Source organism: Vigna angularis, chromosome 6, assembly GCF_016808095.1.
Source record: "Vigna angularis cultivar LongXiaoDou No.4 chromosome 6, ASM1680809v1, whole genome shotgun sequence".
Taxonomy (NCBI): domain Eukaryota; kingdom Viridiplantae; phylum Streptophyta; class Magnoliopsida; order Fabales; family Fabaceae; genus Vigna; species Vigna angularis.
This window is the reverse complement of record NC_068975.1, coordinates 27,604,963-27,709,330: the sequence shown is the minus strand read 5'-3', so window position 1 is coordinate 27,709,330 and position 104,368 is coordinate 27,604,963. Positions and strand designations below refer to the sequence as shown.

General features: G+C 32.9%; 11 protein-coding genes across 15 annotated transcripts; 4 read left to right on the top strand and 7 right to left on the bottom strand.

Moving 5' to 3' along the window:
• Positions 1-24,001: 24,001 nt before the first annotated feature.
• On the bottom strand, positions 24,002-29,976 carry LOC108345817 (protein ENHANCED DISEASE RESISTANCE 4). The gene is made up of 5 exons (XM_017584597.2): positions 28,733-29,976; positions 26,162-28,430; positions 25,815-25,875; positions 25,498-25,721; positions 24,002-24,459 (listed from the first exon to the last, which is right to left on the bottom strand). Exons 1-5 carry the CDS (start codon positions 28,845-28,847, stop codon positions 24,405-24,407), a joined length of 2,724 nt encoding a protein of 907 aa, XP_017440086.1. The 5' UTR covers positions 28,848-29,976; the 3' UTR covers positions 24,002-24,404.
• Positions 29,977-39,167: 9,191 nt separating this feature from the next.
• Positions 39,168-43,554, bottom strand: LOC108346002 (jasmonoyl--L-amino acid synthetase JAR4). Its single transcript, XM_017584904.2, has 5 exons — positions 43,335-43,554; positions 42,097-42,396; positions 41,898-41,999; positions 40,761-41,572; positions 39,168-39,807 (listed from the first exon to the last, which is right to left on the bottom strand). The coding sequence occupies exons 2-5, from the start codon at positions 42,387-42,389 to the stop codon at positions 39,269-39,271; spliced, it is 1,746 nt and encodes a 581-aa protein (XP_017440393.1). The 5' UTR covers positions 42,390-42,396; positions 43,335-43,554; the 3' UTR covers positions 39,168-39,268.
• A 5,314-nt stretch (positions 43,555-48,868) lies between these two features.
• On the top strand, positions 48,869-54,111 carry LOC108346051 (mitochondrial adenine nucleotide transporter ADNT1). The gene is made up of 8 exons (XM_017584985.2): positions 48,869-49,198; positions 49,931-49,979; positions 50,132-50,295; positions 50,499-50,536; positions 51,041-51,153; positions 51,340-51,453; positions 52,624-52,968; positions 53,677-54,111. Exons 1-8 carry the CDS (start codon positions 49,068-49,070, stop codon positions 53,758-53,760), a joined length of 1,038 nt encoding a protein of 345 aa, XP_017440474.1. The 5' UTR covers positions 48,869-49,067; the 3' UTR covers positions 53,761-54,111.
• Positions 54,112-54,723: 612 nt separating this feature from the next.
• On the bottom strand, positions 54,724-56,045 carry LOC128197452 (uncharacterized). The gene is made up of 2 exons (XM_052879402.1): positions 55,477-56,045; positions 54,724-55,060 (listed from the first exon to the last, which is right to left on the bottom strand). Exons 1-2 carry the CDS (start codon positions 55,809-55,811, stop codon positions 55,042-55,044), a joined length of 354 nt encoding a protein of 117 aa, XP_052735362.1. The 5' UTR covers positions 55,812-56,045; the 3' UTR covers positions 54,724-55,041.
• Positions 56,046-60,385: 4,340 nt separating this feature from the next.
• On the top strand, positions 60,386-64,852 carry LOC108346057 (CMP-sialic acid transporter 1). Of its 3 annotated transcripts, none has more exons than XM_017584997.2 (9): positions 60,386-60,540; positions 60,671-60,754; positions 60,858-61,072; positions 61,169-61,247; positions 62,182-62,351; positions 62,944-63,130; positions 63,355-63,432; positions 63,577-63,751; positions 64,432-64,852. In XM_017584997.2, the coding sequence occupies exons 1-8, from the start codon at positions 60,490-60,492 to the stop codon at positions 63,718-63,720; spliced, it is 1,008 nt and encodes a 335-aa protein (XP_017440486.1). In that variant the 5' UTR covers positions 60,386-60,489; the 3' UTR covers positions 63,721-63,751; positions 64,432-64,852. The 3 variants fall into 3 exon arrangements, with proteins under 3 accessions (XP_017440486.1, XP_017440485.1, XP_052735351.1); XM_017584996.2 differs by having other exon boundaries at positions 64,408-64,852; XM_052879391.1 differs by having other exon boundaries at positions 60,406-60,540; positions 60,658-60,754; positions 64,408-64,852.
• A 2,168-nt stretch (positions 64,853-67,020) lies between these two features.
• On the top strand, positions 67,021-73,541 carry LOC108346107 (tubulin gamma-1 chain). Its single transcript, XM_017585090.1, has 12 exons — positions 67,021-67,336; positions 67,942-68,142; positions 68,685-68,796; positions 69,191-69,591; positions 69,828-69,881; positions 69,957-70,061; positions 71,135-71,209; positions 71,301-71,345; positions 71,521-71,649; positions 71,780-71,884; positions 71,958-72,034; positions 73,280-73,541. Exons 1-11 carry the CDS (start codon positions 67,208-67,210, stop codon positions 72,024-72,026), a joined length of 1,425 nt encoding a protein of 474 aa, XP_017440579.1. The 5' UTR covers positions 67,021-67,207; the 3' UTR covers positions 72,027-72,034; positions 73,280-73,541.
• A 2,765-nt stretch (positions 73,542-76,306) lies between these two features.
• Positions 76,307-77,361, top strand: LOC108345178 (arabinogalactan protein 20). The gene is made up of 2 exons (XM_017583759.2): positions 76,307-76,644; positions 77,039-77,361. Exons 1-2 carry the CDS (start codon positions 76,518-76,520, stop codon positions 77,137-77,139), a joined length of 228 nt encoding a protein of 75 aa, XP_017439248.1. The 5' UTR covers positions 76,307-76,517; the 3' UTR covers positions 77,140-77,361.
• Positions 77,362-79,373: 2,012 nt separating this feature from the next.
• On the bottom strand, positions 79,374-83,339 carry LOC108343915 (mitochondrial carrier protein MTM1). The gene is made up of 10 exons (XM_017582360.2): positions 83,039-83,339; positions 82,876-82,950; positions 82,688-82,801; positions 81,790-81,849; positions 81,509-81,679; positions 81,336-81,432; positions 81,056-81,147; positions 80,813-80,962; positions 80,022-80,080; positions 79,374-79,910 (listed from the first exon to the last, which is right to left on the bottom strand). Exons 1-10 carry the CDS (start codon positions 83,186-83,188, stop codon positions 79,775-79,777), a joined length of 1,104 nt encoding a protein of 367 aa, XP_017437849.1. The 5' UTR covers positions 83,189-83,339; the 3' UTR covers positions 79,374-79,774.
• Positions 83,340-87,150: 3,811 nt separating this feature from the next.
• Positions 87,151-88,194, bottom strand: LOC108318676 (ethylene-responsive transcription factor CRF2). Its single transcript, XM_017556267.2, has one exon. It carries the CDS (start codon positions 88,138-88,140, stop codon positions 87,151-87,153), a length of 990 nt encoding a protein of 329 aa, XP_017411756.1. The 5' UTR covers positions 88,141-88,194.
• A 6,122-nt stretch (positions 88,195-94,316) lies between these two features.
• LOC108345735 (ubiquitin-conjugating enzyme E2-17 kDa) lies at positions 94,317-98,267 on the bottom strand. Its single transcript, XM_017584459.2, has 4 exons — positions 97,987-98,267; positions 96,991-97,118; positions 95,424-95,528; positions 94,317-94,738 (listed from the first exon to the last, which is right to left on the bottom strand). The coding sequence occupies exons 1-4, from the start codon at positions 98,054-98,056 to the stop codon at positions 94,595-94,597; spliced, it is 447 nt and encodes a 148-aa protein (XP_017439948.1). The 5' UTR covers positions 98,057-98,267; the 3' UTR covers positions 94,317-94,594.
• A 1,891-nt stretch (positions 98,268-100,158) lies between these two features.
• Positions 100,159-103,289, bottom strand: LOC108344902 (NDR1/HIN1-like protein 13). Of its 3 annotated transcripts, none has more exons than XR_001833595.2 (3): positions 101,831-103,289; positions 100,880-100,958; positions 100,159-100,633 (listed from the first exon to the last, which is right to left on the bottom strand). XR_001833595.2 is itself a non-coding variant. In XM_017583435.2 (2 exons), the coding sequence occupies exons 1-2, from the start codon at positions 102,688-102,690 to the stop codon at positions 100,943-100,945; spliced, it is 876 nt and encodes a 291-aa protein (XP_017438924.1). In that variant the 5' UTR covers positions 102,691-103,288; the 3' UTR covers positions 100,640-100,942. The 3 variants fall into 3 exon arrangements, 1 of the variants encoding a protein (XP_017438924.1); XR_001833596.2 differs by having other exon boundaries at positions 100,160-100,595; XM_017583435.2 differs by lacking the exon at positions 100,159-100,633 and having other exon boundaries at positions 100,640-100,958; positions 101,831-103,288.
• Positions 103,290-104,368: the final 1,079 nt, after the last annotated feature.

Below are 104,368 nucleotides of genomic sequence, written 5' to 3'. Positions count from 1 at the left end.
CGTCAATGATGATCGGAACCGGGAACAAGTTCAGCAGCCTCGGCGCCCTCATGATCACCCAGTCGTTTTCTTTCCAAAAAAAAAAAAAAAAACAAAAAAAATTGTCAATAATAAGATGAGGAGAAAATTTTCAAAAAAAAAGATGGAGGTGATCAGGGTACTTACCATACATGTATAGCGGCAGTTGCGAAAACTGAGTGCCAGTGGGGTCTACCTCCGCTTGCCAGCGCCTGACCCGATTGCCGTGGTTGTTAAACCAGCAGTGCACATTGTATTCAGTAGCGTCTGCGAAAACTCTTAGTCGAGACGCAATCTCGACAACTTGGGCTCTGCTGGGATGTGTGACCCCGTAATTGTAGATATGGGTCATCATTTTGACCTGATCTTCAGTAGGTCTCCACCGCTGACTGGTGTACCTCTCCATCTCCATCTCGTTCATCTTTCCTCTCTAAGTTTTCTAAAAAAAAAAAAATAATAAAAAGTAAAAAGAACAAAAACATAACAAAAGCATAAAAAAAAAAAGTATTTTCAAGTGTTTTCTTTTTTCGTTTTTATTTCCTTTTAGTTTATTTTGTCCGGTCAGTCTTTGTTATTTCAGTGTCCGATCTCGGATCTGTTTCACGGTCCTTGCAAGAGGGTCCTAAACGGATCTATGTCCTTTTGTCCTTGTCCTTTTGTCCTTGTCCATTTGGTCCATGTCCGGTTCATACAATTAAATTTCTCTTTTTAAGTTTTCTGATTTTATGGGGTACGTGGCGTTGTTCTACCCGATTGTCTCTGCCATACCTTCAATCGAAGGGAGATTAACGTCTGGTTTCCAGCCTATATACCCCTTAAGTTAAGACAGTTGTGTTTTTAAGCGTTTTAAGTTTTTAAATTAAAAAAAAAAAAGAGAAAAAAGAAAGAAGACTCAGAAAGAAAGGCAGAGAAAGGCGAGAAAGAAATAAAAGCAGACAAAGCGGAAAGCAGAAGAAAAAGGAAGAGCTTGCAGGAAAGAAAAGCAAAAAAAAAAAAACATAAAGGGGAGAGGGGAAGGAAAGCAAAAATGGAAAGCGAAAGCATAAAAAGAAAAGAAAAGCAGAAAGCTAAAGAGTAAAGAGCAAGAGCAGAAAGCATAAAGGAGGGTGAAAGAAAACAACAGAGAAAATGTAAAGAAAAAAAGCAGGGAAAGGCGAGCAGGAAAGAAAGAAAAACGAAAAAGGAGAGAAAAGGAAAGATCGGAAGAGCAGAAAACTTGAGAGAAGAAGGAAATAAGATTTAAAGCTCAGAAGACTTACCTGGAAGTGGAAGGCAAACAAGGAGAAGTACCTCAGATGACTCAAGCGCTTCAGAAGTCGGGGACGGAGGCTTCTCTCGCGGAACTCAGACACTCTCAAAGGCACACAGGGGCGGAGGCTCCCCTCAGAAATCCAGACGCTCAGAGAAGAGAGAAGAGAGAAAGAGAAGGATAGAGAGAGAGCGAAATCAGAAAATGTCACCCAACGCGGAGGAACTCTCAACTTATAGCTGAGCAAATCCACTGTAGCTACAGTTCCGGTCACTACAACTGCCTGGTGTCGGTCTAATCTTTCTGAGTTCAAAAAAATAAAAATAAAAACTTTTTTTTGAAAATCTGAAAACGGGTAGGGTTTTGTTGGGTCGATCCGGCCCAATTCAAGACTTCTTGGATGATCCGATTTCACCAAAAAAAATAATAAACCAAAAAAAATAAAAAATGAATGATAAATGAAAATTTTTCTAAAAAAAATAATAATTGGAGTGTTGTAAAATTTGAAGTGTTCAAAATTGTTCTTCATTTGCTTGATAAAGGACATTTTTCAGGTTCATTGGGCCTCATTACCATGTTAGCCTTCTTTGGACCCGATTCTTTCTGAAATATAAATTTGAATGAAGAATTATTTTGGCATGTTTGTAATTTCACATCACACCATTTTGTTTGATTTTTTTTTTTTTTCTTTCCTTCTTCTTCTACATTTTTGAATAAATCAAAAATATTAAAAAAAAAACAGTGCTTGAGCCCATTAGGCCCAATGGCCTTCGTGGTTTTTCTCTCGAGTATACTTCTTTTGGAAATATGTCAAAAATACTTTGTTTTCACATTTTTGCTGTTGAATGATGTTTTGTACATTTGTTCCAATTGTCCTGTGTGATTTTCTTTGAATTTGTAAAAAAAAAAAAAAAAAAATCTGAAAAAAAAAAAAACAGTGCTCGAGCCCATTAGGCCCAATGACCTTCGTGGTTGTCTCTTGAGTCTACTTCTTTTGAAATTGTGTCAAAAATATTTTGTTTTCACATTTTTGCTGTTGAATGATATTTTGTACATTTGTTCAATTTGTCTTGTGTGATTTTCGTTGAATTTGTTGTTAAAGAAGAAAAATCTGAGAATGAAAGATGAACAGTTTTTGAGCCCAATAGGCCCTTTTGGCATATGTGGTTTCTCTTGAACCAGTCCATCTGAATTTCTGAAAAAATAAAAAAATACATGTTTATTTTGTGTTCTCAATTCATATTTTCCCTTTTCATTTGTGTGAATAAATATTTGTGCAAAAAAAAAAAAAAAAAAAAAAAGGGAATTCAGACTCTTGTCTCAAGTTTTTTTCATTATTGTAAAAGGAATAGTGTTGGGCCCATTGAGTCTTGTCGTGGTTGTAACAAGAATAATGTTTGGCCCATTGAGTCTGGTGGTGTTGCAAAATTTTCTTTAGTTCAATCTTGTGAAATCCTCTCATAACAAAAAATTTAAAAAAAAATTGAATTTCTTTTAGCTTGTTTCATAAACTTTGAAAAAATGCAAAAAAACTGTGTTCTTCGTCATCTTCTTGTGACAAGTTCACACGGCTCAGGTCATCTGATCCATTGGGTCAATGTGCCTGGTAAGTCCACCTTCCTTCTGTGATTTTTCTCCTCGGGTTCGATCCGATCTGGATTTTCCCGTGTCAAAAAAAACTTTTTTCAAACGTTTTCCTAAACAAAATTTTCTCATATCATTTCCTGCATTGCTCACCAAGCCTAGTTTCTGCACTGGTTCCCAAGCCTTTGTTTCCATTTTAGCTCTCAAATCCCGTTTCCCATACTGGTTTGCAAAGCCCAACTTCCATGTTGGCCCGCAAGGCCCAGATTCCACATTGGCCGAAAAATCTCATATTCTGCAAAGGCCAAAAATCTCAATTTCCACAATAAGCTCGTAAAGCCAATTTCCCATACTGGCTTGCAAAGCCCAGCTTCCATGCTGACCCGCAAGGCCCAGTTTCCACAATGGCCGAAAAATATCAATTTCCACATTAGCTCAGAATGCCCATTTCCCATACTGGCTTGCAAAGCTCAGTTTCCATACTGACCCGCAAGGCCCAGATTTCTGCAAAGGCCAAAAATCTCAATTTCCACAATAGCTCACAAAGCCTATTTTCCATATCGTCCCTTAAGGTCGAGTTTCCCGGCTAGTCTGCAAAGCCCATTTTTCAAACCAAAAAAAAAAAAAAGAATCTGTTTTTCAACTAGCATCATCATCTTCATTTCATATACTTTTCTTCATGCATAAAACCAAAAAAAATACGCAAAAGTTTGAGTCATTTGTTTTCGATGCAAATCATCCATTTTATGAGATTTCAAAAAAAAAATATATATATATATATATAATGGATGTCATAATCTCCTTGAGTCAAATGATCAAATCGCATATTCTTAAGAGATATTTGTGTGTGCTTTGCTTGAAAGCATCATCCTTTAGCCTTCGCTATACCAATAGATTGGCCCAATCATGTTCTTGAGCCCAAATGATAAACACCAAGTTTTACACTGGGGCAGATTTTCCGTTACCTCCACCGCTTTCATTTGGGAGATCCTGAAATCCGTTGTAAAAAAAAAAAAAAAGAGAATGAAATAAAAAAAAATGAAAAAAATGAATGACTCTTGTTGAGATCATTTAGTCTTGTCTCCTAACTAATCTTTTGAAAATGAAACAACCAAATTTTGAAATGATGTGTGGCCATTTTTCTTCATCCAAAAAACAAAAATATATCCTTTGATACCCAATTTGAGCCAATAAGAATTTTCTTTTCAAATCTTACCCAAACAAGGGTTACCATCACGATAGAAGTTAACTCAAATTGCAAAGGAACACACTTAGTGATCAAATGAAGATAATTCCTCAAAAGTGAAGCAAAAATACAAAGAATCACAAAGTGATGGCAAGCAAAGAATGAAATTTGAGAAAGGGCAAAGTAGTCAAAACAGATTTGACAAATAACTCATACAAGCGCAAATGGTAACCCTTGTTTTTTTTCAAAAAAAAATACCCACAAAAATTTATTTGGGCCTTTATATCCTTTCTTTCAATACCCCTTAGCCCAAGCCACATTACAAGCCCAATAAAAGTCCACACAGATTGAATACTGGTTGCTTAATTTTTCATAAAGCTTAATTTTGAGACAAGACAAAAAATGACCAACAATGCAGTCAAAAAAAAAAATGATGATGAAAAATAATTGTCCACGGATGAAGGGAACTCCCTTTTGATTAAGATTATACAAAGGAAAATCAAACCTTTTGGGGCAATCTTTTCAAGCCAATCCTTTTCATATCCATCACAAATTCCTGAACACATTCAAATCCCCTTCAAACTCTTCCTCCGGGTCCCTAACTTGGGGCAACTTTGTAAGCTCTTCGTAATTTTTCCGCCTATTCTTCAAAACCGGGGCAACTATGTGAGTTTCATATGTTTCGGCCCGGCCCATTCAGAATACTGGTCGACTTTGTCAATCTCACATTTGTTTCATCTGTATATTCAAAGTTCGTACCAAGACCGGGGCATCCCTTGTTGGGCCTCTCAGATTTGTCCGTACTGAAATTCATAAATACACCCTCAAAACAGGGGCAGACACTTTGGGGTTTTGTATGATCCTGAGTCCATCTTATCATTCGTAAACCCAAAATGGGGGGCAACCTTTTGTTGAACCTCGCTTAATTGACTCATACCCAAAACCAAGGCGTGACTTTCATATGCTTCAGCCCATTCAGAGTATTGAGCAACTTTGTTAAATCACAATTTTTTTTCATCTGAATATTCAAAGCTCATACAAAGACTGGGGCATCCCTTGTTGGGCTTTGCATGATCTTGGTTCGCCCCGAACTTCAAAGAAATCCATTACAACCAAATTTGGGGCAATTCGCAAATCCCACATGATATTCTCACTCCCTGATTCATGACTTATTCCCTCTCAATTCATAGATACATTTGTCCATACCAATACTTCTACCATGTTCCAGAGTAGCTTCTGGGTATCTACTACCTCACATTGGCCTTTGTAGCCGTTTTAAGGAGTAGAAGGCTCAAGAGGCCCACCCAGTACTCTCCAAATCCTTCCAATCATCCTCCACATATTTTCCCAACCCCTGATATCAAGCATGTACACACTAGTATCTCGCCAAGAAATGTGTAGCACACAAGCTTCATTTTGCATGGTTGACTTTTAGGATTGGACATCCATTGAAGGAAATTGGAAGTCTAGATCGTCATAAATTGGATGATTTCAAAGGAAACAAATTGACTCTAAAAAAAATGTCATAGGTTCATAATCTTCCAATACATCATGTACATATTTTCATCAACTTTGAATTTGCCTTCATGTATATTCATAAAATTTTTCTTCCTTCAAAAAGACAAAAAAAAATGCATCAAAGTTTTCCTCTCTAATTTCAAAAATTTCATCAAATTTTTCTTCCTTCAAAAAGACAAAAAAAATGCATCAAAGCTTTCTCCTTCAATTTCAAAATTACATGTTTTCACCAAATCTTCTTCCTTCAAAAACACAAAAAAAATCAACATTCATCAAACTTTTCTTCTCCAAATTTCAAAATTTACATCAACCAAGTTTCTCTTGCATATCAAGAATCCATATACTTGTACAAAAATGCAACACCTTGTTTCTTAATTTCAAAATCAAAATCAAAATCAAAAAAGGTTCTCAAAATTTCAACAAATTCAAAAATTTCAATTTTCAAAACAATCAACCAATTTTACTTTTTGCCATTGGTATCTCGGCCCTCTGTAAGACAATGGTCGAGCCCAATTTTGCTTTTTGCCATTGGTATCTCGGCCCTCTGTAAGACAATGGTCGAGCCCAATTTTAATTTCTGTCATTGGTATCTCGGCCCTCTGTAAGACAATGGTCGAGCCCAATTTTACTTTCTATGGTCAAGCCCAATTTTGCTTTTTGCCATTGGTATCTCGGCCCTCTGTAAGACAATGGTCGAGCCCAATTTTGCTTTTTGCCATTGGTATCTCGGTCCTTTGTAAGACAATGGTCGAGCTCAATTTTACTTTCTGCCATTGGTATCTCGGCCCTCTGTAAGACAATGGTCGAGCCCATTTTTATCTTTTTCAAACGACCCTCTGCATGGCAATGGTCAAGTCCAGATTTTAATTTTTTCGAAACGACCCTCTGCATGGCAATGGTCAGTACATATTTTTAATTTTCTCAAATGACTCTCTGCATGGCAATGGTCAGTACATATTTTTAATTTTCTCAAATGACTCTCTGCATGGCAATGGTCGAACCAATCAAATTCCAATTTCCCTTTCATTTAATTTTGTTCATTTTATTCGTGCACTTAAAAAAAAAAAAAAAGAAGAAGAAAAAAGAAAAATTTTAATTCAAAAAAAAAAAAAAAAAAATGAAAAAATTCCATGTTTGATCCTGGTTCCTTTTCATTGAAATCCGAACGAAATTAAGTTTTCTATCTTTACTTATCTTTTACTCTGATAATATGAAAACATTGTTTATCATATGATCTAGTAAAAGATAAGTAAAGAGGGGCATCACTCAATTTCGTCCGGATTAATTAATAATTTTCTTTAATAAAAAAAAAAAGTAAAATAAAATATAATAATTTTTTCTCGTTCATTTCATCTGTAGCATTGGTGAACCCTCCACAAAGTTGTCACACTTCAATTCTCAGTTTTGTTGGTTTGTTTTATTCTCTGTTTGTTTCTTGTTTATCTTGAAATCCAGACGAAATTAGTATTTCTATCTTTACTTAACTTTTACTCTGATAATATGAAAACTTTGTTTATCATATGATCTAGTAAAATATAAGTAAAGAGGGGCAGCTGTCAACACTCAATTTCGTCCGGATTGACTAAATAATTTGTTTTATTATTTTATCCTCATAAAAGAAAAAAATTAAAAAAATATGTGTATATGTAAAAATAAAAAAAAATGAATAAAATAAAATAAAAAAAAAAGAGATGAAAACGTTCGTCCAAACAGTGACCGTTCGGTTCTCCCCACTGTTGTGACGTTCGTCCTTCCCAACTGTTCAAGCGTTCGTCCTTTCCCACTGTTGCTGAGGCCGTTCGTCCAAATTGTTCAACCGTTCGTCCTTCCTCTTTGTTCAACCGTTCGTCCTTCAACCGTTCGTCCTCCCTCACTGTTCAACCGTTCGTCCTTCCTAACTGTTGCTGAAACCGTTCGTCCAAACAGTAAGCGTTCGTCCTTACCCACTGTTGTTTAAAGCGTTCGTCCTGCTCCACTGCGAACGTTCGGTTTCATCCTTTTGCACTGTTCTATCGTTCGGCTTTGCGTTGTGTTTGTCTTCATCTTCAACCGTTCGGTATTGTGTTAGTGAACGTTCGGTCTTGTTTTGTGTTAGTGAACGTTCGGTCTTGTTTTGGGTTAGTGAACGTACGTTCGGTTTTGTGTTAGTGAACGTTCGGTTTTGAAGTTATTTACACTCATTTGAACGTTCGTTTTTGGTGTGTGTTTGATTATTAGCGTTCGGTTTTGGGCGCTCGTTATTGGTGTACGTTTGATTTTGAGCGTTCGGTTATTTTGCTTACTGAGCGTTCGGTCTTCACTTGAACCCTCGGTCTCATTTGAACGTTCGGTCTCCATGCGTTTGTCTTCAGCGTTCGTTCGTCTAGCGTTCGGCCCAACAGCAAACAGCATTCTTCAAAGAAAGTGGTAAGACGTTCGTCCTAATCACTCCCATCTTCTGCCGCTCGTCTAATTCACCCCCCCATCCTACCGCTCGTCCAGATTGTATATCTTTTTGAAAACGGACGTTCGTCATATGATGTTGGATGGCGTTCGTCCAATTTGAGTTTCGGACGTTCGGTGCTGGCGTTCGTCCAATTGGTCCGGGGTGGGCCCTAATCTCAATTATTCCACCATCCACTTCTAACTTCTCCCATTTCCACTATTCCCCACCATCACCAACCTCACACGAATGAGTGCTCCACTCACCATCACCAACCTCCCACTTCTATGAGTGCTCCACTCACCATCACCAACCTTCCACTACTGTTTCCCACTCATCACCACCAACAGCTTCCACCATCCACTTCTAACTTCTTCCACTTCCCCAATCCGGGCCGACACTACCCAACATCCCACAATATACCATGGCCTAAGTTTCGAACTCCTCACTACCCTTCATACAGCTCACCCGTAACGGCAGTAAAACACCTTTCTTCCTCCATTTTTCATCACCTCCAAAAACCCATCATCATTCATCCTCTGCTGCAACCACCACCACCCACTGCAGCACTGCACCTATCATCCTTACACCATCTCCACCATATCATCATCATCAACAGATACCTGGCAGACGGCCAACATACATCCGGGATATTCCCACACAACCAACAACTCACGGGAGGCCCTTTCATCTTCTCCATTTTCATCTCCAACAACAAAACCACCTCCAGCATCATTATTCCCACCTCTTAGACCCTTGATCACTCACCACACCTGGGAACGCCATCAAACCAGACTAAGGGCCAATTTTTTCATCACTTCTGAGATGGATCCCCAACACCCACCGTGACCCAACCACCTCACCTTCTTCCTCCATTTTCATCATCCAACTTCAAATTCAAATCTTCAATCATCATCCCTCTCCCTTTTCATCATCAACACCCGTAACCATCCAAACCACTTTCTTTTTCTTCCCAGCTCACTCGCTACCTCCACCACATCTCCCGTCAACCATCATCTTTATCCATATACCATGGCCAAACTCTAAACTCCATCCTCACCAAGGAGAGACAGACAAGGAGACCATCCGAGATACAGAGACAGGACATTCTGAAGAGTCAGCCGCAAGGAGATAGACTCCATCTGACGAGCTACCGGAAGAGCGAACCAAGCTTCAAAAGATAAGTGATGTCTTGCACCCCATGTTTTAGTGATTTGGTTACTGGCTTTTCATCATATCTCTGTTTGGCTATCGTTATGTTTGCATATGATTGTTGTTGAATACATTCTTAGTGCTGTGGACGTTTGTATATACCCATTATTACCTCACAACCATCTCCAGAGGCCATATTCAACCCACCGTCTTCATCCTTACCCTGCGGCCAGCATCTTCAACTTCATCTCGATCACCCCAACACCCATCATCTCTACCCCGTTTTCCTTCTCCATCATCTTCAACACCCAAATCTTCAACTATATTCACTTCAACCATATTCACCTGCCACAGTCACCTGATACTACGATCATCATCACTCTTACACCGCCAACATCCACCAACCATTATATACAATCACATACTTCAACCATCTCCAACAACCACCGTGACCCAATCACCTTACCTCACGGCCAACACCATCATCCGTTCCGGCCAGCGAACTCATCCTCCATCAACAACCATACACTTCACGGCCCACGTCACCATCTTCATCCATCACTCTCACCTCCAACACCCAATCACCTCTCATATTTCATCTCCAATACCATATAGCACACGGCCTAACCTCAATATTGGGTTTCCTTCTCTGAATAATCAACCATATTCGGTTCAACCGTATTCACTTACCACAACTATCACGCATACTCCTTTATCTGCAAAAAAATTCAACTCAAGCAAAGACCGCGACCCCTACGACAGCGGCGCTGGCAGTGGTGGTATCCTAGGCTGTTGGGTGGTGGAGTCGAGGCGGTTGCTGGCGTTGGTCGCGTATACCGGTGGTGAATCTGGGCTTTGCAAGCGGAAGGAAAGAGAACTTCAACGTGATGACCAGAGGCAACCCTGGCTGGGCAACGTTTTGGCTTGCAGCTGGCGGCGGATGTGAGCATAAACTGGCGGGAGCAAACCCCTCCCTGGGTCACCATTTTTTTTCGAAGCGAGAAGAGGGAGAAAGGGCAGTGACACCGTGGCCTGCAGTGGTTCCGACGGAGTGGTGTCGCCGGCGATGCCGATCTGGCAGAGGCGGCATTGTACGTGCAGAGGTGAAGCCACTCATCCGAGTTCTGAGCTGGAAAAAGAAGGACCTGTTTGTCATGTTTGCAGATGGAAGAATGAAGATCCCTAATGGGTTTCTGAATGAAGACTTTTTGAACCTAGCTTTGGACCGCGTTTTTTCTTCCTGTCACATGCAGCCCCATTCACACCCCATTTTCATTTGGGCTTAAGCCTCTTCAAACAAAAAAATCAAAAGAGGGGAGAAAAGAAGCGGGCCTCGGATGCACCCCCAAATTTCATTTTTACACATTCGCAGATACAAAGTTAGAAAAGAAGGGATTGGCACAAGCGAAGGAGCTTCAATTTCACTCATCACTCCTGGTTTTATCCCTGTACCCTTAATTTTGTTAAGTTTTTCTTCTCTTGTTTTATTTTTTACGCTTTCTTCCTTTCTTTTATTGTTTTTTTTATTATTGTGTAATCCCCTTGTAAGATACCCCACACCCCTTTGTTTTAGTGAATTTGTTCATTTCATTTTATTTCAAAAAAGGGAAAATAAAAAAATAATAAAAAATATGTAAAACTTTAAAAAACATTTAATGTAATAAATTTCGGTATGAGTACTCGTGCGATCGTACGCATCAGCCTAGTACTTATTGCCCAAATATAAAACAAATAAAAGCCGTGTGAGTGCTCGTGCGATCGTACGCATCAGCCTAGTACTCATTACGCAAAACAAAAGAAATAAAAGCTGTGTGAGTGCTCGTGCGATCGTACGCATCAGCCTAGTACTCATTACGCAAAGCAATAAGAGGAAAAAAAGCCGTGTGAGTGCTCGTGCGATCGTACGCATCAGCCTAGTACTCATTACGCAAAAAATATGTTTCAAAGGTTTAGGCACATGTGTGATCGCACGCATCGTCCTTGTGCTACAAACCTCTTCTCTTTTCTAAAATGAAAATACCAAAAACATAAAAAATCTTCAAAAACTAAAAACATCACATTTTCAAACAACAATCAATATTGCAGCCAGAACTACGTGATCCTTGATTCTCCACTAAAAGTGGAGATACGTAGGAGCAAGGCCAGTCCTTGTCAGGCTCACTTTCCCAAAAATCCAAAATTTATCCAAAACAAATTCTCAAACAATTTTCAAACAAATTTCCAAAGCAGTTTTCAAAGAACTACGTAACCCTGATTTCTCACATGAGAATACGTAGGAGCAAGGTCAATCCTTGTCGGGCCCAAAAAACTAAAAAATATTGTTTGTTTCTTTAGAGTTTTATTTTAAGGGAAAGTTAAACATTTTGAAAACCACATCCACATTCGCGCATTTAGTTAAAGGTACTGCCTTAGGGCAGGCGTTGTAGGGTGCTAATACCTTCCCTACACGTAACCGACTCCCGAACCAAGAATCTGGTTCTAATTGACCATGCCTTATCATTTTATGGTTTTTCCGTAGTTTTCCAGAATAAACTATGGTGGCGACTCCAAAATCTCTTTTCAAAATATTTAGCTAATTTTTTATTGGATCGTCGTCCCGTCGCGATTCCGGTTGCGACAACAACCAACTCATCTTCAACCAATGATGACCACATTTTTAACCAACTCCATCACCAAGCAACCAAAAAGTGTAAAACTCTTGTTGCACAATTGGGTGGGGACCAATGGTCAAAATAACTGAGAACCTAAGGCTATAGTTTTGCATATTGAGGTCAACAAAGTTCATTACATCAATTTTCATTCACAACTGAATGCACAAACAACTCCAACCTCGGTAAACAAATAGATTGTGGTAATTATAACCACAAAATTTGCAAGCAAAATAAACATCCAGATTTGGTAGGAACTACACCAAAAATAAGAAATCACTCATAACTACAACCCTGTTATACACAAATGTGTAACACATAAAATGCACATTCTCATCTTCAAACGCAGGATGATATTATAAGGAATACTAAAATACAGAAAACTGCAGTTTTATTATGATTAAATATAATTAATACATTTCTTAGAAGATCTATAACAATAATTATGTACTTTAAAGGTAATGAATATGTTATTGAACTTGTAACTGTTAAATACTTAATACATAATGATAAAACCACAAACAACATTGCAACACTTTTAACTCTACAATAACATTTACAACAATCCTAATTATTGCAGCACTTCGTCTATATGGACATTGTCATTATCTAGAATCCAATCACAAACAAATTTCTCCCTAAAGTGTTGAAGTTCCTCCTGAAAACAATCAAATACAGATATAGTTAAGAAAATGCACAATCTTTTATCAAAGGTCCAAAGTATAATAAGTTCGGTTAACAAAATCAACGATTAAATAAAATTATTCAAAGAAAGTAATCAATTTTTAAAGACATATTTACTTACATTGTTTTCACTTTGCTGTGGAATGGAATCCATTAATATAAAATGAAACATTGGACAAAAAATAAGGGTTGGGAAAAAATAAAAACTTTACACCAAACAACAACCCCAAAATGATAAAATAAATGAAAAACTTCTGAAGATAATTGAACAAAAATAAGAAAGCAAAGACGAACAACAATTCAATGCTTCAAACGAACGATGACAACCATAAATGCTTGCGAAGTCCGAAACGAACGACGAGAACCTCCAAAACTTGCGTTAATGGTGGTTTCGTCCTTCAACGGTGCTTCGAAACCAACGACTGTTGCAACGACGGCGAACGACGGTTGAAGCGATGATGATTCTCTCTCGCATAACCCTCTTTCTCACAACTTCCAAAATAATTTTTTGAATCCAAACAGGAGAAAGGGAAAGCGCGAACAGGAACTCCTGAAACCCCTAATTTTGCACATTTGACCTCATTTTCTTTTTAATTTTGGTCATCTGAACCAATCATCGTCTTTCACGTAGCGGAGTTAAAAAATTCTTGTACCGCATGACCAGATGGCCACATGATAGAACCGTCTGGATAGGGTCATCAAAGGAGCTCGACCGGCCAAGTAGCCTACAATCTGCACGTCAGATAAGGTAAGCAGCCCATCAACAGAGCTGCCGAGAAGGATGAGAGACCGAGTTGATGTTCCCCAGCCTCAGTCATCCTTAAACTTCACATCAAATCAAGATTACGGGTAAGCATTGCTTAGTGGGTTTCGGGCCATGGTTGGACCGTGATTAGGGTTTCACTAATATCAGACTCATCTTGAAACTTATAAATAGAGATCAAAAGTAAGAAAGTAGGTGAATTCATTTATTGTGAATTTAAGACTTCACTCTAACCCCGAACGGATTAACTATTAACGCAAGTAAGGGATAATTTTGACTAAGATACATAGAATTACCTAAGCTAACTTGGAACAAAAGGTAAAGACGTGTTTTGTGAAGATTCCCAACCCTACACTCGAAACCGTTATAAAAAAAACAGTCATAATATTATTATTCTTTTTAAAATTCTAATTGAAATACTTTTCTATAAGTTGAAACGTAATTCAAAAGAAAAAGTTTAATAGAAACTAATATGAAAGTTTTTCAATCAAAATGGAGACAGTAACTAAGTCTGAGTTTGTTTAATTAAATGGAGATTTGATATTAAATCACTTTGATTTATACCTTTTTATTTTAAACGTAAACTAATGAAAATAAAATAAGTTTTTTTTAAAAAATGATAGCTTGAAAGGTGGAACTGTAATGAAGTGTGTAGTTAGTTTTTTGACAGACAAAAATCTTCCTAACCATACTCGAGTTTGCTTAGAAGGTGTTTCGGTGGATAATTTTGGGGACCGAGAGACTAACCTGCTGACGTGTCTGGGCCGCTCGCTCGCTTCCAAACTCCTGCTATTGGCCGATCGGTGTTGGCACAAACCGATCGGTCTCCTTCTTGACGAGGGAGATGTATCTGCAAAAGGTACTCCGACGCCCAAGTTAGGCGTGTGATTTGAAGAGCCTCGGCTCTTGGTTGAATATCTAGTGAATGGTTATCACTATTGAGTATTTGAGAGTCATGTAGAGTAAGTGGAACGTCCCTGGCTTTTAGCCCTCGCTTTGTATTTATTATTTTCCTAAACTGATATGAGCCCAATAAAATATAAACAGAATAAGATATAAACAGATTACCTGGATATCCGGTTGGTTGTTGGTAACCACTCGGTTAATATTTTATACTGTACAGTATGCCCCCCAAGTCTGAGTTAAGCGCTTGGCTTTAGCCGTGGTTAACTATAGGACTAATGAGTTTGCGGGAGGCTGCGTTTGCGGAATTGAAAGCGTTTTACCGCTCGACCTCCAACATTAACCGAGCGGGATTTACCGCTCGTCCTTCAACAGGAACCGAGAGGAATTTACCTCTCGGTCTTCGACATTAACCGAGAGGGCTTTACCTCTCGACCTTCTACATTAACCGAGAGGGATTTACCTCTCGACCCTCGACATTAACCGAGAGGGATTTACCTCTCGACCTTCAACTTTAACCGAGAGGGATTTACCTCTCGACCTTCGACTTTAACCGAGAGGGGTTTACCTCTCGACCTTCGACTTGAACCGAGAGGAGTTTACCTCTCGATCTTCGACATTAATCGAGAGGGATTTACCTCTCGACCCTCGACATTAACCGAGAGGGATTTACCTCTCGACCTTCAACTTTAACCGAGAGGGATTTACCTCTCGACCTTCGACTTTAACCGAGAGGGATTTACCTCTCGACCTTCGACTTTAACCGAGAGGGGTTTACCTCTCGACCTTCGACTTTAATCGAGAGGGGTTTACCTCTCGACCTTCGACTTTAACGGAGAGGGGTTTACCTCTCGACCTTCGACATTAACCGAGAGGGATTTACCTCTCGACCTTCAATATTAACCGAGAGGGATTTACCTCTCGTCCTTCAACATTAACCGAGAGGGATTTACCTCTCGACCTTCGACATTAACCGAGCGGGATTTACCGCTCGTCCTTCAGTAGGAACCGAGAGGAATTTACCTCTCGGTCTTCGACATTTGTCGAGAGGGTTTTACCTCTCGACCTTCGACATAAACCGAGCGGGATTTACCGCTCGTCCTTCAATAGGAACCGAGAGGAATTTACCTCTGCTTTGAGCTAGGAGTGTTGCCTAGTGAACGGGATTTACCGTTCGTCGTTGAGAGGGCTTTACCTCTCTCCCGAGGGGGATTTACCGCTCGGTCTTCGACCTAGGAGTGCTTCCTAGGGAACGGGCTTTACCGTTCGGCTTGGAGAGGGTTTTACCTCTGCTTTGAGCTAGGAGTGCTTCCTAGTGAACGGAATTTACCGTTCGTCGTTGAGAGGGCTTTACCTCTCTCCCGAGGGGGATTTACCGCTCGGTCTTCGACCTAGGAGTGCTTCCTAGGGAACGGGCTTTACCGTTCGGCTTGGAGAGGGTTTTACCTCTGTTGGCTGAAATTCTTGATCGACATTGGTAACCAATGATCGAGCGTGAATTGCTCGGTTTTATTCATTGCACAACGAAAGTTTAATAACAAAAGTCTAAATCAAAAATTTAAAGATGACATTAAATAGAGATTTGGATGACTATCTTCAGTTTATAACTCCGCGAACCGATCGTTCACGATGACGAGCAGGACTGCGACTATAGTCTCGCCTGCGTTCGTTCTTCCGATACGCTCGTTCGGGACTTCTTCTTGTTTCTTGTATGTAATTACGGAGGTGTCCTGCCCGAATGAGACGTTCTATTTCGTTTTTCAGCGTAATGCATTCTTCTGTGGTATGCCCCCGATTCTGATGGAAATGACAACTCTTCCTTTCATCTGCGTATCTTGGAGATGGCTTCGTTTGGAGTGTGAGAAGTTCAGTGTTTAGAGCTTCTTCAAGAACTTTTGCCCTAGGTGTGTTGAGGGGTGTATAGTGATTAAATTTAAATGTTCGGGAAAGCTCCCCGCTTTTACCATTATTGCCGAACGGTCGTTTACCGTCCTTTCTCCCTCCACTTGCCTCAGTTTCTTGCTGTCGCTTTCGTTGTGAAATTCGCATGTCCTCCATGCGGATGAATTCGGCTATCCGTTCCTAGAGCTCCTCCATTGTTTTTGGCGGTCGTGCATACAATTTCTCAGCAAAGTACCCTGGTTTTAGACAGGAAGGCAAATTGGTGATGATAAAAGATTGACTTACCTCTTTGACTCGTCGTGCAGTTTCCATATACCTTTTCATAAAGGCCTTCAAAGTTTCTCCCTTTTCCTGTTTAGTATTTACCAATTCCGCTGGCGTTACCTCCTGATTACGATTGGAGGTGTATTGCCTTTTAAAAAGGTTTTCCACAGTGGCGAAGAATTCCACTGTGTTTGGGGGAAGAGTGTTATACCACTCTAATGCTTCGTCCTTGAGTGATAAGGAGAAGGCTCTGCACATAACCGGATCACTGTCCGTGTAGAACACCATTGCATTGGTGAAAATCCTGAGATGATTGTCGGGATCTGTCGAGCCATCATACTTATCCAATACAGGAGGGTTCTTCTCTGGCATTGGAGTTTGCATGATGATCGCAGTGAAAGGGAGTAGATTGGAGGGCCGATCGGTTCGTAAGGGGGATGATTCCCTTCTTCCCCGATCGTTCGGGTCAGTATGCCGAGATGGCTGCTGATTACGACTTCCAGCGTTATCATTGTTACCTCGATCGGCTGTGGACTCCGAGTGTTGAGCTGATCGTTCGGCACGACCTCGCTCTGCTCTCAACATTGCAATTTCTTCTGCGTGCCTTCGCTGCATCTCTTGTTGTGCGTGCGTCTGTGCTTGTATGGTTCTGGCTTGTGCCTGTATTTGCGCCTGCATCTGCGCTATCAAATCTCTGGTGTGTTGTTCTTCCTCCATGCTCCTCGTGGTCATCATTGGGTTTGACGCTCGGCCCCACGGTGGGCGCCAAAATGTTTCGGTGGATAATTTTGGGGACCGAGAGACTAACCTGCTGACGTGTCTGGGCCGCTCGCTCGCTTCCAAACTCCTGCTATTGGCCGATCGGTGTTGGCACAAACCGATCGGTCTCCTTCTTGACGAGGGGGATGTACCTGCAAAAGGTACTCTGACGCCCAAGTTAGGCGTGTGATTTGAAGAGCCTCGGCTCTTGGTTGAATATCTAGTGAATGGTTATCACTATTGAGTATTTGAGAGTCATGTAGAGTAAGTGGAACGTCCCTGGCTTATAGCCCTCGCTTTGTATTTATTATTTTCCTAAACTGATATGAGCCCAATAAAATATAAACAGAATAAGATATAAACAGATTACCTGGATATCCGGTTGGTTGTTGGTAACCACTCGGTTAATATTTTATTCTGTACAGAAGGAATATTTAGCAATTGCCGTTTTCTTACTAAGTGTCGGTCAAATTTTATTTTTCAATGTTGATGTTCAAACAAACAAACCTAAATTTCACAGCTTTACTTTATAAATAAAGAAATTAAGACTATATGATATGCCTAAGACACTACACTATGAGAGCATCATATTCTGTCGCAATTTTTTCTTTATGTGCCTTTTTCTTTACACTGTTGTGATTGCATTCGGAATTTCTTTATGAATTGCTTTCATTAATCCAAAAACCTTTTTCCCAATCTCATCTCTTTTTCTGTCATTGTTAAGTGATCAAATATATAAAATTTCAGAATAATCCTTTTCTTATTGAAAATGGTCCACACAACAGCCTCTAAGACTTCATAATAAATTTAAATAACAACTATCTTTAAAAATATAGTTTAATTATTTTTTTTTTCAATTTTGGGTTTATTCAAATAGCACAATCTTTTGAAAATCTTCTTAGGACAAGAGTGTGATACTACACACATGTGAAAAGAGATCCGAATCACCAATTATCACAATCTCAACGTCTTTAAATTAAATTAATAATGGTACATCGATCGAATAAAAAAAATACCCAATAAAAAGTAAATCTTTTTTAAATAGTAAGCACATTAATATTTAATCTATTAGAGAGTAATAATAATTTAATATATAACCTCTCAATTTTAATAATAAGGTGAACATGTATTTCTTTAGCATAAATATGATTTATCCGGCATAAATTTGCTCATAAATATTCTCTTAACTCTCACTATCCCCTGAGATGCTTTCACTGCAAAAAAACAAAATGCTAAAGCTGAAAGCTCAAGGCCAGCTCATTATCTTTTCCATTATTAATTCATTTTATTTGGAAAAAAAAAAGAAAAAGGAGATAGGCATGTTGATATGAACTATATTCCACCCATTTATTGTGCTCTTCCATCTCTTATCCCATCATGATGAATATATATACTTGTGTTTAGATTTTAGTTTGAATCACCTAAATCGATTTTAATTTATTCGACACTTTATTAAAATGATTGATATTTTTTAGATAAAGTTTATAAAAATCACTTCAAATTTCAATTTATTTAAAAAATAATAATGATTTTTTAACCCAATTTCTTACATGAAATCTAAACACATTATCTTAATAAAGCAATTCTTTCTATTCTTTTTGTTTTACTTATAAGTTGGATGAATTTGGTATGCTTTTGAGTGTACCAAAATTGGATATTTTCTATCTTGTTCTTTTTTCTAAAGATGAAAACTATACACTCTAATAAGTTAGAGGAACACCTCCTTTCAACTTAGATATTCTAAAATGATAAAAACAAAATGTAAACTTAATTGAACATAATAAATTTAATTAATCTTACCTTGTTCAATAATATTATTCTTGAAACATCATATATTTAACGGTCATTCTATTTTAAATAAAAATAAATATTCATCGTAGTAAGTTCTAATAAAAAAATATTTTAGAAAAATGATATTTTGAATTAAAATTAGTAAAATTAAATAATGTTAACTGATTTAAATAGTTAATATGAAATTGATGATTTGTTTTATATGTAAGTTTTAAAAAATACAGAAAAACATAGGGATTAAAGAAAGAAAGGCAGTAATGAAAAGATTTGTATGCTTTTTCCCTAAAATAACTAGATAGATCGGGCTAAAGGTAAGATGATAAGTTGAAAGTTATTTGGAAAAAAAAAATTGAGACTAAAATTAAACAAGTATGCACTGTATCATTTACATTACAAAATAAATAAAAATGTAGTATTTAATGTTTTTTATAGTTATTATATGTTTATTTTTGTTAAATTAGTAACAATGATAATATATATATATATATATATATATGGGGTTTGCTAACTTGCGTACTTTTCTTTTTCAGTTGGTACATTTTATCACTGTGTATCGAATTTAGTAGACAAAAATATCTTCATTTTAAAGTTAAGGATATTTAAATAATTTTCATTCTCAAAAAAAAAAAAAACAACTAACTGAAAAATTCAGAAACACTTGTTGTTAAACAATTTCTTACAAAAAATGATTTTATAATGAGTTTCCATTTTATAATTTTTTCTTATATAATTTTATCTAATTTTCACAAGCATAATGACATCCGAAAGAATTGGTAATTGGCCTCTAAAAAATCAAAAACACTTGTGGTTAAACAATTTCTTACACAAAATGATTTTGTAATGAGTTTTCATTTTATAATTTGTCTTATCTAACTTTATCTAATTTTCACAAGCATAATGACATTCGAAGAAATTTGTAATTGGCCTGGAGGGTATTTTTAGAGATGATGATTCAACATTCGCAAATGGTGAAATTAGATAGGTTAATGAAGATGATGAAATTGAAGAGATCTTGAATAAACCTTTGTCCAAAGGCAAATATGTCCATGACTCAACTCTTTACAAAGACAAATTGTTTAACAGTGTTTCTGATTTTTTAAGTTGGGGCTACAGTAGCGATGATGAGGGAGAAAATGTTAGAGTGAGAGATGAAAGAGAAAGAGTTTAGAGAAATGGGGGAGGTGAGTAAGGGTTTGGGGTTTCTTGTTTTTTTTTTTAATTTTGAGAATGAAAATTATTCAAATACCCTTAACCTTAAAGCTTAAAATCCATAACATATGAAAATATTTTGTTTACTAAAATCCGATACACATTGTTAAAATGTATTAACTGGAAAAAAAAGCATATACAAGTTAGCAAACTCATATATATATATATATATATATATATATATATATATATATATATATATATATATATATATATATATATATTATGAGTATATTATTTTGATTCAACCAAAATTATTAGTCAAATTTGAAAATTAAAAGAAAAAAGAGTTATGAAATTGTTATAATGAAATATAATTAAGTGTCGTATATTTTTAAAATTGATTGTAAATTATAAAAAATTATCTTATCACGTGAACTTGTTCATACAATGGAAGAATTTCAAGTAATCTTACAAATATTTTCTAAATAGTCAGTATGTAACTGCTCTAGGTACTTTCATGCAAAATTCACGATTCCTTCCCTCCATCCGGTTAAATTGAAAAAATAAAAATAAAACACGTGTTGAAATTTTCGCAACCAAAAGCTCTCGAAGATTAATAAAAATTCTTTGGTAAAAGAAAAATAGCATTTTTTTAAAATTCTAAAATAATTTTTTAAAATATTTACTAACCCAATCTGATATAACTCTCTATAAATTGAATTCATTTAATTTATATTTGATAAAAAATAGTATAGATTTAATACACTTAAATTTAATCCAATACAAATACTTTTATTTGAATAAATTTGAATGAAAATGAATTTATACCTGCTTATAAATATTTCTATATCATCATAAAATAAGTTTAAATTAATTTACGGAGAAACTAATTTATGAAAATTAACTTTATAAATATTAAAGATTAAATCGATATAATCTAATTTTAATATGTGGAAAAAATAATTTCACTTTTTCTTTAGAAATGTTTATAAATAAATTTTTCATATTCAAAATTTATAATGATTTGCAAGATATTGATTGTTTTATTTCTACGCCGGAATATTACAAACATCCAACGTGTTTCATGGAAACAACCAATCCAATATAGGCTCATTTAAGATGATATAGCAACTGTGAAAATGTAGTGACAGATTATAAACATTTAAGTAAAACAGTAATAACTTAGTGGTAAAACTCTGGCATCTCCAAGTATATCCTAAGAGCTAACACGAATGAATTAAAACCATATATAAATATGTATTTAATCAAATAAAAAACTAATCAATTTAATGGAATATCAACTATTGCATAATACTAAAATCATACTGAAAAATGTGTTGCTGCACTATATTACTGGTTTTTACGGATTCTAAAGTGTTCTGATAATATTTCCTACTTACAGACAAAGTGATTTTTACACTTTTAATTAAGTATAGACTACTCTTACTCTATATTTAGTATACAAAATAACCATTAGTTATATATTACATGATATATTTGTTTATCTAATTCAGTTCTTGATTAAAATATGAATATTTTATTAAATTCCCTAATTTAATACTTACACTATATTTCAGAAATACTTTCTTAGTCCATATAACGTCACATTAATCCTACATATATTAACATATTATCAATCATGCCTAGTGATTTGCATCTTATAAATTTATCATCATTAAGTGATAAAAAAAACGTATTTCATTAAAATAGATTATATCTCATATCGTTAATCAAATAATATTCTGATGTACTTTTTTATCTACATATAAACAAACATTTTCAATCATTTTCGATTCATATAATTAGATTAAAGATATTATTTTGAAACAAAGTCAATTTTGTTGAGTAAAATTTATTTTGCTGAGCGTATTAAGTTACAAAAATATTTTAATTGCTCTCAGGTCTAAATTTATAACGAGTTATACAAAATCAACATTTTTGTATAATATTTTAAAATCAACTATTAAATCCTAAACTAATCAATTATAAATCTTTAACAAGTTTAAAATGTTGAAAAACTTTTCAACTTTAAAAACTTCACTTTTAAAATGTTAAAAAATGTTGGAAGTCCACATCGACTAGAGATAAGGTCAATTTATATTATATAAGTAGATGCAAACCTCATCAAGCAGGTCTTGTGGGGTTGAGTTAGGCTTAAAGTTTACTTCCTAACATGGTATCAAAGTTATGGTTAGAGTCTATCCAATTGATATTTGTTGTTTGTTGGACATGTTATTCCACCCACTATCGGGTTGTTGTCAGACTACTCATTAATGTCTAGTCTCACGCTTGAAATGATGTTTATACCTCGGCGTGAGGAGAGTGTTGGCCGAGACGAACAAAACCATGTGATCGTAGATCGAAACTAAAATTCCGTTAATGAAAGCGGTAGATGGCACCGCTGTCGGCAACGACGAGTGTAGTGGTAAAGACAACAAATATTTTTTCCTCAAAAGAACCTTAAACTCTAGATACCATGTTGAAGATAGTGAAAAGTATATATGAGATTAATCTCTATACACATAAGATCCTCTATTTATAGTAGAAAAAATATGGACTAAACCCAAAATACAAATAAGAAATAATAATAAACTAACTAAAAATAAAAAATAAATATAAAATAAAGATAATATATCTAACAAAAAAAATTGATATATCTTTTTCATGCAGGGCTAATTCTTGTTGCATTAATATATGTTGAAAACTTAGAATGCATGTTTCAAAATGAAAAACGAAAGTCACTTAAAGTAATTTCAACTTCAATATAGATAATGAGTACATATTTAACTGGATCTGTTATATGCCTAATATGTATTTATTTACTCAAGAATGTTCAATTTTTTTCCCAAAAATGAGTGTCTTCTAAATAAAAAATAATAGTCAATTTTTGTCCTAAATTAAAGGATCAGTTTTTCAAAACACTTACATGGTTAAAATATAAGTTTAGAACTGACACAGATGGTATTAATTTAGAGACGATTGAAAACAAAGTGTAGCAAAAGGCTATAACTAACCTATCTGAATTTAGTAAAGTGCAACGGATAGTATTTATTATGACAATTTGTGCAGTTATAATTAGTTGTTGACTATATACCTGTGGCATGCATGACATAAACACAGCAACAAAAATTTGCTTTCAGCCTTTGATATCTTTACGTAATTCTTTGTTCACTTGAATAGATTTAAAGAAGAATAATTGAATGAATTTGAGAAAATTTAAAAATAAATTTTTTGTTGTTTATTTAAATAGATTTAAAGTAAGTGAGAGTAAATTTAGAAGTAAATATTTTTAATTTGTCACATCAATCAAATTATACACTAATTCTCATAAACGATTACTTCTAAATTTACGTAAATAAATAATAAAAAAATTTATCTTCAAATTCACTAATTCATTCTTTTCCAAATCCATTGAATGAATACTGGATAAGTGTAGGATTTGGGTGAGTTTTTTCTCCGACATAAACTCGTCACCATTCAACCCTACTTTTGCTAAAAACATACCAACAAACACTTGGTATTCAACTCGTAAGCTGAATTTTTTTCGATTTCACTCAATAACAGACTCACCCAAATGAAACTGAAAAACAACTACAGATGGTTGGAGTAAAATGTCAGAAAGCGTGTGGGTCCGCTTCATGTTAATTAACTAAAAGAAATTGTATACATTTCCACTATTAACGAGTCCACAGTGTGACGTTTCCACCTACGTCAAGTAATATTAACTGTACTTACCTTAATGGCCAAGTAACACGCAAGGTTATTTGATGGGAATGAAGAAAGAGTCATGGCCAAATATTATAATCACATACAATATTACACAGATCAAAATGGAGATATGCACAGGCAGAATATGACTCTTATTTGGATTAGGAAAAACACTGATACTAAGTCAATAATTCTTGTTTAGTTTTTTTCCATTCTTAATAATAAGATTTTAGTTACATCTAATCAAAATGCGTGCACACAAGATAGAACAAATGCACACTAATCTTGGCCCAGATCATAAAAAACCAACCATTTCCATGATTCAATTAGAAACGCATAACTACAAGCTGACCAAGGAATAAATTACAATTTTTTACACATCAAATTCTACACTACATGACTTTCCGCACAATTACTTTTACTTTTCCTAAGACTGCCTGATATCAAGCGTAGAACTTCTAATGCAGTTTTCTTTTTTTGTTACCTATAAGCATTTAAAAAAAATTACAATTATATATGTAATATAAATTCATGTCATGGACAAAACCCCTTGAACTTGTCTTACAATGGAAAATTTTCATTAAACTTGCAAATATCTCCAGCTTGTTCCATTAGCACGTTCCAAATAATGTTTTCCGAATCAAATGAAAAAAGATTCACCTTTTCCAACCTGCGGTAAAATATTTCTTTCTACGTTTTGATTATGTAGAAGCCCTAGGTGCTTTCATGCCAAATCCATGCTTCACTTTCTCCACTCTGTTACATTGTCATAAAAGCACGGGTTGAAAATTAGCCCAAGCAAAATGAATGTCCTTCAAGATAAATAAAAATTTAATGCAATATGAACAAATGTATAAAAAGTCAAATGCTGGAATCATAGTGGGAAGTGAAGTAAACACAATCATGTGGACTTAAGTTCGGACAATGTACGGAGAAAGAAAGAATAATCAATTTGGGGTATAAAATTGAGAAGTGAAGCATCCGCAGGTTTGCTTGCCTGTTGTCCACGTGAATTTGTACGTTTCTACAGAAGCTATCAGGCTTTAAATTCAGCAACTTTTAATCCTTTGACTTGATATTTTATATTTCGGATGTTGTTTCTAAATATTCTGTCATGCTAACATTTGATTGGTATAAATTTAATACATGGTCATGAATGCTCAATATAGGTGTAAGTGGCTCGAGTTGAGTTTAGTCTAATTTCAATCCAATCCAAAAAGAAAGGAATATTACTGTCAGAGAATTGGGTGCAACCCGCTACAACCCTCCTCGATGAGAAAAAAAAATGACATCAGAAGTGTACCCTAGATCACTAGTACCAGAAAATACCCAACTCTTCAGCTGTCTTATTTTCTTCATTTTCACAAAAAAAAAATGATAAATAAATAGTGAACAACGAAGACACAGAAAAATAATTAGTATATCATATCCCTTTCACAGAACGACAATATGATTCACAAACTATCAGCTGCGGCCTGCTGCAAAACCATGCCTCTCACCCTTGGTAAATCTATAATGATAGGTAAGATTCTGATTATTCTATTTCTAACCTAAAAACCATCTTGCAATAATTGCCAAGTCAAAATGTGTATCTTGGGAAACCTGTTTCCAATCTAGGGCTCAAGATCACAGGCAACTGTGAACATTTGAGTTGCTAGTAAAAAATGATGAAAATGGTGTTTTAGCAAATCAGTAAAAACATATCATCTCTGCGTATAAAGTAGGAAAGAGAAGAGTGAGTTTAAACAAAAACAGAAGACTGGTATTAAATATTAGGAACAGAATAGCACTTACGTTGGTGCCAGTTTGCCAAGGCTGTCCAGCTCTTCTCCTGTGTCTTCATCCAGGACTCTCCCAGAAATTTCAATGATATATGATCTATCTGTATCTGTGGGAAGTCCTCTCCCTGCCAGCAAATCCAAGTCTTTCGGGTGAAGTTCCCTACCGTTTACAAAAACACCAGTACCCCCACCAGAACATTGTTTTGGCAAGGGATGATTGAACTCGTCTATAAATGGCTGCAGGAGCATTCACTTAATTTAGTTAGTATGATTAGCTCATGTCTATAAGCAAACACAACAAATAGGTTGTGATAGAATGGTAAAACTTACAGGAATTATTCCAAGACAAGGCCCTCCCAAGACACCCCAAAATCCAGCCCGAAAATCATACCTGTACATAAGATAATCGATTAGTGCACTATAAGCAATCAGCAGAAAATTTATAATTAGTTCAAAATCGCAAGATAGCACAACTACAAATGCAATTCTGTAAAGGGAATGTAGGCATGAAACTCAGTTTTATTTGGTCAATGGACATTCACAGCAGCCAATTTCAATTTAACTGAATCCACTAGCTACATCAGGAGTTGATTGGAGCTCTCAGATATAAATCAATCTAAAAGAGCATCAGGTATAAATAGTGTGGAAGGTTACAACTGATCGTAAAGCATACTAACCAATAATTTCCAGGCTGGATTGTTCCTGCTAGCTTTTCAGCCTTCTTGACAACACGATCAGATAATGGCTGCCCGTTTACAGTAACACTGATTTTACTACGATCATCTGTATGATTAGACCGCGAGAAATCTCGGAAGCTTTTTTTGATAATGTTTGCAAAAAATGAATCACCCCCTTTGTTGGATTTATGATGATCATGTTCTCGGCTAGCATATCCAGAATCCTGGGAAACACCTGTGTTTGAATAATCATGGACATCCATCTCCGTTGCAAGTGCAGCCTCTTTCAATGAATTTTGACGTGATGACATTTTGTCCACTTTTGTCTTCTCTTGCTCTGAGCGACTGCTTTGGTTTCCTTTTCCAAACCGATTTACTGCATGGTTATTATTGGAGTAATCAAAATACTCTTGTAGAGGCGAACCAGCAGGAGGAGATAGAGAATCTGTAGTTGGCCGATGAATGGACTTGGTGGCCTCCCTTGGATCAATCATTGCTTCCGGACTATTTTCATCTTCAGAGGTACTGAGAGATGAAGAACGAAAACTTGGCATCTCCAGGGACTTGTTAGAGTTCAAAGCACCCATAGAGAGAGGTTCCCTGTCTACAGAATGAAAATCATAACCAGAATAATCATCAGATGAAAAGTTAGCACCAGTCCTATTGGCATGAACTCGGGAATGTGACATACGGCTACTCCCAACCTCATTAGAGCTGTTATCACCTCTAGAGGGAACTCCCTTTGTTTCTAAATTAGGAGAAATAATCAGCTTGTTATTGATGACAGAAAAGCTTATTTCTGAGGAACAAGCTCCACATTGCACTTTCTGCCGACGATTTTTCACCAGAACCAATGCTTTTTTAGGCAGTAACAGCAACTCAGAGCAATTATGACATGAGATGAAGGGTGAACCGCCAGCTATAGGATAGCAACGCTGGCTACTAGTAGCTAACATTACTTTGCGAGGACGAGTTCGAACAAAACTACCCATCTCAGAGTTGAAATCACTGCCCCATCTTGCATGTAATTGGCTTTCACGATAAGTCCCAGGAGGAATGGCTGTTCTAGAATTATGAACTTGGGGACCAAATGCCCCTGGGAGGTCATGATGGTATAACATTGGATCATTTGGAATATCAGGGAATCTGCTGTTAATGAATGAAGATGGTGCTGGCACCGAACCTCTTCGTTTGTTATCATAACAATGGAAACATGAGCAAGAAGGTGGATGAAGCATTGAATTATTATGTGAGTATAGTTCATATGAATCTGGATTAGTATCAACATACCGTCCAGGATAGTAGGGATGCAATGGTTGTTTTGGGAACTGGTGTTGACCTCCCCTCAGCATTTGGGATGCAAAAGGATCCCCATATCGATTCGGATTATGCATTGAAGGAGGGATGTTGGGCATAGCCATGTCATGACCCCTGGCATAAGGATACGAATCATGATGATGATGATTGAAATGAGTGGAGCCTGCCACGTGCTTATCAGTGCCATAAAGTTGCCTTGAAGTTCTGTTCAACCCAGATGATCCATCTGAAAACCAAGGATCGGAGCCACCATAGGGATGAGGATCCGGAGGAATCGTCCTTTCATCAGGAATAATCTTTTCCTTTTGGTTGTTTACCAATTCAGAAGACTTACTGAGGTGGACCTTCAACTCATCTAGCTTCCTTAGAAGCTCAGCTCGATCCTGCTCAAGGTGCTGAACCATGTCTGCACCATCTGCTTCATTGCGATGCCTCCACGATCCCATATAATTGCTAGAAAAGCCATTCGAAGGTCCTTCATCAGGATACTTCGAAGTGGAAAATCTCACACTTTCCATCTCAGTTCGTGGCTTTCTCCAAAACCCCTCCATCTCACCTCTCTCTCCATTCTGCATATTAGAAATTCTCCCAGAGAATTTAGACCCATTCTCACGGCTAATTCGAGACTTGTGTGGTTCCTCCTGTTCTCTTCCTATTGATTTACCCACTTCATCTTTACTACCATTGACATCAACACCATCATCAAATACCCCTTTCTCAATAATACCCTCAGGTTGATTCAGAAATTTCTCCTCCATGTTATCTACTTTATCCACTTCCCTTTGAATTTCGTTCCTTGAGGGACCACTACTGGACTTAGCATCAATGTCCGAAGCATCACTGCGATCCACTAAGCCCTTCTCCAATGAACTTTCCGATTTACCAGAATCTCCTCCAACTCCAACCTTCCCGTCATCCGACAAGCTACCACTCACATAACCCTTATGCTTTGCTGCAAATTAAAATCAAACGCAACTAAAATTAGAAACTAGAAAGCCTAACCCGTTTCCAATTTCTTTCCGACTGCAAAATATAGGATCATGATACTCTGCCGCAGGTAAGACGCAAACAAAAACTGATTGAAAGTACGAGATCGTTTACTAACAATGAAGTAAAATATGAAACTGCAAATTTCAACCAAAATTTGTCTAATGAGAATGTCTTAATTTTATTAAAGAAATTCGGAAACACGTCAAAATCAAAAAGTAAAAACAAAACCAATGTGACAACACAAGAGAGGGGGGGAAAAGCTACCTCGAAGAACCGCACCACAACCACCACATTGATAAACAGAGTAATCGGCGAGTTCGGGAAGAAGGTTTTGACACTTTGGGCAACGCACCAATCGCACCTTGGCGGAGTCCGACATGAAGAAACGTTGACGGAAAAGGGACTAGGCAAAGAGCATCAACAGCAGCCGAGAAGAATAAACGTTGAAGCACATGAGAAACGAAATGAGAAGAAAGCATATAAAAGAGGGTGTTTGTTTCTCCCTAAAGTGAATGCTTGGCTTCTTGGAAACAACAACGTTAGAAAGGGAAGGGTCGAAGGTGGTGATGTCGTTAAACAAACAACGCTTTCTTTCACAAAGTGAAAGCAATAGGCTCAGATAGTGTGTGTCTGTGTGTGTGAGAGAGAGAAAGAGAGAGAGAAGACTCAAAAGAGAAAGAGAAACTCTTTTTCTCGCTTTTTCTTTTGGCGCTGCAGCTGCTGCTGCATCTTCTTTTGGGTTTTCTTAGTATTTTTCTAAGAATCCAAGCACCAAAGACAAGGAAAAAAGGAAGAAGGGGTAATTAATTAAGAATCACAGCGCGGACAAAATTTCTTCTGGGAATCTAAGAATCTGGGGAGGTTAAACTCTGAAAGCTGGAATTATCATGGAAAATTACTGAAACATCCTGATTTAATTTGTGTGTTTGGGCTTCAAAGAGAAAGAGTGAGGGATTAAAAGAGTGTACGAGAAAAACACGGGATCATTTTCCAAGGTTGTAGTGTACTGGTTCTATGCCAACGAGGAGAAACGACCAAATAATTGTGTCCAAAAACCGAAACGAGTAGGCACGAAACGACGTCGTAGGAGGAATCCCCTTTGCTGAGTTGCCTAATTTGTGCATAGGGAAGCGAGAATAGTAGAAGAAGTAGCAGCAGTTTGAGACAGAAACCAAAATCTAAAACCGCAACTTGGTGGGTTAGAATCGAAGTGTGAGGTAAAAGTTTATGACGCTCTTCTCTTCTTCTCTGCTCTCTCTGCTCTGATTCCCACTGATGCAGCAATCACTTCTCAATAGAGGGCCTTTTTTTTCATCCATTGGATTCTTACAAAATTCTAATGCAAATTTACTTTTTTTCGTTCAATTACCATTTCCTAAGATCCAAAATATTCAAACTTTTTTCTAAGAATCTCTCAAAATACTTAGCTTATTTGAATTCCATCTAATCACATGTTTAAGAAAAATATTAGCTATAAATGATGTCCAATCATATTTGAGAATGCACGTTTACTAATTCCTCCACAACTTTAGTGTTGGTTAACTTTGCAATGGAGAAAATGTTGCTTCAATTATGCGTCTTCTTATACAAAGTCATGATAGCATAAACATATTGGGGGTTGTTTACTTGCTAAATACTTTATGCGTTTGCATTTTGAATTTTGATATCGTCAGGCCAATAGGGTTTCTATTTAAAAAATAAAATAATATATTACCAGAATAAAGATTATTTATTTATTTAGATAAATTTTAAACACACATGTTTTCTTATTCGATGAGTCAATACAAGAATGCATGCATATGTAATTTGTCATTTCAAATTGTTGAAGTTGTTGTTGATGATCAATACCAACATCTCAGACTCACTGACCATTGGAGATGCTTAAGAATTGTTTGACAAAATGCCTTATATGGTTGTAATTTGACGATTAACATGTGCTTTTCTTACAGCAGTCTTTGCTCAAAAGCTATTTGACAAACTGTCTGAGAGAGAAATTGCATCTAGGGTTACCACTATGAATGTGTTTTAATTTGTACCCTTTCACACACTTCACACCCATGAAACTATTCTGGGCAATGCCCAAAACCTTAGTAATGGCAATAATGGATTACATTTTAATCAGTAACAGTTTTAAGATCAATCTAAACCAAACTGGTCGAATATTCCACATAGTTCACGAATTGTATGTATGTACACGTGATATTCTTAACTATTTTTTCCATCAATGATTAACATTATTTATAGTATCCTTGTGAGTAAATTCCTTGTTTTAGATAAGTTTATTTTGTTTTGTTTGGAAGTAACTTTTAGGAATAATATTATATTTTATTTAGGTATCATGATCACCAATGCTAGAAATGCAGATTCACGGATATTATAAAATGGATTAACATAAAAAGTGTTCCCATGTTTGTGCATAGCTTTCACGAAAAAACTGAAACAAAAAAATGGTAGACATGCAAATTTTATCTTTTTCTTTTGTTTTGTATGTTTCAAAACTAAATCCATAGGTGTCAACACAAACATATACTGGTATAACTATGATGTCAACATCCCAGTTTGGTCCACCACATCACATAAAGATGTTGGAGTCATCCATCATTGCTGCCATTGTTGTCTCATTGTCATGCTCTTCAAAGTTTCTGCTCACTCTCAACCATTGATAAGTAACTCTCTAATATATTTTATCATCCATTAACGTTTATGGAAGTTACAAACTTTGCATCCCTTTTCACATTTAAGAAATTTACAATTTATGATAAACAAAAATATTCCCAATGGTTAATAAAGAGAAACTGAAAAAGCAAAGTTATGTGGTTATGTGTAAAAGAGAAATTTGGAGAACATATTTACCTACTCACATACAACTGACTGACACCACCACCAACATTTCTTTTCTTTATCACTGACCACTCACTTTTACTCTGGGAATTTGCACACCAAGCTTCCACTCACTATTCTAAAATTTAGAACCTTACATACTTATTATAAATCATTTCAATTGACTTTTAATATTTTTACACGTTTTACTTATTATTTTAAATAGAAATATTATAGTGTAATAAAATTGTCAAAAGACAAAGAAATAAGTGAAATTGGTTAATGAAGAGAGAAAAAAATTAATTAATGCTATTAGTTGTAATGAATAATAGATAAATAAAGGAAAGAGTGAGGTTTGCAACTGGGTGCAAAAATACAAGTATTAAAGAACAAAGACAAAAGAAGTAGCAGTGAGCTTTTTTGGAAAGATGCCAGTGGATGTATTCTCAATACATGCAAAATATGATCGCATGAAAATTATATTTTTGGTACTGAAGATTGATGGAGCCACTTCAAGAAATAATAATAAAAAACAAGATTGGATCCTATATCAACAATATATATAAAATAGTGTCTATGAAAGAAAATTTTTACGTTTTGAATTAGTATTTGTAATTGATTAAGTCTTGCACACAAAATTCTATTATATATCATTAAATATAAAATTGAAATAAGTTATAACACTATAATTATAATTATGTATTATTAACCAACACAATAGTTCATAATAGAAAAAAATGTGTCGATAATTTAAGTTTATTAACAGTGAAAAATTTATCAATAAATTTATTTAGGAATAGTAAAATTTGTTAATAATTATCATCAGTAAATACTTTTAATAAATAGGGTTAAATATGTTTTTGGTCCCTTAACTTTCAGCGAAAATTGGAATTAGTCCCTCTTCAAAACTTTGGCCTAATTTAGTCTCCAAACTTTCAAAATGTGTGAATTTAGTCATTTTAACTAAATTTTGTTACGTTTATTTGATGTTTCAAGTGAGTTTCATGATAGCATTTGAGTTGTTTACACCGTTTGACACATTTTTGTTGTTCACTAAGAAATGCATTTGAAACATCAAATAAAGTTAACAAAATTTGGTTAAAAGAACTAAATTCACACATTTCTAAAGAAGTTTGGGGACTAAATTAGTCCAAAGTTTTAAGAAGGAACTAATTCCAATTTTCGCTGAAACTTAAGGAACCAAAAACATATTTAACCCTAATAAATATTATGACTTTGAATTTCTTTATTTTTATTCTCTATTTTTTCTTTCTTTTTTCTTTTCTTCATCTTCTAATTTTTTTTTCCTCTTATTCTTCTTTCTTCACCTCTTTTCTCCTCTCAATCTCTTATTTTCTCTGTCTCTCCTTAATAACGAAAAAGTCTCGTTACATTTCACAGAAACTTTATTACTTATTTTATCAATGAATTAATTGAATTTTTTATTAATAATAAAAATTACAAAATTATCAACAAAATTTACTATTAAATATATTATCGACAAAAATATTTATCAATAATACAAATTATAATTTATCAAGATATCTTACTAATAAAAATATTTATTAGTAACTTAAATTCTAAAATTTATCTCTGTGAATAAATTTGAATTTATCGTAAATTTATTTCTTTCAATAAAAAAGTATCAGTAAATACAAAAATTCTTGTAATAAAATGATTTGTAGATATAAATAAAAAATCTTTTTAATGGTACCAAAGACAAACAAAATCAAATAACATTTTTAAATTATAAAAACTAACAAAATATTTTAAACTTGAGAAAAAATAATTAGTTTTAAAGTTCAAAGACTACATCATATTAAAATTAAAATTGAATTGTTTTGATGTTTAACTTAGAACTAATAAAACAATGACGGTCTGGATTTTGTTGACAAAGTTAGAAAATTTTGGATCAGATTAGATGGAAGTTAGAAGCTGGTTTTGGTAGTGAAGTTAATGTTATATCCATAATTAATATTGTATACAAAAAAAATTACTTTGACCATGTGTTTAATGCACTGCATAATACAAAGTCGCCAACAAAATTAGCTGAATTGTTCTTAGTATCATGGCATAGTGACAAACCTACAATTATTTGTTGCTCTAAAATAAAGCTTATTTGATTGTTTCTTTTACTATGTTTCAGTGGTTCTTCAATGAGAGAAAGTCAACGGCTTAATTGATTTACTAAAATACTTCAATCAGATATATGTTTTGTATTAAGATATAGGTTTCTTTGTATTTCCAAAGAAAAAAAAAATAACATAAATTAATTTGCAAAAAAAAAAAACAAGTTCCAAAATTTCATTTTTTTTCAATATAAAAAATTAAAGAATTATAGTCAATTTTTCTTCTTAATTTTTTTTTTATGTAAAAGTTTGTTACTTGGATACCTTGGTTGGTTAAGCTTTTTCAACTCTGAATATGATAATATAAAGAATTTTGAGGTAGAACTATTTTTTAATTTTTATTATTTTATTCATTGGAGAAAGATTCAAAAGCCTTAAGAAGAGGCAGAATATGGAAGGTGACCAAATGTTAATACTGGAGCCAATCACACTTCAACATTTCCAGAGGTCAACATGTGCTGTCTGATTTTTCAAATACATATATATAAATATATTAAACTAAAAACCAAGTGGGAAAGACAACTGTTTTTGTTACAAATTATTATTAATTCTACGGATAAACTAGTTTTATTAAAATATCTGACTGGTTATTTAAATTTAAATTAAAAACTTAGTCAAGAAAGTTGAATATTAATTTATTCAAATAAGTAAAGTTTTGATAAGAAAAAAAAAAACACACCAATCTTAAGACAAGATACCATACATAATACAAGATTCATTGTTGAAAAAGTCATCTGTCTTTAATAACTTAAAATTCTCATAAAACGTAAATGGTCTTAAATATTACATCGATTACTTTATAACAATAAAATAGTATAAATATTTATTTATAAAATTTGCATTTCCTTAATGATTATTTTACAAATAAAAACTGTTGTAAAATTAGGTAAAAGTACACAAAAATGTCATTCATTAGTGATGAAATAAAACTCTAAAAGGGTAGTATATTGAATAAACATAGATTTTGGAAAGTTTCAACTCACATTCTGTAATAGTTTATATGATTCCTGCTTCGTTGGAAATTCTACTTATATAATATAATTTTGTTGGTACTCAATAAAAGAAAGATACGAACAATATCTAGAATTATATAAATTATATGATATAGAAACACAATAATTTACATATATATATATATATATATATATATATATATATATATATATATATATATATATATATATATATATATATATATATCGTCTTCGAATACATTGAAAAGCCAAAGTTACCTACTTATTTTTTAAAAATTCATGCAGTTCTTTTTCTATTCTTCATTTTTCTCTTTCGTTTATAGATTTGTAATCTCGTAATATTTTTCAAATATATTCCACTATATAGCAGGGGTCTTAATTTAGAGTTTTCATCTAGTGTCACTTTGAAAAATATATATTTTATTGTTATGAAAGTATCTTATTATCTTCTCGTAACAGAAAGAGAAAACTTAAATTATTTATTTATAGTTGAAATGAAAATTCAATCTTATATTATACTACGAGATATAAAATTTGAGCGAGTTTTATTTAATTAAATAAAAAATCTGATAAATTAGTACAACGATTATTTACCTTGAACTCAGGGGAAATTTATTTCCATTTTCACTGCATACCAAAATGTATTGGATCAGTGACAGACAGGATACTTGACAAAAAGAAAAAAAAAATTAACTCTTGTAATTTAAAGGATATATAAGCCAACAATTCTTTGATAAATAGAGTAGCATTCCATTTTAGAATATCTATACTCCAATACATTGAGTTGAGTTCCTTCTGCTCCTTTGACTAAAAGCTCAAAAAGATAATGCATTTCTTACCACAAACTTGCAAAGGAACAAAAAATCATTAAATGAAGTCGTCAGATTTTGTTTTCTAGTAAAATCACATGAACCACTTTCATTTTTTTAGAGTTTCTAATTTTATCCTTATAAAGAGAGAAAAAATACATTCTAAGGAAGTAGTTTATTCCATATGAAATTTTCTAAATGAGGTTGAGAAATAATTTTTCTACCAAACTTTTCAATTTTTTATTGTTTTGGACGTAGTGTTTTGTGAATCATATGAAAATAATATTTAATTCTAAACTTTTCAGTTTTAATAAAATCATTTAGTAAATTAAAAGGTTAAAGAGTATTCTCGTGTTAAAGTTAATAAAAATTTGACTATTTAAATATTAATGTTTTATTAAATATAATCATGTATCTTCTTATATTTAGGTTTATAGATTTGGAAATAAACTTTAAATTAATTATAATATAATTGATGATAATTACACTTTTTCTTAAACTGGTTAAAATTATTTTGATTGACTATTTGATCTTATTTGTGGACTGTTTGATAATAATAAAAATGACTGTATGAATTGAACGGTCAATCATATTATAATTAAAGAGTTAGTGTTCATTTTAATTAGTGTTGTCAAAATAGGTTGTAACCCGTGAGTCAACCCGGCTCATCACGAGTTTGAGCCAGGTTGGATTTGAAAAAAATGTAACTTTTTTATGTGAGTTAGTTTTCAACCTTGCTCACTTAGAACCCAACTCACTAGGTTGAACTTGTGGTGAGCCAAAGCCATTTGGCTCACTTTAATTTAATTATTTATTATTTTATGTTTCAATATTATTAGTTAGTATTTTTTTATTATACTATAAATGGTGATAAAAAAATGGTGATAAAAAAGATGTTTCAAGAGAGAAAAATATTATATATTTATCTATTCAAGACTCTAATATTATAAATGGACAAGTGATACAAAAATTATCAATGTTAAAAACTTATTTGTTCGCCTTTGTACATGTTTTTGGATTACGGAATTGTATGATACTTTCTTTTTATTTATTTTGAATTCTCTTTGGAGTTTAACATCATTTTAGTGTAACATTTATTTATATTTTAATTAAAAAAATTGTAATTTTTTATTTTAAAAAAAGTTATAATTAAATGAGTCAGTGAGCCAACCCGTTTAACCCACCAACCCGTAGTGGGTCGGGTCGGGTTCGACTTTTTACCGTTCGCTAATAAGTGAGTTGGACTGAGTTGGCTCACTAAGTGTCCAATCTGTGATAAGTCGGGCCGGGTCGAGTCGGATTACACGTTTTGACTGTTCTTATTTTAATATAAACAAAAAGGAAATTAAAAAGAGAGAAATAAATCCTCTAGATTTGAAATTTTGCTGAGAATGAAAAAAGCAATTTGCTTTTGGTCTAAAAAAGGGAACTAAAAGCATAAACAAGCTCGCATGCACGCCAGAATGGCCTCGTGTTACGACCCACATAAACATTTGTTTTCTCATGTTATTGTTTCCTCCACCCAATCAAATTTCTGCCTCACCCCACCAAAAACCTACCGGGAAATGTTTTCCTTACGAGAAGAAGTGATTGCTTTTCGAAAAAAAAAATCTAGAAATGTTTATTATGTTTCATAAAATAAATTCCGGAAATAATAAGGTGTAGGAAGCAATACCAGTTTTCATTCACGTAAATACATTCGGGCTTTCTCAATCACGGGCTCTTGACAAAAACCTAATATTTTCAAAGCTTAAATTGTGTTTTATCCTTTTGCAGCCCCAGAATTTCTAACTGCACTCCTATAATTTCTAAGGTGCTATTTTACTTCCACGTGCTTTTTCAGGATTTTCAAACTAGGATTTCTGAAATGGGATTTTCAGTGCAAGTTTTTCAAAAATATATATGATATTTTCTGAAATAATATTTTTGGAAAAAAAATTAAAATATTTTTTTCTGAAACACATTTTGGAACAAATTTTCTGGAATCAATTTTTTGTTTTTGTAGCAAACTCTTTCTTCTTCTTCCTCATCTACAGTAAATAAATAATAGAGGTGCAGCCATGATGGTACAGCAATAGCGGTGACGTAGTGCTATGAAGGAAGATATTTCTAGAAGAGGTTTTTGATTAAGGTTTTTAAATTAATAAAGATATTATATTTTTTCGTAGAAATTTATTTATGTTCGGAATCTTTGTGGTATATTCCTTTAATATAATCCATTAAATAATTAGTATTTTTTTTACTAAATACAATGGTGGCATGATACATATAAAATTAAGATAGAAAAGCATAAGAGAATTGAGTGTATAATGTAGTCAGCAATGAGAGAAAGAAAGAAGAGTGAGAAGACAGTGGTCCACTGAGGAGAAGGACTACATACACTTCATCCAACTATTCAAATTGTGGCTTCCACTTCCACATGCCAAATTCCCTATTTTTTTTTTAATAAAATTCTATCTTATAACCACGACTTGATTGTACAGTGACAAAACTGATCAATCTGATCTACACTTCAAAATTTAAAAAGTTGTTAATTTCAATTGCAATAGTACAGTGAATTTGTCTATCATTTCATTCCTTAATAGGAAAGTTGAAATAAGACGCAATGTAGTGAAAATAAAATATTGTTCGGATAGACATGATGCAAGTATCGGATGATGTCTTTAATTTATTGTTAGAACTCTGGATGGATGAGTGAGTAATCTTTTATATTTCCTTGAGGAAAACCAGAAAATGAAGAACAATTTTAGAATATTTGTTGTAACTTTGGTATTTGTTCATCTGAATATCGTACCAATCCACGTGACAAAAATAACATAAGTCATTTACACAATAATTCTCATCCTTAAAATTACTAAAATCATAACATCAAGTTAATTTCTCTTTTCCTTCCATTTTTCAGTTCCCTTAATTTTACATTGCAAAACAAGGACGCTTATCTAATGGATGAAAAGCCAAGACACAAATCTCGTGTCTCTCGCTTCCGAGTTTCATGTCCTATTAATAAAGCATCGGCATGTGTATTACGAAATAATTTTAATTTTTGAGAAAAAAAAAACATGTTGATTACATAATAAATAATAAAGTAGAAACGTGTATTAATGAAGTAATCTGTGAATCACATTTGAATTTTACACCGGTGGAATACATTGAGACAATAAAATAGAAAATGTGATTTGCATCCTAAAAGTGTACTAAGTATGAGTCACCTCCACACTATGTTAACTTGTTTGTATTTTATATTTTCAGAATTATAAAGTTAGAGTTTTTGTGGATAAAGAAGCCACCTTACGAGCATAGAATGGTAGAATAGAAGCATTATCAAACTTGTTCGCCACTATCTTTTGTGATGGAGAAAAGAATCGCCAAGATATTTATCAGTCTGTCTCTTGAGCCCAAAAACTACACACATGTATGTCTCTCCAACCTTATGTTGTCTCCACACTTTTTATCCTCCAATCTTTAGGGCAAGATATATTACGCAACTTGGAACTCGCATATCTGTTGGACAACTTTTGAAGGAAGTCTTGTAGTAAGGTTTAAGCAATTTAAGTATATACAAATTGTGGTAGGACAAATCATGTATCTCTTCATTTTTTAGGTACTTAAAAATATTTACATGATATTATTCAAAGTGCCTCACGCCGACACTTGTGGCCATTAGCTTTTAAAGTTCTTACTACCGACATGTGACATGGGTTATATCTATCAATGATTGTGGCAGTGGCCGTCAAGGTAATTTATTTTTTAAAACATGAATATATAGACCGAACCTTTTAACACCTTTATATTAATTTATGACTTAATATATAAATTTAAGAGAAAGAAAGCAAATATTTATTGACTCTGAGTATAATATTTTATATAGAAGGTGTAACTGTTTCTGGGTCTGACAGCGACCAGATATTGGAGAGATGACGAGGAAGATAACGAGGTTGACAGAGAGAGGAAGAAACGACAAAAAGGATAAGGATTGAGAATGGCCAAAATTCAAGACATCTAGAAAGTTACACAATGTGGTAAAACTAAGCCAACTTTGTTTGCAGTTTGTTATTCCTAACGCAAGTTTTAGAAAGCAGTACTGAGATAGTTATTCACAACGTTTTCACTAAAGATCTGCAGCACCACGGCGTTTGTAGGACCGACACATCTCGGTGTCTTATACTGACTAACGGCGGTTCCTAGTCCTAGGTAATGATCCAGAATCTTCTGGAATGTTCCTCTCCGAACAACTCGTAGTTCGAGGGCACCGATGCAGTTCACTTTGCGAGAACTGATGTAGCCTGCATCAACAAAAGACTTGTCCAAACAGTTACAGCATTCGTGGAGGAGTTCTTCACTTGCTTCCCCACTGATCTCCCAGAAGATGACGTAGTGTCCCGGTTCTTCGGATAAATCAACGTGGCTGCTGTAATCAACAACTTCCAATTTTTCTTCCGCTAACAACTTTGCAGCTGCTTCCACAGCTACCTGTAAATCCTTCTCAGTGTTCTTGTCGATATTAATGTTTAGCAGAAGACTGCTACGCCGAACAAACTTCAGTTCTGGAGTTGAGTTGTGGAATCCCATAACCTTCACCACATCCCCCAATCTATACCGGTATAATCCTGCAATTTTTTCCACATGTTAAAATGATTAGATTGATGCTGTTAATATCTGTCGGAAAAGAAAAATGTTTTTTTTTTCCAATACCGTGCTTCTATGCTACTCTTCCAAACTGTGCACATTTACTTTGAATTATACTATATCTATGTATATAAACTTGTGAATAGGTTCACGAAATCATGAGTGTGATATATGCGTAGGTTATATGAACAAGTTTCCAAATAAAATAATATTTACGTTTTATCACTGTCGAAAACAAGCACTCCTTTTCATGTTCCTAATTGTGTTTTAAAAAATAAGACGAAGCATGCAGCCAAAATTAACTGAGACAATCCAGATAAGGTCGAATCATACAATCTAATTCCATGAAATAAGCCCGTGTAAATCCAAGAATAGTTGTTAAAACTAATTGACTGGGTATAACTTCCAGGATTATATATAATTGCTGCATGTCATATAGTTTATTCTGATTAGGTGTATATATATATATATAATGTAACTTTACAAGCATCGGGAAGAAATTTCTCCAAGTTGGTCCCATGAAAGATCATGTCACCGAGCATAAAAAGCACCCACTTCATTTTCTTAGTCCCCATCACATAAAAATAATAGAAATATTTACGTTTTATGCTATGCACATAACCAAATATTTGGAGTGAGGACCAAACCCCCCCCCCCCCCCATCGTGCACAAAGCCAACATATGCAGCACTGGGACAGTGAGCTGTACAGAACCACATGCGCAAATCTCATAGTAATTTAACATTATTAAAAAAAAATCTGTCGGTTGATGTCATTAGTTACTTATTAGATCGCCCACAGAAAGGTACACACGTAAGATATATTTTGTATTGCAACATTATAACTTTCTTTTCAAGCTGAGAAGAACAAACAACTAAAATGTTTCTTCAAACTGTATGAACTAAAATAAAATTAATGAAACAAGAATTCAGTACCTGCTGGATTGGTCATAACAACTTCATACTCTTCACCAACCTTGACTTGAGTGAGGCTCACAGGCTGAGGATCAATACAAAGGAAATCTGGTTGACCCCTGGTGTTGTCAAGCTCTGAGAGAGGAATGAATTCGAAGTAACCGATGTGAGGAAGCACAGCATAGGTGGCATACTCAGGGGGGTATTGTGGGTTCACATTTGCTGCAATCCAACCCTCAGAAGATCCATAGTCAGCAGTCAACAAAGGCAGCTCCCCTGCATAGTGCCTCAACTTTTTCAAATAAGGCTCCATTGATCCAGTCATGATGCCATAAATATACTTAGCATTGGGAAAAAGCTCTGGTATCAACCCGTACCAGTTGCTCAACCCCGTACATTTTTTGTGGATCAAGTTGGCTAATTTCGGGTTTGGCTTCATCAGTTTAGACATAGCCATTCGAATCGAAGGTACGATGACCCTGCTGCTGAGAACCCCTTCTCTGATATCAGTACACAGCTCTTCCCACACTTGTTCAAAGGTTCTAAAAGCATGGACAATACTGTGAGCAAATGTAGAAGACACAAATTGAACCTCGTCCCGGAATATAAGACCACACAACAGATGGCAATACAATGATTGGAAAAAATCAGGACCAAATATCACTTCGTCTGGGCTGCAGCATTGGGATTGCAGTGCCCTCATTGCACACTTATAACCAGCATTACTGAACACATTGCTTGTAGCAGTTCTAGCCGCCAGACCCCCTTTTGTTTTGAACTGCTTGCTTCCGTATATAAAGCTCAAAGCCTTCCCATTTTTTATGGGAAACTCTCTGCAGGAGTGCAATTGTGTGAGAAGACAGAATATATCAAAATTCAGTTTGGACAAACAAAAATGGGAAATCAGTTAAAATCGCCAACAGTGTTAAAGATTTGAACACTATTGTCCAATCATTAATCGTCAGAAAGAGAATCAGAATGTTCTAATAAAAGTGTTCACAATATCATTTACTCTCAGCTTGACATATATGGCTAAGGTTTTTTACTTTTTATAACAACTAATTTAAATGTAGTTTAAAATTATATTTAAGTAGTTCATAACGTAAAATATTGAACTAAGAAAAACACTAAAAAGGGGTGAGAAGTGGGGTGAAATACCTGTTTCTAAAGGCAAAAGAGGTCTGGTATATCTGCATTGTGGTTTCATACAATTCATCGTTCCAGGGTACATACTTTGGCTTCCCCTGGGTAGTGCCAGAGCTGCAAGAATTCCATTTAGAAACTTGTCGCTTAAGCGCTACAGTTCAAACTCAACCACCGAGATTAAAAAAAGCAGAGAGAAAGAAAAAAAATGCACCTTAAAGACATGGTTGTGATGGGTTTGCCAGTGAGAATAGGAGAAGCATCGCCATCGATAATTCTGTATATGTAAGGTTCCAATTCTTTGTGGGTAACCAGTGGAACACAAGCCTTGAAACTCTCGGGATCAGTTCTTCCATTGAGACCCAAACTCTGCAAATACTCAGCTGACGCGTTATCTTCCAAAATCTTTTTCAGAGTTTCCCTCTGAACCCTTTCCGCGTCCTTTGACAGTAACTCAAATTCTTCTATAACTTTGTCCATATTTAACTCCTCCACTTTCTCTAACATTCTCGCGCTATAAGAAAGACACAGAAAAGAGGTCAGTGTTGAGTTCTAAGTTCTCACTTTTAGCAATAATCTCTGTAAATTTCGCTCCAGCATTTGAATCGGATATGGACGAAAAGCCAAACTCAATTCAGACAGGAGTAACGCGGAAAAGGACAAACAATATTATTCATGGGTAGAAAGTCGGACAAGGCCAAACAAAAATCTAATCCATGTTTCCTTTTAATTGCGTATGTTTTTTTTCTTTAACACGTACATTGAATCTTCTCAGAAACAACAAAACCAAGGGAAATCTTCAAATTGTAAGAAATTAGAAATTGACGAATACACGGTGAAAACGAAAGAAATAAGAATGAAAATTCCGAGAGACTTTATATTTCCTTTTTCTATGCATACTGTTGCGCCAGTCACAAAGGTCAACTCAGCCTTTGGATAGAACAATCTAACAGTCTCTCGAATGAGAAATCCTCAAAAACCAAATCAAAAAATTCATTCATACGAAGCAAACAGCAAGAAATTTCAACAACAGAAGTTAATAGAAAAAACAAAAAATGGTTAAAAAGAGTTACTAAGAAAGAAGTTTCAAATTACACTAGCTGCGCAAAAACCGAAGTCAAAGACACAAGAATTAGTCCACGAGGGTAAAAAAGCAGAACCAGAACAGAAAGTGGTCCCATCAAAGATGAGGTATTGGAATAAAAACCAAGTAAGAAAAAAAAAAACGGAAACGCAATGACAACTAAGAAGAAGAAACAAAGCAAAAAAAAACAATCAGCTGCTGTTTCTGAGCTATAAGATTCAAAGGAAACATGAAAGAAGAAGAAAAGTCAACGAAAATTATCGACCCAGCTAACAAAACCATATGAATTCATCTGGGTGTACTACAGTTACATGACCCGGCAACAGAACCCAGAAAAAAAAAATCATAGTTAAACAAAAATTGAATACCTATGAAAATCTCGGTGTGTTTGAGGAGTGCTGGATCTGCTGGGTTGAGTAAGTTGAATGCAAGTTGGAGAACGAAAGAGAAGAGAAGAAGGTGTTGTCTGCTGTGTTGCGAAGTTGGTGGAAATTAGATTTGAAAGAAAAAGCGTTGTGTGACTTGGCACTTTGGTGCAGGGTAGTGGAGTTTAGTTAGCACCGAAGAAGAAAGAAGGAATGAAGAATCTAATTGAGGATGCAGTAATATATATAGGCCATGGTCAAAAAATCAATGCTACAAAAACCTTAAATGTCCAAAATAACCTCGACCTCTTGTAGAATTACAACTGTTAGAATTTGATTCATGGCCGCACCCATAAATGTCACCTCCAGCGTGGGCCCCATGCCACAAAGTTCCACCGTGTGTTGTCACTAACCCTTTTCTTTAATTTCTCTCTGTCCACATTTTTTTTTATCTCTTTCGAATTTCTTTTACAAATTAGTGAAAAAAAATTATCCATGTTTTCTTGATTTTTAATAAAATAAAATATTAGTCAAACATTTTTAAACGCCCATTTTAATGAATGTCTAACTTATTTTAGGTTAAATAAATTTGTTTCTGTTGATTGATGTGACTCAAACCTACAATCCGCCATCTTGAAATTTACTCATCGACGATCACTGTCGTATGTTTTATTTGAGGTATGTTGAGCAAATCCCTTTTTGTTATTAACTAAATTTTATTCCAATGCTATTTATTTTTAGTTCCAAATAATTGAGGCTAATAAAATAATTTAATATTTTTGAGAAATTTTAAGAGATACCAATATTTAAAGGAATATTGCCGAAATAAGTGGTTATAAAACATATTTAAAATGTTGAATTGATTTTTTATTTTTATTTTTCCATTTTTGTAACGTTACTATCTTGCCTGTCTAATTCTAATTTAGTATAAGGAATCTCTGGAATTCTTAGGTATAACAACTTTGTTCTGCTAATAGTTGTTATAAAATCAAGTTACTCAAAAACACACAAAAAGTTAAACAAGAAAATATTAAAAAGTCAAATTGTTTAACTTATTAGAATAATTGTCTAACATGATAAAATATAAGAATGGTGTTGTGGAAAACAATATACTAATAAAAAAATTAACAGTCTAATTAATTGACTCGATAATTGATGTTTTATTTTATTTGAGCTGATAATTTAATCTATAATGCAAGTAAAATTATTTATTTTTGTGAAAAACAGCGATTCAACTTAAATTTATCTCACTTTTCAAAGGAATAACATTTACTTATTGTAACAGACGTATTTGTGTTGTTATCGATTTTGAAGGTTTAAAAATTATTTCAGTTGTTGAGTAATTTATCATGATAATATTGTAAATTTTAAATATAATTTCCATTGTTGTAAAATTGATTTATTATTAACATGTTAGAAACTTTATCACAACAACTTTTTCGATTTACAGTATATATTATATAAATTTGTTAATCATATGAGTATATTAAGTTAACCGGTCCGATCAATAATTTATGAATTCACGGATATGATATACTGATAAATTGACTAGTGAATAAGTTTAATTGGTCTTTTATATAATGTATGTGAAATCGGGGCCACCACGTTTTATATTTTATAAAATGACAGTGTTGTAAATTTAGCTTGAGATAACATAAATAATATGCTGTTTCTTTTTTTCTTTTCTTTTTTCTCCTTTCTTTTTTCTCTATATAAGAAAGTAAAATATTTTTTATTTTTATTTTTGGCTTAAAGCATTTATTGTGTTTGATAAATAATTTTTTATCGTTTTGTTTTCTAATCAATACACAAGTGGTTTTAATTATGTACAATTTTAAGAAGAAATGACGTTTCAAAGATTTGTTTTATCTCTGAAACATTAGAAAGTTTTAATTTGGATATTCCTATGGAAATCATTTACAAAATGATTTGTTGATAAAAATAGAATGAAAACTCAATTTCATCAATTATTATTAAAACTGTCCACCGGACTTCATAAATAACACTAATGATACGTCTTTCTTGGAAGACAAGGTTTTTCCAAGTCTTAAAACATGTCATTGAATACATTATTAATGATTACGTGTTACATGATAACCATGAAAGTAAATCTTTTGTTGTTTATTTGAATAGATTTTGGAAACAAGTGAGAGTAGATTTGGAAATAAATTTTTTTAATCTGTCACATCCATGAAATTCTATACTAATTTTCACAAACTTTACTTTCATATATACTCTCACTTACTTTCAAAATCCACTTAAATAAACAACAAAATTTAACTTCAAATTCATTTAATCACTCTCCCTCAAATCCATTCAAGTGAACAAGAATTTAATGATGATATTAATTGTCTAAATAATAGGATTTTTTACTATCCAGGAACATTGACCAATCATTTTAGAAAGTATGTTCTTGTTGTAGAAGTGATTTTAGGAGTAAAATCAATTATTTATATTCCTAAGATGTATGGAAAAAAAATTACTGATAATTTTAATAAGGTAAGACTATTAAATGAATTAAATAAATTGAAACTTTTTTTATCATACATATTTGATCACATGAAAAACGCTGTGTACTGTGTTCATTCTTGTCTGTACTGTGAAAGGAAAATAGAATATAATAGAAAGCACTTCCAATGGTTGTTGCTGCTTCTTTGCTCATTCATCATGACGCGTTTGTCCAATGAAGAACCCTACTCTTGCAATTTTTTCCCTTTTCAATTCATCAATTTAATCTCCATCTATATTGTTTTAACAAACTTATAAGATTTTATATATTTTTTTGCTTGATATTTTTCTGAAAATGTTATTACTTATTTTGATTCCTAGATACTAAACTTAATGGATTGTCATCTTTTGTATACAGTTTAAAAATATTGGAACAATAGGTTTAGAAAGTTAAACCTTCACCCTATTACTGTTATTTTTTTTCTTATATTATTCATTATATTTTTTAAATATGTTATCATATAAGTTTAGCATTGTTGAATGATGAGTATGGATAAATTCACAATATCATATATTTGGAGATCAACACATTCTGATTAAAATTAAATTCATTAAAATATAATGTTTATTACAGTTTCATTGAATATTCGACTTTTCATATTGATAAAGATATTGAGACTTTTTTTTCATGTTAAGACATAAAGTATATTGAGACTTTTTTTCATGTTAAGACATAAAGTTACCGACAGTATTATTTTCATGTTCATGTTGGATTGATATTAAGGCCCATTTTGATTCGCTATTTGAAGCAACTGAGTCCAAATATATATGTCTCGTTTAAAAAGCCCAAAATTTGACATGGGGCTTCGTTTCCCGTACTTGCCCGTTAAGGTTTATCATTTGCCCCTTTTTCTTTTAAGCTTTCTATATGCATTTTTTTCTTTAGTAAATTATAATTCATTCTATTTTCTTGTACCTTTTGAAAATTTATTTATATTCTTACAAAGTTGAATATATTCTGTAAAAAGATTTTAATTTTATTAATTTTTTTAATTTTTCCTTTATCAACTGTTATTCCTTTTTTTTCTTGGTACTTGTCCTCCACAAAATGAATGAGAGGTATGTTTATAAAAGACACTCTGATACTCAAGTTAGTTGAGTGCATTAGATGACAATTAGTATTGTAATAATGAAAGTTAAAAATATTTATTTCGATAATTGTACTATTTATAGGATAATTATAATGTTACGAGTCTCATCTATATGGGTTTTGGTGATCTTGGTGGCCCATTTACTTCATGAGCCAATTGTTTGATTCAGATTCAGTCAAGTTACAAAGTAGTACGTTGTTAGCTTTGGTAGTCTGAAAGGTAGTCAAACGAATTAACTTATAGTCAGGTAGTGATAGTTAAGTAAGTCGACGTGGTCGAGTAGATACAATAATACAAACAGACTTATGACTGGATAGAAGTAGTCAAGTAAGTTGCCTTGTGGATTGGTAGAAACAGTAATACAGACTGGCTTGTGACAAAGTAGTTCACCATTGATTCTAATAGACAGTACATAGGCCTCGACAAGCGACACATATGGTGTGTTCTAGTAGTCAACACTTAGTAGGCGACATTTGGTTATCAAGAGAGACGTTTGATTATAATAAATAATAATATATCCGATAGTCAACACCTAATAAGCATCACCTGATTCTTAGTGGCCGACATAACGCCCTTGCAAACGACATTCAATGTGCTATGTAATAAATTATTTTAAAAATATATTAATATTGACAAGGCTTACCAATGCAATTTATTTTTGTTTAAATCACACTTTGTAAACTTAATATTATTAAAGTAAAAACAAACTTTGATACACTACATATTATACTAGCAATGATTTTATTTTTCAAAGTAACCAAATTTTCGACGAGAGTAAGCACTTGGGTAATGTTTGCATTGTACTTCTGTAAGGAGATATCATATTGTCATGTATATGATTAGTTTCATAGTTAATCTGGAGTTGAGATTAAACATTTATAATTCTATTTTTTATCATCTTAATATACCTGTTTTGCTGATTTTTTAAAAGCCTCGTGAATAAAAGATAATGATTTGTTTGAATGAGATCGAAGAAACATAGAAGAGAAAAAACAAGTAATTGAAAAAAAAAGAAAAAAGAAAATAAAATAATAGAGTGAGAATAAGAAAAATAAAAAAGTAAATACAATAGGACAAATACGAAAACGTGGTCGTTTTATCTCCCTCGCACCTTATGGTTTGGCCAACACTTTCACCCATTAGTGGACCTTGATGCTAACGTAGCAACAGAAAATAAAATAAAATAAAAAATAAAAAGTTTTTTAATGGTGGGTATTGGACTTTTAAGAAGTGTGGCGGATAATATACTCAAATAATTTTAGTTCTCGCATATTTTAAAATAAATTATATTAAGCAATGAGATAAAGCAAATAGAATGAGGTAAAGAAAATGAAAAATGAGAACGGGCAAAGTATATTTTATAATTTTGTAGTTTTTTATGTGTGTATAAAAAACATGTATTTATTTTTATTTACAGGTAATATTAAACAACCTTTTTATGTAAAAAAAAAATAGAAGAGACGAGAATTAACTATCCAAGACCGCATTCCTATTTTTTAAACCTGGTTTATCCTAATATGTGTTCAATCAAGTCACTTTTGTAGTTATTGTGATTGAATTTATTCATATAAATTAAAATAGACGAGAATCTATTATTTTTATAATCAAGAGATATAATTCACTGCGGTTCCAATTTTTTTTTTAAATAAAATGGTATTTTTAGTTTTAAATCCGAGTTTGGAATTGAACTAAAAACATTAATGAAGTAATCTAAGGATGTGTATTCAATATTTTGCGATTATTATAAAATAATTAAATAATGAAATGTATAGTAATTATTTTTTGCTTAAACACCTATGAAAAAGCATTAAAATAGAGAAATGTGACTTCATTTAAAATGGAGTGATGTTACGGGGTAATGGACTGTGTCCACGTATATATATATATATATATATATATATATATATATATATATATATATATATATATATATTATATTGTATGAATGGTACAATCGAAACGAACGCCGTCACAGGGGGAGGTTGGTTGTGGTTTTGGTGGCTCTTCTCACTGACTCTCTTGTTTGAACCGTCACAGAACATGTCTTTGCCGTAAGCGTTGGGAACCTGAGATCTGAATTTCTCATACGGTTAACTTTATTTTCGCTTAAAATAAAAAATAGAAGGTCAGGGTTTTCATGGCTTCGGAGACAAAGATCGTGAATCTGGCCGAGGAAGCCAAGCTAGCCAGGGAAGGTGTTAAGACTCCCTCCTATGCTTTTACCACCATCTGCAAGTCCCTCGTCGCCGGAGGAGTCGCCGGAGGAGTGTGCGTTTCATTTCTTTAACTTTTCTTTCTTCTTTTGGGAAACACACATACCCCGACATTTGCGTGCGTCTATGTATGCATTGATTGCATGCTCAATCAATTTCAGGAGAATTTGACTATTTGGAAATAGTTTTTTTGTTTTTTTTTAAATGTTATTGTTTCCGGAAACTTCGATGCTACTGGCTTCGATTGAAGCCTGCTATATTAGTATTAATAACTAAACTTTGATTATTCGCTGTCTCAGGAGCAATGAAGCACTTGTTTTCCTGTTTGGCGAAATCTCTTTCTTTGTTTTTTTTTTCTTTACTTTTTTATTTAATGGAATATGATATGATCTAGTAAAAATTAAAGCTTTACTGTTCACCTGGGAAATGGCAAAAATAAGTTTTTGTACATCTTCCTGAGTATGGATTATTTCAATTGTATTAGATAAACTGCAGTTTTGTGGCCATGTAAAAAGCTTAATTTCTTTTATGGAACTAATTTTTTGTGAGACAACTTGTTAAAATATACTAACTCCGATTTGCATTAAAATCTGTTTCCTTGTTGGAATGAATGTAGTGTGTTCCAGTCCAATATGAGAGTCTGCTTAAGTTTGGAGTCTATCGGGTGTAGTTTCATACTTATATCAACATAATCTGACTTTTTTGGATGTCTCTTTGATATAATTTCAACATCCTTTTTGCATTATGTTCAGCCTTTTGACTTGAAACCTTTTTTCTATCTCTGTAGATCACGAACAGCAGTTGCTCCACTGGAAAGGTTGAAGATTTTGCTACAGGTTAATCAATTTAGTTGTTTACTTCGAAATGTGATTTTAGCTATTGTTTATTCTTGTTATAAAAATAGTGCATCTGACAAGCAACTATGTTTGTTGGTGCCGGGATGAATCAATATCATACGTGTGATGTGATGTACCTTTGCTACTAACAGGTTCAGAATCCACACAATATAAAATACAATGGAACGATTCAAGGTCTGAAATATATATGGAGAACTGAAGGTTTTCGTGGGCTGTTCAAAGGGAATGGGACTAATTGCGCTCGAATTGTCCCGAATTCTGCCGTGAAGTTCTTCAGTTATGAACAAGCTTCCAAGTAAGTTTTCCTTTAGATATACGATCATGTACTACACTTTTATGCTGATAATTTTGAAATCCTTTTTTAATTTTGCTTTCAAAACAATGTTCTTTAAGCTGAGGGTCTCTCACTCCTACGCAAAGAAGTTTCAATTTTTATATCTATGCATTTCATACGTAACACTTTCTCCTCTTCTTTACTGAATGTCCCTTTTCTGGTAGGGCTATACTACAACTGTATCAGAAGCAAACTGGAAACGGTATGTCCATGTTTACTATTTTCTCCTTCTCGTGTATGTGTATTATTGTCCAGGGAGGAGGAGTACTGGTTCAGTAGCCTATTTTGGCTTTCATAATTTTGAGTGGAAATCACTTTTTTGAAAGGATAAAACTTAATCACTTCTTTAGGTTCTGTTCTCCCGTAGAGCATAGCATGTATATTAATTTTGGACCACTTCATCCTCTTTTTTAAATATTTCATACTTGGGTATAAACATTACTATTTTATATTGGAGAGCAACGCTACAAGTGTGTAAAGGAACTCTATCTAATTTTGGTCCTTTTTTTAAAATTCTAGTAAAATTTTGATCATCAATTGTTTTGAACTCAGAATAAGCTAACCTTAATACCCACTAGGTTGACTTCAATAATTTCCTTTTGAAAAATATTTCTAAAAACAATCAAAGGGAAACAAGTAGGCCTAAAGAAATTTCTCAATAGTTAAACCCGTTTTTCTAAATATTATTTTCCTTGTACTTCTGCAGAGGATGCTCAGCTGACTCCTGTTTTACGTCTTGGGGCTGGAGCTTGTGCGGGAATAATTGCCATGTCTGCAACTTACCCGATGGACATGGTTCGAGGCAGAATAACTGTACAGGTACTTTCTTTTTTGCTTTTTACCTATTCCCTGTTTTACTTGCTTTTGGTCAGAAAGGTAGCTGGAAACGCATAAAATTAAGATACTTGTTATAGCTACAAGTGGAAAAAAGGTTTTTATCAAAGTGTCTTAATGTTTTTTGTTTTCTTAATACACCATTAATTTTTCTTTTCCTTGTATTTGCAGACAGAGAAGTCCCCTTACCAATACAGAGGAATGTTTCATGCTCTGTCAACTGTGCTCAGGGAAGAAGGTCCACGTGCTTTGTATAAGGGATGGCTTCCTTCAGTCATTGGAGTTGTAAGCAATTTTTCTGGAATTTCTTTATAGGAAGTTGATGATTGGTCGTAATAACAAATTCTATTATAAAGAATTCTAATGATATTCTTATACTATTGGCCCTCTGGAAATTCATATTACATTTGACAGTAACAATCAGGACCTGCAGACTGCAGTTGGGGGAGAGAACCTAGGAAACACTGACTTGATTTTGTTGAGTTCTTGTCAATGTCTACCTCCTTCTTAGGGGACAATTTAATACCATTACTTTTTGGCGCCACTTATAGATGTGGGGTATGTTGGTAAGGATGTGTGACTAATGTCTTTAGTGAGTTATTCCTGGTTATTATCTGTAATTAGATAGCATCTAGTCAGTACTTTGTGCAGACCATAGGATCAACATCAGGGTGTAGGATTGATCATAAAGCAGCATTTAACATTGACATGTTTGGTTTTAATGATTTGGACTTCACTATTTAACTATATTTTCTAATAATTGTTCTTCTACTGGTTAAAATATTTCCAAGAACAATTTATTTACATAAAAGGCTTTCCACTGCTCAATGCTCTGACTCAATCGATTGTAAGTTCTAATAATTAGTACAACTATTGGGGGGCGAGGGGTGTTATGGTGACAAGTTTTTACCTGGTTATGGTAGGTTCTAGGTGGAAAATAGATAGGTGCACAACACGTTAAAATCTAAATCATGCTTCAGCATAAGTTTTCAATTTTTGTTGCAAAACCAGAAAAGAGTTGTTGGGCAAAAATAATTGATAGAATGAAAATGAATAGAACAAAGGAGATAAATCTCTCCCTCTAACCGTTCCATCCACAAAAGATGAACAGATGTCTGCCTTGATAAAGAGCAAAATCTTAATTTACAAATAATAGCTGACAAAATGAATTCCCCTCTTGTCAGTCCTCTTATTTATTTATATCACTAACTCCCTCCCTCAAACTAACTATTAACTAACATACCAGTTGTACTAGTTTGCTACCTCTTCTCTCATTTCTAACATCCTGAAAGTTTATAGAAATGTGAAAAGTTAATCTTATAAAATATTCTGTGTGCTTTGTAATGATAGTTAACTAACTAAAGTTTGCTTTTAAATTTGAATGAAAGCTCCGGTTTGGTTCTGTCACCGGATTTATTGGCTTAATCTTACTTTTAATTTGTTCCTGTTTTTCAGATTCCTTATGTGGGTCTCAACTTTGCTGTTTATGAGTCTTTGAAAGATTGGTTAGTTAAATCCAATCCATTTGGTATAGTTCAAGATTCCGAGCTGAGTGTGACAACTCGCCTGGCTTGTGGTGCTGCAGCTGGAACTATGGGACAAACCGTTGCTTACCCTCTTGATGTCATTCGACGAAGAATGCAGATGGTGGGTTGGAACCACGCTGCTTCTGTCATAGCTGGTGATGGACGAGGAAAGGTTCCGCTTGAATACAGTGGCATGATTGATGCTTTTAGGAAAACTGTTCGGTATGAAGGATTTGGTGCATTATACAAGGGTCTGGTGCCGAATTCTGTAAAGGTCAGACTTCCTCCAGTATTCATAAATTATGTTACGTCCTGAAAAAATGTGGGTAAAACATATGTGCGTAAATATATGCAATGCATCCGTTGAGTAAGGTTTTCCTTTCTTCTCTCGACCAAGGTATTATTAATGTACTATATCTTTGAAGCACTTAAAACAAGTTTGTTCATACATTAATATATGTCATCCGAATGTTTTCTGTGTGCCATTCCTATATCATACTCTGTTGGTGTTACTTCCCTGATTAAAACTGTGAACTTCACAAGCTTCTACCTGATTAGAACAAAGTCTGTTCTTCATTAGTTATTTGTAGGACTCAAGTGTCTGTAGTCTGAGTCAAACATTTCACATTTTGAACTTAAATTATATACTAATCCAGATCAGCTTGAGCTCAGCTTGATGAAGTGCATGATCAACTACCAATAAAAACATACTATCTAAGGCTTTTAATGTTATTAACGTTGTCCCACTTTTTCTCAATCCAAGTCAAAAACAATCTTTTAAACTTTATTAGTGAAAACGTTGTTTCATTAATTTATGAATTGGTTATAAGATTTTGGTTTCATGTTAGAATTTGCTTAAAAGTCATTTACAATTAGCGTGGAATCGCTCAAATCAGTGCACTTTGCATAGCAACCTCCATTTAAAGCAATTAACTGAAGATATGAGCAATCTTAATCTCTCTTGAATCTTGATTTCTCGCAGGTGGTCCCATCCATAGCAATCGCGTTTGTAACATATGAGGTGGTGAAGGACATTTTAGGTGTGGAGATCAGAATATCAGACTGAAGATTGTCAGACATCTGATATTTGACTGCTTGTTGTTTTCTTGTAGACAAGGGGATGCTCAGAGATGATAACTTAGGGTTAGTTTCTTGGTTTACATCTCTTCATTGAGATAGGAAGCACTTTAGTTAGTGTGCATAAATTATTTCCCTTTGTATCCTATTTGTTTTTCTCTATGAACATGATGTAGCTCTTAGCTTGATATTCATCTTCTATTGCAATAAATGTTGTAGGAAAAACAATGCACAGGCTTATCTCCATGCCTTAGAATTTTTTTATCACTGTTTGTAAGTTACTAGCATCACTGTAACGCAACCAATAGTCCTGCAATTTTGCTTTATGTTTTCAAAATAATCTGAAGTTGTACGTGTTACCTTTTATTTTATTACAATCGATTTGACGGGATAAGTTAAAAAGACAATTGCTGAAAATTGACTCGACTAATTATAGTCATTATCCTTATGAATAGTAAATTATTTTTATATATAGAATTATTGGATAAAAGGTGGGTCTACAATTGGAAATATATGTGGCTACAAGCCCCTAATGAAATATATCCATACAATCTTAACAAACCGGTCAATATCTGAACATTTTTCTCTGATTCCTAGATCTTATCAGAATATGATAAAGGGCTGAATGATAGTCAATGACAAGTCTTTCCCCCAACTATATAGTACTTAGCCATTCAAGTAAACATGCCATGTAGTTGGAAATCTTGGACATTTATCAAAATATGGATATCTAAACAACATTGATGGACTGCTGCTAAGTACCATTCAAGTAAAATATCATTTTAAAACAGTATTTAGCCCATGTTTGAGAGACTCTTTAAGAAGGAAAAGAATCGCATATTTTAAGAAAACTCCGTGAAAACAAATGATTATACCTTCATAATAAGTTTATCTAATACAGCCAATTTAAATAAACTAAACACGGACTATAAAATTGTAATAACAACCCAATTCAATCTAAGCAATTCATGTATTAATATATTTAATTTTCAATCCTAAACATTTCTTCAATTTTAAATTAGGTTGGGTTTTAAACATCCCTACCGATCGGTATTCAAATCCCAACTAACACTGTTTCATATAGTATATACATGAATTGCGTCAAGAATGTTAACTGGTGTAGTCCACCATCATTCTTACTTCAATTATCTACAGCTTCTAAAATGGTATTCATATGTACCTTGATGCAAACAAAACCCATTTCCAAAATCTTGCCATAAGCTCTACATATGTTGATATGTGTATTCCTCCACAACAGAAAAATTTTACTTCACATTTTTCTTCCATGCCTGAACACAAGAACAATCTCTGATGTCAATGACTTTGTACAATAATAATCACTCAGATTTTTAGGCTATACGTTTTTTTTGGAAACAAAACTATAAAATGAAAAAAAGAGTTATGAATTGTTTTTCTTCCACTTGTTTGGTTTCAGAAAAACAAGCAGGATGAATTCAGGTGCCAAAATCCAAATTATACTCCATCTTTTCCTAATCTTAGAGAATCTTCTGTATTTTAATTCAGATTCTTTCTCCCAAACAGGAGAAAATCAATCAGTACCACTAAAAAATGCAGAGTCTCAAGCTCTAAGTTTGTATCATGTTTTGAAAAGAGAAAGATAACTCATGCAACAATTCATACAACAAAGCTAGAAAAACTTAATGTGTAATAAATGATATAACATAACGTGTGGAAGCTCAATTACCTGGAGTCTTTTACTGTAGTTTGAAATCTAGCTGAAATTGGTTTTCTCCCAAGCTTAGGGTCGTGTCTCCCTCGTTTCTTTCTTTGCAATCGTGATGTGCATTTTCTAATTACAGTAACCTCATCCTTTATCTTCTCTTTACTCTCCTCGTGTTCTATACACTCATCGCTTGAGAAGTAGAATAACGAGAGCAACACAAGCAACATGTTCAGCTCAGCTAGAGATGTATTTGGCATGTGTGAATCACTCAATGCACCAACAACAGCATTTTCTTCCTCTTCACACTCTTCCAGCGTATCGATCTCGCTCTTTTTTTCTTTCTCTGGTTCTGCCATATTCTCTCTAATAAATTTGGTTCTTCAAATCAAACCAAGATTTTAAACTCTCTGCATCTGTTGATTCGTACATGTGCTTGTGTGCATGCCTGGAACTTGTTTCTGTGAGAGTATATATACATAAATAGATCATAAGGATGTGTACAAAAGCCCTCGACCTAATTTGAGTTGAGCTAAAGTTTGAACACGTTCGATTCTCGATTCCATGTTTCCAATTTTGTGTTTCTATTTGAAAATGTGAGGTTATTTTGATTGTCTCCCATAATTGGTGCATGCAATATATAGAAAATCTATTACATTGTAACCATGGCTCAACTATTTGTGGGTTTGTTAAATTGCTTCTTCGATTTCTTATTACAGCCACCGAAATTTCTGCTTCAATTTCTCACAAGATTACCCTAAATGTTGTCTCTTTCGTCAGGTAGGGTTAATTAAGTATACTTGGTATAAGGATGAATATAAAGAAATTACTATTAGAAATAACAATACCAAGTACAAACAAATAAATAAAAAATTATTTAGCTTCCTATTATTATTATTATTATTATTTATTTAGATTGCCTGAACGTTTATGTTTTGTTAGTTGATTAAGTTTCTTTATTTTTAAATTAAGCAATTTTTTAAAATATTGTTATTTTATTTATTTTTACAGGTTAAATCAATTAGATTGTTTTAATTTTCTTACTTGGATTACTATAACTAAAATATTATATTTTTTCATGAAGTAAAAAAGAAGAAAAGACTGATTTTTCTTCTTCACATTCTATAAAATTAAATCCTTCATTTTTTTTATCAGCATTCTACCGAGTTTCATGTTTCTTAAATTTTAAATTACTCTATGTTTCAAATCTATTGTAAATATGGAAATGTTGAATATGAAACAAGAATTCGAGGAATTTACATGGAGAGATAAAACTGACAAAAAAAACGACCACTTATGCTTAATTTTAAAAATGATGAGACTTATTTAATTTACAAAATATTTGTCAGATAAAAATCATGTAGTTTAGATGAAAAAAAAACTAAAAATGTAATTAAATGAGTAGTATATGTAACACCCCGAATTAGGCGTTACAATTTATGTTCCATAAAATACATATATAATTTTTTTTTCAACACCAACACAATATTACTTCTTTATTACAACACAAGTCTTCTGAACCACACAGTTCATAAACTTCTGAAATTTAAAATTTCACACAGTTCGGAAATTCAAACATAGATTTATTTTAGAAATTCCCCATGTCTCCTTTTTTCCACAGATCTCTCATCTTCTAAGCAAGTCCAGAACCATCTGCTAATTCATCTGAAATAGTTTCTGCTCATGTATAATACCACACATTATACGATCATTGCATTCACATACACAAACACAAACAGTAGGGTGAGCTAACCAAATCAAGAAATATACATTATCCACAATCTTACTAATATCACAAGTGTGGCAATCAATCCAATACATGCATTTCGAACATACTCAAGAACAGACTATTATATTGATACTATATAATATTTCTCAAGTCAGAACTATCAATACATTATTAGAGTCAATGCAACATATTATTAACCTGCCTACTTACCAAAGCAAGGCAATCAACAATCTTCCGTCTACTTACCAAAGTAGTATAACCATGTGATACTGACTACTTACCAAAGTAATCTAACGAGGTGATCTACTTACCAAAGTAGTACAACAAGGTGATATTGTCTACTTACCAAAGTAGCACAATAAGGTGATATCGTCTACTTACCAAAGTAGTACAATAAGATGATATTGTCTACTTACCAAAGTAGTACAATAAGATTATATTGTCTACTTACCAAAGTAGCACAATAAGGTAATATTGTCTACTTACCAAAGTAGCACAACAAGGTAATATTCCACCTACTTACCAAAGTAGTAGTACGATTTATGCCAAATTAATCTCTCATTATCTCACCTACTTACCAAAGTAGTACGATTTATGCCAAATTAATCTCTCATTATCTCACCTACTTACCAAAGTAGCATCCGACTTCAAACATCTTCCCTCCTGACTTACCAAAGTCGTAGGAAAATAAATAAATTTCGAATTTACAATTATGACAATAATTCTTATACTACCCATCAAATTTTACCATAAACTTATTTACAATTCATGATTTAACTCAAATAATTATTACCAACTCAATAATATTCAATATAATTTTATATTCTAATATAGAATATATTATATTACTTATCTTCAAATTTTCAAAATACAACTATACATCCAATTTAAGAATATAATTATTCAAGAATTTATCCAATACAAGTAAATTTACTATTTCGTGGAAAGATTACTCTTCACTCATAACAATAATTAAAATCTGAACCAATCAGACTAACAAACAATATGTTTAAATCATATGGTAAAATTTTCAGTCCAATCCAACGGTTAATGAGCCGGAAATCATAATTTATGTATAAATGATCCAAAAACATAAATTAACCAGTATTGAGATCCCTGAGAAGATACGAAACTAATATCTATAAATCTGTATCTCCGATTTAAAATCTGAACGGTCAAAGTATGACACTATCTTTTAGAAACAACATATTAAAATTTCAGGGTAATCCAACGGCTAACTAAGTAGATATGGAGGTTTTACCGAGGTAACTCAGAGACAGAAATTTAAGTGGTTCTCGGTTAAACTCAAAATGCGGAATGAATTCCTCTAAGCACAGACATCTAATTCCAAATCTGAACGGCCAAGATCACCTAATATGTCTTATGAACTTCATACTAAAGTTTGGGCTCAATCTAACGGTAAATGGAATATATATAAAATATTTACCATTATAACTTAAGAACAGAATGGCAGTGCTCATCAAATAATTCAAACTTTCGAAATTTCTTTCTCTAAATATAGACCTTCAATTACAAATCCGATCGGTCAAATTGTATTAATATGTCTTAGTGATCATATATCAAATTTTGAGGTTGATCCAACGGTCAAATAGGTCAAAATCTATATTTTTACCGAGACAACTTAGTAACAGAACTACAGGAGTAACTAATTTACTCAAACTTGCAGGATTTATTTCTCCAAGTACAAACTTCTATTTTCAAATCCGAACGGTCAAAGTTTAGTAATAGGTCTTAGGATTCACATATTAAAAGTTTAGCTAAATCCAACGGTGAAAACAATTAATAGAAATTTTTCACCACAGTAACTCGAAAATAAGAAATTATAATCATGAAAACCAAATTTACACAAGTCAATAGATAACTACCATTACCAAAATTTTAACACATTCATACTCATGTTCATGATCATAACAAGAAAGGATTAGCTCCCCTACCTCTTCTCCTTGCAAGAAATTCTTCACTCTTGATACTCCTAGACCTTTGCTTGTTTTCACTCTCAAATTCAAAGAAAATTCTAACTTAAATCCCTCTTCTCTTCTCCTCCTCTCGTATGGCCTTAACAAGCTTATATCAAGAGAATGAAGTCTCTTGGAAGATGCTTGCAGTAATACAATGGAAAGAAAAAAAAAAAAACAAATGAAAGGGATGGGTCCCCTTTACCAAAACATGCACCCATGTTTTACGGGAAACAAAACATCAACTCCATGCTTCAATATTGTCTTCTTATTTTCCATATTAGTATTAATTTTTTTTATTATTAATTTATAATTATGTCCCTCCTTTTAACCAAAGATGGCCAGCACAAATTGCATCAAATTCAAATAATTAATACAAGAAAAACCAAGCTAAACAAAATGGTAAAAAAAAAATATACAAACAATAGTCTTTATCTTACATATGCAAAATATGTTTGAAACTAATTACACTAACCACAAAATTTATTTATTTATTATTATTATTTTTCACACTTTTTACATACTAATGCACACCATAATTAATTATTCAAAACCACAACATACATAAAATTACTTTTATTTTTCTATAGGTCTTACAGTGTGTGTATATATATATATATATATATATATATATATATATATATATATATATATATATATATATATATATATATATATATTCTAAACAATGTTTCTTTAATAATTTTTATATAAGTTATATACTTTAATAATATTTAATTTAAAAATATGTATATTATATCATTCTAACTCTTTTTGTTAGAGTTGTAGAAGAAGTGTTTGTTCTAGTGATTCACATAGTATATCTTTTGAACACAATAAGATGGTATTTTGATTGTAATGTACCTATATTATTACACATTATTTGTAATCAGTTATGTATGAATTATAGTTTGATTACTTTAATTTAATTCATTTTAATTTGATTATTGTTATTCCATTTGTTGAATTTGAGACATAAAAGTTATTTATGACAAAATTTCACTTTTCTCTTTTTTATTTCGTCTTTTTAATCAAACCCGCATTTTATAATCTTTTAGTTCATTATTTTTCCTAAACAAATTTGTCATTAATTTTTATTTTTTCTCTTTGTTCTCTCTCTTTTTCACACCATCCAAAGGCTTCGACTGAGGTTGTTGAATTTAAAAGACATTATTCTTTTTTGATTCACATAATAATATTTTGGTATTAAATAACGAGGACCCGCGCCAAAGCCCTTCATAGCAAATGAAAGAAAATTGGCACTAAACGGTGCGTTTGGGTGCGTGTTTCTTGAGTCTCTGTGTGTGCGTGGATCTGCGGAAGTGTTAGAAGATGCAGTGGTACTTCGTCGCTGCGCTCCTCACCGTTCTCACTAGTTCTCAGGTAAGTCTCACTCTCTTCCATTCTCCCAAATCCTCACATTCAAACCCTAATTTCACCCATTTCCATCGTCCATTTACGCACACTTGAAGTAGTTAATGTTAATTTGATTTCGATAAGTTTCACGTGGTAGGGAATACTCACAACCCTCTCGCAAAGTAACGGAGAGTACAAGTATGATTACGCTACGGTCCCATTTCTTGCTGAGATTTTCAAGGTAAATGGAAAAACACTTAATGCGTCAATTTTTATTCGGTAGGAACCGAGTTTTTGTGCTGCATGACATCGGTTTATGATTTCATCTTTGTTATCACACTCAGCTTGCGGTGTCAAGTTTGTTACTGTGGAGGGAATGCAAAAAGTCTCCTCTGCCAAAGATGACAACGGAGTGGAAAACGGTGGCTCTATTCCCTATTCCCTCAGTTATATATCTGATCCACAACAATGTGCAGTTTGCTACACTCACTTATGTGGACACTTCTACCTATCAGATAATGGGAAATTTGAAGATTGTTACCACTGGGTTGCTATTCAGGTGCCTTCTCTTTTCACGGTTCATATTTCAGAACAGTGTTTTTGATTTCTCAATTAGTGTCTGAAGTTTTTAAATTTTCATTTTGTTTCTTTCAAGGATGTTTTTGGGTAGGAGGCTTTCTAACTTGCAGTGGATGGCTATTGTGCTGTTGGCTGTCGGGACAACCACTAGTCAGGTGCCAAAGACTTGAGTCCCACAAATTTGGTTTTGTGCCTTTATATTTATTTTTATTAGAAGTTATGTACTATGATTTATCCATTGTTTGATATGGATTATGAACTGGAAATTCAATGTTGAGGAGTTAGATGGATATCTAGTCCCGACGTTTGTACAGGCTAGGGTAGCTGTGCTGGAATACGGCTGGATATATTTTATCGGTCATTTACTTATGTGACACTCATAAGGCCATTTTCATCCAGAAAATTTGTTGTTTCTTTTTGGAAGATGGCTCACGTGCACTACTTCTACCTCATCCTTTCCTCCTTCTAACAATATTTATTTTTCCTTAAATTTCTGATTTATAAAACTGCATTCATGACATGATATTAAGTCATTACATGCTAAACGTGATTTATTCTGTGATAATTGTAGCCTGTTAAGATCCTGATAGCTTCAAATGTTAAAGTTTGAGTAGTACATTCTTGGATTTAGAAGGTTTCAAATAAATTCAACAGGCTTTGGCTTCCTCTGCTGACATTTGTACATGGTATCAGAAAGCATCTATTAATATACACGGCATCTGTATTATTTTGACGGGGATTGGACCGAGTGTCTCATTGGTCATGAGTGAAGTGCCTTTTAGGGAGGACAAGCACTTTTCCTAAATAAAAACAAAACAAAACAGAGACAAAGTGGCTGACAAATCACAAATGGAACAGATGATTTGGTTCCGTTGCATGATAGTAGCAGAAATTTCCCTTGAAATGTCCACGAGTACAAGACCTAAGAGATGTAAATAGATAGCATGTAAAATTATACAAATTGAAGCATAAATACATCTTTGTTCTGTTCTGTATTTTTGCTTTCATGTTCAATGGTTTATGTATTAGGTAAATTAGTCTTGTGACATAAATTTTATTTAGAATGACCACTACGGTTTGCTGTTTTAGGTTAGGGGCTGTGGAGAGACTTCCTGTGAATCCCTTTTCTCAGCACCAATTCAGGGATACATGTTTGGAGTTCTATCTGCTTGTCTCTCAGCATTAGCTGGAATTTATACTGAATTCTTGATGAAGAAAAACAATGACAGCTTATACTGGCAGAATATGCAGTTGTACACGTAGGTATTTTTTCTTGAATTTGTCAAATGTCTACGAATGTATAGGCACATGTGTTTTTGATCTCTAAAACTATTTATTTTAGAAAAAACTTTTTCTCCATTTCTCCTCCCCTAGCCTTTTAAATTTATGTGGTTACTTTATGTACCAAGAAATGAGTGCTTTGTTTTCACTTTCCAAGAACGAGCAGAGCATATATAACTGTTGAGTTCATGCAGTTCATTCAATGTAGATTCCTAATTCCTAACTCTTTGAACTTGACATTTTTGTGGTTTTTCTGCTTGCTTTTGGGCTTAGCGGTATTATATGTTTAACAGATTTGTATCTCCACTATTATTGGAATGTTTGGTAAAATAAACACGTCGTACCTTTTTTAAGCAATTTTTTTTGGGATGTCTTTTTTAATTCAGAGAATTTTTATTTGTGCACTGTTCTTTGTTAAAGAGAAATTAATATGTCTGTAAACTTGGTAGAGGTGTCAAGAAGGGCTTCTTGAGTTCGTTGCTATGGCACTCTGGGAATGACTAGTTGTCATTGTCAAATACTTTTTTACATTTACTTGGAGGAATACGCATGAAGTGAATTTTTTTACAGGTTTGGCACACTTTTCAATATGGCAAGACTAATTGTGGATGATTTCAGAGGTGGATTTGAAAATGGGCCGTGGTGGCAACGTATTTTTAATGGATACACTATCACGACCTGGATGGTGGTATTGAATTTAGGGTCTACTGGACTTTTGGTTTCTTGGTTAATGAAACACGCTGATAATATTGTGAAGGTATATCCTTGGACCAACCTGCCTCCTGCCAGCATCCTTTTCTCTTGTGTTTGTTACATAATCTACTTTACCATAGAGCTTGATGCTAGGTTTACCTCCAAAGAATAATATTTGTCCTACAAGGGAAATAATTTTAACACTGAAATTAGTAAAGTATACCATCACAATTGATATTTGTTTATTTATATTCTCTCCTAATTATTAGTTGTTGATGCTTTCTTTAGGTCTATTCCACATCGATGGCAATGCTGCTAACAATGATACTTTCGCTATTTCTCTTCAACTTCAAACCTACATTGCAGGTAAATTATCTTCCACTCTCTCTCTCCCCAGCATAACTCTTAAGTCAAATCAATTTGTTGCACATAATTTTGCGGATACCTGTATTATATGTTCTAAGGCTATAAGTGGTTATTATTTTTTGTTTTATTCTTTCCTCTTTGCAGCTTTTCTTGGGCATTATCATTTGTATGATGTCTCTACACATGTATTTTGCCCCACCAAACATGCTCTTGGATATGCCATTAACTGTTAAACCAGAGGAAGAGAAGCTCGTTGAAGTTTCTGTTGATCGAAGACCACATTCATGATGTTGTATTGACGTCTAAATACAATGTTTTGGTAAATGAAATTTATTTTAATTTTGTGTTTTGTTTTATTTTTTAAATGCATAATATAAAATATTCTCATACAACATCTAAAAGTGCTGCATAACGTGTGGCATTAAGAAAATATTTATTTGATATTAAACAAGGCTTTCTTGCTTTCTTCCTCGTGTCATGCTGGTCCTGGGTTTGTGGAAAGCCACAAATTGCCTCCTGTTCATGAGGTTAAGGTAGTGTATGGTTAACCCTTCCCAAATCTCAAAAATGTTGGTAGCGTCATGCATTGAGTCACCCTTGTAAGTGTTTTTTTTATATGTTAGTGTAACTGCACAAACGTCTCATTATATCCTTGGATTTAATGTTGTGTTGTTTATATGTGTGCTGATCTATATGAATGGAGTATCAATTTGAACGGGTATGCGATACTATACTGCAAGCAATTTAAATATAGCAGTATTGAGCTTCTTCTAGATTGAAAGTCAATCACAAGTCCCTTTGCGCTAATTCTACTTTCAAGTTATGGTATTCGAAATATATGGCCACTAGTTTTTTTAAATTATGCTTGGCTTCATTGATCTGATATCCTTGTTATAACTTTTTTATGGCCATTGTTTCACTTGTAGGCAAACGATTGTAATTTTGGTTTTCAGTATTTTCTTATTGGTTCTGCAGGTAATTTAATTTGTTCTTTCCCAGGTATTCCTATAAGGCCTATAAAAGTCAATAGTAGAGCAGCAGAATGCTGAATATTATTCCACGCTGCATTGATTCAGTGACTTTGTAGAGCATAGGCATATTCGGTGGTGTGACTTAAACTCTATATAACAAATTCGGAAATCCCTTGTGTTGCCTGTGTTTAAGTATATTAGAAGGATGTTGAAGGAAAAGAGAGTTGAATGAAAGTGAGCAGAATTTGGTTTAGACGGAAATGTAATTTTGCTATTGGCTTTTAGTAAGTCTAACTTCTCTAGCTGTTAGTGAGTGATAGGGGTGTTGTTATCCATTGACACAAAGTCACATGAAGTGAAACCAACATTGTAGTCCATCATTCTACCGGATTGCTATATTCGCTATAGAATTCTTCTCCATCAATGAATTTAAATAGAATTCTTTTGCAGTTTGATGCTCATGACGAATGTCCTCTTTTTTCTTAAACGAGCATAGAGAAAGCACATTGATTAGGGGGAAATGCATTATACTTCCCTTCAAGCAGTGATTGTGTCTACCAAACTGAAGTTTGTATCTTTTGGGCTACAACTATTTGCCAAAAATGGTCATTGAGTTGAAGTGAGGTTAATCACATCAACATTCTATGAATCATAAAAAAGGAAGATGAGTTAAAAAAAAATCATGAACATTCAGCATCCAGTGGCATTTGTTTGATATGGTGAAGGTGAGATCGGTGTTTTTTCCCTTTCAATTCAGCTGTAATAATGTATTATTGAATATTGAATAATCTTGAAGGAGCGGTCTATTTTTTATCATTCAATATTAATAGTTGGGCAAATTATAAAACATAGGAATCCAAGAATAATGTAAATGTAGGATGGTAGAGAGGGGATGCAAGAAAGGCAAAAGATGTGGATTGAACGATGTAGGCATATCTGGGCATCAGTGCATAGTGAGCATGTGGTTTGGCTTTGTCAAAAACACATGTCATTGCTGTACTTATGATAAGGGAATAATTAAAAATGGATAGTGAGAATCTTTATTCTACTTTTTCCTTTTGCACCATTATATTTTCTTGGTTCTCAAGTGGGTCTAAACTTTTTATTATTATTTAAGATTATTCAAAGTTTAGTTTTCTATTATATATAAGCTGTAGTTACTCTCTGGCTTTCTTTAGATTAAGGGGTGAAAAATGAAAGAAAATAAGTAAAGTGAGTGAAAAGTGATATTATTTGGATTGAGAGAAAGTGAGTAGAGAATGAGTGAAAAGTTTATTGTTAATTTGATTGATGTAATTGTATAAATAATTTTAATGGTATATTAATATATTTAGAAAATAATTTATAAAATATATTTTTTTAAATAATTTATATAAAAGTATCCTTTTGAAAATTAAATTAAAATTTAAAAATTTATTACAAATATTTAATGTATTAAAAAATTATATTCTAAAATAATAATAATATACTATAAGAAATTATTTTACTTAATATTAAAATTTAATGAATTAATTTTATTTATTTAGAAAATATAATTATTAATAAATCAAAGTTTTAGTAAACATAAACCATTATACCATCTACATAATCTTTTATATATTTTCTCTCCGATTTCTTTACAAGTTATAAAAAAAGATAATATCATTATCTTTTCTTGATTTTCTCACTTAATAATAGATCTATGCCTTCCTATCATGCGAACAAGTAGAGGTTTATCTCTTTTTTAAGCTTGGAGTATTTATGTTTCATCTTCTTTTCATAAAAAAAAACGTTTTAATGGAGGAAACAAAGAGGGGATTTATCTCTTTCTAATTTTTCAGTATTTATGTTTCTATGTTTCTACTTCTTTTTATCAACAAAAACCATTTTAATGTTTGCCCAACTAAGCTCTTTGCCCTCTTTATATACAAGTATAACCTATTTTAAATACACGGATTTTACGTATTTACTAGCTAGAATACGTGTCTATAAAATGTAACAATTTAGTAGACTAAATTACATACATTTGCTTAGAGTTGTTTATTAATAGGAGAAATGGTCAACAATCTTATAGCTATGTGAGAAAACATTAGTAATTAGAACTTGGTAACAATTGAAAAGCTTACAAAAGATTGCATCCCATTTTTTAACTTGTCCGAAAAGAAAAAAAAAGAGTTTTTTTCTCAAATGGTTGCCGTAGAAAATCGAAAATTACATTTTGAGCAAGAATGTTAAATTATTTTATTGCGACCGAGTCTGTATTTTGTTCATTGTTTTATCTTTCTTAATTTCTTTAAATTCAAATCCTATTCGATCTCCTTTTTCTTATCCATTATTATTATGGCTTGCTTTGATTTCAATAAAATAAGATAAATTTGATCGGTCTTTATAAACTTGACCCTATTCATGCTTTATTCAAATATTTCTTTTAAAAAAGGAGTTTTATATCTAATAGTTTAATAAAAGTCTCCAACAGTACTTAACTACTAAATTTATATGTATATTCATTTTTTTATAATAGCCACTTTAAATTTATTTTCATTCATTACTAGTAAAGTATTTATATTTTCAACATACAAAAAACGCAAATATCTATAGAAAAGTATAAAAAGAAAAAGTAATCTAAGTGAGTGAAGAAATAAAAAGGAAATGTAGAATAGTATATTGATGAGTGTGTGAGTGAAGTGAGTGTTGAGAAAACAAAAACAAAAGGGGAAAGGAAGATTGGAACGAACGAAGGCATAATTTTGAATTGATTTGAAGGTCATTTTGTTTTTGAAAAAAAGAGTCTTCCCCGCCACCAAACCCTAGCTACCACCGCAAAAATGCCGAGGGAAATCATCACTCTTCAGGTTGGCCAATGCGGGAATCAGATCGGCATGGAGTTCTGGAAGCAACTCTGCCTCGAACATGGTATCAGCAAAGACGGCATCCTCGAAGACTTCGCCACTCAGGTTCAATTTCAAATCTCCATTTTTGTTTCGGTCTTTCAAAACACCGTGCCTTCATTCTTAGGCTAATACCCTCTGTCCTGCGTTTGACCGGGAATGTTCGTCAATTGTTAGTTGGGGTGTCCACTCCGTGGATATGCGTGTCTCAGGATGTTAGATATTTACCCAATTTCGCCATATTTGCGTTTATCTCACTTCTCCAGGGTCCACCTTTGGTCTCTGTTGAACTTTTGTTAATTCTGGACTTGGGAGTAGTGCCATTTTTCTTGTTAGGGAGAAGGCATATAAGTATCTTTTTTTTTTCTCCTTCTCTTACGTTATTTTCAAAATGGGGAACTGGGGATCATTACCTTTGAGTTTTGGCTGTCTGAGCATTTTGTTTTTATGTCTTTATGTGGCTGGCATGCTAAGTTGCTAGTTGCCATGAGTCCTCAAAATTGTATGTGCTAAGGTTTCTTGCTTCCACTTTTATGTGAACTTGATTTAACTATGAATTTTGATTAGTGGCATGAATTCTTAGAAGCAATCAAAATATTATGCGCCGTTACTCATCTTGTGATTGGTGGCTGTTAGTTCTGCATTTGCTTATATTAATCAGAATGCTGCAGGGAGGTGATCGGAAAGACGTTTTCTTCTACCAAGCTGACGATCAGCATTATATACCACGAGCTCTCCTGATTGACTTGGAACCAAGAGTGATTAATGGAATTCAAAACAGTGACTATCGAAATCTCTACAATCATGAGAACATTTTTGTCTCAGATCATGGAGGTGGTGCAGGAAACAATTGGGCCAGTGGATATGATCAGGTCTGTTACTGCTTGCTGGAGCATTTTGTAATTAAGATTTTCTAACCATTCATTTACTCTGTGTCTTTGTTACTTCCAATAACTTTTGCAATACTTAGCAATAAATTATTGTAGACTTGTGTCATGGTCATCAGAGTTCTTGTCTGTTTTAAAGTTGGGACATCAATTATTGCACTTTCCAGTGAAGGACATACATTTCAATGTCTGTGATGTTTCTTGAAGCACAAACTGACACTATATTGTTGTTTAAAAATATTGCTTCACAAAATCATGTAATGTTGTAGGCCAAACATCTAGACATGCATAACGTTTGTTTTTGTTTTCTATAACTAGCGAGGTCTCAGATGGTTTGACCTGATGCTGTCAGCCTTATACATACGCAGTTTACACTGAACTTGATTTACGCTTTTCCAACTTTACAAATGATCACCCTGGACAAGTCTACCACAGAGATCATTTTGACTGTTTTAACATTTGGAAGATCTTGGTATGCAAGTAGCAAAGTTGTTATTTAACTAATACGGTTGTTAGTATCTGTCCAGGGACAACATGTTGAAGAAGAAATAATGGACATGATTGATAGAGAAGCAGATGGCAGTGACAGTCTTGAGGGGTTTGTTCTTTGTCATTCAATTGCTGGAGGAACAGGCTCAGGTGTCATTTCCTCTCATCTTTGCTGGAAAGAATTTTTAAAGTTTCTTCAGTTTCCCCTTTTCTTATTTGAGCATTTGTTTATCGGCTACATCTGAAAAAGTAAAAGATTTGTGATATGATCGACTGAATCTGGACCTGCTTCATACACTTTATTAAACTAAACATTCAATTAATTGTACACTTAAGAGGGGAAATTGAACATTCCACCTTTTAGCTTTTTTCGGGCTAAAATTGCTTATAATACAGTGGTTGAAATTCCTATTTGCCTTTGAAATTTCTACATGTTCAAGATGAAAGTTTTTTGAGATTTCTCAAGTATGCCTCACCTGTAGTTTTATTATAATTATTTTTAATCTATCTTGTGTACTGAGTACACTTCCTTGCTTGTGTGAAGGTATGGGCTCATACTTGTTGGAGACTCTGAATGACCGTTACAGCAAAAAACTAGTTCAGACATACAGTGTGTTTCCTAACCAAATGGAGACAAGTGATGTGGTGGTCCAGCCATACAATTCACTTTTGACACTCAAGAGACTGACACTTAATGCTGACTGTGTTGTAGTTCTTGACAATACTGCACTAAATAGAATTGCTGTGGAACGGCTTCATTTATCAAACCCTACATTTGCTCAAACAAATTCCTTAGTTTCTACTGTTATGTCTGCAAGTACAACAACTCTTCGTTATCCAGGGTACATGAATAATGACTTGGTTGGCCTTCTTGCCTCTTTGATTCCAACACCGAGATGCCATTTCCTAATGACAGGATATACACCTTTGACAGTGGAACGTCAGGTGAGATAACTGCCATTTTTTTTCCAAAAAAAAAAGTTGATTTTGGAGCATGAAGTTTTCACACAAATTTGTGTCTTAACATGTAAAGATCAGCACAGAAATTATGAATTCATCTCTTCCCCCCTGTTTTACTCTCTCGTAATCTGATTGGTGTATACACCCATTGCTCATGAAAGTGATTTTGCCTGTAACACTTCCAGAGAAACATTGAAAAAATTGATGATACTTCCTTGCAGGCTAATGTAATTCGTAAGACTACTGTACTTGATGTTATGAGAAGACTTCTACAGGTATTATGACTTCCTCAGCAGTTAAGCTTCAAAGTGAATGGCTATGTTTTTTACTGACAATTATATTCATGGCAGGCAAAGAATATTATGGTCTCATCTTATGCTCGGACCAAAGATGCTAGCCAAGCAAAATACATATCAATTCTGAATATCATCCAAGGAGAGGTTGATCCAACTCAGGTAAGCAGAATAATTTTGCAGTATTATCAATACTTCTGAAATTCGCTGTTTTGTTAATTGAAACCAAGTTATAAACAGAAAATCATCTCGGCAGCTATTTGCTAACTGTTTGTTTATACCTGTTGTGTAATCTATGTTTTTAATACAAAGAGACATATTTATGTGTGTTTATGCTATTTGCTAACTTTTCTGCTTCTATTTAAATTAAATGTTTTGCTTCTTCTGTTATAGGAACTGATAGTCAGGGACAGTAAAGACAATTATGTGTAAGAAACAGACGCATTAGAAATTACTTCTGTATTATGTATTACAAGTTCAAGATGGCAGTTATCTGTAGAAAACAACTGCTAGTAGTTGGTTTTGTATTAGAAACTGTTGGATATAAATTTTGTATATGTTGGAAATTTCACATCGACCAGAGATAAGATCAATTCACAATATATAAATGAATACAAACCTTATCTTATAAGTCAGTTTTGTAGGATTGAATTAAGTTTAAAATTCACTTCTTAACATGGTATTAGAGCCATTGTTAGAGTCTATCCAAGTAAGATATATATCTTAGCATGAGGGATGCCAATTCACAATATTAAATGTATACAAATCTTATCTTATAAGTCGGTTTTGTGGAATTGAGTTGGGCTTAAAATTCACTTCTTAACATTATCCTGAGTATACATTTAAATAACATGAAGGATTCTCTGTTGGAGGTTTTCGTCTCTGATACAGCAAGTCTATGACTGTTATATGTGATTTTGATGTTCAATATCATTTTTTATACTTCTTACTTGTTGTTCTATCATTCTATCACGTAAAATCTTTAGCACTTCTGTACTTTAGTAAAAATACATTGAAAAATTAAAAGTACTTTTTTAATAAAATTATATTAACCTTCCTCTGGATGGGAGAGCATTTCTAGTTTTGTACTGATTTGTGTATTTTTGGAAGTTTTTCATCAAGTTCCCGCTTGCCAAGATCGATTTGTTATCATAAAGTATCATATATCTAGTATGTGTATATTTGAACAGAGCTATTATACTATGTCGTGATTTTATCTTTCTCCATGGATTTAGGTTCATGAAAGTTTGCAGAGGATACGTGAAAGAAAACTAGTTAACTTTATTGAGTGGGGTCCTGCAAGTATTCAGGTCTGCGCAAATTAAAGTGGTGTTTGGGTAATTTTGCTTATATTTAGTTTCATGACAATCTGATATTTCTTTATTCCTGCATGCCTGGTAGGTTGCTCTATCAAGGAAGTCTCCATATGTTCAAACTGCACATAGGGTAAGACTCTCATCCTTTTATTTCAGTCTTTTGATGCTTATCTTACTTCTCTGCTTTTCTTTACCTTATTATAATGGAGAAAGATCGTTGTATGTATTCTTTTTTAAGAATTTCGTTGAGGTTAAAAAACAATAAATCGGGCTATGAAATAACCTATAGGTGCTGCATTTGGTAGGTCAGTGGCCTTATGCTGGCAAGCCATACTAGCATCCGTCACCTTTTCAGTAAAACTCTGAGCCAGTATGAGAAGTTGAGAAAGAAACAAGCCTTTATAGACGCGTACAGGAAGTTCCCAATGTTTGCCGTAAGTGTGACAGTTTCATTTGCATAATCTGATATAAATCTGGAGCTTTTGAATACTTCTTTGGCTTGTAGCATCTTCACCTAATACTTGACATATCATGTGATGACTGACATCAATAAAAAATGGACAGGATAATGACCTCTCAGAATTTGATGAATCAAGGGACATAATTGAGAGTTTGGTTGATGAATATAAGGCCTGTGAGTCTCCAGATTATATCAAATGGGGAATGGAGGTAGGTTCTCTACAACCGTCTTACCATTTTAAGCACATCTTGCGAACTGCTAATTTTTTTTCTTCTGGTTTAGGATCCAAACAACATGCTAACGGGAGAAGGCAATGCTGCAGGATCATTGGATCCAAAATCAGTAGCATGAAAAACCATGTAAGCTATGATTAGGCTATAATTTAGGTTTTAAGTTTCTGGATTTGGTTTTACTTTCCTTCTCTAGAAAGATAAATAGGACATCCACTTTATAAATTTAAGTTCACATTTTTGGACAAGAATATTTCTTACTTTATTCTTTTTCTCCTTGTGACATGTGGTTTTACCGTTATTTAGCACTTATTTGTTATATTATTTGAAATCCTCGAATTATTAATTGCAATGTTCTCTTTTGCATTAAAGTTTCTGTTGTTCCTCCTTCAAATCTCCATTTTTTTATATAAACTGCTTTTACTATTTTATATAAAAAATATTTTGTTCTTCTTAAAAATTAAATACCCATATTTTCAAATTTCAAGAAAAATTATTTCTTTCCTCTAAATACTTTTATTTGTATATTGAATGTTAAATCTGGATAACTTTAAATGTCGACCTCGTAGGTTCAATCAGCCAAGTGAAATCTTTTGGTCTGCTTTTCTTCCTGTAGTGTCTTTTGCCCTGTGAACTGTAAATTTAGTGCTTGGTACAGAAATGTGCAGCTTCTGGGTCTATTTTCCATAAGAATAAAACTTTCTTTTCCGTGTTATTTTCTCCAATCTACCTTGCCCCATCACATCTTTTCTCTCCCCGTCTGGCGTGGTTTCTGGAACATCCAAATACTATCATGATGATTATGTTTGCATATTAAATTTTGCATAATTTTGTTATGCACTCTAGTTAAAGATATGTTAAGCAATATATTAGATGTTCAAATAAAATTGTGGGATGATGTTAAGGGAGTCTAGTTCATTTGATTGAGCAGGGTGTCATAGATATCCTTATACCTATTCCATTCATAACGTGCGATTGTGTATCAAGTAATTTTTAAATTATTGCATTTAAAGTACTTTATGAGATCTTTTTCGCACCCATTGAAAAATACATGTCCTAGTGTAGTGATTTAGTGTAATAGCTTATATTGTCCTATTACTCCAACTTGCTAGTCATCTTTTTAGAGTTTCGACTTTGAAAATGGGAATTTTACAGTGAACGATTTCTAAATATATCGATTTGAAATTTGAATATCTGATTCACTGACAATGACACTTTATGCTGTCAGTGCACAAAAAAGTGTCACATCACAGTAACTTATTTTCACTTGAAGTCCAATATTTGGAGAATTTCTTAAATAGGAAAAACCACATCTTTTGGGAATCTTGTGAATACTTGATAGAAAAGTGACGAGCCTGAACCAAATCATTGCAGGTACCAGAAGTGAAGCGTAAAAAAAGGAAAGGATTGTTGTGTAAGATCAACAAGGTTTCCAATGAAGTTTTCTACCATTTTAGGGGTATGAGCTGGTTTGCGGTGTGATTATTTTGGTTTGTATTTGTTTGCTAATCATTTTGTGCCCAAGGGAGATTGAGTACAGAATCTCTCTGTATTGATTAATTTTTAGCAATGTAAATGGTTTGTTGGATGGTCATTTAAATGTTGAGAATCAAGGAACTTAGTTTCATTATCTGGATCTGGCGTGTTTGTTTGGTAATTTTGCTGTTGCTTTAACATGAATCTTGAAATATTTTAAATAATGTGGCCATAGATTTACACCATTCACGTGGTGAGAGATTCATCTCTTATACGGTCCCCTTTGAATTGCTTTGGATTCTTCAATTATCGACACAGTGACCTGTGGCGTTTGTCTACTAATAAATTAGAGAAAGTGACTTGCTGAAAAAAAAAAACAAATGAATGGATGCGCTCTAAGACAACAAAACTTCATTTGGTAACAGATCAAACAAATGTTGTGCAACGAAAAATCAGTTTGCCAACTAAGAAAAAACCGTTTTTACATTTAAATAATCCTAATTTTGAACAGAACAAAACTCTCATTGCACTTGGTAAAATAGCTAACGTGATCAGCGAAAAAATGTCTTGTTCTTGGCCTACATAAATCATTAATTTTTTCCTTGGTGTCAAAGTTAGGCCGGATACACTTGACATTCGAATAATTATTTTCTATTTTTTTTTTCACAATTTTTACTGAAGAATTTATTTTGGACTTAAGATTTGGCAAGCCAAATAAATACGGTTATTTTATTAACCAAAAACATATTTTCAACATTATTTATTTAAAATTGATTTTTGTGAGAAATAATTTTATTAAAATCTAAAACAAATTAATCCATCGGTTTGAATTGTTGCGGTGGTAATTTTTATGTAATTTGAACACAAAGGACGTAATTTTACAAACGTACGTTTATGGCTTGATAACAAGAACACAAAATGTTGTTATTAAACATTCTGAATAATGATTTCACAGGTCCCAAACCCCCCTTTTTTTCCTCTAAGCTTCTCCTTTGGGGAAATAAAATTCTTAATCTTGAGATGTACATTATTATATCTAACTAACGAATTGTTGTCTTTTGTATTAAAGAGATGTTTAGGTGGTAAATGTTGGATCGGAATGGGACAAGAAAGTAGTTAATGCATCGGAGAAAAAAAGGATTAAATGTGGTGTGAGGTCATATCATGATTCATGAACACATGGGATGTTCTGTTTTCATGTTGTGTTCATCTTTAAACAAGGGATTTTGTTCATCTTCAAACATAATCTCCATTTTTGCTCTTTGCTTATCGTCTTCTAAAGATCATACAACCAATACAACATTTTGTGGCCATCTCTTTAAACCTTTGGCCCACCAAACTTTCCATTCAAAATATCAATCAATTCGTGGTCCATCAAATCATCAAACCAAAACTTTTTATTCCTCTTTCTTTTCCGTCACATATAGCCCTAAGAAATAAGATAATTCATATTTTTAAGGACTTTCTATTTCACCAGTTTTCATTTTTTTAAAAGCCTAAACTATAAACTCACAGCACATTCATGATCCTCGAAGTCATCCTCGCTACCTAAATTAATTTTGTTTTATTCAAACTATATCTAACACTACACATTATTATCTCACCAAAGTTCCCATTAATTTGGAATTGAAATTTAACTAAAATTGCAATTCCACATTTTATTTATTTATACAACTCAAACATAAGAATTGTAGTTAGTCCAGTAAAATTATAATGAACATCTCCATTGTCGTAGAAAATTCCAAACTGCCAAATGAATTGTTGCTGTAATCCAAACCTTCTAAGTTCATAAAATAGAGATATGTATTATTATTAGGAATGGTATTATCCAAGTCCATCCCGATTTTGATGAATAATTTTGTATTGATTGCGTATGTGCATATAGATATAGCTAATACTTTGTCTTTGAAATTAGCATGAAAATGAGCATGTGGTATCTACCTGGTCTTCATGTATTATTATTTCTATAGATATTTTCATACTTATCTACATTTTAAATTATTAGAATATTTCTAGTTTAAACTTACTTTCGTTATTCTCTTTTTCATTTTATTTAAAAAAAATTTATTTCCTTCTTTTGTCACATAATTGTTCATTATGTTTCAACTATTGTTCGATGTGTTGAATATTTACAAAGTTCATTTAGATTTTTAAAATATATATTTTTTCTTTTCGTGTGATTTTATTCAAACAGTATATTACCCTTGAAAAAACACAAATTTCAATTTTATTAAATTAAATAGTTTTTAAAACATAAATTTGATTTTTTTTCACATAAAAGGCATTTTAATTCTAAGTATTTAATAACATAAACTCTACATGTGTCTCTTATACATTAAATAATTAATAATACCGTATTTTATTAGCCGTGATTCTTTTTGTGAAAAAAATATTTAATTAATATTTAAAATTTATTAAATATGAATACACGATGGAAACCAAGATAAAACGAAAATATCATATCTAATAATTATAGAAATGAGAATCTGAATAAATTTTTACTTAAAAAAATGTAATAATCAAACTCACATTGTCCAATTTACATCCCTAATTTTATCTAGTCAAAGTTGTGAAAAACGAATATAAAAAAAAAAACAACTAATATTAACTGTTCAAGTACTTGACTTATTATTTATTTAATTCCTAGTCAAAACATTATTGATTTAGATAATAATGGTCAATTAATTGTATAAAAAAATGTTTTCAATATCACTTTCCTGAAATTAAAATTGGTAGATAAAAGAATCCAAGAAATTAAAAAGTATATTCTACTTTGTTTTAGCATAGAAGATGTGGCAACAAAATGTAAGAGCAAGAAAATAAAAAAGACAGAGAGAGAGAGAGAGAGAGAGAGAGAGAGAGAGAGAGAGAGAGAGAGAGAGAAAACAGAATAAAAAAGTAGCACATGGCCTTCTTTGATCGATTTCAAAATAACAGAAGAAAAGATGTGTGATAGGTGGTCCCATTACAACTAAAGAGAATGAAGAGAGACACTCAAATCCCTACAAAGATGCCATCATATTTCATATTTAACTCTTATTATTTCATATCAAACTTTCTCCATTTCACTTTATATTCAACACATATTAACCTCTTTCTGCTTTTCGTTTTCTGTTACTGAAACTTTGAAACAAAAATGGCTTTTTTCAGAGCAGCTTCTGAAGTTTTCGCGATCTATACTTTTATCTTTGCCATTTTCTCACCTGCTGTTCTTGAAGCACAGTCTCTTTCCCATGCTCCTGCTCCTGCTCCTTCCAGTGATGGTAATTCTCTCATTCCTACTTTGAAAAATCATCCCTTCTCCATGTGAAAGAATCAGCAATGTAGTGTTACATTCAATACTGAAATTTTTACATGTCTCTAAGAAACTGCTGTGCTCCATTTCAGCTCTTGGTTGAATTTGATCTTTCCGATGTGGAAGAAGTAGATGTTGGAATCTAATTTAGTTGAGGAAATCTAGATCCATAGATGGTCCCTGAATTATCTTACATGTACTTGTTCACCATAGTTGTCAGTTGTCATTATGAAATTAATGTCAACAACACAGTGACATTTGTGTTCCAATTTAGTTTGCATGACATGACATGACAGTTGGTGAATGTGGTGTCTGTTTTTAGCTGATGTTTTTGTTGGGTTTTTGGGTATTTATATGTTCAGGTACTTCGATAGACCAAGGAATTGCATATATACTGATGCTTGTGGCGCTGGTGCTGACTTACCTCATCCACCCCTTTGATGCGTTTTCTCATCAGCTCTGATGAATTATATGTCTGTAACTGTTTTTCATACGAATTGAACATAGTAGGAGCTTGTTCAGGTTGAATGTATTAGCATGGATAAGGATGTTATAGTGAGTGGTTTTTTTTAATTTCTCTACTTTTCTCTTCTAACGCCACCATTTTATATTCTGTTATCTCTTTGCTAGTTTCTTGTCAACGTTGGATGATTGTTAATGGAGGAAATAGTGTTTCACCACACCATCATCATCGTCATCATCTTTTTTCTTCTTTATTATTGTAATAATTAACAAATCAACACTACATACCTTTTTGTTGGGTGTGGCTGCAAATATTCTTCAAATCCTCCTCCAATTAATTAGTGGCATACATGTTCTAGTTGATGGAGGATATAATGCTAACTTCGCACTGTTTCATAGTTTTGATTTGAATTTTTTTGTGGACAATAAACTACACATTAAGCTTTTCAAATAATTTGACGTGAAAAGTCTGACATACGTGGGTTGATGGTGATTGAGCAAAAATATTATGCCCAAAATGCATGGGTTTGCTTTGAAATAAATTGGTGACGTCACATGAAAAATCATCACCCAAATTCTAAACCAAAACACATTGTTGGGCTCATATTAAATTAAATACTTAATTATAAGTTTAAGCAACTTTGTTTTTAGATTCAAAAATTTATATTGAATTCTACTATTAATTTGATAAAAGATTAAAGTAGATTTAAGGTCTGGATAAATATAGTGATAAGAAAACTGTTTCGGATGTGTGGGACTGCGTCGTCTAATGTCTCTACGTCCTTCCCTACTCGTATTCCGTATGTCCGACTCTTCGTCTCCTCAATTTTCTCCTCTGTGTGCGGGTGGGAGACCTGCGAAAGATTCTTCGATGCCAAAGTCAGTTTGAGAGCAATGACTTTTTCTATCGAACAGTAATAAATATGCAATAAATGCAACCTATCTACCACTCACCCTGGATCTGTATTTATAGTTTTCGTCATCGGCTTGGGATTAGTGAAAAGTTAATCACGGCCTAAATTCAGCCCAATAGTTTTTAACCACTACTTACCTTAAACCTAGTTAATTAGCGATGTGGCCGGCCGGTCTCGCGAGGTTTGGAGTTATGACCGACCGGCCCATACAGGCTACCCGGTTGGTTAGCGGTATGGCCGGCCGACTTCATGTGAGTTGTTGTTTCTACAGGTGGCACGCGGTAAGGTTGCGTGATCGTGAACGTATGGGCGTGATCGTGGACGTATAGGCGTCCGGCCTACCACGCCCAACCCTTCCTGATGGTAAGCAGAAGGGTAGTTTGTTGGGTCCATTGTGATTACGTGGACGTCCTGCCTGTTTGGTTCGGTCCCTACTGTTACAAAAACATAGTAAGTTTTTGTGATGATTAAACTTACATTCAATTATATTTTAAGGAACCGAAAACACGCATTGTTCATGTTTTTAGAATAAATATGTTCAGACAAATATTTTACTTCACAATTAATTAGCACTAAAACTAGTCTTACAAAATCATTTTTACACATGCTCACCCAAACACTAAAAACCGTCATCCTTTCCATTGCCAATTATGTAAATTACGTATGTTTTTTTCTTCATAATTGCATGTTGATTCGTTCTATTGATACACTAAGATTTTAAAATCTCTCATAATTGATTTACACCACGCAATAACTTCCTATGGTAAGAAACTTTGGTTCAAGATAAAATTTTAATACAAATATTTTAGAAAATTATATAAAACTCATAATACCCAGTCCTTTTATTTGTGATAATTCAAATCACTCTGACGTAATCTACAATCAAGAATCTAACGAATCTGGTAAACTTGAAAACTTGACAATATTACATAATGTAATTCTTGGATAGTTAGTATTTTGAAAAAAATTCATTTCTGCAAGTGGTTAGAAACATCACTACTGTTAAATTATTAGAAATAAGTTTTGCTGAATGGTTGATTTTTCCCAGTTTGTAAGTTTAATATCTGGGAAATCATCGCATGAATATTCTCCCTTACTCATTTAGATGTAATTTGTGTTATAACAATGCAGTAAACAAAAGATCCAAGAAACTCAGAATGAGAAAGGATACATCTAAAAAAAGGACCTGTAGATACATTACGTAGTTGCAATACACAACATTTTAGTACAGCTGAATCATTTTAAATGGCATTGCTTTGTCCTAGTTTGTTTCTTAGTTTATAGGATTTCCTTATAAAAGTGCTCTAGTTTACAAAAATAATTGTCTAAGAAATGGATATTCCGAAAGAATCTTAGCCCATATAAGTTAATGAATTGGGCTTGTGATCATTCATAAAGTACAAAAAATCGTGAGTTCCAATTCAATAAAACAAAACCTATTTTCTATGTGCAAGTTAATCAACTTGCTGATCAAACTGTACCATTCGTACAAAGGCATTTATTAACTTTTCTTCTGTGTTGCAAATGAGATCAAAATTATATGCCAAACGTATACAAGGGGGGACTACAATTATACCGTCTGTTCTGTTGCCTCTTGAGCTGAGTTCTTGAAAATCAGGATCATGATTCATTGGGCATGAGACTGCTGTCTTGGATGTAATGTAATTAACTACTAATCTAACTTTCAACTGGAGTTAGAAGCCTACACCAAAGAAATATACTCTATGATGAAGTGGGACGTGCATGCTGTATGGCATACTTGACAACCTCGTAAAAGGAGACAACTATGCCAACCGATGGACCAGCACGAAATACGCGAGGACCAACACCTGTAAATAGCCCTCTTAATCTTCCATCCCTGTCCCAAGAAAGTGTTAGTCCCAAGGTCAGTTAACAAGCCTAAGTCCAAAATTTACCTCTAAAGTAATGTTGATTCGTACCAATAACAAGTTTAGGAAGATGTACATACCTCCAAATCTCAACTAATGTTGTTCTTGTTGTCATGTTTAACGCTCTTTCATGGTTCTTCTGGAAAAATGTAAATGAGACCATTTTTTAGAAAGAAAACAAAAAGAAGAATCAAGTCATCAAACTATGTATTTTATGCGTGTCAAATAATTAAATGTATCCCCATTGAAATTTAAAAATGGCGATGAGTGATGGGGGAGAATCACACCAAAACATTGGGAAAATATCCCTGTTGATTCTACATTAGGAAACTATCCCTGTAAATAAAATTGCCTACTGGCCGTTCATTAAAGATTAGAGTTGCTGGAAAATGGGCAGTTATACGACTCTTAAAATTAATCTACATCATGAACGGAGCTTACTTTAATTTAACAATGGCTAAATATTCTAAATGCGTTGAACTTGCTTAGAATTATTCACATAATGACAACCATGAACAGGTGAAAATATGCACATACAGCACATCCAACCCCTTGCAGGGCACTCTAAAAAGAATCAAAAGTCAGTAAAGTTGTGATAAACTACATAATCTATTTGATATAAAGTATTCTGATTGATTTCTGAGGCTTGGCTTACAGGTTTAAAAGCCAAAACAGAATAGCAACACAGGCTGTTTGACTCGAGTGAGGAGCTAGCTGGTATTTTCTAAATGATAAATGTCGCCTTCTACGAGAACCTAGGTTGGTTACTTTTCTTGAAGATGCAAGGTCCAAATTTCTGCCTTTTCTTGGGAACGGTAGAGTGATTAATGGAATAGAAATTTTATACAAAGTCAGGGCTTTGAGAAATAACCTCTATTTGTCGTCGAGTTTTTGCCACATCTAGTGGACATGTGATAGCAGATGCCAAAGTTCCAGCGACAAAACCAGCAGAAAAATTTGCTCCAAGGACAGCGGCTGCACTTGCTTCATCACCCACAAGGCCCAGAATGTTTTTCCTAATCTGTAAAATAAGCTCATTGTTAACACATAATACCCTTAACAAAAAATAAAAATGAACTCCTCATTTTGCTCATTATATGTAACAAAATCTCACTGGCTCAAGGGTTGACCAGCAAATAGCAGAGAATGGAACATCCCGAGAAAGTTGTGCTCCAAGGCCAGTCCACAAGAAACGGTACCTATGCACTGTTCAGAAAAAGTAATAAGAATGACAAATAGAGCCATCATACAGTCCAACAGAAACAGCAAACTTGGTCATTTATGAGAAAGGTTTATGAAGAAAAGTACGCCTAATCAATAATCACGTACAGACTCATAAACTAACAAATTAACGGAGAAAGATGAATCAAAAAAGATGCCAAGAGTACACTAACAGCTTTGAAAAATACTCGTGCCCTTGTCAGGGTGAACGACTCCAAGCAATGTCTTCCACACACCCGGAGGCTTGCCACTTTGGGTTATTCTAAATGCCTAAAGAATGAGACAAAAAAAACAAGTAAGGATAGAAATTCAACATACTCCCAACTTTAGCATTTAAAATTATTACCTGCATGCGAGTCCTTGCTAGTTCTACAGGATAACAAGAAATGCAAGCAAATGAGCGAGCAACTGATCCAGCAAGTAATGGAACATAAGGTGTTAAATTTGGAGTGTTCTTTGTTGTAAACTCCTCCATCATGTTGCGTAAAATATCATAACAAGGCATGTAGATTCCAACCTATATGACAGAGAAAAACACAGACCATTAACATATATTATATAAGGAGACTCAAAATATACAGCCTTTAAAGTAAACCATAAATCATGGAACAGAAAAGGATATCTTACAGTTGGCACAGCCAATGCTAAACTTGCACTTGTGCCTCTCCACAATCTCGTAAAACCCTCCTGCAAAAGTTTATCATGTGAACCCTCTATTCGATACAGACTTGAATAATTACTGTATTTGTGAAAACATGGCTTAACATGCAACCCCTTTACAAACTATTTTATCGTAATATTATCAGAAACTTCATGCAAGTTTGATAAATCCATTTCACCATTTAACTCTATTAAGGTTAGAGTTCCTTATAGGCAGACTTGCTACATCTCAGCCTTAAATCAAACATAAGTTATCAGTTATATTTGAATCTAAACAGGGGCATACCACAGAAATCCCCCTCCTTCACCATACAATCCTAGAAACATGATTTCATTCTAATCAACTTTGAATATGGCAGAGAATTTATCAACCTGCTTTTTTTCAAAAACTTAAGGTCTAAGAGGATTATATGCCTAAACTATCAACCAAATTTCCATATTTTGCGCCTTGTCAAAACCATAACTAGTTAACTACCTTGACACATAAAAATATAAATCTAATTCTATCTCCAAATGTCCTGTGTATCAGTAGTGGCAATTAGTTATTGTCACAATCATGTTTTGTTAGTATTTTTTGTTAATGGAAAAGTTGAACTCACAACCTATCCTCTTCCACCCTCTCTTCCAACTTTTCCTATTAAACCAACCTTATAGCTCGCAAAATTAACAAGATTACACGAACAAGACCACTTACACAACATGTCACTTACACAACATGTCTTCATGGATGACACAGTAAAAATTTCTGATTTTCCATTGTGACAAAATAATCCAATATACATAACTACTGTTAACTAATAACTATTTTCACAATAAGAAAATGAAGGTTCATTTGACAAGAGTGGAGTGAAATCTTGCAACTTACATGCCGTGTAACTTTGTAAAAAACGTCTAATGTCCCTTTATAAGTGTAACACCCAGAAGGACATGGCCGTGATGGCTGAGAGCCAGAAACAGGACACATAACATCTTGTAGCCTCTGAAAATAAACAAAAGTTAAAACTGTATAAAACTCAATTCAGTTAAAGAACATAAATTTTAGAGAATCTTTACCGTGTTAGTATGAAAATGTGTCATTCGGCAATCACCCTGGTAGGGAACACCCGCGGCCTGTGCTTGTAGTCTTGTCTGAAAGCAGAGTAGTATGTCACCATGACATTCATACAATTATATTGGAACTTTTTTTACTAACAAAAACCATAAAAGTGATGGATACCTTGGCGACATCGAGAGGATTAACAATAATGGCGGACAGGAAGGCCGCACCAGCGGCGGAAAAAGCTCTTTCTTCGATTCTCAGTTGGGTGTCGGAATTGGTCTCTATATGTGGTCGTGACATTTGAGAAGTGATTTTCCGAATCAACATCAGATACGGCGTAACGATGATTTAGGTTTTAGTTTCTTCTTGCAGAGAGAAAGAGGGATTCGTGGCGTCAATTTGAGGGCGCGGAACAATACACATGGGCTTTCAGCCTGAAGCAGCTGTGTGTGGTTTGGACTTTTAGACTCCAAACTAAACCTGTTTTCGAACACGAAAAATCTAGAAACCAAACAACTTCTTTTTTTCTTCTATTATTTTCTTTAAAATATTATTCAATTATATTTTGTTGTAAGATAAATATGTTTGAATGATTTCATTTTGATAGATAAGATAGAAAATACTCAGATATATAAATAGTACTCTTTTATTTTCTTATATAAATATTACTCTAAAAAAGTATTTTTAAATTACTAACTGGAGTACAAAATTGTTTACTGTCAAATAAATATGAATACTATATTTATATTTTATAATAATAAAATGATTCATCTAAGAAAAAATATTCATTTAAGCCTGTTTAATTTTATTATAACAAATTTAAAAAATTATATAAATAGCTTTTTTAATATGCTATCAGTGCAAACAAATTTGTGTATATATTCACTAAGTTAACTATTTCTATTACACTATAACCTCATGCTAATTGTGATATATTAACATAAAATAGTGATAGGAAGAAATAACTTTCAATTCAATTCTACCAAAATTAAGTATTTGTTTAATTTTAAATATATTAATTAATATTTTTAATTGTATAAATTAAATTAATTTTTACTTTTATACATTAAATTAGTTCAATATAGTTAATAACTAAAATTTAATTTATAATTATTAATGAATAAATTATAATATTATTATATGATTACATTTTTAAATTATGTTATATCTAATTTTGAATTTGAAAAATCTCAGCCCATGCCAACTCTTTGACAGTTGACACCTAGCGGGCTTAGGGCTATTTGGTATTAATTTCAGTGAAAATATGATATGGTTAAAAATGTGATTTTTTATGTAATGAAACATTGATACTATATGGGACTTGAAAGTACATGTTGATTAAGCAAATAATGAAAACAAGCTACCTAATTAAAATATAAGTAAATAAATCACAAATGATGAACTCACATTAAGAATATGATAACAAATCACATGTTAAAAGTGAACATAATCAATCATCTACTTTTAAATAACCATTATCATAGATTTAAATTATTTAAATTATGATTTATTTAGTTGAATTTTCATAAAAACTTAAAACATAAAAAATGATATTTCTTCTTTTATCATTTAAGAATACCTACCGTGAAAAAAAAAAACATGTTTAAAGAAATTAATATGACAAAGATTGTATAAAGCAAAATATAGTTTAAAAAAATTATTTTACTTATTTTTTTATTTACGAATAAATTTATCATAACCATTGTATAAGGTTTGAGTTTTATTATACACGTAGACTTCGCTAAAATAATACTTTATTTATAAGCAATTATTATAAACAGAATATAAAAGAAAAAAATCAATAACACATCCTGATAAAAATTAATTGATATGTTAAAAAATTCTTCACTCTAATTTAGCAATACAAATATAATAATCGACTTCTTTAAATGAATATAGAATGTTCCTTGTCATAAAACATATTTTTTTTTATTAAAATATGATATGTTCAAATAAATGTATATATGGTGGAATTAAAATTGTTATACAATAAAAATGTAGTGTAAAAGTTTAAAAACTAATAGTAAACTTATTATATATTATTAGTTGTGAAATAAAAATATCAAAGTAGATAAAATTATTTAAAGTAAAAATTATATTAAAATTTCACTTGAGTAAAGGTGGTAAAATGAGTTAATTGGTTTGATTTTGGCCTATAAAAAATAGGACGGGTTAGGCTAACTCACTATTTAAGAACCAATTAAATTTTACAATCTCACTAGTGGAGTTTCCAGATTGTTGAGCTCTTGGGCAAGGAGCTGATGTGTGACTGGACTTGAATAGTTGATCACTTATTTAAATATATCATTTTTGTCTGCATTTAAATGATGCTGAGATGTCACAGTAATCTATGAGGTTGGTCTATCAGACTGAACAAGACAGATTGTGTTAGACTTTGAGATTAAAGAAATTATCTTAACCTATATATTTTACTATCTGAGTTGTCCAAATCATATGTAATAGTCTTTTTGTCACCTCTACTTTTGAGTTAGAGGAAAAAAGTTGCAATAAATATTGTGTTATTTAACAAATAATAAAAGAAGATATTTTGTTATTTATCATATTCCAAATAAAAACTATTAATTCGGAAAGGATAATATCGTCATTTTGGTTAACTAAATGGTTTAAATATGGAATATTAATCTATTGGTTATGAACCATCTTTTATAAAACAAGTATTTCAATGAAGATGAAGAAAATAAGGATGAGAGTGTATTTGCTGGTTGAGATGCTAAGTTTGAGAGAAAAGAAGAAAGCAAGTTGTGAGTAGCAGAGAGATGGCAGAGGAGTGGCATGAAAAAGGAGGAATTAGAGATGCTCTCCATTTAATGCTGCTTTGCATTAGACGACAATGGAAAATGCCGTTTTGAATTTTTGACCTAGGCCAGGTGCTACCTTGGGCACTGTCAATCTGTGCTGTCATGATTAATTATTAACCCTTCATCTTCTCAATACAAATTTATGGGCACAGTAAAAGGTATGTGAAAAAGGACCAATGACAGTTTTGCATTTTACATTGCATGAGTATGAATCTGGTTTTGAACACCCCTTTGTTTGTGGACAGGCATGCAACTTGCTCTGTTCTGTTCTCTTCTCTTCTCTTCTGCTCTGCCCTCTCATTTAAATCTCATCTCCTTCACATGTACACACAAAAGCACCCGACCAACAAAAAGTCTGTACCAACCTCAACCTATTTTTCTCCCTAAACATTTGACCAAACCCAAAATTAGTCATTTATAGCTAGAGCCAGTTCAATAAGCGTGCTGCCATTTTTACCATAAACTCACCATTCTCTTATTTCTCTTACAATTTTAAGATCAATGTCCACACTTTCCAATACACCGTGATCTTTTTTTCTTTCTAGGCAAAGCTAAGAAATCACTAGTGTATAAGATAGAGAGCACAAGGTAAATATATCTAGAAACACCACTCGACAATCAAGGCATTCTGTTATATTCCAGTGTTTCTTTTCTACTTCCTAATAAATATTTTTTTTTCTTCAAATCAATGGGTCAATACAATGTCTGTTGATGGGTCCAAGTGACTCATCTTTAGTACCCAAAATCTTTGTGCTGGAAGTTGGTTTGGTTTCATAATAGACCTTTTCTTACTACATTCCATCCACATTCTTTTAAAAAGATCATGCTGGTACTCCCCCATCTTCAGCTCATGCCGACATCTATCATATCTATTTCAGGTCTACATCATTTCTTTTAATAGTTGTGAGGTGTCAGTTCACCACATGCCTCTTCAAAGCTAATGTCCTCTTCAACAAAAGACAAAGCAGAATAGTATCTTTGACAAAAATTCTTATAACTATCTTCATATTTGTGCAGCTAACAAATAAACATTTGTATATATATGTCTTTAACCATTTTTTCTGAAACCTAATCTTGCTTAATACCTTCACTTAGCCTATTTAAATTGTAGTTACAATGTCAGACAAAAAGAACATATTTATTTTATTTCAAAGAAAATAAATTTTACCTCCAAAAGTGTAGCCAAAGATATGTGGCTGTGAGATACTTAATGGTCAACCAACACTACACGTGAAATTAAACTTTAGTGCATAACTTGCAGCCTTTTACACTGCTCCTAATGACCAAACAAAAATATTTCCCCTATTCTTCAAACTTAATATATGAACATCAAAATATGTTATTCTTCTAATAAAGATCAAGAGTCAAAACTGAAAATTAAGCTTGGTTAAGATTACCAAATATTTGTTACACAACAAAATTGAAAGCATACATTCTCTGATGAGATAGCTAAAGAAACCATCTAAAATTTCATCCAGATGTCTTAGGAGAAGAAAGATCATTGAAGTAACTATCTATATCCCAGTTGAATGATTGAAAATTCTCATTGTCAAGAGGGGAAATATCACACCGATCGTCATCAGACGGTTTTACATTAGTGTCAACCATAAAATCTATTCCAGAATTGAAATCAATGGAGGGTAAATATAAATCTACAAAAGAGAAAGTATCTTCGAAACTTGGATCTTCTATAAACAAACCCTCTGTTTCAAAAACTTCTTCCGGCACAAGTTTCTCATGTTGAAGTCCCAGCACAGAAGTGGGTGAAGACAGATGAGACTCTCTACTTGAACCAGCCCCACCACTCACATTCTCAACCAAACCACTCCAACTACCTTGAGATTCATCATAACAACCATACTCAAAAGAAACAGCATCCATGTGCATGTCTTCCATTGTAGGCATGTCTTCCTTGGTAGAAGACTTGTGCATGTCTTCCATTGTAAGCATGTCTTCCTTGGTGTAAGACTTGTGCATGTCTTCCATAGGCATGTCTTCCTGGGTAGAAGACTTGTGTATGTCTTCCATTGTAGGAGGTTTGATAAAATTAGTGAGAGCATGACAACCTCTGAAACTAATAGCTGCTTTGTCATAAACCATGGCAGCTTCTTCAGCAGTGTTATAAGTCCCTAACCAGATTCTTGTTTGCTTGAAAGGATCTCTGATTTCTGCTGCCCATCTTCCCCATGGTCTTTGACGAACTCCTCTAAACTTTCTTCTACCAGGCTCTTTAATGTGTTGTTTCACTGACACACTGGTTGAAGGTTTCTTCTTCACTATTCTGATCTCATTCACAATCTTCTTTGTCTTATGAAGTTTAACAAATCCTTCGTCTTCATCATCTGTGACATCTGCATCCGTCATCGAGATCCGAACTACCTTTGCTGTTTGATTCAAAATACCATGGTCGACGTGCTTGTAAGTGACAAATTTCTCCTCACTGAAACTGACTTCTTCCATGGAGTGAATATAAGGCAGAGAATTTTAAAGAGAGAGAGAATGGTATTCCTTTCTGGTACTTGGTTACACACACTCTCCTGCCCTGGATTTTATATAATTTGTTGTAGATTATGATAGTTTTATCCTTTAACATGTTTTCTCAGTTGTTATCAAATGGGAAACTCTACCTTGTTCTCTAATTTTTTATCTTCTTATATTTATTTGGTTTGTTTTTAACTTTTTGTAAATAAGGTTTCTTTTATCTTTTTAAATAATTAAGTCAATTTTATTTTAAAATTTACAAAATATTACCTTTTAAAACTTAATTAAAAATATTATTTAATGTAATAGGAAAGTATCTATACTATATATTATATTATATATACTTCTATAATATCTATATTTTCATAGATATTATATATTATATTATATATACTTCTATAATATCTATATTATATTATATACTATTATATACTATACTATTTATAAGAGGACTTTTTTTTGGTGTACACAATTTTTTTCCTCTTTTATCCTTTAAATATCTATTCTTTTAAATTAAAATAATTAATTTACCATTTTTTCCTTTTTTTATTAACATTCTTTAAATTTAATATTCTTTATTTAATTATTCTTTTAATTTAACCCTTTAAAAGAATATTAAATTTATTTGCATTCCCTTTTTTAATTATAATAGTAATAAATTTCGTTATTTTTTTATCACAAATATAAATATATATATATATATATATATATATATATATATATATATATATATATATATATATATATATATATATATATATATATATATGGTTTGTTAATTTATGTAAGGTCTTTTTTTAAATTTTCTCATTCAAATAAAAACATACTTTAAATCTAAGGATATTTTAATAATTTTAAAATTTAATTTCAAAGAAAGATAATCCTCCATAGTTTGTATTAGTTGTTTTTAAAATAAAAAGTAGTTATTTATTGACTTTATAGTTACTTCCACGTGTATTAGTTGTTTTTTAAAAATAAAAAGGTAGTTATCTATTATCCATGATTTTAGGAATAATTTTAATTATAATATTTTTAAAAATATATAAGTTTTAGGAATATATAATTTTCATAAATGAATGTGATTGCATAAAATAAATAAGACTTTTTATTATAACTTTTCACATATAGCATTCACATTGGTGATTTAATGTAAAACTTTGTTAAAATGTGAAATTTTAGAAGTGATCAATACATATGGTTATAGAAGTTATAGAAGTTTGAGAAAACCTTACCAGAGCGTTTAGCAAACAAGTTATTATAAGCACTGCCTTTTAATATCATAACTCCAAATAAAGTTGAAATTTATATATTTTTTAATTGATTATTATCCATAAGAGTTTAAAAATTAGTTGAAATAATCACAAATATGTCAACTGATTTATGCAGAATTATTCAGTTCAATTACGACAAAAATATATTTAAAAATTATATATATATATACACATGAGAGATTAGTAATTAACTGTTTGGAGGAATCCATGAAATAATAACCATTACTTTTAAAAGAAAGAAAATATGTTATTAAAAATGTAAGTAAAAGTTCCAAAAGAAATCTGTTACCAAAATAACATTAAGGTTTAATCCTTTTCGACATCCCTATTTATGTATGAATGTCTCAATTGGGTCCTCGTTTTCTAAAGTGTATCAAAATGGTCCCTAATTTTGAAAATTGAATGCAATTGAGTCCTTTCCGTTAAGTTGGCTGAACGGCGTTAAAAAAATTGCTGAGTGGATGCTGAGATGACGAACGAACGCTCGTCCACCAGCGAACGAACGCTCGTCCACCAGCGAACGAACGCTCGTCCACCAGCGAACGAACGCTCGTCCACCAGAGAACGAACGCTCGTCGACCTCTTACTGTTGGACGACCGTTCGTTCCACACTGGACGACCGTTCGTTCGGTGGTCGACGAGCGTTCGTTCGCTGAATGGACGAGCGTTCGTTCGCTGATGGACGAGCGTTCGTTCGCTGGTGGACGAGCGTTCGTTCGTCATCTCAGTATCCACTCAGCAATTTTTTTAACGCCGTTCAGCCAACTTAACGGAAAGGACTCAATTGCTATCAATTTTCAAAATTAGGGACCATTTTGATACACTCTAGAAAACGAGGACCCAATTGAGACATTCGTACATAAATAGGAATGTCGAAAAGGATTAAACCTAACATTAATGATCCACTCATTTTTTTAAAACAACTAATACATGTGACACCAACTATGAAGTGAGAAATGATAGATAACTACCTTTTATTTTTATTTAAAAAAAAATAACTAATACATGTGGCAACAACTATAAAGTCAATGATAAATAACTACATTTTTTTTATTTTAAAAAACAACTATAAAGTCATGATGATAAATAACTACCTTTTATTTTTTTTTAAATTAAATTTTAAAATTATTAAAATACTCTTAAATTTAAAGTATGTTTTTATTTAAATGATTATATTTTTGTAACCTAAAACTTGGTACACTTTATTAAAATATACCAACTAAAAAAACCTTCCTAAATTAGCAAATCTCATATATATATATATATATATATATATATATATATATATATATATATATATATATATATATATATATAAAATTAAATTTTAATATTTAATAAAAAATTCACCATTTAGTTATAAATTAATGAATAAATTTTATTAACTTTTGTAGTAACTAATTTTTAAATGTTCGTTAAATAATATAAAATTAGTTAATTAAATATACTATTAGACTACATGAAAGTAAACTCATATACAAAATAATATATCAATTTAAATATTAAATTAATAAAAAAATTGTAACTATTGTATGCATGTTGCAAAACATAGGGAAGACAGATGATTTTATTTTCGCTGTCTCATATGTTTTCGTTAATTTTACTTATAAATCAAACATAACAATAAGTTGATTTTATGTTCTTGTATCACACACATATCTTCTAAGATCACATAGGGTGATTTCATGATTTTCGATGGTAGGGTGAAAAATGAAAATGGAAATGATTTTCGATTAATTGAATGAAAATATTATTAGTCGTCATTTGGAAAAGAATAACATGAGAGAATGTTCGTAGGAAAGATGTAATTTTTGTCATGTATCATCTTCAATGTTAAGAGGAACAGATAAGAGAAAGAAAAAGATGAGTGCATGCAAGAAGAACAGAGGAAAGAAAAAAAGTGTAGATTTATTTACTACATTATCAAACATTTTGTATCGTAGGATATTTATTAGATAAAATATCTTAGATATTTTGAGCGGTTAAGATATTTATGAGTAACTAACCAGGTTTTTAGGTAAGGTTATTTTTATTGGCCTATAAATACAATGATAGGACAAAAGTTCAGGTACGTTCCCTTTACGTTCTACTTATGCAAGAGGAACTCTAGATAATATTCTACAGTGATAATACAATCACTTTCTTGAGAGCTGAGGTTTCATAACTCACATCTGACTTGAGCGTCGGAGTATCTTCGCAGGTACCTCCCCCTCCATTGACGAAAGCAGACAAGCGGTACTAGCTGAAGGAGCGAGAAGGATAACAATTGAGGAGAAGCGATCATCCCAGACATTTGGAAGCAACAAAGACACACCGGACAACATTAAACACATTTAAATCTCTCGATTCAACAAGACTTATTAATGCAATTATATTAGATAGAAACAAAGTTAACACTGTTTTAAAAAAATGAACTAATTTGATAGTAGCTCCTAAATTTGAAAACTAATTAAGTAATTAAATCTTATATTTATAATTTTTATGATTAAAATTCAATTACTTCTTACTATTTTTTAATTTTTCTCTTATATATTAACTTAATCAATTTACTTATATTATCAACTTATAATACATCTGTACCTGTATATAAAAAGATACCTCCTTTTATACATTCAGTTTTTATTTCCATTTTATGCTTTATAATATAATTACTAAATGGTTCTTTTAAAAATATAATTATTAACTGATTTTGTAGATTTACGTGTTATTTTAAAATATTTTGTATGAACACAGATTTCTCTTTTTTTCTTTATTATATTTATAGTTTTTATTAATAACATTCCATTACTTCTTAGTAGTCATTATTTTCTCCAATCTTATTGTTTAAATATTTTTTTTAAAACAAAATAATTATTTAATCCATATTACCTTTTAAGTGACAGTTTGTTTAAATTTAATTGTTTTTTATTTTATTATTTTCTAAACTTAACTATTTTTAATTAAAAAATTTCTAAAAAAAATTAAATAGAAACTAATTACAATAAAATTATTTATATTTAATTTTATAATTATGATAATAACAAGAATAATCATTTTGTTATTTTTTATTATAGAAAATAAAGTAAACACACAGCATGTGCTTTCACTGGATACCTATATGAAGGAATTTCCCTTTTTTATCCACTTTTTTTTCAATTTTACTATTTGAACAATTCTTTTAAAATTAAAATAATTATTTTATTAATTTACCTTTTAAGTTGCCATTTTTTTAAATTTAATTGTTTTTTATTTTATTTTTTATTATTAGTTATTATATAAGGGATTCTTTTTTGTTGCACGCATTTTGTTTTTTGCACTTTTATCTTTTAAATAATATTTTTTAATTAAAACAATTATTTTATCTTTGTCACCCTTTATGTAACAATTTTACCAAGTTTTAAGTGATTTTTTTAATTTAATAATATTTTAATCTAAAATAACTATCTACAATAAAATTTTAAAAATTATATGTATTTACTTTTGTAATTATAGTAATAATAATTTTATTATTTTGATTATCATAAAAAAGTGGAATGGATATGTTTTCACTATAATATATATATATATATATATATATATATATATATATATATATATATATATATATATATATATATATATATATATATATATATATATATATATATATATATATATATATATATATATATATATATATATATATATATATATATATATATATATATATATATATATATATATATATATATATGCATTTCTTTACTTTCTTTCTTTATTTCCAAAATTCTCCTTTCACTTCTTTGATTAAGAATGAATAGATTTTCAAAAACCCGGTTAAAAGCAAAATTATTAAAATTTTAATCAATAATTTTAATCAAATTTTGGAAGTCGAGAAAATTCTTTACTCAATTTTCAAAAATTGATCAAGAAATTTTTTTTACTGATAAAATCCAGTTAAGAAAAAGAAAAAAAAGTCATTTAATTTTTTTTAAAATTTTTTATTTTAGTTTACTTTAAGATTTTTAATATTATTATTATTGTTGTTATGTTAACATAATTTATAAAATTTAATCTAATATTTTTTTTAATGCATAAGAAATTAATATATGTTAATCGATTTTCTAAATACCATTAACATATTTTTAAATTTTTTTGTTTTAAATTTTTTTAATATGTATTATTTGTTATTATTTGATATTATATTTTATAAGTTTAAATATTAATGTATATTAAATTATATAAAAATATTAAATTAAATAAATGGAAATATTAATTTTAAAAATATCAATTAAATATTAAGTTAAAAAAATAATAATTATTATTAAATTAAAAATATTATTATTATTATTTTTAGTATAAAAATAAAAAAGTAAACTAAAATATATAAAAAAAATCTCAGCTGATTTTCAAAAACCGGTTAAAATTTCTTAAAATTCTTAATCGATTTTCGAAAATCAATTAAGAAATTTTTCTTCACTGACTTTCGAAGTCGGTTAAAGAATTTTCTTAATCAATTTTCAAAAAAGCTGACGCTGACTTTCAAAAATTGATTAAGATTTTAATAATTTTCGAAACACGTAAAAATTTTAACTAGTTTTCAAAAGGCCGTTGATTCTTAATAAAAAAAAGGATAAAATTGAAATTTTGAAGATGCAGTAAGAAAAGAAAGAGGTGCACAGGGAGAATCACTCATTCTTGTAACTTTTGACACACCTTTATGTAAAGAGAAAAAATAGTTGTTGGAGTTTGAAACAAAATAAACAAAACTTGGTTAATTTAATAGAAGGGTATCCATGAAACAACTTTTCACCAAACAGAACAAAAGATGATTCCATAGTCAATAATACAAATATATAGTTTCGGTATATAGCTATCACTATAATGTCATAAAGAAGTGAAGTATTGGTAAGGAATCCAAGTAAGTTGTAGGAACTAGGAATCATCATAGTATGCAAAGATAAATAATTGTGAGCACAAGTGAACAATATCAGCAACTGATATTTCCCAGCACTCACAGGAGAAGTTTCATACAAACACACTAAAAATCCTCCCTATTGTCTTCACAGATGTATGTGGGCAACAAGAGACCTATCCACGACATAAGTCAACAGCGGGAATGGAAAGATAGATTATACATTAATGTCTTTTAACAAATGGAAGGAACATGTCCTATCCTTAATATAAGGCCTCATTGCAACATACTAGCCCATTGCATACTTCTGAGTCCAGCTCCTAGCAGTTGTCTCATACTTGGACCTGTCTGTCTTGTACATATGAGCAATTTCAGGCACCAAGGGATCATCTGGGTTTGGATCCGTCAATAGGGAGCAAATGGAGAGCAGCACCTGAAAAAGGAAAGAGAAACCCTTCCCACCCATTTAAAAAACAGCAATAGTCTAAGAGAAACAGCAACCATATACATAAAACATTGCAATAGGAGGCCTTCCAATGTTTCTCCCAGAAAAAGTTTCACAAGACCACATTAAGAAGTGTTCCTTGAATGATATACAATATTGCTAGCCAGAACTTAGGTTTTATATGGTGAAACAGATGCATGCAATAAAATAGTATACTACAAGTATTGCACGCAGTCCAGGCCCCAGAATGTGAAATAGACCCAGCATACTTTTCATAACTTTAGAAACGAAAGAGCCCACCCTACTATTTTTGGGTGAAATTTATTAGAAATCATAAAGTTTAGTGGATTCCAATTCATATTTAATGAGTCTCATTCATGATTTTACAATTTCCAAGAAATTTTAACCATCAATTTATAGATTATGTATGGCACTCGCCCCATGCCATACATAACCATCAATATTCTGGATTACGACAGACATCCTCATATCACACAGACCACAAGTAGCACGATGCTAAATTAACTGTTGGATTTCTCTACCGATTCCTTGTATATTCTTTGCCTCAGAAATATTTGTGATTATAAGCATTGTTACTGTATTGCAAAACTACCTTTCCATCACAAGTAAAGCCATAGAAGATTAGCATTAAGAAGTTTAGTACAGTCATAACCTTAGATATTGTCAAGGCAGGGCTCCACTGCTCCTTTAAGATATCGAGACAAATGCTACCATTGCTGTTGATATTTGGGTGAAAAACTTTTGTCCTGAATGCAACCTGCAAGAAATAAAGTAGACATACAGAAAAAGAAGGGTTAAAGCATTGAATAAAAGGAGCTTTATGTGAATTGGAGGTCACGTCTAAAGAGTAGTAACGGTGAACATAAAAGTAAGTCATTGGAAAAGCTAATTCCATTTTCCAAAAAACAGAAGAGTTGCTAACATATACTTTCTAAGCAAATAATTCAAATCTAAATTCTGAAATATCAAATAGAAAGACTGAATCCAGATCACTGAATTAGAGAATTAATTATGTTTTGTCTTTAAGGTGCAACCAGACAATCTTCCTTTAAATGATTTAAAGGTAAAGTTAGAGTAACGATACCAGCCCTCAGTGACAGAAACCACAGTAAATTTATTTGCATACATCACCACTCATGGTGAATCGGATGAATAAAGTAGGAATTTTATGATTATCGATAATAAAAAATAATAATGTTGATATTTTTATAAAATACAAGCAAATGGAAATTTATGAACATGTAAACTCTTGAGTTACTGTTTACACTTTACTCTCTAAAGTACACCCTATCACATGAAGGATCTGAAAATCTCTGGTGGTCAATGGTTTCTCTGAACCAAGAAAAACAGGTTCTTCTGTCGTATAGATATTGAGTAACCACCAGTTCCACAGTCATATCTTCTAATACCTCTCTCCCCAACTGCTCTAACCCCAAAATCTTCCCCTTGAAATTTAATTTGTCAACTCCTTCGGTCCCCTCATATGCTATACAAAAAACAGCATCCACGACTCCTAGTTGCATTCTCCAAATAGCGGCTACTTCAAACTTAGCACCTTCACTTCACAGCTTATAATTACAGAATTCATTATTTAGCTAGTTTATAAACTTTTTATTACTCATTGAAAATTTTTGGTTTTAACGAGGTAGCTCCATCTATACAGACTACAGGTAACTTTTAGAAACTTCAGCATGTGAAAACAGCAAATAAGCAACTCCCCATCCAGGAAAACTAATATTTGTTTCTAAAGCAAGCAAGCACATATTGTAAACTTCTAGGCATAAAATAAAACTCCACAACCGAAAAACTAGAATAGTCCACTACATATAAAATAACAGCATTTTCATTAGTAAATGGTATGGACTCATCTAACTCCCAAAAATGCCACCAGACTGTGATTTAGCACACATATCAGTAACTGCCAAAATTCAATATGTCACTAGTATAAACATCTCAGTCAAGGCACCCAACCCAAGTTACATTGTGAAAAGATTTTAACAGCATAGCGAAGGAAGCGTGCATTGCATGTTTCAAATCAAAACAAAAATATCTTTAAAAAAAATCATAAAATTTATTCAACAAATGGTAGGAACAATCTAAAATTCAGGAAAAATATAAAATGTATCAACATAAACGAAAAAAATCCACTATTCTCTTAGCATAGATATAATAAAAGCAGAGTTGTTGAAGTTGTATTGAGCAGGACACTAAGGCAATACCTTGGGTGGCTTGAATGGATAATCAGGGGGAAAATGAATAGTGACTAGAAAAACACCCCCAGCATAAGGACTGTCAGGGGGTCCCATTATAGTTGCTTGCCAATGAAACATGTCTTCTGCTACGGGACCTGGGAAGGTAATAATCATCAGAAAACAATAAACTTAACATTAAATTTGAAATATAGAATCAGAAAATAATGTATAATGTGTAACAGACTAAATAATGGAGCTTAAATAAATTTTTCAAATACATACAGACTTCAAACTTACATCTGCATGTTTAATAAATACATTCTTAATCTCAGATAACAATACATCAGTCACATATAATCATAAAATGAGAGTTATCTTCCAATGCATTCAACAACCAAAGCAGAGATAATCATAATAGTCTCTCCATCTACAAGTTATGATAGTTCTTGCAAATCCATAACTCAAGTGTCTCAGACTTTGGAGAGAATCTCCATTAACAGAAGGCAATAGAGACCCGTGAGATTATAACAGTCGCGGCGTTTGCACTTTAAATGCAGAATTAGCTTCAGTAGAAGGAACACAAAGGGGATTTAATTTAAAATCGAGACCTATTAATAAAAAACTTTAGAAACAACAAACTTACGAATCGTTCGTTATTAATTATGGCCCTTAACCAAGAAAAGCTTCTGACTAGCAGAAAAATCTCACAAGATATAGTATTTGAGAATAATCTTCTAAGGTCACGCCCTGGGATGAGAAGCTTGTAAAAAATATTTCATCCTACCACCTCAAAAATTGTAAATTTATTACATTCACACACGTAAACCACCATCTAGTAACTATAACAAAATCCAGACAAACCCATGAAACAAAGAGAGAAAGAAAAAAGAAAACAACGACCCAGATGCTTGTAAATTCCAAAAGTCACAGATCGAGCAACATAGGAAGCTTAATCAAAGTTTGGCGTGGAAACAACGCGAAAAGGGGGAAAACAGAAGAGGAATTGGGTGAAAGAAATTGTACCGGCACTGCAAGAGGTTGGAGGGTCTTTCTGGAGGTCCTTGAGCTCCTTCAGAATCCGCTTAGAGGCCATGGAAAAAGAACAGAAGAAGATTCGCGTTCGATCTACGAAGAAAAGGAAGCGTTGCAGAGAGAGAAAGAGAGAGAAGCCCCTCTTGAACGAAACAAAGGTGGAAGAGAAAACCAAACCAAGTTGCAGATATGACTAAGTAAGGAAAGAGACAATAATTATACAATAGAAATCTAAAATCGCAATCCATTTTTACTAATCTTGCGCGGACAACAAAACACAGACCCGTGTTTTTTTTTCTTTTAATGATTGAGTTTTTTTATTTATTTATTTTTAGGAAGAGTTTATTGTTTTCATCTTTTTTTACTGCTTTCATCTTCTTTTTTCATTTAATTCTATAATAGTTTTAAAATTAAAATTATATTATTTGTTTTAATCATTTACTTTAACTTTGCTTAGTATTTTTCTTTTCATTCACATGAATAAAAATAAATTTATGATTGGAAAAAAATAATAATCGAGAGTATATTTAAATTTTAAAATAATTGATAAATATAAAATATTGGAATTACTTCTCACGCATTTTTTACCAGGCTCCGCATGAGTGATATTGGATTGGGTTTAAATTCTTAATTGTAGTTAGGTTAACGTTTTCATATCCTAAAGAAATATATAAATATGTGTGTATGAAAGACAAAGGCAGTAAAATTATTTTGGTTTAAATTCACTTTTACTACCTATAGTTTCTTGAATATGTAATTTTAATTTTCATTAAATATTAGTTACTTACTCGTTTTGTAAATTAATTAATTTTACTTTATTACTAATATATATTTCAATTGTGAAAATATATTAACATATTTATTAAATAATATGTTTTACATTTTTTTTAAATCTTATTAATGTTTTTTATAAATGACTACGTGGCATTATTATCAATTATATATATATATATATATATAATTATTAAATAAATACAAAACTAACAATTGACCAAAATTACTTTATTTAATAAAATTAGATAAACAAATCTGTGGTTGAAATTTGATAGATATTAAAATATCACATCCAAAATGTAGTAGGAAAGTTAAGAAACAAATGAGCACATTATTGTAGGCGTGTCATATTTATTAATAATTTTAATTTACGCTAAATATCCTTTAACTGCAATAATTAGTGTCACAGGGAGCATCAAATTAGTTTTTCAAATGTTAAAAAAAAACAGTGCTGAATTAGAGTATATTTATAATTGAAAATTGATGCTATTCATGTGCTCTCAATTGATTTTATATGTTACTTCCTTCATTTTAAAGTAATAATTGTTACACACTAATAAAAAAAAAAGTCAGTTTATCGGAATTTTGAAAACAAATATCATCAACTTTTCAACTACATTAAAATAACTATTATTTTGGAATCGCATTTTTTTTGTAACTGCCTTTCACCCTTTGTTTTTCCATGTATTTTTTATTTTGGTAGTAAATGGAATTTTGGAATGGCATTTTTCCGTCAACGGCTTCTTTAATTATTAATTTAAACTTGAAAAGTGGGTTAAAAAAATGGCCCATGGATTATCTCAAGTTTCAATTATTTTTAAACCTAAATTAAAAGATACTAAAATAAGTAGATAGTAAATAAGTTTTCTTTGCTAATAATATGTTTTGGAAGAAATTAATAAAAATACTTTTATTACATAACATCTTATGTTTGTCACGCCAGTTTTCTGATATACGTATTACATAAAATAATGTTTATATGATTAAAATTTAAATTGCTAATATATATGTGAAATGGAATTTTGTGAAAGGAGAAAATAGAAATTACGTTACTACAAGTATTGTTATTCGAAAAAACACTTCTTTTCTTATTTTGAAAGGTCCAACTGCAGTAGCCGTCATAGAACTGGTTGCCTGAATCTATTAAAATGTAAACCATAGGAAGGATTCCATGTTTTGTTCTCTTTACCTCAAGTAGAAGTAATGCAAATCAGATAAACAATCAATTTTGCTTTTGCTTCAATTCACTCACATTATTATTGCTCCTTTTTTTTTCCCATGTGGGACTTTTATACACTATTGTGCTCAAACAACCACCCAAATTTCTTTACATGTGCTTCAAGTTCCACATCGCTATCTCAACAAATTCTTGTTTCTCCACCCCTTTTCTATCCAGAAGGCTATATAGGTCAGATATTTTTGTCCAATTTTCTATGGGAAAAGTTAAGGAAGTGAAAACAACACATGCAAGTTGCTGCAGCATGTGGCCTAATACCTAGTTTTTTTATAAAGGAAAAAGTATTCGTGTAACCCAATATTATGCATGTAAAACGCAAAGCTTTCCATGACAGGGAAATTAAACCCAAAATGCATTATTACTTTACACCAAAATAATTAGGCACAGGGTAGCTATGGGCTTTAAGTTCTCTTTCTACCATTGTTTACCAATGAGAATGATACGTTACACCTTAAAAAGCTACCATAACTGGTATCTAATTTGCCATCGGATGACTCATTTCTAGTTACTCTAGTTCTAGTTAATTTACAAGTGGGAAAAACTGAGTTACTCCACTGATCCAGGTGCTCCATCACATTGTGGTTTTCTTCTGATTCACAAAAGTAGACAGTGAACATTTTATGATTCCTATCACCAACCACACAAAAAAAAAGAACAATAAATGTTTTGATAAATACAAGCTGGACTTATGTGCATCCCACTTTGCAATGGGGAGAACCAGCAGCAAGTTAAACTGCTGTAGATGAGACCCTTTTCTATTTTCTAAGCAAAGAATATTACATTTCTTTTTTACATTTTATTCTTCCTTTACTTTTGTAAAGTGAAAAAAAGAATATAAAAAATAATTTAGATACAAGCACACAAAATCTTCACCTCTAAATCGCACGCAGTGAACATATCAGTCCGCCATGAGTATAGAACACATCTCCAACCAACTCATCGTATTTTGATCCTGTGGTCCATTCAAAGCGAAACAACAACATCAAAAAAATAATCAAATTAATTACAGACCAATGTACTCATCCTCACTCCCCTTCTCACAAATAGAAACAGACACCTATTGAATCATCCAATACCCCAAAATCCAAATTCAAAAGCCACATTCAAGGTCCCTACCTTATTGCCAGTCAGAAACAAATGAAATATCAAAATCCATCACACACGCCTAATGCAAGAAAAATAACAGCTGACCATTAATTTGTATTGCACATTCAAATGCTGCAGATTCATGAAAAACAACTTTACGCTTTTAAACAATCTACACACTCCACCCTACCCTCATAAATTTTGTATTCTGGTGAATGATAACTATATTAAATACAGAAATACATAATTTTGTTAGTGTAGCGGCACGGCTTATGAGATTCATGACATAGCAGCGGGGACCAGTTTGAGAATGTTTTGAACATAACCAAAAAGAAAGCCAGGTCTTCAATTCCCCCACACATGATGTTTTTGGTTTTCTATTATAGATAAAAGCTACGTGTAAGTCATGTTATTGTACTAGTTTCTGCACTAAGAATTAACCTTAACCCACGTAACAAGTGCGTTGAAAAGCTGTGATCCATAAACATAACACTTTTACGGTGTCTTAAAATATATGAGGTTTAAAAGAGAGACACACATTTGAGAAACTAAGATATTTGAATAGATGGCTTTTCATGGTATATAGAGTGATGAAATTTCTGATAACTGCAAAACATAGTTATCTGATATAAATGTGGCACACCATGACGCTATGCTAGCACTTAACAGCAATTAAGAAACAAGTACGAAGATAGGTGGGTCGTAGCAAGCATTAAAGAAGTGAGTAGTGTAGGTTACCATTTGAGGAGAGTGATGGAGCAAAGGGGAGGGTCTCCGTTTTCAAGTCTTCTCATGGTGACACCTCCGCATACGATAGTGACGGCGATGGAGGGTGACTTCCAACCCTGCAAGCCCACACTGGTTTTGGTTTGAATCTCCACAGTGGGGGTCAACGCTTTGCTCTCCACCTTGCCCTTAAGCTTTCTCATCTGCCTATCTTCCAATGCAAGCTTCCTCACTTTCGTCGCCGCCTTCACCTGCGCCAAGCCCTTGTGCTCCACCACGAACCCCGCCACCGTCGACGACCCCAGACTCAGGTTCCCGTCATCCGCCGACACCGACACCTTGCTCTTCCCGAAGTGCCACGACATCTTGCCACTCCGGTTCCGCACCTCCACCCGCGCAGTCGTGTCGGCGTCGAGGTAGGCCCCGTCGTTGCCGTTGGAGACGTTGAGCATGGGGACGCGGAAGGAGCTGAGGCGGAACGCCGGCAGGGCGGGGTCGTACAAGAGGTAGAAGGCGGCGGCGGCGATGACGAGGACGAGGAAGATGATGAGGAAGATGATGCAGAAGGTGCAGCAGCATACGCGGCAGAAGCGCCGGCGGCGCTTTGGTCTCGGCTGGAAGGAGGGTGGGAGGACGGCCTTTCGCTGCGGCCCAGGCGGCGGTTTGAAGTGGGGGTCTCGGTAGGCGGGGGGTTTCTCTAGCCTTGGTCTGGGTTGAGACTTGGGGTCTCCATGACCGGGGGGTTTGGGTAGAGGCTGTTCGGGTAGGGAGTTACGGTCTCCGTGAGCGGGGGAGTCGGGTAGAGGTGATTGGGGTTGGGGTTGATAACCGGGGTGGTTGTGCAGCGGTGGTTGGGGTGCGGATTCTTCCATGGTGGAGGGATTGAGATGAATGGGAATTGTGGAAGGAAATGAATCAATTGGGAAATGTGATGGAAGATGAATGGTGTTTGAGAATGTAAATGAATGCAGCAGGAGTTAAAGGGGTTGAAAGATTGAAGGTGATGGACATGTTTGTGAGTTTGGTGTGGTGATGGATGAGAATCTGAGAATTGAAGATGATGATGAAAATGCAGGCAGAGGAATTGAGGTGAAGAATGTTGTTGGATCTAAATGTAATGCATGTTGGGAGAGAGAAGATGACAATCTCAAAATGGCGTTTGAGAGAGAATCGGAAGTAAGTATATGGAACAGAACAGGTAAGGTTGTGGAGTAAAAAGAGGCTGAAAATGAGCAGTGCTGAGAGATACACGCGCCGCTTTTTGTTTGGTAGGGAGTGACGTTGGCATGATATTGATTACACAGGTGCACTGTCACAACGCTCATTTTCTCCGCGTTCTACTTTCCTTCTTAGGCTTAATCGCTTCCGAGATTCCTTGCACCTTCCAAGAATAAAAGTACAAACAAATGCATTATGGTAGATTTGTTCCAACTATGTTAATCCCCCAACCCTGTCTGGACTGTAGTCCACGTCTCACAAACACCAAGGACTGATACATTAATACATACATCTACTCCTACTCACTCTTCCATCTTTAAAATATATTAATTTACAGAAACTAAATTAATTACTTCCTATGTTTTACTCCACTATTATCATTATGTCAGTCTTCAATTTTTGTAAAAATCTCTTTTCATTTTAGCACTATGTTGAACAATATTAAAACTAATATTCAAACAAAAAGAGGTGAATTGATTTTCATAAAAAAATTTAGTGTTTTAAAAATATTTTATAAGGTTCTTCTAAATCATTTAACAAAATTGATATGAGATGTATATATAAATCCAAATTAATCATAAAGAGAAATATTTAGATCAAGAAAACAACAACACAAAAAAAATGTATATTGATTTAATTACTAAAAATTTACATTCATTTTTTCTGGTAAGCTGAATTAGAAATTTCATTAAAAATAAACAAAGTTAAATTGTAAAAACTTTTATATAATTTTAAACTCTAAACTCAATCAACCTCTTGAATAATTCGTTTGAAAATTACCATAACACGTGATGTTACACACAATCCTCACACACTACACTGTACAAGTGAATTATAAAAAAACATTACAAAACAAACATACAAGAAAGATATCACTTGATTGAAGATATTACAATCAAAATTTATAGGAAGCAAAAAGTTTTGCAATTTTTAAATTTTTTTAACAAAAACGTTTAACTACAAATATGTGACACTTATATATCTCTCACACATGTTCTTTTTTTGTTTTAAAATAACAAAGTATTTAAGTGAAATGAGATGCAATACTTTTTTATTTAAAAAATGAGTAATTATCAATATTAATGGATTAAAAAATGTTCTTAGCTCAACGTACAAACCAAAAAAGCCATTGTTCACCACTAATAACTACATCTACAACCATTCACCATAAGAGTAACCAATAGAGTGTCCAACGGCTCACCATAAAAAACAATTACATCTAGTCATTCACTAATTGAGCCATCTATTCACTAGATTATCATTTAATTGTACTATCATTACACTTAAAAAAACATTCAATCCTATACCAAATTATCAAGATTTAATATATTA

Coding starts and splice junctions, on each gene's coding strand:
- LOC108345817 (XM_017584597.2), bottom strand. CDS start 28,847: ATGTCGGACTCCGCCAAGGTGCGATTGGTGCGTTGCCCAAAGTGTCAA. Junction 28,431..28,732: donor TTGTGGTGCGGTTCTTCGAG/GTAGCTTTTCCC, acceptor TTTAATTTGCAG/CAAAGCATAAGGGTTATGTG. Junction 25,876..26,161: donor ATCCAGCCTGGAAATTATTG/GTTAGTATGCTT, acceptor TCTTATGTACAG/GTATGATTTTCGGGCTGGAT.
- LOC108346002 (XM_017584904.2), bottom strand. CDS start 42,389: ATGTTAGAGAAAGTGGAGGAGTTAAATATGGACAAAGTTATAGAAGAA. Junction 42,000..42,096: donor ATCACAACCATGTCTTTAAG/GTGCATTTTTTT, acceptor GAATTCTTGCAG/CTCTGGCACTACCCAGGGGA. Junction 39,808..40,760: donor TGTTATGACCAATCCAGCAG/GTACTGAATTCT, acceptor AAAAAATTGCAG/GATTATACCGGTATAGATTG.
- LOC108346051 (XM_017584985.2), top strand. CDS start 49,068: ATGGCTTCGGAGACAAAGATCGTGAATCTGGCCGAGGAAGCCAAGCTA. Junction 51,454..52,623: donor TTCCTTCAGTCATTGGAGTT/GTAAGCAATTTT, acceptor CCTGTTTTTCAG/ATTCCTTATGTGGGTCTCAA. Junction 52,969..53,676: donor TGGTGCCGAATTCTGTAAAG/GTCAGACTTCCT, acceptor GATTTCTCGCAG/GTGGTCCCATCCATAGCAAT.
- LOC128197452 (XM_052879402.1), bottom strand. CDS start 55,811: ATGGCAGAACCAGAGAAAGAAAAAAAGAGCGAGATCGATACGCTGGAA.
- LOC108346057 (XM_017584997.2), top strand. CDS start 60,490: ATGCAGTGGTACTTCGTCGCTGCGCTCCTCACCGTTCTCACTAGTTCT. Junction 60,755..60,857: donor TTCTTGCTGAGATTTTCAAG/GTAAATGGAAAA, acceptor TATCACACTCAG/CTTGCGGTGTCAAGTTTGTT. Junction 61,248..62,181: donor TCGGGACAACCACTAGTCAG/GTGCCAAAGACT, acceptor TTGCTGTTTTAG/GTTAGGGGCTGTGGAGAGAC.
- LOC108346107 (XM_017585090.1), top strand. CDS start 67,208: ATGCCGAGGGAAATCATCACTCTTCAGGTTGGCCAATGCGGGAATCAG. Junction 68,797..69,190: donor TGCTGGAGGAACAGGCTCAG/GTGTCATTTCCT, acceptor GCTTGTGTGAAG/GTATGGGCTCATACTTGTTG. Junction 71,650..71,779: donor GGAAGTTCCCAATGTTTGCC/GTAAGTGTGACA, acceptor AAAAATGGACAG/GATAATGACCTCTCAGAATT.
- LOC108345178 (XM_017583759.2), top strand. CDS start 76,518: ATGGCTTTTTTCAGAGCAGCTTCTGAAGTTTTCGCGATCTATACTTTT. Junction 76,645..77,038: donor TCCTGCTCCTTCCAGTGATG/GTAATTCTCTCA, acceptor TTATATGTTCAG/GTACTTCGATAGACCAAGGA.
- LOC108343915 (XM_017582360.2), bottom strand. CDS start 83,188: ATGTTGATTCGGAAAATCACTTCTCAAATGTCACGACCACATATAGAG. Junction 81,850..82,687: donor TTTACAAAGTTACACGGCAT/GTAAGTTGCAAG, acceptor AAACTTTTGCAG/GAGGGTTTTACGAGATTGTG. Junction 80,963..81,055: donor GCTGGTCAACCCTTGAGCCA/GTGAGATTTTGT, acceptor CTTATTTTACAG/ATTAGGAAAAACATTCTGGG.
- LOC108318676 (XM_017556267.2), bottom strand. CDS start 88,140: ATGGAAGAAGTCAGTTTCAGTGAGGAGAAATTTGTCACTTACAAGCAC.
- LOC108345735 (XM_017584459.2), bottom strand. CDS start 98,056: ATGGCCTCTAAGCGGATTCTGAAGGAGCTCAAGGACCTCCAGAAAGAC. Junction 97,119..97,986: donor TCCAACCTCTTGCAGTGCCG/GTACAATTTCTT, acceptor TTACCTTCCCAG/GTCCCGTAGCAGAAGACATG. Junction 94,739..95,423: donor CTGCCTTGACAATATCTAAG/GTTATGACTGTA, acceptor TTCCTTTTTCAG/GTGCTGCTCTCCATTTGCTC.
- LOC108344902 (XM_017583435.2), bottom strand. CDS start 102,690: ATGGAAGAATCCGCACCCCAACCACCGCTGCACAACCACCCCGGTTAT.